General features: G+C 42.1%; 2 protein-coding genes and 1 long non-coding RNA gene across 4 annotated transcripts; 2 read left to right on the plus strand and 1 right to left on the minus strand.

Annotated features, from left to right (window-relative positions):
• Positions 1-8,993: 8,993 nt before the first annotated feature.
• On the plus strand, positions 8,994-29,118 carry LOC131187533 (uncharacterized protein K02A2.6-like; the record flags this gene model as incomplete). The annotated part of the gene is made up of 4 exons (XM_058161919.1): positions 8,994-10,253; positions 10,476-11,458; positions 14,960-15,101; positions 28,981-29,118. Coding segments are annotated over 4 exons (2,523 nt in total), but the record flags the coding sequence as incomplete, so codon positions are not given.
• Positions 29,119-31,067: 1,949 nt separating this feature from the next.
• Positions 31,068-67,187, minus strand: LOC131187436 (uncharacterized). Of its 2 annotated transcripts, none has more exons than XR_009152549.1 (3): positions 67,052-67,187; positions 64,800-64,909; positions 31,068-33,577 (listed from the first exon to the last, which is right to left on the minus strand). It is a non-coding gene; the product is annotated as an uncharacterized LOC131187436 (long non-coding RNA). The 2 variants fall into 2 exon arrangements; XR_009152550.1 differs by lacking the exon at positions 31,068-33,577 and adding an exon at positions 60,144-62,241.
• A 93-nt stretch (positions 67,188-67,280) lies between these two features.
• On the plus strand, positions 67,281-94,779 carry LOC131187434 (probable inactive 1-aminocyclopropane-1-carboxylate synthase-like protein 2). Its single transcript, XM_058161705.1, has 15 exons — positions 67,281-68,290; positions 71,889-72,502; positions 75,653-75,712; positions 76,500-76,570; positions 76,702-76,771; positions 80,183-80,249; positions 82,087-82,184; positions 86,055-86,132; positions 87,421-87,521; positions 88,551-88,640; positions 89,714-89,759; positions 89,891-90,032; positions 90,570-90,712; positions 91,480-91,633; positions 92,271-94,779. The coding sequence occupies exons 1-15, from the start codon at positions 67,633-67,635 to the stop codon at positions 92,567-92,569; spliced, it is 2,691 nt and encodes an 896-aa protein (XP_058017688.1). The 5' UTR covers positions 67,281-67,632; the 3' UTR covers positions 92,570-94,779.
• Positions 94,780-113,132: the final 18,353 nt, after the last annotated feature.

Genomic DNA, 113,132 nt, shown 5'->3' on the forward strand with positions numbered 1-113,132 from the left:
GCCAATAAAAATTCTATTCTATTCTATTCTATTCTATTTTACATTTCACCACTGCTCCAGCCCCCTAACCATCTTAACTGGTTTTCTTGGCGTTCTTTCTAGAATCTCAACATCTTTTTTATATCATGGTGACCAAAAGTGGATGCAGTATTCCAAGTGGGTGGTCTTACCAGGGCATTATAAAGTGGTACTAACACTTCATGTGATTTTGATTCTATCCTTCTGTTAATGCAGCCTAGAACGGCTTTGGCTTTTTTGGCAGCTGCAGTGCAATCAAGTATACCTAGAGGAACAGAAACAGGCTGGCATCTATTAGCCATTTCAGGCTGACATACTGAGTTTTCCCCTCTTTCTCTAGTTTTAGAGAATGGGAAACAAGGCCATTCTGCTTTCAACAGAGGAAGAGTTATTCCCCCCCCCCAAAAAAAAACTTGCTTCTCAAGCCTGAACCTCATCCCAAACTTCTATGAGAATAATGATTGGAGGAAGTTTTCCTGTCAGTTAGTGAAAAGGGAGGAAACAGAACCAGGGAAGTCCACCAACTTCCCTGGTTCTTCTTCTTAACACACAACCTTAGACTGTCTACTATAGGCCTCACCCCATTCCTAAGAGGTCTTTAAGGGGTGTGCATTAGTGCACCAGCGTGCTTACTGTCCTGTCCTAATGTTCCCTTTTATTTTATTCGTATCCATTTCATGTATTCATAATCATGTTTATACTTGTATCGGTTATCTAATACATACTTGACGAAATAAATAAAATAAATAAACCTCATCAGGTCCTTTACTCCTTCCTCTCTGCAAATTGGATCCACTCCAGCTCAGACTTTTGGAAAGGGAGAAGAACTGGAAAGGCTTTCCTCCAATATCTGTCTCAGTATTTGAGCTTTTCAAAGGACTGATAACTTAATCAGGCAAAATATAACCTCATGAACTGTTTTAATATATTGAGATGTTGCACATCCTGTCACATAGAGATGCTGATTCAAAAGGGTGGGGAGCTAAGAAATTGGCAGAGGTTATAACGAGGAAAAAATATCTCTGTGTTTGGCAGAAGGGCTTGAATGAATATTGTTTCCTCGATCCTGGGCCTTACGGCTTTAAAAGCCCTGATCTAGCATTATTATTGCCTGCTGACTATTTTTTTTTTTGCTGCTAAAGAAAGTCAATATTGTTTAATTTCAGTGAAACGTGACCAGACATTTCCCTAGGCAAAGATCAGAGTTTGGGGAACATAATAATATTTCCTGTTATTCCTCACACATTTTATTTCTCAGTCACGACTATAATAAAGATAGGTTTACTAATTCCAGGCCACACAGAAACCCAGGAATTGGAGGAGGGAGGGTGTCTCTCTCTCTCTCTCTGTGTATACGCGTGCAGTATTGATTTCAGTTTTTGTTGCATATTCCAAATGTTAAGATACAGAAGGGCCTGCGTGTAGCAGAACCTGTATGACACCAGTTGTTATTAAAGCTCCATGATAAAGGAGGACATGCAGCTGGTTTTCCCCAAATAAAACAAGATTGGTGAGAGGGGATTTATAGTAACAAGGGACTGAGGATAAGAAACAGACCTTGAAAGAAGGAAATTACGGGAAAGAAAAAATATATGATAAAAACCTCATTGGAGGGAAGACTAAACAATTTCTTTCCTTTTCAACAGACTTTCTTACTTACTTTTTTCCTTTGTGAAACTAACTTCGACCCAGTCATTTGTTGGTTGTCTTCCTTTAGCTGGAGGCCTCCACACTAAAGAGTTAGTAAAGTTAGTAAAGCACAGCTTACTATGGAATGATTCAATCATGTTATACAGCACAGACATTCTAATGTTGTTGTTGTTATTGTTGTTGTTAGTTGCGAAGTTGTGTCCGACCCATCACGACCCCATGGACAACGTTCCTCTAGGCCTTCCTATCTTCTACCATCCTCTGGAGTCCATTTAAGCTCATGCCTACTGTTTCAGTGACTCCAACCAGCCACCTCGTTCTCTGCTGTCTCGTTCTTCTTTTGCCCTCAATCTTTCCCAGCATTAGGCTCTTCTCCAGTGAGTCCTTCCTTCCTTCTCATTAGGTGGCCAAAGTTTCTAAGTTTCATCTTCAGGATCTGGCCTTCTAAAGAGCAGTCAGGGTTAATGTTAAGTTCGGGAAGTAACGAGGCTGGAGACCAGGGTAGTGACAACAGCTCTTTAATATATGGTGAACCCAGCAACCAGGCTGGGGAAAAACAACCCTTTATATACTGTTTAACCGGCGGCTTCAACCAATCAGCAACGTGCTTGTTTCCCGCCTAAATATTTAAAGATACATAACACTCCTCCCCTCCCAGAAAACACTTTACCACTATTTACATATTATTTACATGTTATTTTTCGACGTAGTCACGCAAATAACCTGGGCGTCTCCTAATTCTTTCGGACCTGCGCAGTTCAGTCCTGGGTGGTGTTTTGAGCTGGTCGGAGGGGCTTTTTTCTCCTCCTAGCTCTCTCTCTAGGCCATCGGGCCCTGGATTACTGGCAGTCTCTTTTTCTTGGCCCTCCGGCCTTGGATTACTTTTTGAGTTTTCCCTGCTGTTTCCATCGGGAACCTGATGGCGTCGCTGGACCTCCGGGACCTCAGCTAAGTCTTGCGCCTCCCCCGGGTTATGGTCAGCTGTGGATTCAAATAGGGAGTGGTCATTTTCTGTCTCAGCTAGCTCGGTTTGTTCAGCTATTCGTTTCCTGATCTGGTCTATGTGGCGCCTCCATACTCGGTTGTCTTGTAATTCGATTAAGTACGACTTTGGACCGGTTGCTTTTATGATTTGCCCTGCGAGCCAACTTGGGCCGTCCCCATAGTTGCGGGCCCACACTCGGTCGCCTATGCCCATTTCTCTCGTTTTTTCTATTTCCCCCTTGTAACCCTCTGGTGTGTAATGGGGATTCAAACGGTCAAGTGGGCACCGGAGTTTCCGTCCCATCAATAATTCGGCTGGGCTTCTGCCTGTAGCAGTGCTTGGGGTTCTGTGCTGAACGCCAGAAAGAAATCTATCTTTGTTTGCCAGTCCCTGGCTTGAGCCTGGACAATGCCTCCTTAGCGCCCGGACGGAACGCCTGCAAGGCCATTTGACGAGGGTGGAAAGGCGCAGAGAGGCATGTCGGATGCCCTCCTCTGCCAAGTATTCCTCAAACTGGGCTGCCGTGAATTGCGGGCCGTTGTCGGACACCAGAGTGTCCGGCAACCCGTGGGTTGCGAATAGGTGGCGCAGGGCTGCGATTACTGCCTCGGCCGTGGTGGACTTCATGAGTATGATCTCCAACCATTTAGAGAATGCATCGACAACCACGAGGAAGGTTTGGCCGTGGAAGGGGCCAGCAAAATCAATGTGGATTCTTGACCAGGGCCCTTGGGGTTTTTCCCATTCCCTGACTGGGGCCGTTGGGGGTAGAGGTCTGGACTCTTGGCAAGCCTGGCATTTTCCTACCCTCTCAGCAATCTCTGCGTCCATGAGAGGCCACCACACATAGCTTCTTGCTAACCCCTTCATCCTTACGATCCCTGGGTGACCCTCGTGGAGGAGGTCCAATACTTTTCCCCTTAATTTATCCGGGATTACCACATGATCACCCCATAACAGGCACCCCCCTTGAGCCGAGAGCTCATCACGTTTTTTAACAAATTCCTTAAACCGTTCGCCCGGCGCAGCGGGCCACCCTCTCTGTACCCAACCGAGTACAGTCCTTAACATAATGTCCCGGTATGATGCCCGAGCCACTTCCTTAGATGTGACTGGGCCAGAGTCCAAAGAGTCAATCAGCAGGATGGGCGTCCCCGGAGTGGGATCTTCAATCGCCCCTGGTAGTGGGCATCTGCTTAACGCGTCTGCATGCCCCACTTCTTTCCCTGGTCGATGCTGCAGCTTGTAAGAATAAGCGGCTAAGAAAATAGTCCATCGAGTCAATCGTGGCGAAAGTGCCACAGGCGTTGGGCGGTCGCCAGCCAGTATTCCTAACAGCGGTCTGTGGTCAGTCACAATTTCAAAGTCTCGCCCAAAAACATATTCATGAAATTTTTTCACCCCTGACACAATTGCTAGCGCTTCTTTATCTAACTGGCTATAGTTCCTCTCTGGGGAGGACATCGTTCTGGAGTAGAAGGCTATAGGGGCTTCTGTGCCGTTTGGAAGTCTGTGGCTGAGCACAGCCCCCACTCCGTAAGGGGAGGCATCGCAAACCAGCACTAAGGGTAATGAGCTATGATACTGGATGAGCAGGCTATCGCTCGAGAGCAGGTTTTTTACTGCTTCGAAAGCCCTACTTTCCGACTTTCCCCAAGACCAAACAGTATTTTTCCCTAGAAGCTTATGCAGCGGTTCAGCAACGGTCGCTTTGTTTTTTAAAAAGACCACGTAAAAATTCACTAGCCCCAGGAATGCCTGTAGCTCAGTTTTGTTTGTGGGCGCTGGAGCCTTTCTGATTGCTTTGACCTTGCTCTCAGTGGGGTGAATTCCCTTCTTGTCTATTCTGTAGCCCAAAAATTCGATGGATTCTACCCCTATCTGGCATTTGTTCACTTTAACCTTTAGTCCGGCTGACCGAAAAATGCCCAGAACCTTCCTCAGACGCTCCCCCAATTCCTCTACATTTTCTGCTGATATTAATACATCATCGAAGTAGGGAACTACCCCTGGGAGCCCTTGGAGGAGTCGTTCCATCAAGTTTTGGAACAGCCCCGGTGCCACACTCACCCCAAATTGTAATCGGGTGCACTTGAAGGCCCCCCTGTGAGTTACAATTGTTTGGGCTTCGGCTGTGTTTGCGTCTACGGGCAGTTGTTGGTAGGCTTGAGCCAAGTCTAACTTTGCAAAGACTTGCCCTTGCCCCAAAGAGTGCAGCAAGTGTTGCACCACGGGAACTGGGTAAGCGCTTTTCTGTAAGGCTTTGTTTAGCGTCGCCTTGTAGTCAGCGCAGATTCTAATTGACCCATCTGATTTTACTGGGGTGACGATTGGCGTCTCCCACTTTGCGTGATCGACTGGCACCAAAATCCCCTGATTTATAAGCTTATCTAGCTCCTTGTCAATTTTTGGCTTAAGGGCAAAAGGGACTCTCCTTGCCTTTAACCTAATGGGAGCTACCTGGGGGTCTAAGTTGAAGGAAATAGGGGTCCCCTTGTACTTGCCCAGGCAGTCCTTGAAGACATCCTCGAACTCGTTCATGAGCATGTCTTTCAGATTACAGTCACTTCTGTAGATGCCAGTCACTCCCATGCCCAGTGCACGAAACCAGTCTAGTCCCAACAAACTAGGCAGGGTTCCTTCGACGATTGTGATGGGCAGGGTCTTCTTGTGTGGTCCGTACTCGACTCGGACGGAGGTTGTCCCTCGAACAGGGATGCGATTCCCTTGGTAGTCGTGGACTCGTAGCCGTTGTGTTTGCAGGTGGCGCTTCGCGACGGACGGCAGTGACTTCGCCAAAGTGTCCCAGGACATGATGGTGATCGCTGACCCGGTGTCTACTTCGAGTCGGCACCGCATTCTTCTATTTTGGGTTTGGTGAAGATCTTCTTCTCCACCCGGGTTGAGGCACGCCTATGACCACCGCCGCTTGGTTTGAATCCGCGCCTTTTTGTTTGAGCCAATCGGGTCGCCTTGCCGATCCCGCGCTCTGATTGGCCGATTTGAATTTTCGTGGAAGGTTGGGGAGCTCGACAGACTTGAGCTAGGTGCCCTTCTTCTCGCACCGCCGACATGTTGCGCCCTTGAACTTGCAGCGCTGGCGCTGGTGTTGACCTCCGCAACTTCCGCATTCGTCCCGGTCCTCTTTGCCGCTTTCTCGGTTCGGCAGACCCTTCCTCATCCTCACCGCCGGATTCGGTCTGGATATCCTCTTGATGCACCGGGTTGACTTTGTGCCGCCTTTGGTGTGAGAGGCTTTGCAGTGTCTCCGCCGCTTGGGTGGACATTTCATGCGCCGGGCTTCGCCCAGGGCGTTTGCCAGCGCCAGATTGCTTTTCGATAGCAGTCGCCCGCAAACGCATGTCTCGGACCCCTGATGAGTTGCTCCAGCAGCACTGCCCAGGTCTCGGTACCCACAGTCTTTGGAGGCTTTCCGAGGGCGCCATGTAGTCGCCGATGGATTCGCCCTCTAGCTGCCGGCGCTCTCCAAATTCAAAACGCCGCACGTATTTGGACGGCGTTGGCGCGAAATGGTTTTTTAGCAGGGTTTGCAGAGTTTGCCACGACACCGATTGTAACGGCGTTGGCTCTGCCAGGGCTTCCGCGATGTCGATGACCTCGGGACCGCAGTGGCTCAAAAAGTATGCCCTTTTGCGGTTGTCTGGAACTCCTTGCAGTTCGTTGGCTTCTAGAAAGCTTTCGAAACGGGTCATATACGTTCCCCATTTCTCTTTAGCCGGGTCAAACGGTGCGGGCGGAGTGTAACTGGCCATCTCCGTTTTTCTGCCCTGTGTTTGCTGGGTTCGGTTCTAGTGCTCCTTAGCCTCGAAATCCCACCTTCGTCGCCAGTGTTAAGTTCGGGAAGTAACGAGGCTGGAGACCAGGGTAGTGACAACAGCTCTTTAATATATGGTGAACCCAGCAACCAGGCTGGGGAAAAACAACCCTTTATATACTGTTTAACCGGCGGCTTCAACCAATCAGCAACGTGCTTGTTTCCCGCCTAAATATTTAAAGATACATAACAGTTAATCTCCTCTACGACTGACTTGTTTGTTTGCCTTGCAGGCCAAGGGACTTGCAAGAGTCTTCTCCAGCACCAGAGTTCAAAGGCCTCAATTCTTTGGTGCTCAGCTTTTCTTATGATCCAACTTTTACAGCAATACATTACAACTGGGAAAACCATAGCCATGACTATATGCACTTTTGTTGGCAGGTGATGTCTCTGCTTTTTAGTATGCTGTCTAGATTTGCCATAGCTTTCCTCCCCAGGAGCAAGCGTCTTTTAATTTCTTAATTTTTTAATTTTAATTTCTAATAATATTAGTGTTTTTTATTCCTCTAAGCTTTCCATCACACAAAACCATTCCTGTTTTGAGACCACAGTCTTAACTACCTTCACTCAAGGATAAACTATGGTCACATCTGCATTTAATGAGCAACAAAGATGATTAGGGGACTGGAGGCTAAAACATATGAAGAACGGTTGCTGAAATAGGGTATGCCTAGTTTAATGAAAAGAAGGACATGTCCTAGAAGGACTGGGACATGATAGCACTGTTCCGATATATCAAGGATTGCCACAAAAAAATGGGAGTCAAGGTATTTTTTTTATTTATTTGTCAATCATATATAAGATAACAGATAAAAGTGTAAACATAATTTGGATACATGAAAAGAGTAAGTAAAAAAGGAATATTAGGATGGGGACTGTAATGTATCTTTAAAAGTTTTGGCGGGAAAATAGCACGTTGCTGATTGGTTGAAGCCTCCGGCTAAACTGTATATAAAGAGAGGTTTTTCCCAGCACTGGCTGCTGGGTTCACCATATAGTAAAGAGCTGTTGTCACTATCCTGGTCTCCTGCCTCGTTATTGCCCGGATCTAACACTGGTGACGAAGGTGGGATCTCGAGGCTAAGAGCGCCAGGAAAAGAGCTGAACTCACCAGGAAGACGCGAACCCAGCAAACAAGGGGCGGAAAGCAGCGATGTCCGGCTACACACCGCCAGCGCCATTCGACCCAGCCAAGGAAAAATGGGGGTCATACATGGCTCGTTTCGAGTGCTTCCTCGAGGCGAACGAACTTCAAGGAGTTTCAGACAACAGGAAACGAGCGTATTTCCTGAGCCACTGCGGTCCAAAAGTTTTCAACACCGCAGAATCCCTGGCGGAGCCAACGCCGGTACAGTCGGTACCGTGGCAAACTCTGCAGACTTTATTGAAAGCCCATTATGCACCAACGCCGTCCAAGTACGTGCAACGGTTCGAATTCGGGGAGCGCAGACAGCAAGAGGGCGAGTCCATCAGCGCATACATGGCCGCCCTGAGGAAAGCCTCAAAACATTGCGAGTACCGAGACTTGGATGAGGCATTGCTGGAGCAACTCATCCGCGGGGTCAGGGACATCCGTTTGCGGAGGCGGCTGCTGTCTAAAAGCAACCTAACGCTGGCAAATGCCTTGGACGAAGCTAGGGCTCACGAGATGTCTACCCAAGCGGCGGAAACCCTACAAAAACCGCTCACACCAACGGCTGGTGCGAAATCAACCCCGGTCCACAACGAGGAGATCCAGGCTGAGTCGGACGGTGAGGAAGAGGAAGGGGTCTTCCACACCGGGAGGCCGGAGAAAGAAGACCGGGGTGACTGCGCAAGTTGCGGAGGGCAACACCAACGACAACAATGCAAATTTAAGGATGCGGTGTGTCGGCGGTGCGAAAGGAAGGGGCACATAGCACAGGCCTGTCGAGCACCCCAACCTTCCCGCCAAAAATTCAAACCGCCAATCAGAGCGCTGGAACGCGGCGGCCCGTGAGTGGTCAGTTTAAAAAGGCGCGGTTGAATCAGACTGTCGTGAGAGTGGGTCACGCATCAACACGCCTAGAGAAAAAAATCTTTACAAAAGCAAAGATTGAGGGGGTGCCGTGCCGATTGGAGGTGGACACCGGCTCATCGATCACGATCATGTCCTGGGACAATCTCGTGAGAGCCTTACCCGCCATCGCAAAGCGCAAACTGCAACCACAGAAATTAAGGGTACAAGACTACCAAGGGAATCGCATCCCTGTTCGAGGGGTAACGTCCGTCCACGTCGAGTACGGAAAATACAAGAAAACTCTGCCCATAACCATCGTCGATGGGACCCTGCCAAGCTTATTGGGTCTGGACTGGTTCCGAGCTTTGGGCATGGGAGTGACGGGAATCTTCAGAAACGAAGTCGACCTCAAAGACGCACTCATGAAGGAGTTTGGGGACGTTTTCAAAGACTGCCTGGGCAAGTACACGGGGACCCCTATCTCTTTTAACTTAGACCCCCAAGTTGCCCCTATCCGTCTAAAGGCTAGGAGGGTCCCGTTCGCCGTAAAGCCCAGGATTGACCAGGAACTGGACAAACTAGTAAACCAGGGAATTCTAGTGCCAGTTGACCATGCTAAGTGGGAGACCCCTATAGTCACCCCAGTCAAACCGGACGGGTCGGTCCGGATTTGCGCTGACTATAAGGCAACGCTTAACAAAGCGCTGCAAAAGAGTGCTTACCCCGTCCTGGTGGTACAGCACTTACTGCACTCATTGGGGCAAGGGCAAGTTTTTGCCAAGCTAGACTTGGCCCAAGCCTATCAACAGCTACCCGTAGACAGCAGCACAGCCGAAGCGCAGACAATTGTGACTCACAGAGGGGCTTTTAAGTGCACCCGGTTACAGTTTGGGGTTAGTGTGGCTCCAGGGTTATTTCAGAACCTCATGGAGCGGCTATTGCAAGGACTACCAGGGGTGGTACCATACTTCGATGATGTATTGGTATCCGCTGAGAACCTAGAGGAATTAGGGGTAAGGCTGCGAAAAGTTTTGGGCATTTTCCGGTCTGCCGGTCTAAAAGTTAAACTGAGCAAATGCCATATCGGGGTTGAATCAGTGGAATTCCTGGGCTACCGAATAGACAGGGAAGGGATTCACCCCACTGAGAGCAAGGTACGGGCCATCAGGAAGGCCCCAGCCCCAAAGAACAAAACGGAGTTACAGGCATTCTTAGGTCTGGTCAACTTCTACGCGGTATTTTTGAAAAATAAGGCAACAATTGCCGAACCGCTGCACAAACTACTAGCAAAGACAGCTGTGTGGTCTTGGGGAAAGGCAGAAGCTAGGGCATTCGAAGGGGTAAAGAATCTCCTATCTAGCGATAGCCTCCTTATTCAATACAATGGCACGTTGCCATTAGTATTAAGCTGCGATGCATCTCCCTATGGGGTGGGGGCTGTGCTCAGCCACCGGTTGCCAAATGGCACAGAAGCCCCTATTGCATATTATTCCCGAACCATGTCAGCAGCTGAAAGGAATTATAGCCAGCTTGATAAGGAAGCCTTGGCTATAGTCTCCGGAGTAAAGAAATTCCATGAATATGTATTCGGTCGTGATTTCGAAATCATCACGGACCATAGACCTTTGCTAGGCCTGTTGGCAGGCGACCGCCCAACGCCCGTGGCACTTTCGCCAAGAATGACCAGATGGACTATCTTCCTAGCGGCATATTCCTACAAACTACTACACCGGCCGGGGAAGGAATTAGGGCATGCAGACGCCCTGAGCAGATGCCCGTTACCAGAGACTATCGAAGACCCCACTCCGGGGATACCAGTTCTGCTAATTGACTCTTTGGACTCTGGCCCAGTCACATCCAAAGAGGTGGCTCGGGCTTCGTACAAGGACATTACAATAAGGACTGTAATCGGTTGGGTACAAAGAGGTTGGCCCGCTGCGCCGGGCGAGCGTTTTAAAGAATTTGTGAAAAAACGAGGGGAACTCTCAGCTCAAGGGGGGTGTCTGGTATGGGGGGATCGAGTGGTGATCCCGGAGAAATTGAGGGAAAAGGTATTGGGGCTCCTTCACGAAGGTCACCCAGGGATCGTGAGAATGAAGGGTCTAGCGAGAAGCTATGTGTGGTGGCCCTTAATGGACTCGGAAATTGCTGAAAGGGTAGGGAAATGCCAGGCCTGCCAGGAGTCCAGACCGCTACCCCCAACGGCCCCGGTTCGGGAATGGGAAAGACCCCAGGGTCCTTGGTCTAGGATCCATATCGATTTTGCCGGCCCTTTCCACGGCCAAACTTTTCTGGTAGTAGTCGATGCCTACTCCAAATGGCTGGAAATCATTCTCATGAGATCCATGACAGCCGAGGCCGTGATTTCAGTCCTACAGCACCTATTCGTAACCCACGGGTTGCCAGACACGTTAGTCTCCGACAACGGGCCACAATTCACGGCAACCCAGTTTGAGGGGTACTTGGCAGAGGAGGGCATCCGGCATGTCCTCTCGGCGCCTTTCCACCCTGCGACGAATGGCCTTGCAGAACGTTCTGTTCGGAGCGGAAAAGAAGCATTGTCCAGAATCAGGCCAGGCGACTGGCAAACAAAAATCGATACCTTCCTGGCCGTCCAACACAGAACCCCCTGTGTCACAACTGGCAGAAGCCCGGCAGAGCTATTAATGTGTCGGAAGCTCAGGTGCCCACTAGACTGTTTAAACCCAAACTACACACCAGACGGTTACAAAGGGGTACAGGGTAAAACAAGAGGGATGGCAGTAGGCGACCTAGTGTGGGCACACAACTACAGCGAGGGTCCGACCTGGGTAACAGGAAAAATCCTAGAGATAACAGGACCAAAATCATATCTAGTAGAGATAGAGGATGGCCGGGTATGGAAGCGCCACATAGACCAGATAAGGAAACGCATAACCGGTAAATCAGAAACAGACGAAACAGGCCCTGACTACCCAACGAATGAATCCACAACTGACTCAAACCCGGGGCAAACGCGGGACTTATCTGAGTTCCAGGAGATCCAGCGACGCCAACCGGTTCCTTCCGAAAACAGCAGGCACGAGTCTGCAAATAATCCAGGGCCGGATGGCCTAGAGGAGGAGCTGAGAGGAACAAACAGTCCCTCCGGTCAGCTCGACTCACTCCCAGAGAATGAATTGCGCAGGTCCGAAAGAGTCAGGAGACGCCCAGTCTACTTGCGTGATTACGTTGAAAAATAAGATGTTAATTTTATGCAGATAATGGTAAAGTGTTTTCTGGGAGGGAAGGAGTGTAATGTATCTTTAAAAGTTTTGGCGGGAAAATAGCACGTTGCTGATTGGTTGAAGCCTCCGGCTAAACTGTATATAAAGAGAGGTTTTTCCCAGCACTGGCTGCTGGGTTCACCATATAGTAAAGAGCTGTTGTCACTATCCTGGTCTCCTGCCTCGTTATTGCCCGGATCTAACAGGGACGGTAGGCACCAGTGGTGGGTTTCAATTTTTTTTACTACTGGTTCTGTGGGTGTGGCTTGGTGGGTGTGGTATGGCTTGGTGGGCGTAGCTTGGGAAGGATACTGCAAAATCCCCATTTCCTTCCGATCAGCTGGGACTTGGGAGGCAGAGAATAGATGGGGGTAGGGAATTTTTACTACCAGTTCTCCGAACTACTCAAAATTTCTGCTACCGGTTCTCCAGAACTGGTCAGAACTTGCTGAAACCCACCTCTGGTAGGCACGCGGGTGCACTTATGCACGCCCCTTATAGACCTCTTAGGAATGGGGTGAGGTCAACAGTAGACAGTTTAAGCTTAAAGTTTTGGGGATTTGGGGAAGAAACTACAGAGTCAGGTAGTGCATTCCAGGCATTCACCACTCTGTTACTGAAGTCATATTTTCTGCAATCAAGTTTGGAGCGGTTTACTTTGAGTTTGTATCTATTATTTGCTCGTGTATTGTTGTGGTTGAAGCTGAAGTAGTCATTGACAGGTAAGACATTGTGGCAGATAATTTTATGTACTATGCTTAGGTCAGATTGAAGTCTGCATAGTTCTAAGTTGTCTAAGCCCAAAATAAGGTATTTTATTGCGAGCAGAGGAGTTGAGGACTCTTTTTGTGAAATATCTCTGGACTCTCTCGACTGTATTTATGTCCGATATATAGTGCGGGTTCCAAACAGATGAACTGTATTCAAAGTCTCCAAAGCACTTGAGGGCAAGACAAGAAGCAATGGATGGAAACTAATCAAGGAGAGAGAAGCAATCTAGAACTAAGAAGAAACTTCCTGACAGTTATAACAATTAATCAATGGAACAACTTGCCTCCAGAAGTTGTGAGTGCTCCAACACTGGAAGTTTTAAAGAAGAGATAGGACAACTATTTTTCTGAAATGGTATACAGTTTCCTGCCTAAGCAGGGGATTGGACATGAAAACCTCCAAGATCCCTTCCAACTCTGATATTCCAATGTTTAACCAATGCCACCTTGACTGTAAATTGCCTCAAGATGATCCTGCTAGACTAAGAAACTTTGGCAATAGCTTGCAAGGAATTCAATCCAAAATGCATACTACCACAGCAACCTATGTGTGCCTCTCTCCCTCTCTCTCATCTCTCTATCATATGTATATTCATGTACACATAAAATACAGATGTATGTGCACACAGCACACACAAACTTAAATTGAATGTATGCATAAAAAGTATCAGAGTACATGCGTACAAGCACAAGCAGATTTTTTTTAAAAAAAATATTTTCTTACTGCCTATTTTGTAAGTAAAAATATGATATTTGAAACCCACTAGCATTTTCCTTTAATATGTTCCATGATCTTCCTTTCCTCTGTAATAGGAGGATTTAAACTTCAGGTCCCAAATGGCTTATAGGTTATCTGAGTGATGATGAAGGAGAAAAGTGGGGCTCCCTAATTCTTGTTCAACACTTTAACGCTAGGTTGACTTTAGATTTCCCCCATCATTTCTTCCAAATAGTTAACTTATAAATTGGATTAGTGTTGCCTATGCCAAGTTGCTCCATGTTAGATGGGTTTCCTGAAGTTATTTTAATCGTGCTTAGTCTCAATGGGCTTGCTTTCTTATTTTTCTTTGTAATGACTGCCCAGAAAGGAGAAGACTTCTAGAAACAACCAGTCTTCATGGTGCTTTCAGTTTTCCCCAAGGAACTGGAAGGGAGGAACAGGAAGCAATAATCATAAGGGAGAAGATTCCAGGACCTGGTGTTTATTTGAATACATACTTTTGTCAAGAGCATTAGTTTCCAGGGTCTAAATTAGTTACTCTTGTCCACAGCCTTCTTCAGTAGCTACATACTACATATCAAAGTGGTATTGTGCTTTGCTATCAGGTTTCTTTGAATATGTAGGACTGCCACTATAGCTTACTTAGAAGCAATCTTTGGACAAAACTTTGACCTTTACAAAGAAATATTAATAATCTGATTGTTAAGGTGATGTGCTCAAAGTTGGAAGATTGCTGCTTGATAGAAGACCATCCTTTGATGTTCTGAACAGGGATAAATATGAATAAAAACATGGACAGGAGGAAAGATTTTATACCCAATTTTAGCTAATATCAGTGTTCTCTATGAAATGGAACAAACTTCAACTTAGGGAAACAGAGATCTGAATTGAGCAGAGAAAAAAGGTTTGCAAGGAAATATCATCCAGGTTTGGTGAGGTATGTCTCCTACAAATTTGATGTGAGAAAGTAGTCTTTCTTGTCTGTTGGAGAGTCAATCTGCTTATTCAAAAATAAATCTAGTACTACAAATTAAAACAAATCTTCAGTGGCCACCTCTCCTAAGAATTCCAGTAAGCAAATTCCAGTAAGCAAAAATTATGGTTTACAAATGTTCTGTCAGACGTATAGCTGAAAAATAAGCCAGGTTGGCATAAAATGATGGCTTGATATTGCATCTACAAAATATTTCCTTGGTCTTGCTTAAAATAGACTTGTCCAGGGGTCTCCAACCTTGGCAACTTTAAGACTTGTGGACTTCAACTCCCAGAGTCTCTCAGCTCAGCTTTGGCTGAGGGACTCTGGGAGTTGAAGTCCACAAATCTTAAAGTTGCCAAGGTTGGAGACCTCTGGACTTGGATACTGCTTATATGTGGCTTTATAAGTAAGGCCCACTGAATTCTGTGACACGTGTTCTTAAGTCAAAGGACTATAAGACCGCAAAATAGATCCCACCACACATTGTATTTGCTTCAGTCTAACATCTGCAGTGCACCATTGGGTTCAACAAAATCATCTCAAACAGCTAAGCTTTCAATCAGTATAGAGCTGGAAGGGACTTTCCAGGGCTCCTATTCCAACCCTTTGCTCAAGCAGGAGATCCTATATCCATTTCAGATAAGTGACTGTCCAGTCTCTTCTTAAAAACCTCCAGTGATGAAGCACCTACAACTTCTGATGGCAAACTATTCCATTGGTTAATTGTTCTCACTGTTAGGAAGTTTCTCCTGAATTCCAGGTTTCCTCTCTCCTTGATTAGTTTCCATCCATTGTTTCTTGTACTGCCCTCTGGTGCCGCTGGCCCGTGGAGAAGAACTTACAATGTTGATCCGACCCGCAAAGAAATTCAGTTTGACATCCCTGATCTAGCAGGAGGTTGTCTGTTTGAATGCTCGGAGAACGTTAGTTTCTTCATGTTCTATTACTTGGTCAATTTTGTGGTCCTACCAATTCTTGCTTGCAGGCAAATGATATTTCTTGAAAATTGGCCAATGAACCATTGTTGCAACTTTGTCATGCCATTGTTTGTAGTCAGTCTGTGCAATCTTCTTGCCTCAGCTAACTAGGTGGTTCACTGTTCCTTGGGCTTTTTTGCAGAGGTGGCATTTCTGTTCCTGTCTTCTCAATTATGGTTTTATATATTATTTCCTGTCCTTGAATATAAGCCAACCAGAGTTTTTTTGAGAGTTGGGCACTCCCCAATTATAATTAATTAATTAATTAATTAACTAGTTAATTAATTAACTAGTTAATTAATTACTTCTGCCCATCCTATCTGACAATATTAAAAAAACAGAGGAAACAGTTGGTATAGAAAAGCAACTCATCATCAGGAATTTGGGGAAATCTCTGTTATGTTTAAAGCTTTCAGGCTCTTTAAGTTAGAACCAAAACATGATGGCTAAGAGGGATGGGGAAAAGCAAAGTTTCAAAGCATGTTATAAAAGGAGGGTTTCACCTTCTTTAATATTTGAACTTCAGGCACTGCCAATTTTTCATTCAGTCCCCAAGGTTGTGCCTTTAATAGCAGCTTTGTTTGCTGACATTGGCAGATGGTTAGGCTTCTCCTCTTTCTGTAAAAAGTTAGTTGGACAGATTTTTTTTTTAAACCCTAATCAGTTAGGACCCCTAATGTCATTGCATTGGCATGCATATGAACAAATCTAATATTGCATCAGTTTTAGCTTGCTTATCAGAATTGCATAGTTTAACACTGCTTAATTCCTTTTATGGCATAAGGAAACGGGTCCTTTATTTAGCTTAATGTATGCTATGAAAGCTGAGTTGCAAAGATCCATATGGTTGATAGACAGCAGCAGTGAACACCAGAAAACTACCCATATCATGAGTTAATGTTAACATCAGTGGTTATCTCAGGTTTGGCACCCTGTACTTGATAGCTCTAATTGCCTTCCAAGAATGCTGGAATCACAGAAGCATAGAAAAGATAAAAATGACAAAACAATTAAAATACATGTACAGGAAGCCAAAAGTATGAATCTTATGTTTTATTTAAAATACCTGGGGGCAGAGGTGGGTTTCAGCAGGTTCTGACCAGTTCTAGAGAACCGGTAGCGGAAATTTTGAGTAGTTTGGAGAACCGGTAAATGCCACCTTTGACTGGCCCCATCCCCATCTACTCTCTGCCTCCCAAGTTCAAGCTGATTGGGAAGAAATGGGGATTTTGCAGTATCCTTCCCCTGGAGTGGGAAAAGAATGGAGATTTTACATTATCCTTCCCCTGCCACGCCCACCAAGCCACACCCATAGAACCGGTAGTAAAAAAATTTGAAACCCACCACTGCCTGGGGGCCACAGGTCTGCAGATTTATGGCTGCTAATGAAATTCTAGAATTTAAACTTAGAATATATGGCATGAATAGCTGATATAACTTAAAGGGAAATAAGAAAATGCAAAATCTAGTCAAGGGCCAGACCAAGGAAAAAGAGACTAAATCCATTCTCCCACAATGCATGCTCTGAATATATGGTCCAGCAGAGTTTTAAAAGTGGGGGAGGATTTATCACTTCCTTCCTTACCTACACACCCACTTAGGATTGTTGTGAAACATGCCTGAAGGATCAAAATCCACACAGTGGATGAAAGTTTAGGAGTGGGGTTTTGGTTTTTAAAAATGGTTTGCTCTTTGAAAGTGCCATAAATACATGAGTACACTCACATTATTTCAAAATGTTCTGTCCGTGAGTTCAGAAGAACCACTTTGGATGGCTTATTCATCCTAATGTTCAGAATGTCTGACCTATAAGTTCTAAAAAAATACATAAATGTTAACATCCATTTTCAGAATAAGTCGTGCTTCATACCAATAAATTAGGACACGACTGCTCCAAAGAGACAATTTTTAAAAAAATATTGTGCCCAATTAATGTTTTATCTACATGTATAATAATGGCCAATAATAAACATTAGCTAATGGAAGGCAGGAGATTAATAGTTACTAAGGATATGTGTTAATGTGGGCTACATTGTTGGATTTGTAGGTACATTTGGACAAAGCAGCCCAAATAGCTGCCCTCAATTACAAAATGACTATCTTTGGATTGTGGCCATTCACAAAATATGTATACATCCATCTTTAAATGCAATTAATTGTTGTTTTCCCAGCCAAGAACCACACCTCCTATCATGAAAAATACTTGTAAATTATCACTTTGCCAAAACCTGGTTTGGCACGACCTCCACCAAGTCAACATTATTTTAAAGAACTTTGATAATGAGATAGTTTTCAGTTTAAACTACAGTGGATTTCTAATAGCAGAGTATCCCCCAACCCTCTTCAATAAGGTCACTTAAGGCACTCGGATGCGGGAAGATTGACTGGTAAATGCCAGACAAATAAAAGCAGGTATCGGTAAATAGCAGTTTAGATACTATGGTGACCATTCATGCTATTGTTTTAGCCCCAGAGCTATTGGCTTATAGTTTTTAAGGCTTTTCATATTTGACTATTAAAAAAGGCTTTGAAAATGAAGGATTTTGAAGAGCATTTTTGAACTGCTTTCAGTTTTCTCCCAGCTGGTTATATTACAGTGGAAAAATCTAACCTTGCAAGTTCATTGCTTTTGCAGTATTATGGACACATGTGGGGAATTCCAATGCCTTTTTTCAGAATGTTGTGCTCTGGAGGGAAAGACTTCAGAATAGTAGCTGTCATAATTCCTGGATATTTTGTACATTAAACCATTGAGTAATGATCTGTCCATGACCACCGGGTTCTTTCTAGGCTCGAGAGAAGCTTAATGGATGCTGATGAAAATCCCAGGGGAAAAGAGAAGAAAAGTGAGGCACATACTATTACAGCATGTTCAGTTAAATTAAAGATGGTAATCTTTCTATTTTTCAAACTTGGGACTGATTTTTAACTCCAAACGTGTTGCAAGATGAAATCTGTTGTATGCAAATGATAGTATGTTTTGGATATTAGTAAGATTAATAACACAGATATAATTCAACAAAAGCAGCTATTAGAAAAATACTATTATTAATAATTAATAATTAATTTATTAATAAAACTGTCTATTATTGACCTCACCCCATTCCTAAGAGGTCTGTAAGGAGCGTGCATAAGAGCACAAGAGTGCCTACCGTTCCTGTCCTATTATTTCCTTTCTATATATTCAATTAATTTAGTTATTACATACTCATACTTATATATATACTTATATACTGTATAGTTATTTCATGCTTACACTCATATATACTGTGTGACGAAAGAAAGAAAGAAAGAAAGAAAGAAAGAAAGAAAGAAAGAAAGAAAGAAAGAAAGAAAACAATTCTCCAGTGATTGGTTACAGAGACAAACATTTCCCTTGCAGAACTGTCAATATCAGAAAGTCAAATTCTTCCGTTTTTATGATCTGTATGTGCAGTTCTATGGGGAAAAAAGGCATATTACTGTAAAACACCTATTAGGTCTAGAAAACAGACAAAAACTCCTGGTACTTTGGAACTTCTGAGGCCATCAATCTCTGATTGCATTCTGATTACATTCTGTGTCTTACCGACCATGTTTTTGTAATTGCCAGACTTGCTACTAGTTCTTTCTAAATCAGGGGTCTCCAACTTTGGTCCCTTTAAGACTTGTGGACTTCAACTCCCAGAGTTCCTCAGCCAGCTTTGCTGGCTGAGGGCCTCTGGGAGTTGAAGTCCACAAGTCTTAAAGGGACCAAGGTTGGAGACCCCTGATTTAGATTGTATCCCTTCCTGTCCCACCGTATGGTCAGAGCTGAAGATTCCTTTGCCAGCTCCTATCCATCACATAGGAAATGGGACACATTGTTTGACCTTCGAGCACCAACAGAGTTTGATTTAACCTGGACTTCCCACCTCTTTCCATTTCAGAGGGAATCATTCAGCTAATTGAGTTGTTTTGTAACTGCTTGACACCTGGAGAGCTTAGCTGACTCAGGAAAAGCACTTCTCCACTTCAGAGACCACGTCATCTGAAGCAGCGGACGTTTTCTAGTGTCAAGTTTGGAATTATTTGTTCTTAGAATTTCATTGACTTTCTATTAACACTTCCTGCTGTTAGTGTCACTTGTTAGTGCTCACCTGGTGGCCGATGCACCGTTAGGCTACACAGATGCCTGAAGAGTTAGACCTTATGGCAGGAGATTTTCTCATATTTTCAACTGGGAAGTTGCCACGTGATATTGGAACTCATTTATTTTACTTTCAAACAAGGTGTCATAGACGAAATGAAATTAAAAACTGCCCATGTCCTCAGATCTACAGTTAAATGGACAAAGTCAGGAAAGGAAGAGAAAAGGCAATAGGAGGAAAGGAAGAACTAATAAGTGAAAAGTATGTCTGGAAGAGAAACATCTGCTTACTAATATTGCTTAAAAGGTACTTAAGATGCATTTGTTTATGTTAATGTAATTATCCAATAGAGTGATCAGCTCCATCTCACCTTCTAGAATAGATATGTTTTGTTTCTGGTTTTAGTATTTGTTTATTCTCCCCAAAAGAGAGCTGCTTTTTTCTTCTTTCGCAATAATTGATAGTAATTGATAGCAACAGCACTTAGACTTATATACCTCTTCACAGTGCTTTATAGCCCTCTCTAAGCAGTTTACAGAATCAGCATATTGCCCCTAACATTCTGTGTCTCTTTTTACCAACCTCAGAAGAATGGAAAGCTGAGTCAAGCTAGAGCTGGTCAGGATTGAACTCCTGACTGTGAGCAGTTAGCCTGCAGTACTGCATTGTAACCACTGCGCCGCCACCAAATATTTTTTAATATTAATTAATGCATGAATGGGTAGAGATGTAAGAAGAAAAAGGTTGCCGTTAATGCTAAAGTAGCATCACATAACAGGATTCCCACTGACTTGCTTCAAGTGCCTGTTCTAATAACATGGCAAACAATTATTGGTAGGTAAGTGAGCAAATATTGCTCACAGTCACTTTGATGTCTTTCCTGAATTTTAGAAAAGGCATATCTTATTTTTTGGATTGGGACAATGTAGGATCATAGCAATCAGTCTTTGGATGGTTTAACTCAGTATTATAGGCCCTGGTTTTCTGTACTTTGATTTAAATTTGGAGTTTTCAAAAAGGAATCTTCTGATTACCAAAAATACTGTAGGATACCTAATATGCTAATACTGTTAGATTCAGAATTACGCAACTCTCTAAGGTTACATCTGCACTGCCAGGCTGCCCTGACCTGACTATGGTCAATCATCAGTTTCTGCAGGAAAGGAACTCAATTGTGTTATTTTCTACTCATCAAGCTCACTGTGATTATGACCTGAGTTGAATTGAAAATAGATATTTCCTCATTGTACAGGCTCAAATATTCTTGTTCATTTACTGGCTATGCTTTACTTTGTTCTAGGAAACCCCTGCGGTTCGGTTAACTAAATATTGTGCAGAGGACAGCATACCCTTTACCGGATTCAGTACACCAGTTTGAAACACAACATAACTTTTTTCTAATTACTGTTCTTCTTTCCACGGCTTTTTTAAAAAAAGTTTATCAATGCACAATTTCATAATTTTTTTGGTCATCTGAGGTAGAATTATAAAGGTAACCGCAATAGAAAAATAAGGTAGAGGTACATACATACATATTGTACACAGATACATACGTGCATAAACATATACATATGTATGAACACGCATGCACAAACAGATGCACACACATGTGCCCACACACACACAAAATCTCCAGAAAGAGATAAAGGAGTGTCATGAGCAACTGATTTCTTGAATGGAAAGTTTTGAGAGCTGTTTTTTTAGTGGTCAACCATAACAGCTTACATTCTAAACTGGATTCTTTGCCAAAAATTTCAGTCTGGACATAGTTTTCTTAAGCTCTTTTAGAATTAAGCCACCTTCAGCTCAAATCAGGAGCAGCTTAAGGAAACAATTTTCTAAAAATTTGGGCCAGTCATTTTCTCAAACCAACCTACTCTATAGGGATTTTATTGGGAAGATAAAAAGTGATCCCATAGAAGCTGCCTTGAGTTCTCAAGAGGAATGAAATGTAACAAGCAAATCAATATAACAATTACAGTAAATGTAGAAATGTAATATACCAGAATATACCTGTAGGGGGTTCATGACTAATCTGATATAATATTAACGTAGATATCATATACGTAGCTTATTGATAATATTAATTCCTTGTGGGAAAGCATTTTTGTTAAACTAAATTTAGATAATTGTGTCAGTATTTTGTAGTATTGTAAATAACATTTATTTCATAGATAAAAAATCAGAAAAGCAGCAGGCCTGCTTGAAAGCCTGTGCTGAACAATTGCCCCCCCCCCATCTGCACTATGCATAGGGCCTTGGAGATTCAAGATGTAGCAAGATGAAGTGCATTGCCACATTGACGGCATTATCTGCTGAACTATTTCTTTGGTAGATAAGCATGATTTTCAGGTGGGCCAGTACTAACCTTTCAAAGGTCTTCATAACTACAGATGTCAGAGCAACTAGTCTGTAGTCATTCAGTTCCTTGATGGAGGGTTTCTTGGGAACCGGGATGATAGTTGAGCATTTGAAGCAAAAAGGGACATAGCACAATTCTAGTGAATTATTGAAGATGAGGGTGAAGATGTGGGCCAATTGTTCAGCACAAACTTTCAAACAGGAAGGAGTTACTCCTTGTGCTTTTCTGATATTTTGACTGTGAAACAGACCTCACATGTCTTTTTCTAAGATTACTAGATGTGGGGCCCCAGAGATGGAGATAGGTATAGGACAGGGGTGTCAAACTCAATTTCATTGATGTCTGCATCAGGGCTGTGGTTGACCTCGGGGGCCTAGACGGGCATGGCTGACTGGGTGGGCGTGGCCACCTTGACCCCATTCCCCACGCTGCTGGCATGTTTCCTCTTCGCACTGGGTAGACCAGGCCAAAGCCATGCTAGCGCGATGTTTCCTCTTCACTTTGTGTAGACAGGGGCTGAAGCGAAGTGGGACGGCCTCTTACATTTTCCAGGGTGGTCTGGATGTGCCTCACGGGCCTTGTGTTTGACATCCCTGGTATAGGAGATTTGGCTACCACTGGTGTATCTGAGGAGGGGAAGGTAGCAGTAGATGACAGCAATCTCCTCTGAAGCCTAAATAAAATGAAATACCAAAATATCCTGATTCTTCCTCAGAACTAAACTATAGCTCTGCTCTGCTATTCTATTCTATGTAGGTTACAAAGACTTAATGGGGTCTATTGTGCAAAGAGCAAAACTGCAGCAAGGATGCCTGTTGTGTATTTGCCACCCTCTGAGTTAAAGACAACCTTTCTGTGGATGAAAACAGTGTCACTGAAAGGAATAAGGAAGAAAATGTCATTGCAAAGACATTTCAATTATTGAGACTTCAAGCAAATGTGTATAGACAGAGAGACAGAATGATAAATTTGATCTCCTGGAAGTGTAATATAATCCTTGAAGCATCACGCCACAGTTTTATTGGTATACAGATGACCAACAAAATGGGAAAGTACTTTGTACATTAAAAATATAATAAAACGACTGAATAATACAGGCTTGAGTCACATTCATGCAACATTAGAACTTCAGCACTTCTTTAGAACTTTCTGTCGTTTACAAATGATTAATAGGCAACACTGTTTATAAAGTCATGTTGCTCTCAGCCTTTTGTTTCTATTGTGGGTGCAGTTGTTTGAACTGTGTTGGCAGGGAAAAAAAATGGGTATATGGATCTCAGTACATTTTGTTCCTGCAGCAAGTTTGGTTTACTCTCCTCCGTGTGCTTTTAATTATCAGCTGGGTTTATAATAATTTTCCTTCTTCTGAAGCAGGAGTACTGGCTCTGAGAAAAAGATGGAGAATAGTATTGTGTGCTGCTCATGATATATGCAGAAAGGTACTTCAGGCTTTTATTGTGAATTTTATATTCCAAATTCCAGATGTGCATGGATTGCTATGAGGTAGGTCACAATGACCATTAGAATGCTTTTCAGCTCTATTATTCTTGACTCTAAGATATCTGGTAGTAATTTCTTTTAATTTTTATTGATTTATTTATATCCCACCCTTATTATTTTTTATAAACAATCAAGGCAGCAAACATATATAATAATCCTTCCTCCTCCTATTTTCACCACAACAACCACCTTGTGAATTGAGTTGGGCTGAGAGAGAGTCACCTAGCTGACTTTCATGGCTAAAGTGGGACTTGAGCTCAGAGAGTCCTGGTTTCTAAACCACTAGACTAAACTGGTTGTCCCACTGCATAAAAGCAATAATACTGACAAAAGTGATAAGCTGGAGATCAACTTCACTGGGAATTTTGGATAGACCAAAGAATAGTAAGAGATGGGCAAATATGACTCATTTCACCCACGTGCAAATATAAACGTGTGAGGAGACCTCTGCAAATTGTCATTTGGCTGTTGACACAGCCAATCTACATCTGAAATTTCTCTTACAAGCAAATAGAAATTAATTCAAAAGACATTTTGTCTCCTGTGCTTTATTTTGGCTACTAAAATCACTTCTGATCAAGCTCTTATTCTAAGGATGGCCTCCTGCTTTGGATGAAACTAAAAGAAAGGTGGACAACTATATTCGCATCCACCCTGCTATCTAACAGTTCAGCATGAATCTGAATAAGAACAAAGAGAAGAGTGTTAAGAATCCATATACAACTGAAATCACTAGCTTGCACTGTAACAGCTCAGCTCACAATAGGTGAATTTGTTTGTTTCAACAGTTGTTCCTCTTGCAGGAGGAAGCTGTGTAATTTGCAGGAGATTTTCTTCCGTGATTTTTGTAGAAAAGGATTGAATTGCCCTACTTCAACTGAGAAACACAATGAGTGAATATTCTGGATGTTCTTTTCTGGCCATCCTGACTATTCAGAACAATTCATCCCAACAGTGATTTCCATCTTGGCTGAGAAATGATTCAGCAATTCTCCCCATGACAAAAACAAAGAGGCTGGGAGAATACAAAAACTGAAGGTGGGAGTGAAAGCAGGAAAACAGCAACAGACACTGTGTTCTTTCACAATATGAGAAGAACACCGAATTATATGCAACCTGCATCTGAATCATTCCTTATGATAGCTATTAATAATCCAGGTTAGTCTTGAAACTCAAAAGACTAACATGTCTCTATGGGGGGAAAGGGAGCCACCTCCCTGAATGGAAAGGTACAGTTCAGACTAGCATACTCCTGTTCTTACTGTTGGCAAAGCTCAGGAGCCTTTGCAAAAGTGATTTTTAAAATCCAAATTGCAAGATCCTTGATAATGGAATGTTCTACCTAATGAGGATCCAGATGGAGCCATTTCTTTCAGAACCTGAGATCCTCATTATGTAGAACATTCCATTATCAAGGATCCAATCAGGATCAATCACCGGGACCAAAAATTTAGTCTTCTGAGCTTTCATACTCGTGCTGTAGCTCATCCTCAGTGCTTTGGGTTATTCTGTGTGGGGTATTTTTATGGTGCTTGTTGTGTGTGGCTTTTAAATGTCAATTGGGGTATTGACGGCTGGCTATTAAGTCATTGGCTCTGGTAGATTACATTAGAGAGAGAAAGGAAGAAACAAGTTTAAAGACCAACTACATGGCACACCCTGCCATACATCAAAAACATTTTGGAAGCAATAGAACGCACCAGCCAGAGACTACCATATCAGGGCAAATTAGGCATTGTAAAGATCATCTGGAGGTGGGAGATACTTCCAATGTAAATCCAATGTAATTTGAAATAATTCCAATGTAAATCCCCTGCATGTATTGCCCCTGTGACTATGTAGGACACACAGGGAGGAAGATAACCACCAGACTGCAAAAATACAAGCAAGCGGTCAGACAAGGAAACCCAAACTCATTGGTAGCCTCACATTGCAATAAACAAGGACATACATTCAATTTTGCAGCTATTAATATTGTTGGATGAGCAGGCACAAAAACAGCCAGGGAAGTGATTGAAGCCTGGGAAATGGGCCCCTTGTCAGTCAAAGGGATTGCTGATTTATCACTAGCTTACAGTATCAAGTACTTAAGAGGTGAAGCCTTGGCAGCATAAGGAAACAGCAGCCAATGACTTAATATCCAGCCATCAACACCTCATACAACATCTAAAAGCCACACACAATAGGCACCATATAAATACCACACACAGAATAGCCCAAAGCACACACTCTACTAGAGAGACCCAAAGGTGCTTTTTCAACTGGATTTTCTTTGAAGCCATTTCATTTCTCATCCAAGAAGCTTCTTCAGCTCTGAGTGCATAGCTAAATGTCTATGGAGTTTCTCAGTCATCCAGGTCACGGTTGTCCCAAAGGTGTTTTTTTGAGAGGCAACTGGACTTTCTAGTTTGTCTTTGAAGACGTTTCACTTCTCATCCAAGAAGCTTCTTCAGCTGATGTACATTTGATCTGAAGAACCTTCTTGGATGAGAAACAAAACATCTTCAAAGAAAAACCAAAAAGTCCAGTTGCCTCTTGAAAAAGCACCTTTGGGACAACCGTGACCTGGATGACTTGAGAATCTCCATAGACTACCATAGAGAGGTTCCCTGAGCATGATCTCCAGTACGAGTCTGAAAGCTCGGAAGACTAAACCTCTGGTTCTGGTGACTGATCCAGATTGGATCATGCAACATTATCCTGGGACATGTATATTCACCTTCATTCCATTGTCAACCCTGTTGTGCCAATGTAAGAAGCATACTCTGTGAAGGTCTTGGCAACAATGGGAAAAACCTGAATTTATTTCTCAATTCAGATGGCATTTTGGAGTTCAAATACTGGACAAAGATGGCATGGAATGTACTAATTGGGCATTTGTTGGTTTACAGAACAGTTTTGCAGCTCAGTGAGCCAATCATCTTGATTGAAGCACAGAATAGACACACACACACACACACACACACAGAGAGAGAGAGAGAGACAGCAACCACTGTCCCTGCCAAAAACCAAGGAATGTTGAGGAGGGTTTGGGAGGCAGAAAAACCTCTTCCAAAAGTTTGAAAAATGGAAGAATGGGATAGAATGAAGTGGCTAAAATGTTGAATCATCCATATATTGGTTGTCAAAGGATTGCCCTCTGTTTGAAGGGTTGCCTTGTGTGGGTCTGTTCTCTTTAAGAGAATCCTCATAGAGATGAGCAAGAAACTTGATATTGCCTCTCAGCACTTAATAGACCAACTAAGTAGACAGGTCAGCTGGCTTTTATTTTCTCCAGTACTATGAGCCATATTGTATTCCTAGTTCCCCCCCCCCCATATTCTGAATGTGTGTCAATACACAGCATGTATCTTAGTTGGTGGGATGAAAGCAGACTATAGTGATATTATCTAGTAAAAATCCAAGCTTGCAAAAAGTATCATAGCTTTGTAAGGTGCAAAACTAAGTTTTGATTGTCTGCCAAACTTACTGGTATTGCATTATTCTGAATGATTCTAACACAACATTATTTTCATAGTTTACATGTATGAATAGTTGAGAATAGGCAAAATAATACTGAAAAATTTCAGGTTCATTTGAGGGTTCAAGAATTAATAAGAGCGATGTCTGATCAGTTTGTTATGTATTGTATGTGTGTGTGTATGTGTACAGACCATTAGCCAAGGATATAAGGATGATGAAAGATTAGGGTTAGGGTTATGAATGTTATGAAAGATTATGAATGTTGGACAAACAGTTATTTTGTAATGTCAGGCATGGATTTTGGAGAAATCGACATGAAGGGAAAGGAGTGGGAAAATGAGAAAGCAAAATGCAGGAAAAGAATCAACAGAATGAGTACTATCTGAAAAAGTATATACATATATGTTAATACAGATTAACTTTCCAACAGAATGATTAGAAAGTGGAAGCAAAGAAAGATGGAGAAGCTATTTGGTTATATAGAAGTGAAGATTGGCTGTGTCAGGAGAAACATGAGTAAGTTAAATGTCATGGGAACAGCATATTTAAGAAGTGTTAAGATATAGAGGAGACTGGGTCAAGAATGAATGAACTGAGCAGAAGGGAAAAACCAAGAAAGTTGTGTTGGATAGAATTGATGAGATCTTTAAAAAAATGAAAAAGAAAAATGAGACATTTAAAAGCAAAAAGGCGTATTCATATAGTGGGATCAAAGATGGTTTGTAAGGATAAAAACATATGGAGAGACGTATTGCATGCTGTTGGTATAAAATAGGTTTTATAGTTCATTACTTTTGCTTGTTATGTCTTACTGTTTTTGTACTTTGCATGATAATGGTATGTGCCATTAAGTTGGTGTTGACTTTTAGTGACTGCATAGATAGATTCCACCACCACCCCAAGACGATCTATTCCCAATGTGGTCTTTCTTCTAACAGTGCTCCCATTACTTCTGTAATTGAATCCATCTGCCTTAATGTTAGCAGCCTTTTTTTCTTTTTCTTTCCACATTTCCCAGCATTATAGATTTCTCAGGAGAATTAAATCTTTACACAATGTATCTAAAATAAGATGATTTGAGCCTGGTGTTTTGCACCTTCAGTAAGAACTCTGAATTGATCAGTCCCATGATCGATTTATTTGCTTTCTTAGTATTTCTCAGGAGTTTTTTCCTAGCACCAATGTGCAGAAATATCAACACTTTTTCCACCCTATTGTTCAAATTCTATTGGAGTAAGGCAGCTAATACATTTAAATAAACGAACAAATAAGTAATAGTCCCATTTTAGGCATAAAAAGCTAAGTCAGAGTGGTCAGTCACTCTGTCCCAGCCCAGCCCACCAGGCTGTTGTTGTGAAGAAAATAAAAAGAGGAAGGATTTAGGAAGGAATATTAAGTATATTCACTGTCTGAATTACTTATGAAGTAATAAAAGCAGGATTAAAAGGTTTCAAATAAATAAAATTTTACATTCCATAGCTTATCATAGGAAACCATTGCTTCATGATTCCTGTAACTTCCAACATGATGGCAGGGATACAGATTTCCAGATGTTGTGTCTAGAGGAAATGCCTCTTGTGGAAAAAGAATCCTTCCTTCTCCCTCTCCTCCTCCTCCTCCTCCTCCATGTCAGATTATCCAGTAGGTTCTCAAACTTTATTCCTTTACACATGAGATTATTCAACATGTTGTGATGATGAATTCTCATTGCAAAGCCAGTCAATGTTCCATACTTAAGGTTTTTCCACAATTTCCCATTTTCAAATGCTACAAGTTTAGGTTATGTGAAATTAAGGGGGAGAAAATAGAACTATGAAATTAAATGTGCAAACAAGGACAAGCCACCATCTTTTTAATCAGGTTAGAGCAGGGGTGAAATCCAGCAGGTTCTGCAGAACTGATAGCAGGTTCTGGAGAACTGATAGCGGAAATTTTGAGCAGTTCAGAGAACTGGCAAATACCACCTCTGTCTGAACCCAGAGTGGGGTGAATGGAGACTTTGCAATATCCTTCCCTCAGGTATGGGGAGGGAATGGGGATTTTGCAGTATCCTTCCCCTGGAGTGGGGTGGGAATGGAGATTTTGCAGCATCCTTCCCCTGCCACGCCCACCAAACCACACCATGCCCACCAAGCCACACCCACAAAACCAGTAGTAAAAAAATTTGGATTTCACCACTGGGCTAGAGGGCAATGATTAATAAGAGAGCCTTCCCTGGTAGCCTGTTCAGGCTTCAGCCCATTAATGTATTTCTTAGTTTGGTCCAAACAGAATAAATGGTTCATCTGATTTATTTGATCCTCTTTCAGCTTTTCCTTCCTATTTCCTTTAAGCTTCTTGCTTTGTGTTGCTTTCATTAAACATAATCCGACATTTTATTATAATCATGCAGGGAAGCCAAGACTTGTTGACTGTGAGTGAAAACAATGGCTATGCTTACCTTCAGACATCTGTAAGCTGTCATGTAGAAGATGGAACAGAATTCTCCCATACCGAAGAACTAGGGGCTTTGGAGAGACATTGGATCTGAACATTCATTGGAGGAATATACCTTAAATTAAGTGGAATCTCCTATAAGTTTGAGCTGTTTGGGAGTGGAAGTTGGAACAGTGTGTTCTTGGAAATGAAGGGATCTCCACTGGAAGCATTTAATTAGAAGCCTACCTTCCCCAGACTGAAGGAAAAGCTTTCTAATTTATAGTAGCACAGCTAAAAGCAGAAACAACTTACCTGCCACAGCAGGATAACTTCTGGTACTAGATTGGTTATTGTGGAAAACAATGCTTCGTTTGTTAATTTCTTAGCCTTACTGCGTTAGCAATGCATTTTAGCACACCGTATGGAGGCAGGTCTTGGAAATGTTGAAAGCAGTTAATTAAAGTGTGTTCTTTCTTTATAATTTTAGTACTGCTACAGAGTGTACAGGTGATGTTTCCATAGCAATTCCTGCATCACGGATCCATTCCATTCAAGGGGACAGCTGCTTTCCTGTCTTGATGACCTGACCGGTACAAGCCTGCCTTTCTTTTCTTTTCTTCTTTTTCCCCCCCCAAGAGATTTGATTACGTTTTGCAGTCGACCTGAATCAAGTGGTGCTTAAAATATTGAATGTGAGGCAGTCAATAGGAAAAATAAATGGGGCAATAAACAATCATGAACTGCTTTGCGCAGTTGCACTGAAGCATCTGTAGAAAAGTGCGTTATAGCATTTAAAAGCTCAAGGATGTTTAGCTGGAAGTGAATAGGGAAGAAGGATGTTAATTCTGTTTGTGGCCACTATAATAGAGTATGAAGCTTTCCAGATGACCAGCTCATTTGTTATCTAAACCTTTATCGCGGAAGACCAAATGCTGTGCTTGTATATATTTTTATATTTCTATGGTGACATTCATAGTGTTTCATTTAACCACAGCCAGCATGGGGAATGTTGGGCTCCTCATAAGACAGATAAATCGGTCAGTGTTTCTTTTAACTATCTCCAAGGCTGCCCGTTGATTCTCAAAGTCTTCCTCTACGTCAACATATGAGTTACGAACTGACCAAAAGGTTCCCTCCACTAATCTAAACCAGTGGTAGTCAACTGGCTCCTACGCCCACTAGTGGGCATTTCAGTTTTCATGGTGGGCAGTAGGGGTTTTGTCCAAAACTGAAACCTTTTCCTTTTTTTTAAAATTAAATTGACTTTTTAAAAAAAAAAATTCATAGCATTATTTAAAAACATTTTCATTAGGTTTTTATAAAATTCCCCGTGACAATTTAAATTTCTGAAAATATACTATTTGTATCGCCCGCGCATAAGTTTAGTTCATGTTACGTAAGTGAACATGAATTAAATGCCGCTATAGTGTGACCGCAAACAAGAGCCTTGTCCCAGAATAGCTCGCGCATCTCCCCCCGCACCACCCAGCTGTAACAGACAAGCAGAGCTGGTAGCTGGTGCTCCCCCCACAAACCCAATCCACGATGCGCGAGAGGCATGTGCAGACGATGATACATGGTGCATTACTGTGGAACCGGTGGGCGGTTAGAAAATTTTACTACTAACAGAGATACAAAAGTGGGCGGTAGGTATAAAAAGGTTGACTACCCCTGATCTAAACCATGGTTAGCTAGTTAACATAAGCAATATGAGTAACTGTACTATGGTCAGGAAAGAAATAGTGAAGATTCACACAGAAACCTGGAGGGATTTGTAAGGAAAGATTAGCCTGGAAATAAAAAAATATCACCCATCCTGAAAGAAAAAAGGTGCTGTGCAATGTCTGGACATTGGAATTTCAATCATTGCAGAAATGGGGTGAGGTATTGATGAAAAACAGGCTTTCTGTGAATATTTAGAAAACAAACTTTGGCACCCCCATTCTCAAATTGGCAGTGATACTTTTCCCTTATACTTATAGAATAGAATAGAATAGAATAGAATAGAATTTTTTATTGGCCAAGTGTGATTGGACACACAAGGAATTTGTCTTGGTGCATATGCTCTCAGTGTACATAAAAGAAAAGATACGTTCATCAAGGTACAACATTTACAACACAAATGATGGTCAATATATCAATATAAATCATAAGGATTGCCAGCAACAAAGTTACAGTCATACAGTCGTAAGTGGAAAGAGATTGGTGATGGGAACGATGAGAAGATTAATAGTAGTGCAGATTTAGTAAATAGTTTGACAGTGTTGAGGGAATTGTTTAGCAGAGTGATGGCTTTCGGGAAAAAACTGTTCTTGTGTCTAGTTGTTCTGGTGTGCAGTGCTCTATAGTGTCGTTTTAGGGTAGGAGTTGAAATAGAATAGAATAGAATTTTATTGGCCAAGTGTGATTGGACACACAAGGAATTTGTCTTGGTGCATATGCTCTCAGTGTACATAAAAGAAAAGATACGTTCATCAAGGTACAACATAAAATAGTTTATGTCCTGGATGTGAGGGATCTGTAAATATTTTCACAGCCCTCTTTTTGACTCATGCGGTATACAGGTCCTCAATGGAAGGCAGATTGGTAGCAATTATTTTTCTGCAGTTCTAATTATCCTCTGAAGTCTGTGTCTGTCTTGTTGGGTTGCAGAACAGTTATAGAGGTGCAGATAACAGACTCAATAATTCCTCTGTAGAACTTAATCAGCAGCTCCTTGGGAAGTTTGAGCTTACTTAATAGCTAGGAGGTAATGGGAGCAAACATCGTGCAATGCTAGGAAAAATCATTTCCCAGGAAAACATGAGAATAAACCAGTTAAATTAGGATCAACATCTTGAAAACTTACAGAGAGCAACAGAGCCCTTGTCTCCTGTTGCTAGAGTATTCCAGTACAACTAGCATATAGAAGAGGGCTGCTCTCTGTATCTACAGGCAGTACTTATTAAAGGAAACACCCACGGATAGACCTATCCTCTTGGAATTTATCTTTTGAAGCTATATAAACTAGATGGAGAGTCAGTTTGGTGCATTATTAAGGCAGGGGATAGAAGCCAGGATTTCTTGCTTACGGGTGCAAAGTCAGATGGGTTACCTATAGTCTTTCTAATCCAGAGATTTAGCATGATGGGAGGACTAGAAGGCTCTCAAAGGTAGCCTTCTGACCTCTCAGATAGCAGAAAGCCATCCGATGGTTCCATTCGGCCAATTTTATTTGGTATTGTGTATCCGCATGCGTGTAGAAAATTAAGGGTAGAAATGGGAATGGAAAGTTGTCTGGATGCAAATTGCTTCCAATCCCACCCTTAACAATACTCTTCCCCCTTTCATCTGAAATGACAGACTTAAGGCTGATGAATAAATTTTTGGATGATTTTAAGAGCGGTGATGGGAGAGGTGAATTGTCTAGACCAGGGGTCTCCAACCTTGGCAACTTTAAGACTTGTGGACTTCAACTCCCAGAATTCCCCAGCCAGCTTTGCTGACTTTGAAGTCCACAAGTCTTAAAGTTGCCAAGGTTGGAGACCCCTGGTCTAGAAGTCTCCTATTGCTACATTCACCCATAAAATCTCTTCAAAATGTAAAGAAGAGTCAAAGTTGTTCAAGAAATTGGTAATTTGGGCTCGTGGAGTACTTTTCAAAAGTAAATATGGGAATGATGCCTAATCCAGCAGGTACATTCTCGTGTTTTTGCTTATATTGTTACCTATATTCAACCATTTTACTATCAGCTTTTGGTACCTTGATTCAAGATGTTGCACGATGGCAGCTCAAAAATTGCCATTTTCTGCTCTGATGAGTTTCATATATCCCTTTAGGGTTTACACTAAATAGGCTATAAATTAGGTAAAGAACAACTTCTGTGAGTAAAAATATTGATGCATTGATGTTATGTAATGAGGAAGATGATTTACCCAGCTGAGTCTAGTTTGTGGGAAATGGTTGTCAAGGTTTTCTAAATTACCAATTAACTTTTGTTATTCTTTACTAAACTGAACATCCAATTTTTACAGTTGTTGTAAAACCCCTATTGAAGCTGACAGGAAGAGTTGCAGCAATAGCAGCACAATGCTCAGAAAATCAGAGTGAGCTGGTGAGAAGATGGTAGGTAGTGAAGTGATAATGTAACTTGTTGCCTAATTTACACAAAATCCCTAAATGTAATATAGCAATGGCAATTACATAACACTTCACAGTGCTTTACAGCTCTCTCTAAGCGGTTTACAGAGTCGTTATATTGCTTCCAACAATCTGGGTCCTCATTTTACTAGCCTCAGAAGGATGGAAGGCTGACTCAAGCTTGAGCCCAAGCTTCTACTTCTCAATATGTCAAGGATCCCATGTATAGGCTGGGGTAAATTTTATCAGCAGGTGATAAATAGTAGTTTTCGGCTGCCTTAACTGACTGGGTAGATTGCAGAATAAAACAAATCGTCTGCTTAATTTGGTGTCCAATAATCTTCCTTAGAAAATCTCAGAACTCTGTGCTTCTTTTTGTATGCAGTCAACATGCTGGTGTTGTGCCTTCTTTGGAGGGAGTCTGATGATGGTTCCCATGACCTTATGCATAGCTGGAGAGAGAGAGGAAAAAACACGTTCCTGAAAAGTCAGCTAGAAAACAGCTTGGCCTTGTAGCAAGGATCTTTTCAGTAACTGTGTTGCAAGTCTTTGCATCAAGCAGCTGGATAGCCAAGCAGAAGCTTTCTCTACCAATCCCTGTGTTGAAAAGGTACATTGAGAAATCTGATGTGGGGTGATTTGTAAGAACTTCTGGCATCTCATACAAAGAGCAGAGGTGCTGTTTCTGCCCATTCCATCCTTCGCCTTTTCTGACAATGTTTATAGAATCTTTCCTCCAGTCAACATATAACTTCTTTTTTTAGTTTTCTCAATTCCCTTATTGCAAGGATACTTGGATTGAGGTGACTCTGTCTGATTTCCAGGGAAATTCCTTGTGATTGTTTTGTTTTTGGTATGCTGGAATTTTGCCTGCTCTTTTCAATACCTCTTGAAAACCCAGATAGAACGCCAAGGAAAAGGTATCCAGTTAACACATAGGATATAAGGCTAAAATAACAACAGGGAGTTGCAATATATGGTATGCCTGCTTCTGTACCTTGTCCTAACATGGGAGAAACTTATTGGTCTAATACAGTGATTCCCAAACTGTGAGCCGCGGCTCCCCAGGGAGCCGCGCTATCGTCATGGGGGCGCCGCGGAATATCTGCGCCCGCTGGGTCCGGCGCTGATGCGCCATTTCTGGGGCGTCTGGTGCGCATGCGCAGTTGCAGGTCGGATTTCCGGGGAGCCGCGGGCGCGTCTGGTGCGCATGCGCAGTTGCAGGTCGGATTTCCGGGGGAGCCGCGGGCGAAAAAGATTGGGAACCTCTGGTCTAATACATAAGATTTATAGGTAAAGATAAAGGTTCCCCTCGCTAGTCGTTCCCAACTCTAGGGGGTGATGCTCATCTCTGTTTCAAAGCCGAAGAGCCAGCACTGTCCGAAGATGTCTCTGTGGACATGTGGCTGGCGTGACTAAATGCCAAAAGTGCACGCAACATTGTTACCTTCCCACCAAAGGTGGTCCCTATTTTTCTACTTGCATTTTTTACGAGCTTTCGAACTGCTAGGTTAGCAGAAGCTGGGACTAGTAACAGGAGCTCACCCCGTTACACGGCAGCACTAGGGATTTGAACCGCCGAACTGCCGACCTTTCGATCGACAAGCTCAGCTGTCTTAGCCCCTGAGCACCATGTCCCTTATTTATAAGCGTCCCTTTATTCAGAGGATCTTTAGTGATTTCAATCAATTTATATGGCTGCCTATTTTGCAGCAGTGAATCTGGGTAGCTACGTTAAAACCTCAATAAAACAATCAAGAACAGTAGCAATATCAATAGCACTTAGACTTATATACCGCTTCATGGTGCTTTACAGCCCTCTCTAAATGGTTTACAAGGTCAGCATATTGCCCCCAACATTCTGGGTCCTCATTAAATATAAATGTAGTGGTAGCTGAGGACAGGAACAGTTACAGAAATAAACCAACCTCATCCATCTCATGGTGGGTTGTAATTCATAAAAACAAGGCAAAACAATACAACCAAGTGCACTCTCTATTGGAGAAAAATGAGGTGAGTCATTTTCTTTAGCTACCTTCTAACCAGGAGTGAAATGCTCCCGGTTCAGATCAGATTTCCCGATCCGGTAGCGATGGTGGTGGGTGGTTCGGAGAATTGGTAGCAAAAATCCCTGCCCCCCCCCCACCATGCCCAGCTGAGCTGCGCAATCAACAGTTGTTTTTTTTTTACTTTTAAAAGCATTTTTTCTTTGGCCGAAAAAATGCTTTTAAAAGTAAAAAAAAAGTCTCTGATGAATATGCGGCTCAGCTGGGATCATCAGAGACTTTTAAAAGCATTTTTTAAAAATGCTTTTAAAAGGCTCTGGCGATCCCAGCTGAGTTGCCTGATCATCAGAGGCTTATCTTTCTTTTAAAGGCCAAAAAAAAATGCTTTTAAAAGAACTAAAAAGCCTCTGACGATCTGGCAACTCAGCTGGGATCATCAGAGACTTTTAAAAGCATTTTTTCTATAACCTCTTTGACTGAAGAGGTTGTAGAAAAAATGCTTTTAAAAGAAAAAAAAAGAAAGTTGGACACCCCCACCCAGTCACATTACCCATCACCACCAAGCCACGCCCACAGAACCGGTAGTAACAAATTTTACATTTCATCACTGCTTCTAACCATGAGTTGTTTACCTTTAGCTCCCTTACAAAAGATATGCCAAATCTCAGACTATTAATACAATTTATTTCAGGCCATTCTTCTGGCTTCATAGTCTTAAATGAGCAACACTGCATCTTGAGTAACACTGTAAGTCAACTCTGTGCTCTTCCTGGCTTGTTCAACAAGATCTACTCTGATAGAAGAGCAGCTCTTCTCAATCTCAGGTGGGGATTTTCTGTCGTTTTGCTTCCATCATCAGAATCTTCCCTTGAGATGCCAGAGGAAAAGCATGACAAATCTTCCACCCGTGGTAGCTAAAATTTTATATAAACAAAGATCCCAAGCTGGGACAAGCATAGATGTGAGTCACATGACTTGGGATTCCTACCTTTTTTTTTTTTTTTTTGGACAAAATAAGTCTGCCAATTTTTTTTTAATGGACATACAGAAGGGTGCCTACTTTTTAAATGGATGGAATGCCACTGAGGCCACAATTATTTTAAAACAGAGGGATTAACAATTATAACCATTACCACTACCATTACCACCGTCAATAATGAAACAATCCCCCAACTGTTAATTAACAGTGCAATGGCAAACCTTACCCCTGTAATTTGATTTCTAAATATAAGGTTCTAGTCAATAATTTGTACAATCCATATTGTTATTGTGTGTCTAGAAAGAACAAGCTAATCTAAAATAAAATAAATTAGCTTTAAAAGTAATCACTTTATTAAGATAACCCCATTATCAGTAATTACATAAGGCTTAGGAAATGCTTGGTTGTTCCTACCTTACAGCTTTTTACTATTTTAAGTGAACTCCCTCTCCTTGAAGGCTAAATCCAGCCCACAACTTGGAATAATAATTGGGCATCAAAGAGATGTGGGCTTTTTTTAGAATTTCCTTTTTTCTTATTCCCTCTCACCCATATTTTTTTTGTTAGTTGGACTGATTAGCGTCCTCAAAGTCTGAACTAGAGAACATTCAATCATCCAAACAACACATGGACTGTTAGGTCTCTGCTTTGCCTGATACCTAAATTTATAGACTTGTGTCTCTGTTTCTTCCCTTCACCTTACTCAAAGATAATAAAAGATGGAACAGTTTCATCTCTGCATAAAGAAAATTCAGTCCTGAAGTTATAGTTCCTTTTTGTTGTATTTTGTTTTTGTTATCAAGCACCCAATTTCTGAGTTGGTATTCCTTAAGCAAACTGTTACCTCAGTTCAACTAAGCTGGCAAACCGCCCATCTGTAGACATCTGTGCTGTTCAGTAGATATTCTTATTGTGTTGGGGAGAGAAAATTATATATTTTTGCACTGCAATTACAACACTATTTTGCCAAATCGATAAAGCAGTGTATAGTCAGCTCTTCCTCGCTGCCTATATTCTTTTTTTTGTTGTTCTTTCCTTAGCTTATATCCCAAAAAAGAAGGATAAATAAATGACTGTTGCCTTATAAAGAATGACGCAGATCCATTTCCTGTTATAGCTTTTCTAGCCAAGTACAGTCAAACGTAGTCCTAACTTCAGATAGATATATTCTGTAATAACTGAAGCGAGTATAAGACAATTTTGCTTTTATTCCCAGTTGAGATACACCTACGGAAAGGGAAAGGTATCAAAAAGAAAGTATAATGATTGTAGAAAAGGTTTGCCATCAGGTAAGAGAATGACTGTAACAAATGTTTGTTCACCGATTCAAGACATTATTTGATTTACCAACTGGAAAGCTACTTAATGTTGATTTATTGCTGCAAAGATTGTAAAATAAATATTTATTGGCTCAGATAGAAGATATATCAGTCTTGCGTCTCTTCCCCCAACTTTTTCCATTAACTGCATCTGGGCTAAATCCTGCCTATGCTGATGGATTGTCATAATCTCCTTGCTATGATGCTAGTGAATTTAGAGGGTCATTTTTGCTATTCCCTTTCAGAATAAACATTATGTGAAGTGCAGAAAAGGAGTAATAAAAGTGAGTAGAAGTTACAAAATAAGAGACAAAAGGGAACTATAACAAAATCTAATTTACACTATCACTATTCACTAATGAAAATGCTCTCAAAAAGTATATTCTCGGTACCGTTTGATCCTTGAGAAGCTTCCTTGCTTCCATCATGTCTATCTACTCATTCATACTTTGCATTTTCTTTTTTAAACTCAATTCTCTTTTTTTTCAGACCCTCATCAATTCCATTTAACCATAACGTTCTGAGTCCCTTCCTTCATTCTTCATTCTTCCATCCTTCATTTGTTTTCTGATTCAGTCCTCATTCATTCTTTCTCTATGACAAAACCACCTCAGTATACTTTTTCTGTACTGGTCACTCACTTTTATATTCCAACCATGTTCACCATCCATTCCTTCTTGATCCTATTTCTTGTGGTTCTACTCCCCACATTTTTAAACTCACCTATTCCTGCTGCATTCAACTTCTTATGTTTTTCCCATTGTACCCAGTTTTCAACATAGTGGGCAGAATCATGATATTATACAGTCATGTTCAGTTTTTTTTCAACATATCACTTACTTTCCTTACAACACACTATTTTGCTAGCCTTTGCTACCAAAAATGTACAGAACTATGCATATCAGCAAGTATGCATAAAACATCTATGAATTTTCATGAAAGCTTTAAAGAAGACAGTGGAAACAAGGCATTACACTTGAATTTATAATTGGAAAAATGTGGAGTCAGGGGTGAGCTGACTGCATGGAAGTAAAATTAACCTCTGTATTCTTTACCCAAAATAAATATGCCCTTTAACCCTATCCTCCACCCACCCCCCACTTTCCATAAGTGAGGCATTAGGAAGACATGACTTCATTATGGCACATGTAGCAAGTCATGAGACACAGTTGTTAATACTGCAGTAGCTATTAGACACTGTCCCTTTTTGATTGCCTTCACATCTGGATATCAACAGGAATGAAAGAAGAGTCTTAAGACTGAGCAGCCATGGTTGTGTGCATAGTCCAACAAATACAGATGACCATTTGAAGCTAATTATAGCATTATCTTATGCATGTTTACTCAGAAACTAGTCATAGGGTCAGGGCTTTTATTCCTGTAAATCAACACAGGAGTTGCGCATCAGTGTTAGAACTGTGAAAAACAGGACAACTCTGAAGCTGTACTCATATGCTTATTGACAGAAGTAAAACCTGCTGAACTCCATAGGACTTAGTTTTGGGGTAAGTTAATGGTAGCATGACAAAAAAGAGAGCCTTATTTATCTTCCATGTGTTTCATTCTTAAATTTCCCATTGAAATACCTAAACGCCACCTTCGACACAACTGGAGCTTAACTCATAGAATCATCTGTTACAACGTCCTTCCTGTTGAAGACTACTTCAGCTTCAATCACAACAATACACGCACACACAATAGATTTAAGCTTAATGTGAACTGCTCCAATCTTGATTGCAGAAAATATGACTTCAGAAACAGAGTTGTTAATGCCTGGAATGCACTACCAGACTCTGTGGTCTCTTCCCAAAATCCCCAAAGCTTTAACCAAAAACTATCTACTATTGACCTCACCCCATTCCTAAGAGGTCTGTAAGGGGCGTGCATAAGAGCACCAACGTGCTACCATTCCTGTCCTAATGTTCCCTTTGATTGTATCCAATTTCATATAGTTATTTTATACTTATGATTATATATATGTTTATATATCGTATAGTTATTTCATGCTTATGCTTATATATAATGTTGTGACAAATAAAACAAACAAACAAACAAACAAACAATTATAGGGTTAAAATGAAGCAAAAGGACCTTTTCATGGATATGGAAATAGGACCACTTTAGCTTTGTTTGTGATGACAGTTTCCATCCTCAGATATTTATCACAACTGGCATCACAAGTCCTTCGACCTGCAGAATAGAATAGAATAGAATTTTGTATTGGCCAAGCGTGATTGGATACACAAGGAATTTGTCTTGGTGCACCCTCTCTCGGAGTACATAAAAGAAAAGATACATTCGTCAAGAATCATAATGATAGTCATAGGGTACAAATAAGCAATCAGGAAACAATATCAATATAAATCGTAAGGATACAAGCAACAAGGTTACAGTCATACAGTCATAAGTACACAGCATGCTCTAATATTTTTTTTTTAATTTGCATTTATATCCCGCCCTTCTCCGAAGACTCAGGGCGGCTTACACTATGTCAAGCAATAGTCTTCATCCATTTGTATATTATATACAAAGTCAACTTATTGCCCCCAACAATCTGGGTCCTCATTTTACCTACCTTATAAAGGATAGAAGGCTGAGTCAACCTTGGGCCTGGTGGGATTTGAACCTGCAGTAATTGCAAGCAGCTGCTGTTAATAACAGACTGCATTAGTCTGCTGAGCCACCAGAGGCCCTGTGCACTGTGCTCTTCTCATCTCGACAATGAATCATTCCAGGTACTCTTTTGGCTTTGTGGCCAATAGGCAAAACTCACATAGCCTCTTAATGCTAAAGGTTTAGCCCATGGAGTGTAAACTATGTAAGGTGGCTTTCTTTTTATAGAGCAGTAATAGCACTTAGACTCGTAAAGCACTCACAGTGCTTTACAGCCCTCTCTAAGCTGTTTTACAGAGTCAGCCTATTGCCCCCAACAATCTGGGTCCTCATTTTACCCACCTCAGAAGGATAGAAGGATGGAAGGCTAAGTCAACCTTGAGCCTGGTGAGACCCAAACTGCCAAACTGCTGGCAGCCCGTGATCAGCAGAAGTAGCCACCGTGGTTATAACAGAAACTTCCTGTCTTGTCTCTAGATACTATATGTTGATAGTTGGGCTCCCTTTAAACATAGCTGCGAAACCAGACTGAATTTTGATAGTGATCAAATAGTTTTGCAATCTGTAAAAATTTACCTCTAATTTGAACCCCACTCCAAATTGAAGAAAGTGAGTGATTTCCTTCCCCTCCTGCCAAATACCACCTTTTACAGTAGATGTACTCCTGATAGTTGGTGGTATTTGACAGTTGGGGAAGGAAATATAACAAGGGCACTACACCAATGCCACTATAAGTAAGGACACTAGCATTTGCCGGCATTGTACCTTGGAACAGAATAGGAAATTTATAGTAGAGGTAACAAATGTTATGGAGATACAGTTTTCTGTTGGTTCAAGGAGATCTACTCTGGAACCAGTGGAGATCTTGGGCTCCCTTTTAAAATACCTGTAGACACACAGCTAGAAATCATTTGGCTCTGATCTGATCAAATAATCTACTTGGTCCTTTTGTTGATCTTACATTATAAAGCAAATTGCCTGTGGGTTATATAATGCAATGGCGATTACGTTTACCACTCCAAGGATCTGTGGAGGCATGATAGACTGAGAAGAAATGCTTCTCATACAAATATTAGATTAGAAAACTTGCTTGCAACACATGTGCATCCTTTTATACCTATTTTTTTAAAGGGCAAGCTGATTAGAAATAAGATAAGCAGGATTAAAGATGAGAAAAATAGATAAGTTGAAACTGATGCACTGTACACTTCATCTCTGACTTTGCTCAGTTCTTTCAGTAGTAATAAAATAGAAGTTGATCTTGGATCTCCATTGCATCTTTCATGTCTTGGCAGCAGAGCAGACATGTATCCACTAATCTGTCTGATTGTTGTTTGCAAAGTAGAAATTATAAACGTAGAAAAGTGATTTTGCAAAGTGGAAAGAAAGAAGAGCCAATGGAATAATTCTATTGACGTCAATTCCCTTATACCTTGTTCAGAATTTCTTTTGCTTCCCGTTCTCTTTCTCGTTTACATGTCTTACATTTGGCTTCTGCTTTTATTACTGCAGCTGACCCCACATTTTTGGTAGTTTCTCCATTTCCATTATAGCTCAGTATTCATTCCTTCTGTCAACAATACCTTCACCAATTTGTTCTCCAGAGTCATATGCAAGCTGATGTTTTTTATTAGCACATAATCTCCAGAACACGTCCAGACGAATTTATTGCAATAATTTTGGCATTCCACAGAGATATAGAAGTCTGCTGCAATCTGATCTATGCTAGCATTTTCTTAGTGTGACTTTTGTCTGGCCCACCACTGTTGGAGCACGTTTTGAGAGCTTTGTTCATCTCTCATATTTTTTTCCATGCATCTTCAGACAAGAGCAGAAAAGAAACAGGGAGTCTCGAAACAGCATGTGATGCTGAGAACTTTTGATCTCTCTGTCTGAACTTCTGAAAAAGTGAACTCTCTCTTGTGCCCTTAGCATCAATTGGGATTTGCTTTGCTTAATGTTTTAAAATGTGTCTTTTAATTTCAAGAGAATGATTAAAAGCCAGCATGAAATGTACTACAGCACCTGCCTGCAACCTCATACTTATTTCCAAGAATGAGTCACAGGCAATCATAGAAAATAAAATTACTTGGTGCTCCCCTACCCAGAAGAAGATCAAACTTAACGGGGGTAGTAGGGTGCATTCTGGAGACATTGCCCTTTCTCATTTGCTTATCGCAAAGTGGTGTTTAGAAGCCGGTCTTGCTCCCAAAGTGCAAGAATTTCCATTTACTAGAATTGAGGAAACCATGCTGAGGAGTAGTTCAAAGTCGTTCCTGAAAGCATCATGACTAAGCAGATCATTTGATAGCAGGGGTGAAATCCAGCAGGTTCTGACAGGTTCTGGAGAACCGGTAGCGGAAATTTTGAGTAGTTTGGAGAACCGGTAGCGGAAATTTTGAGTAGTTCGGAAAACTGGCAAATACCACCTCTGGCTGGCCCCAGAGTGGGGTGGGAATCGAGATTTTGCAATATCCTTCCCCCAGGAGGGTGGGGAGGGAATGGGGATTTTGCAATATCCTTCCTTTAGAGTGGGTGGAAATGGAGATTTTGCAGTATCCTTCCCCTGACCCATCAAGCCACACCAACCAGCCAAGCCACAACCACAGAACCAGTATTAAAAAAAATTGAATTTCACCACTGCCTTATAGGCTTCTTTTGGGAGCTGTGTGAGGGAACACAGCTTTTTTGCAAAAACCTGTCACTATTCTGACATGTGAGACCAGACTGCTGGGATGATCAGTTGTTTCCGTATGTTGATCTGCTAAGATCTCCATTCTCCAGATATTCTTTGTCCCTTCAAGTTTGTGGTTCTTTATTAGAGAAAAGGTCTAGTTTGTGGTGGTATCACATCACTGAAAGGTCTCTGGGCACTTGTTTTAATGTCAGCATCAGGCTAAGATTTTTGGGTTTTTTACTCAAACATCCTAGTTTTAACCTTCCCTAATACTGGTAGTCCTCAATTTCCCAGTGTTAGGATGTTTAAGTCCTGAGTAAACTTACAGTTACAATTGAACTTAAAATTTCTGTTGCTAAGCAAGATAGTGAATTTTGCCCCATTTTATGATCTTTCTTGCCACAGTTGTTAACTTTGTAACATGGTTGTTAAGTGAATCTGGTTTCTCCATTGCCTTTGCTTGTCAGACGGTCACAAAAGATAATCACATGATCCCGAGACACTGTAACTGTCATAAATATGAACCAATTGCCAAGCATCCGAATTTTGATCAGGTGATCATGGGGATGCTGCAATAACAGTCATAAGAGTAAAAAACAGGCAGAAGTCATTTTTTTCAGTGCCATTTGTAACTTCGAATGGTCACTGAAGGAATGGTTATAAATTGAGGACTACCTGCAATTACACAATTTATTTCCTGAAATTTCATTACCTGAACTTTTTTTTAAAAAAATTGTTACCTGCTCTGCAAAAAATGCTATCAATCAATCAATCAATCAATCAATCAATCAATCAATCAACCAATTGTCTATAAATTAAAAGTAAGGTATTTCTGACTCATGTTATACATAGCCTTCTCTTAATATAAACATTTTTGCAATACATTTTCTCAAGTGCAGTATATTTTTTGTTTACTTTTCCTAGGGTATATATCTATTTTGAGTGCCTCTCAGAATTATCAACGTATCATTGCTAAATTCAAAAACATTTAAATGGGATTTCTGTTTAACAGCCAACTTCTAATAATCCCAAGACTATTTTTGAAGTGGGAAGGAATAGAAAGCAGCATGTTTGCATGCCAAGGGAAATTCTAATCAAAGCAAAGGAGATACACAACTGGACAAGAAAAATGGCTGAACCTGGGATCAACACTTTCCTAATTTACAGAGTTCAGATAAATTGCTGCTAGCTTTTGTTGCTATATAGGGACTCTTATCTTGCAGTTGGTACTATTTCCTGACATCAGTTGCTAGTTCCTTTTGAACCCATCTGCACAAAATACTTTTGCCAAATATATACGATGCGTGTCAAAAGGAGGCAGGGCTTTTGTTGCATGGGTGCACACAACATTTGGCTTCCCCACCACCACCATGGACATCCTTTCTTCCTACTCAAAAGAAAATTTCAGCTCTTGCATGCTAGACCTCTTTATGGTTTAGCAAAGAGCTTGAAAATGTTTTCTTTTAAAAAATGTTGAGAGGCCAAGTAGAATTCTTTTCCCAAAAAAGGTATTCTGTTTCTACCCAATAGTTCATATCCATCTTTCTGAAATGGTTGGTTTCACGATGAAGCTTGCAAAGTTCTTGCATCTGCATTTTTTTAAATTTCTCGTCCTCAGTTTTTGAGCTTAAAAAAGTTGGCCACATTACATGACAGCTGTGTCTCTCTTTTCCAATTTCCTAATATCTTATTTATATCTGTAAATATTTGATTTAGAACTAATATGCTAGGAAAAAAAATGCTGGGCTGAGCTCCAGGCAGCTTAATTTCCTTCTTTATCTCAAAACATTCCTCAGTCTGAAAGCAGAAACTCTGGCAGATGAATATTTAGGAAAAACAGTGGTATTGTGTTATTCACATATATAAGCACATACACTCCCACACACTAAAGTTGGATTAAACTGAGTTACCTATTACTTCACTTCAATGGTGCTAAGCCTCTGATGGCTATTGCTTGTGCATGCACTGGGCCAAATAATATTTTTGCAAGAATTTTAATTAGGGAATGTTCTCACTTAGGCCAATAGAGGAAAACCAGTAATATCAAAAACTAGTACCATAGCGTTTAACTTTGAAGGCTCAGAGATAGGTTGAGTCTGGAAGATAGATTTGGTTTTATTGTTCAGGCTACTTCTTAGAAGCTAAGATGCCAAATCAACATGACCACATATCATATCATATGCTTCAACCGTCCTTTTTAAGGAATAATTCCTATGATTGAATCTCTGTCCCTGGTAAAACAGTGTATTTGGGTGAGTTTGGGGGATTATTATTATTACTTTTTTTTTTTAAATGTTGCTAATTTGCAGAAAACCATGCAGTAGCTTTTTGTATGTCACATTCATTCTGTCTTCCTAAGGTTAGAATGGCATATTCTCACACTTTTATGATTTTCACTGCAAACCACGGTGCTAGGCAAGATTGAACCAGTTAGCTTTATAGAGAAAGGATCTGTATCTTTCAATTACTAATCCATCATCCTAACGCAGCCTTTTTAACTTAATAGGGATTCATATAGTGAGATATGCAAGGCAAACGGCTTGGTTGGGAAGGACTGCTCTTTCCATTGCACCATACTGTTGCTTGTATATGCATGCATACAGATCCAAACTGCAGCACATCTCTTCAGTTTTCAACAACTGCCCATCGTTATTTTCTATGGTTACGGTGCTTTCATACCTATGTGGTTAAAGGAGTTAAGATGACTGCAAACATTTTCTGGAAGTCACATAACTTTAAATATATTATATTTTGTCAGTAGGCTGGGGAGAAGAGGTGGTATCTGTTTCCCCTGACTGCAAATAAACCCCAATGATCTCGTTAAGCAAATATAATAAAGCTGTCATCCTCTGCTGCAAGAATATTTCGGGTGATTTTGTTATACTAGGCTAAACATAGCCAGATCCTTGAACTTTTCAACCCAGCTCATACAAGGCTCTGCATTGCTTTTTTCTGAATCCTTCAAGTTACCCATATCTTATCCAAACATAAGCCTCAACACAGAAGGGCAAAGGTTTCCCACAGAGGACTAAACAGCACCAATGCTCTTTCTTTGGGGAAGAGCTGCCCTCACATCTCTGGTGAGAGCTTCAAACTAGGTTTGGTTGTTTTGCAATGCCATTGCTGTACATTCTGGACATTAAGTTCATGTTGTAATCTGTTAGATGTTCTTGTCAGATAGATACTTGCCAGAGCTCTGCGAAAGCATGCAGGACAGTTCTCTGCTGCTCTCTTGTACTTACTGTAAATCTTGAGAAGATTCAGTGTCTTATTTGAGGATTTGTTGAGGAGTGTTGGAAAGCGGTTGTCTACAAAAATTCCTCACTACAACCAACAGTATCTCTGTAAACTAAACTTGCCCTTCACTTCTTTTAATTTAGTGATTCTAATCAGAAGAACCTAGATTAAAGCTTTTTGTTCCTTGATGGACGATTTTCCAAGAGTCACTAGCTTCATCATCACCTTCACCATCATCATAGAAGTAATCAATCTTGTGAGCCACATTACTATGCAGAAGTAGTAGTATTAATTTATATCAGAAGGGAGCCCCCTTTTTTTGCTGGTTACTTACTTTTTTATGGAATCAGAGGTCCAGTCACTTCAACTATCAATATCTCCATTGAATATTCCCATTTCTCCCATTTTTGCAATTTAGACTACATAAAGCGTATCATAAAGCCTATTTACAGTTTCATATACTTTCAACATCAGAATGGTAAAATAATAATAATAATAACAACAATGACAATAATAACAATAACAATGACAACAACAACAACAACAACAACAATAATAATAATGCGGTAACAGGAGATGCCAGAGTTGAAGAAAAAGAACTGGAAAAAATCATGAAATATTGCGACCTGGCCATCGAAATTACATGGCTATGGATGAAACATGTAACAGTGATATCCATTGTCATCGGGGCACTTGGTACCATATCCAAGAATTTTATAAAATACATCAACAAATTGCAGCTTCCTGCAATAACACCAGCAGAACTGCAAAAAAATGTGCTACTTGGAACATCATATATCTTAAGAAGGTACTTGGTTGATACCTAGGTGCTGGCAGCAACCCATATCGTGGTGAGCTTAAAACACACCTATTTATTCAAGCGGGACTGGCATAATAGTGTTGAATTTTAAATTTGGGGTTTATTAATATTTTAAAATTTTAAAATCTAAATTTTTAATTTATCAGCCTTAATAATTTGCTATGTTTTAAATGTTGTTTTAATTGTATATATTTTGTTTTATCGTTGGCTGTACACCGCCCTGAGTCCTTCGGGAGAAGGGCGGTATAAAAATTTAATAAATAAAAATAAATAAATATCAACCATCAGCACCAGTCAATGGTATTTGTGATGCATTTTTAAATGTTTAGTTGACTGAGTTTCATGTTTAATGAATAAAGTAAATAATAATAATAATGGACTGGATTGGACTAGCTTGGACTGGTCTCGGGACTTGGGCTGACCGCTAGCCACGTCTACCTGATTAAGATCTGTAGAACTGCTTCCCATAGGCATGCTATGGAGACTGTCGGCCTGTCTGTTCCTGTTCTGTTATCGCTATCCGGTTCCTGCTCCATCTGTCCTTTGACCAACTGGACTCCCGCTAGAAGACTCACCATTTCTATTACTTTGGGATTTTACCACCTTAGCATCCCTCGCCGATTCGCACTTTCCTATGCGCTACACTGCACGTGAACTCTTGCGCCTGCAGGTGCCCCGCCGCAGGAATGGCCCATATCGCTACCAAGGGCCGGCCTCAATGACGGGTCTTGGGACCCACAGAGGTGGCATGCGAGAAGAAAGAGCCTTTGGGGTTTTAGACAGGGCATTTTAAGGGGTGGGAGGGTAGGGCGGGTGATGGGGTAGCCCGTCGGGAGGAAACCAGTTCCAGCGCATGCTCGTGGCGATTATCAAATGGGTTCGGAGGTTATGGGGGGGGAGGGTGTTCCTTTGTGTGAGGGTGAGTCTATTGGCACGGTAAGTGGGAGGGGCAGATATGGCGGAAGGGGGGGATCGTATCGATATAGGGGGTCACGCGTTCGATGTATGCAGGCGATCGCGTGCCCCGATCCCCCTAACTTTACCCGTTCCCCGGATGGTCAGGACCCTCAGGGCCTGGGCCTTCGTCTGATGTTATGCAACGCACGGTCCGTGGCCAATAAGGCCCCCCTAATACATGATCTAATTCAGGGGGGTGCCGCGGATATTATAGGCGTTACGGAGACCTGGTTGGGCAATGAAGGGGTGTGCCCTGGTTGAGATGTCCCCACGGGGTTTCCGTGCATTCCATCAGCCGAGGGCCCAGGGTAGGGGTGGAGGGGTGGCGGTTGTGATTAAAGAGAGTTTAGAGCCGAGGGAGACCACTGTACCTCAGATATCCGGGTGTGAATCCCTCTTTGTGAGGTGGGGTCATAGATGTCAGATGGGCTTGCTGGTCGCGTACCTGGCTCCTTGCTGCGTGACAGCGGCCCTGCCCGAGCTCCTAGAGGTGCTTGCCGGGGTGGCGGTGGAGACCCCCAGACTTTTAGTTATGGGGGACTTTAACCTGCCATCTGGCGGCTCCGCATCCGCGGTAGCTCCGGAGTTCTTGGCCCATGACGGCCTTGGACCTGACTCAAGTAGTGGATGGCCCCACTCACATCGGGGGTGGCACACTGGACCTGATTTTTGTCTCTGGTCAGTGGTTGAGAGATCTGGACTTAAAGGAAATAGTCATTGAACCTTTGTCATGGTCAGATCACTCTCTTCTTCGCCTGGACTTTCTGACCGCTACCCAACACCGCAGGGAGACGGAACCATTACGTTGGTACCGTCCCAGGCGCCTGATGGACCCAGAGAGGTTCCGGACGGAGCTTGGGCCACTTCCTGAGGATCTGGCTCACGGCACGGCAGAGGAACTGGCTGCAGCCTGGGAACGGGCTGCGGCCGGGGCTTTAGACCGTGTCGTGCCTTTGCGGCCTCTGACCCGGCGTAGGTCCCAACCGCCCTTGGTTCTCCGAGGAGCTGAGGGGATGAAACGCCGGAGAAGACGCCTAGAGAGTTCCTGGAGGTCCAGCCGTTCAGAGGCTGATCGGACACTAGTTAGATCCTATACTAGGACCTACCTAGTGGCACTGAGGGATGCGAGGCGTTGCTACGCCTCCTCCCTCATTGCGTCGGCAGATAACCGCCCAGCTGCCCTGTTCCGAGTGACCCGCTCCCTCCTTCACCAGGGGGAGCGGGATGACCCGTTACAGGGACGTGCTGAGGAGTTTAACGGTTATCTATACGATAAAATCGTTCAGCTGAAGGACGGTCTGGACCAAGATTGCAGCGATTCGGACGAGACGTCTGAGGGCGGTCTTGGTGATGTTGTATGGGATGAGTTTGACCCTGTGACTCCCGAGGACATGGACAGGTTGCTGGGTAGATTGAATGCCACCACATGTTTACTGGACCCGTGCCCCTCCTGGCTGGTGCTGGCCACTCAGGAGGTGACACGAGGCTGGCTCCAGGGGATTACGAGTGCTTCCTTGTTGGAGGGAGTCTTCCGCCGCCTTGAAAGAGGCGGTGGTGAGGCCCTCCTCAAGAAGCCTTCCTGGACCCGGCTGTTTTAGGTAATTATCGTCCAGTCTCCAACCCGCTCGCGAAGGTTGTAGAGAGTATGGTGGCATATCAGTTCCCCTTCACCTGGAGGAAACTGTCTATCTGGACCTGCTCCAGTCCGGCTTCGGCCCGGTTACAGCACTGAGACGGCTTTGGTCGCGTTGGTGGATGATCTCTGGAGGGCCAGGATAGGGGTTATTCCTCTGCCCTGGTCCTATTAGACCTCTCAGCGGCTTTTGATACCATCGACCATGGTATCCTGCTGCGCCGGTTGGGGATTGGGAGTGGGAGGCACCGTTTATCGGTGGTTCTCCTCCTATCTCTCCGACCGGTCGCAGACGGTGTTGACGGGGGCAGAGGTCACCCCGCGGCGCCTCACTTGTGGGTGCCGCAGGGCCGATTCTCTCGCCTTCTGTTCAACATCTATATGAAGCCGCTGGGTGAGATCATCAGTGGCTTCAGTGTGAGGTACCAGCTGTACGCTGATGACACCCAGCTGTACTTTTCCACACCGGGCCACCCCAATGAAGCCGTTGAAGTGCTGTCCCGGTGTCTGGTGGCCCTACGGGTCTGGATGGGGAGGGACAGGCTCAAGCTCAATCCTCCAAGACGGAGTGGCTGTGGATGCCGGCATCCCGGTACAGCCAGCTGAGTCCGCGGCTGACTGTCGGAGCGAGTCATTGGCCCCGGATGGAGAGGGTGCGAAATTTGGGCGTCCTCCTGGATGAACGGCTGTCTTTTGAAGACCATTTGACGGCCGCCTCCAGAAGAGCTTTCCACCAGGTTCGCCTGGTGCGCCAATTGCGCCCCTTTCTAGACCGGGATGCCTTGTGCACAGTCACCACGCCCTTGTGACGCCTCGCCTGGACTACTGCAATGCTCTCACATGGGGCTCCCTTGAGGGGCATCCGGAGGCTACAGTTAGTCCAGAATGCAGCGGCGCGGGTGATTGAGGGAGCCCCTCGTGGCTCCCGAGTGACACCTATCCTGCGCCGGCTGCACTGGCTACCTGTGGCCTTCCGGGTGCGCTTCAAGGTGTTGGTGAATGTCTTTAAAGCGCTCCATGGCATAGGGCCGGGATACTTACGGGACCGCCTGCTGCTACCGAATACCTCTCACCGACCCGTGCGCTCTCACAGAGAGGGGCTCCTCAGGGTGCCATCGGCGCGACAGTGTCGTCTGGCGACACCCAGGGGAAGGGCCTTCTCTGTGGGGGCTCCCGCCCTCTGGAACGAACTCCCCCCAGGACTTCGTCAACTTCCGGACCTCCGAACCTTTCGCTGCGAGCTTAAAACCTATTTATTCATCTGCGCTGGACTGGGTTAGTGTTTTAATGGGTTTTAATGGGTTTTTAGTTCCAAATTTTAATTCTGGCCAATTTTAATAAGTTTTTTAATTGTATTTTTAATCTGTATTTATAGTATTGTATTTTTATTTGGCTGTGAACCGCCCTGAGTCCTTCGGGAGAAGGGCGGTATACAAATGTAAATAATAAATAATAAATAATAAATAATGGCAATTTTCAACAGTCATGCCGTCAGTGCTTAGAGTTTGGTTGAGTTTTGGTGCTTCAGCTGTCTATACAAGTTTTGTAATGACTTGTGAAGTGAATATTTTGTAATTTCTGGCAGGTAAGTAAGCCTTGAAAAAGAAACCATGCTTATTTCATTGTGATGCATTTTATTTATTTATTTATAATTTAATTTCTATTGTAGATGACATTGACCTGAATGGACCAATCAGAGTCCAACAGTTTCCTGTGTTGTAGTAATTAAGAAATATATTATGTTTCTTATTCTCCAAATCCAGACCTGGGCATTCTATGACCAGTGGATGACATCCATCCCTTCAGCTGTCCCTGTGTGGCCCACAATGGTGGTTGTGGCCGTGGCCATGGAGATAGTGGGGACTGCAGCAGTGGCAGCCCTACTGGTTTGGCCCTCCACAAGAGTCCCAGTTGTAATTGTGTCCCCTTGGCAAAATTAATTGCCCACCCGTCCCAGTCTGTAAAACTCCACATGGAAGTTGACTGTAAATAGTTTCATATGTCATCCAAATCACTGATGCATATTTTAAGAGGGTGCAGTAGGCAAGGGATGTCAGCAAAAATCCCCCCTCTTCTTTCTAAAACAGATGTCTCCTGTCTGCAGAAGAATACTGGGATACTACTCTTTGTGGACTAATTCTGTTCCTCCTAAGTCACTAAAATGGTTTGCATATTTTAAATGTGGATATCAGTTTTTTTGTGGTCATACCAAAATACTATTTCAGTAGCATTCATCTGACTCCACATTCCCACATAAGCCCCCCACTATCATGGCAAGCTACAATATCTGAGATGCTTATTGATCTCTTTCCCAGATGAGTGCCCACACAAGCAACATAGACAGTGTACTCCCAATTAGATTACATAAACAAGTAAAATATGAACCTTTCAGTAATGTTTTCAACAAAATGCTAAAGATTCTCTTGAATGAAGGTTGAGTCAAGGCTGATAATTTTATGGAAATGTCCATGTAGCTTTCTGGCAGAAATGAGCTACTGTCACCTTATTCTGGTATGTTTTTAGATTGTCCAGACTAGCCTTGAGTTTTTCTGATGGTCTCTTATCAAAGTAATATCCAGGTCTGATCTTGCTTAGTTTTTTGAAGAGCAGCCAAAGTCACCTAAGTGCATAGGTAATTTTCTCAGTTGATCTGCACCAATTAGTCAGTGAGGCTGTGTTGTGGCTTTGAAAACCAGATCCAAAGCAGTGCTACCATTTTCTGTACTTTTCTGCTTTCCTTTATAACAGGGGTAGTCAACCTTTTTATACCTACCGCTCACTTTTGTATCTCTGTTAGTAGTAAAATTTTCTAATCGCCCACCGGTTCCACAGTAATGCGCTGTGTATCGTCATCTACACATGCCTCTCGCGCATCGTGGATTGGGGGGGGCCGCCGGCTACCAGCTCTGTTACAGCTGTCTGTTACAGCTGGGTGGTGTGGGGGGAGATGCGCGAGCTATTCTGGAATGAGGCTCTTTTGTTTGCGGTCGCACTATAGCGCCATTTAGTTTCACTTATGTAACATGAACTAAACTTATGCGCAGGCAATACAAATAGTATATTTTCAGAAATTTAAATTGTCATGGGGAATTTTATGAAAACCTAATGAAAATGTTTTTAAATAATGCTATGATTTTTTTAAAAAAAGTCAATTAAATTAAAAAAAAGAAAAGTGCTTCAGTATCGGACAAAACCCCTACTGCCCACCATGAAAGCTGGAACGCCCACTAGTGGGCGGTAGGGACCAGGTTGACTACCACTGCTTTATAACAACAACAACAACAACAACAACAACAACAACAACAACAACAACAACAGAACAGTCATCTTCTGCTAGCTTGAAAAGGAGCAGAAATTTCTATTTTTTCAGAAACGCTAACCATAGGAAGTATGCTAGGAAAAAATCAGTTTCTCAGCAGGCCTATCCAGTACATTCTTTATAGTGTTTTAGAATGGCTTGAATAATTTTTTTAGCAAAAGTGTGGAATGTTCTTGCTATTTAGGTTTACAAATATGGGTATACATTGACCATTTTAAAATTAATCGTTTGTTGTAGTGGAAGAGATGAGGTGGGATGTAGGTGCTGTCAGGAAAAGCTTTTAACATGCTGTCATTCACAAAATCCAATGGGTGGTCCTGGCAACAGACTCCACTTCCCCTTTTTTTTCTGACTAGCTGTGCTAAAAAAAATCCATCTGGGATTCCAAACAATCTGTTGAAATCCATACTAAAAGACAGCAAGAGATGGTTTATTTTTTTCCTTGTAACACTGATTTCTTCTGCCTCTGTAAAAAAAAAATACTTTTTTCCCCTTCCTCCTTCTGATTGTCTCCTCTTTCCATAACCTTCCATAACCTTCTACTCATGTTATGAGAATCCTCCAAAAAAATAATGATCAAGATGCAGTTGAAATGTTTGCTGTCTGGGTTTAATGCTACTTCTGTCTGGGAAAATTTTTTAAGCCTGAAACTTGCAAAGGCTAAATATAAGTCTCCTTTCCTCCTGAAAAATCAACATAAAGTTAATGGTAACATTATAGCATGTATTTTCTGAGGTTTTCATGGGTGGTTTGTATGTAGGTCTTTGGTTATTCGGGTTTTCTCCCACCAAAAATTGGAAGTGTCTTGGCGACGTTTCGACGAAGTCTCATTCGTCATCTTCAGGCTGGTGTCTTCGGCTTCTGCTTCTCGAGCAAAGAGTGGTCGAAGCTACCGTCTCTCTATAAATACTGGTGGGGAGTGTTGCTGTGAGCGGGTTGGTTGGCTGTGTGGTTGCATCTTGATTGGTAGATGGAGTGGGTGTTTGCAGATTGGTCGGCTGTTTCGTAGCATCCTGTGTGTGGGTGTGGTCCTGGTGTTTTGTTCCTGAGCTTTGGTGTTGTGGCCTCTGAAGTTCTGTGATGTGATGTCTTGAGCAGATTATATATATATTATATATATATATAAATAAAATCAGTGGTGAAATCCTCCAAGGTCTGCTATTGCTACTGGTTTGCTGTGCATGCATATACACAGTGCACAGCCAAACACATGCTTTGCACGCATGCGCACCACAGGCGCTACTGCGCAGCACTGAAAAAGAATACTTAAGAAGCCTTTTCCAAGGTAAGTAGAACAGCAAGGGGGGGAACAGCTGTGCCGCGCAATTTAGATTCTCTAGAAAGCAGGATTTCCTGCTTTCTAGCGAAACTAAATCGTGCGGCACAGCTGATGTTGGAAATACCGGTTCATCCAAACTTGTAGCATTTCTTACTACTGGTTCACCCAAACCGGTCCGAACCGGTAGCATTTCACCTCTGATATATGTATACGTATATGTATACATATAAATGTATGTATGTATGTATGTATGTATTAGTCATGCAAAGAAAATCTTAAAGAGAAAGTTCTTTTATCCAAGGAAAAAGTAACTGTTCTAAGATTTGCTTAGCTAAAAAAAAAAGTGAAGATGGAATTAAATGCATACGATATTTCAACAAGGAACATGTAGTTAGTGCCATATCAGTATTTTCTGAAGCTGTATGTCTAACACTATTAATTTAGCTATTCTAAATGTTACCTAGTATTAACACCAGCCTTAATTAATAGTTTAACAAGAAAAAACTTCCTTCTACCAAATTCAGTATGGGAAAGGCAGAATTTTAACAGATTTTGTATGTAATGGATTTTAACAGATATTGTATGTAAGAAGAAAATGAATAGTATTCTCCAGTAAAACCCTTCTGACAGTGGTGGGTTTCAAATATTTTACTACCGGTTGTGTGGGTGTGGCTTGGTGGGCGTGGCAGGGGAAGGATACTGCAAAATCCCCATTTCCTCCCTATCAGCTGGGACTTGGGAGATGGGGGTGGGGCCAGTCAGAATTTTTACTGCCGGTTTTCCGAACTACTCAAAATTTCCGCTACCGGTTCTCCAGAATGGTCGGAACCTGCTGAAACCCACCTCTGCCTTCTGATTTGGCAAAGATGAGATATTTAAATGTGCTAGATACTTCTTAGTAGTGACTACAGCAGTGAGTAAATATATCACACATTCTCTATTAGAAACATATTTCATATTGGAAACACATTGTTTATTTCATACTTGAATAAAAGGAAGAAATTTAAAAAAACTGTTGACTTGATTTGATTTGATTTAGCTAGCCATCTGATGTTTTGAAATGTCTCTTAGTCCACTCATGGCCAAGAAATAAGATTATAAAAAGCCATACTCATCATTATCAAAATGACCTTTTGCTTCCATAGTTTAGCCCATTTCTTCTATTTAGCCAATATAAATTCAAATGCCCATTTTTCATCAACAAAAGCAAGGCTCATTTAAGAGCTTCCACTTTTAGCTGGTTAAATTGCCTCCAATTTACTGTAAGCTGATACTTATCTATACAGAAAAATGTATTTTGGACTCATTGTATTCAGCTTTAAGTCATCAAAGTTATACCGGGCCAAAATTTGGAAAGAAATTATGAGGAAATGATTCACTTTTGAAACATATGAAACAAGTTTTCTGAATTAAATTGATGGAAGCAACATTTGGAAAATCAAAATCAACACTTAATAATTCTTTTTTTCAGAATGCTGTGTTGGCCATTAGCACAAATGGCTGTCAGACTGATCATCCCAAATCAGGATCAATAGACTTATTTAAAGCTTATTCATTCTTACACCTGTGTGTGTCATCAAAAAGCTACCATATCTAAAGAGAAAGAAAGAGAGGGAGGAGGAGAGAGAGGGAGACATTTGACAAAATAGAAATTCTATTTTTTTAGTGAACATATTGGATATTTTGGGATCTTGAATGGCACTTACGAAAACATGGATGCAATGACTTTATTTATCGTTTATTTAATTTTGCTGAAATCCCAAGATTATCAGCTAAGTAAAGAAGTGAAACACTAATAAAGCGTTCCACAATGCAATTCATCTTAAAATGTCTAAATCTTCATGATAAAATCATAAGCAAATGAAGATGGCTTTCCTGGCACAGATGGTGCTGGTAGTGGAATCAATACGCAAGGGAATCCAAACATAAGTGAGTAGATGTGTATGGTACACCTGGTTCAGTCAAAACATTAGGTATCTCTATGGCTAAAGTGGAAGAAGGAGTTAAATCTAGAAAGGTATTTTTAAGGTTGACCTCACTACCAGCAGATTTATGCAGAGATGTCAAAGTGGCAAGAGATGTCGAAGTTGTAGTGTGGCAAACCTCTTAGATTTTCTTTTTACCATGAGGACATTGCGTTTTAGAAAATTGAACAAGCATCCTTGTTTCCCCCTCCCCCTTGTTTATTACTAGATATAGGCAAGTTTTCTTAGTTTCATTTTCAGAGAGGTAGAACAATTTATGAAGTGTTCTGCTAAGGCAGTTAAGAATAATGTCTTCTTTCCCATGCTCTCTTCTCTGTAGCTGTAAATACATAGGAATGTGGCAGTGATTTATAGCTACTCCTGCCAATTTATCTAAGTTGACTTGTTTCACTATGTGTACTGTAGTTAGCTTAAGCTTATGGCTATTTAGGGGTAGAGCTTCTCTTCAATTTAATTTCTCTACCATTTTCTCTCCTGGCTTATCAAAGAGCAAAGGTGTTAAATTACACTGGTAATTTCTGGTCTTCTCTCTTCAGCCTCCCTCAAGACATGTCCATTGCTGTCCATCCCTCTTTTACCATGGATTTCTCAACACACTATCCAAAATTATCCAAAATATTATCCAATTATTATCCAAAATATTGAAAAGCATTTCAAGGGCCTCTGGCTCTCCTAGAATCATCAGGCATTCAGCACTTTAAACAGGCTAAAATCCATTTTAGTTTGCCAGCCATCATTTTTTCCTCTCTTTCTTCAAATCTAGTCAGATCCCCATTTTTCTATGAGAAAGATTCTGCCTGTGAGGGAAAAAAAATATTTTCTCTTCTCCCAGACATCCTTTACAGAGAACAACAGGCCTGTCTGGGAGTTCACATCACAGGATGGCAGGTACTACTTAACTGCTTTATGCATTATCTTCTGTTTTACCTTTTTTTCTTTTGATTTCTTTGGCTCACTACTTGGAAGAGATATTCAAGTGTCGTGATGTGTCTATACTTACAAAGATCAGAATCGTGCAATTCGTGGTATTCACAGCAAGACTGTATGGAAACAAAAGTTTCCATAAGGGCCTCTGGTGGCTCAGCAGACTAAGTCTGTCTGTTATTAACACAGCTGCTTGCAATTACTGCAAGTTCAAGTCCCACCAGGCCCAAGGTTGACTCAGCCTTCCATCCTTTATAAGGTAGGTAAAATGAGGACCCAGATTGGGGGCAATAAAAAGTGGACTTTGTATATAATATATAAATGGATGAAGAATATTGCTTAACACAGTGTAAGCCGCCCTGAGTCTTCAGAGAAGGGCGGGATATAAATTCAAATAAAAAAAAGTTAAGACTTTGAAGAAGCAGATAAGAAGAACATTGATGCCTTTGAACTTTGGTGTTCAAGATGACTCTTGAGAAAATGGGCAGCCAAGGAAACAGAGTCTGATGGATCATCAAACAAATCAATCCAGAATTCTCAGGTGAGAAACAAATGCTGAAATTATTTATTTATTTATTTATTTATTAAATTTTTATAGCGCCCTTCTCCCAAAGGACTCAGGGCGGTGTACAGCCAAAAATAAAACACAGGATATATACAATTAAAACCAACATTTAAAACATAGCAAATTACAAAAAGGCTGATAATTAAAAATTTAAATTTTAAATTTTAAAATATTAATAAAACCCCAATTTAAAATCATAACTATTTATGCCAGTCCCGCTTGAATAAATAAGTGTGTTTTTAGCTCACGACGGAAGGTCCGAAGATCAGGCACTTGACGTAGGCCATGGGGAAGTTCATTCCAGAGCGTCGATGCTCCCACAGAGAAGGCCCTACTCCTGGGGGCTGCCAGCCGACACTGTTTGGCGGACGGCACCCTGAGGAGACCCTCTCTGTGAGAGCGTACGGGTCGTGGGAGGCAAAGGGTAACAGCAGGCGGTCTCGTAAGTACCTGGGTCCTAAGCCATGGAGCGCTTTAAAGGTGGTAACCAAAATCTTGAAGCGCACCCGAAAGACCACAGGAAGCCAGTGCAGACTACGGAGCAGTGATGTTACGTGGGAGCCACGAGCGGCTCCCGTTACTACTCGCGCAGCCGCATTCTGGACTAACTGCAGCCTCCGGGTGCACCTCAAGGGCAGCCCCATGTAGAGAGCATTGCAGTAATCCAACCGAGACGTAACCAGAGTGTGGGTGACTGTGCATAAGGCATCCCGGTCAAGGAAGGGACGCAACTGGCGGACCAAGCGAACTTGGTAAAAGGCCCTCCTGGAGACGGCCGCCAGATGTTCATCAAAGGACAGCCGTCCATCCAGTAGGACGCCCAAGTTGCAAACCACCTCCTTTGGGGCCACTAACTCACCCCCAACAGTCAGCTGCGGATGCAGCTGACTGTACCGGGGTGCCGGCATCCACAGCCACTCCGTCTTGGAGGGATTGAGCTTGAGTCTGTTTCTCCCCATCCAGACCCGTACAGCTTCCAGGCACCGGGACAGCACTTTGACCGCTTCGTTGGGGTGGTCCGGGGTGGAAAAGTACAGCTGAGTATCATCAGCGTACAGATGATAACTCACCCCGAAACCACTGATGACCTCGCCCAGCGGCTTCATATAGATGTTGAACAGGGTAGGCGAGAGGATCGACCCCTGAGGCACCCCACAAGTGACGCGCCTCGCGGACGACCTCTGCCCCCCTGTCAACACCGTCTGCGACCGGTCGGAGAGATAGGAGGAGAACCACCGATAAACGGTGCCTCCCACTCCCAATCCCTCCAGCCGGCGCAGCAGGATACCATGGTCGATGGTATCAAAAGCCGCTGAGAGATCTAATAGGTCCAAGGCAGAGGAGCAACCCCTGTCCCTGGCCCTCCAGAGGTCATCCACCAACGCGACCAAAGCCGTCTCCGTGCTGTAACCGGGTCAGAAGCCAGACTGGAACGGGTCTAGATAGACAGCTTCCTCCAGGTGCCGGGGGAGCTGCCATGCAACCACACTCTCTACAACCTTTGCCACAAAGTGAAGGTTGGAGACTGGACGGTAATTTCCCAAAATAGCTGGGTCCAGGGAAGGCTTCTTAAGGAGAGGTCTCACCACCGCCTCTTTCAAGGCGGCGGGGAAAACCCCTTCCACCAAAGAAGCGTTTATAATCCCCTGGAGCCAGCCTCGTGTCACTTCCTGAGCAGCCAGCACTAACCAGGAAGGACACGGGTCCAGTAAACATGTAGTTGCATGTAACCTCTCCAGCAAGGCCGGCAGTCCATCTTGAAGCGCACCCTAAAGACCACAGGAAGCCAGTGCAGACTACGGAGCAGTGATGTTACGTGGGAGCCACGAGCGGCTCCCGTTACTACTCGCACAGCCGCATTCTGGACTAACTGCAGCCTCCGGGTGCACCTCAAGGGCAGCCCCATGTAGAGAGCATTGCAGTAATCCAACCGAGACGTAACCAGAGCATGGGTGACTGTGCATAAGGCATCCCGGTCACGGAAGGGACGCAACTGATGGACCAAGCGAACTTGGTAAAAGGCCCTCCTGGAGACGGCCGCCAGATGTTCATCAAAAGACAGCCGTCCATCCAGGAGGACGCCCAAGTTGCGAACCACCTCCTTTGGGGCCACTAGCTCGCCCCCAACAGTCAGCTGCGGACGCAGCTGACTGTACCGGGGTGCCGGCATCCACAGCCACTCCGTCTTGGAGGGATTGAGCTTGAGTCTGTTTCTCCCCATTCAGACCCGTACAGCTTCCAGGCACCGGGACAGCACTTCGACCGCTTCATTGGGGTGGTCCGGGGTGGAAAAGTACAGCTGAGTATCATCAGCGTACAGATGATAACTCACCCCGAAACCACTGATGACCTCGCCCAGCAGCTTCATATAGATGTTGAACAGGGTAGGCGAGAGGATCGACCCCTGAGGCACCCCACAAGTGAGGCACCTCGCGGACGACCTCTGCCCCCCTGTCAACACCGTCTGCGACCGGTCGGAGAGATAGGAGGAGAACCACCGATTAACGGTGCCTCCCACTCCCAATCCCTCCAGCTGGCGCAGCAGGATACCATGGTCGATGGTATCAAACGCCGCTGAGAGATCTAATAGGACCAAGGCAGAGGAGCAACCCCTGTCCCTGGCCCTCCAGAGGTCATCCACCAACGTGACCAAAGCCGTCTCCGTGCTGTAACCGGGTCGGAAGCCGGACTGGAACGGGTCTAGATAGACAGCTTCCTCCAGGTGCCGGGGGAGCTGCCATGCAACCACACTCTCTACAACCTTTGCCACAAAGTGAAGGTTGGAGACTGGACGGTAATTTCCCAAAATAGCTGGGTCCAGGGAAGGCTTCTTAAGGAGAGGTCTCACCACCGCCTCTTTCAAGGCGGCGGGGAAAACCCCTTCCACCAAAGAAGCGTTTATAATCCCCTGGAGCCAGCCTCGTGTCACTTCCTGAGCAGCCAGCACTAACCAGGAAGGACACGGGTCCAGTAAACATGTAGTTGCATGTAACCTCTCCAGCAAGGCCGGCAGTCCATCTTCGGGGAGCGCCGAACCGCACCCCCCCCAAAATGGTCGCCACCGTCCGTTTCCTGCAAGCCGGCAAGGCCATAAGCCCGCAAGTCAGCAATCCGGCCAGCCAGCAATCCGGAAAGCCAGCTGGCCGACGAATCTTCAGGGAGCGCCGTTCTGCACCCCCCAAGATGGCCGCCGCCATCTGCTGCCCAGTCATAACTCCAGCCTCGTTCTCAGCGGCCGAGAAACCAATGAGGTCAAAAACCTCTCCATCGGCCGCCGGAAAGCTTAAATAAGAGGCGGAGGTCTTCGGCAGCTCGGTGGTCGGCTCCACGCGGTTTCCCGGCTCAGGAAACCCGACCTGCTGTCACCGAGGAGCTCAAGACGCCGCCATATCGGGCATGCGCAGAAGAAGAATCATAAAAATTATGATACTTCAGGCACATTATGCAGAAATCTAGCTCTCTGGATAAGGCCCTAATGCTGGGAAAGGTGGAAGGAAAGAGCAGACAATGACCAACAACACTGGATAAATTGGTTAAGTGGCAGCAAGAGCACCACTGAAAGATCTGAAGAATCAGGTTAGAGATAAAAGTACACTGAGAAAATCTATCTATAATCTTGTTAGAAGCTGAAAATGACTTGATGGCACACCATCAGTCAATTAAAAAATCATATATTCTGAGTTTTGCACAATGTTGCTTACTGTGAAAGAGAATTGTGTGATGGGTAGATATGGGTATAATGAGCTTGCCTTTAAGGTGGGAAAGCAGAATGAAGAGTTTTCCAGGGAAGAAATTGCAAACTGATGATGGTGCCACTATAAATGGAGAAGACCTGGAGAGTAGACCACCTCTTCCTAATTCCTCTCTGACAAGGAGAAAACTTGGGATCATCCACAAGTGCTCCAGACAGTTGCTCCTTGTGAGGAGACTGCAAGACAGCAGCCTCTGGAAGGTTTATAGCTCTGGGAGATGAGAGAATAGCTATCTTGCTCAAATCATGGTCAGCACTTTTAAAAGGACACAGGGTTCACATTTATTTTATTTATATTTCACATTTCTGAACCATCCATCTCCCTCAAAGAAGGACTCTGGGTTGTGTAGAATAAAGTATCAAAATGTAAAACAGCATACTATAAAATTAAAATGTTAAAATTAAAATTTTAGAATTAATTTAAAAAAATATTTAAAAAATTCAAGGAAGCAAGAATAATTACACCCTGTTAAAATGCGTCCTTTTTCTTATCACTTTCATTGTGATTGCTTGTTAATTATTGTTTTACATTTATTATGAACCTTTGGAACAATAAGTCTGAAAACTCCAGGTGATTTTCCTTCAAGTTTCCTTCAATCCTTAGTGAAAAGTTTTAAATGTAAGTATAATACACACACACACACACACACACACACACACACACACACACACACACAAACAAAGCAAAAGGATGATTAGAACTTTGATTTTGGAAAGTTATGAACAGGCTAAGTGTTAAAATGAAATATGATTCTGAATTCATTAAAATACAGAGGTACCTTGATATTCATCATGAATTGGTTCTGGAAGGCAGGATGAGTACAGAAAAAGATGAATATCAAAGAAGTTTTTCCCATAAGGAATAATGTAGTGAGTCACAAGGCAGTTGACCCTGACACGTTCTAACTTGTGTGTTGAGTACCAAACAAACAATGAGTACCAGGACAAAATTTTTGTGTCAAAATGCGTTTAGTACCAAATTGGATGAGTTTCCAAGCAGTGGAGTACCAAGGTAACACTGTATTATAGGATGGGACTTCGAAGGTTGGACACTAAAGGAAACAAGAAGGAACCAAAGATTATAATTAATCTTTTAGTTGATTCTGTAGCTCAGAATTGCTCTGAACTGCAAAATGAGCCGCAAATAAATTTGATAAATAAATAAATAGACAAATTAAAACAGAGTGGCAGAACCTGGTGGCAGTTAAAAGAGGGACAGCCTGAAATCCCTATGTAACCACAAGTGAACTAAGTCCAACCCTGCCTTGAATTTCATTGACCCTTATCTAACTCCAAGCAGGTGCTAATGTTAAGCTGAGAATATTCATATACATGAGTAGCAATAAATCAGTTTAATTGGATCTTCATGTATGGACCTGATCTTTCATACCTGATATTTTTCTATTTTCTTTTCTACATTTTCTATTTTTCCTTTTTTCCCCCTTTAGCTTGTATTAATTCTTTGCCATTGTAGTTATAATTTTTAATAACATTACTATTAAAAAAGAAAAGCCCAATGAAGGAGGAACAGCTTCTTTCTTTGTTATCTTGTGCTAATTCTCTGCTGGAAATTCCTATTTCAGATGCTTTTAGGTTTCATGGTAGTAAAGGAATAGGCCTCCTTGGAAAGACATTAGTGAAACAATCACCAGAATTATCATCAACACCAGGCATGATCACCCTAATCTCACTTGAAGTTGGCCATGGTGCAATTATTGACCATGCCTATCTTCCCCCACCAGATTAGTTGGTGGCTCAGTTGCACAGCCAGGGAAGGGTCTGCCTCCTCTCTTCCCTGGGAGTGTTAATTGGCCAGATGTCTTCCTTTACGCTTCTTTATTTCACTTTTTAAAAAACTTGGGAGTTCAGATAAGTGTGGGAGGAGCAACAGGGACTACCCCCGGCAGAGTCCTGAAGATGTCGTTTCCCCATTCCTGCTCTGATTGGTAGATATTTTCCTTACAGGCTGGTGAAAGGGATGGTCCAAAGCCCAAGGTGGAAAAACAACTGTGATGTGTGTAAAGGATGGTAAACTCACAAATCAGGACAATACTATCTGACAGTGAAGCAGAAGCAACAGAAGTAGGAAAGGGTTTGGCCACAGGGGCAAGCAAATATTATGCTAACTTTTCTTTGTACCAATTCTAGGTTGAGTGGACATCACTTCAAGTGAATTGTGGAAAAATGACGCAGTGAGAAATGGAAATGCTATCATTATGTTATGGTATTGTACACCATTGTATTGCTCTTGGCAATGCAAGTCAGTCTTGCTCCAAATAAATTGGACAATGTCTTCTAGATGATCTATAAGATCTAGGTAGAAAAACTCCAATTACTAAATAGCAGACCAATCTACTAAAGAGACAGGACAGTTTCTCTTTACTGGCATTTAGTGGTCATCTAGATTTTTGCTCCCCAGATCTTATACTCTTAAACATTTGTAGACTCTAATCATCAGGTTAGCCGCCCCCCCCCTCAAAAAATCCCCAGATAGATCTGTATCATGTTTGCATATGCCTCATCAAATCGTCTAGTTAATCTGCAAATCTTTATTGGTTTTCATCTTGTAAATTGAGTTGTCTTTACTGACATCACTTTTATGGGTGGGAAAAACCCTATTCACTTTGGAGAACCAAACAGTATCAACACAACAGCATCAACACAGCACTTGACCAAATCCTGGAACTCCAGAGACTGTATTTGTCATGCACAGTTTCCCAGCCTTATTATACCTCTAAATTTAGCTTGAGAAGACAGTGTGGTTGCCTTTTCCTGATTAGAAATTGAGGCTTTAGTTCCATCTGCAGGCAAGATTCTTTCACAACTGGTGCTGCTTTCTGACTGCCTATTTTCTTTCACTGAGGTTTGCAAACTTTCATGCAACATGAAATGTTTCATTGAAGCATAAGGGAAAGACAAATTAAATCTTCAGAATTCACCCCACACCCCCAGCAATCTCTTTACACACGCATGATTTTGATATTTCAGACTGATCCAGTAATCACACTGTTACAAAGCCCTCCAGAAAATGTCTGTCATTAATTTTTTCTCGAAGGCCAAAAATGGTTGTTTCCTGATTGCTTATTTGTACCCTATGACTATCATTAAGTGTTGTACCTTAGAATTCTTGATGAATGTATCTTTTCTTTTATGTACACTGAGAGCACATGCACCAAGACAAATTCCTTGTGTGTCCAATCACACTTGGACAATAAAATTCTATTCTATTCTATTCTATTCTATTCTATTCTATTCTATTCTATTCTATTCTATTCTATTCTATTCTATTCTATTCTATTCTATTAGGATGGCAATCTCAGACTGAGAGGGAAAGTGTTCCCCAACCTGAGGGCTACCACAGAGAAACATTACTTGAGAGGCAACCTTTCACTGCATGGGGGACGTAGAAAGTCCTCATTGGGCAAGTTGGGCAGGTCACCTTTATGCAGAGAAGGAGGTCCAATTAATATTCCAATACCAAGCCTAGAAACGTATTAATAATCAATATAGCAATAGCACTTAGACTTATATACTGTTTCATAGCCCTCTCTAAGTGGTTTACAGAGTCAGCATATTGCCCCCAACTATTGGGGATCCTCATTTTACCAACCTTGGAAGGCTGAGTCAGTCTTGAGCTAGTCAGGATTGAACTCCTGGAGTCAGCAGTGAGGTAGCCTGCAGTACTGCATTCTAACCACTGTGCCACCACGGCTGGACACTCTAATATAGGTTAAAGTTACATAGGTGTTACATGATTATTGCACCTTTGATTGACAAATATACAGGCTACCAACTACAGTTTGCACCAAATGCAATCTCCATATTTTGCACCAATTGCGATTTCCAGGTGCCCTTCACAGTCACCCCAATAAAGAGAATATCACAGCAAGCTAAAGGTCTGGTGAAAGGCCACCTATCCAGAGCCTCCACCTGCCTTTTAAGCAGCAGCCCTGAGGCTGGTCACCTCTTCCAGCTGCTCGATATTCCACAGAATTCAATGTTAAATGCAGCAGAGAGAATGCTAACTTTTCTCCCTCCATTCAGAATGGAGCTGCTGCAGCCTGTCCCTTTTAAGTAGTCCCCAGGAGGGAGGGGGGGAGCAGCTGGAATGGAGCAGTTTTTGTGAAAGGCAGGAAAATGGGGAAGGGGATTTTCCTGCCTGTCATCCATTCCTCAATCTCAGCACAAACTGAGAGAAGGATGGTAGGCAGGAACCCATTTTCCTGCCATTCGCGACAAGGAGTGGCTGGGAGGGGAGGGGCTGGTGAGGAGCACCTTGATGTGAGTGATGTCGAGTTGGCCATGCCCACCCAGTCACATGATCTCCCCCACAAGCCACGCCCACAGTAGGGGAATTTTTTAAATTTCACCCCTGGGTGGGAATGGAAATTTTGCAGTATCCTTTCCCTGCCACGCCCACTGAGCCATGCCCACCAAGCCACACCATGCCCACAGAACCGGTAGTAAAAAAATTTGGATTTCGCCACTGTCCCAACCCCTCAGGAAAGAACAAAAATCAATTAAATAATGTGACCCCACAGCCATAGGATGTTATAACTGAAGTTATCAAATGTTGCTGAGAAGTCTAAGAAGACAAGGAATTGTGTGCTTCCCTTATCCAGATCCAGATTTACCCTTTGTTTCCCTCCACCCCAAATCTACCTTCCATTGCTTCATCTCCTGGAAGACTTCTATAAATTAAGGAGCTCCCTGCGACCAGCGAAGAACAAGAGGCTGTTCAGGGGCAATCCCAAGTGTCCTTTGGAAGCACCCATTTCTATTAACTAGAATGCAACTGGGGTTTGTTGATAACATACTTGGCTGGGTTCACATAATACACTAAGCTAATTTCCTTTTTAAAAAAAACAGAGTTGGGAAAGGGCATTGTCTCCCATGTAAGTAGAAAAGTGTTTACAGAATAAGGACCAGAACTGCAGTTAAAGTACATATGTGACTATGTGTGGGATAGAGTAGCTGAAAAACAGCTGTATTCCCATAGAAAAAACTGCTTTCTTTGGATCTAGGCAAGGTCCTCTAGCTTCAGGAATACTTTAATTCTGTATTTGCCAAGCAAATTTAGCCAATTGTGGTTCATCCATAAACAAACCAGTTAGCATGATGCATGAATCAGCCTGAGCCATTTTTTAGAAAATTGATTCACACATAACTAAGCCACAAATTTTAAATTATGGTTTATTTAATAAGCCACCATTGGCTAATCTCTCTAGTGTTAAATGCCATGCTGCTTGATTTACAAACATATTTTCTGATTGACTGCAGACTGATTGACACATTACACTAATCCGAACCACATAATCCATAGTATGGTTAGTGTAACATGCACATCCCAAATTCACATAAAGCTTTAAGCACAACTTGGCTTACTTGTGTGTCTGTCTTAGCATGTTATATCAAACCAACCGCTGGGTTTGTAAATCTTGGTTTATGTTTTTCCAAGTTATTGTAAACTCAACCAGTTGTGGTTAATTCATTAAACGACGGATAACCAAATAATGCACTCAGTGTCTTTATAGTCTGCCTAACTTCTGCCTAAATCACTGCCAGGACAGGTACAAGTAAACACAACCTTAAATGGAGCTGGACACCCAGTGACTGCATCTATACAGTCTTGTTTTCGTTAAGAAGACTAGACGGGAGTTTTTCCAAAATAATAAAAAATATTATTTTTAAAATATTATAATATTAATATTTAATATTAATAAAATAAAAAGTCGCTCTAAGGGGGGGAAAAAAAGAACAATTTCACCTCTCTAGCAATTGTACTACACTTTCAGAGACTTAAACCACGCACTGCAGCTAGTTAACAACGGATGTTCAATTCGTCTCCCACGCTCTACTTACGCGGAAATCATTCTCTCGCTTCTGGCTCCAGCTATTCAAAAGGGGCGGTCTGCGGAGGCGTGGCTTCCGCAGGCCCCGCCCCAATGTATTATTGCGCTTCTGCCTCGTTTAGCCCAGCCCGGCCGAGTTGCGGATCGTGTGATTGACACGGACCAAAGTTATCCCGGAATAAAGAAAGCACGCATGTGCCATCACACCGGATGTGAACATGTGTACTTGCGCCCCTAGCTTGCTTTACCCGGGAACTCGCTTTGTTAAAAAAAAAAAAAAAAAGCCGATATCCGTGCCGAGCCGTGCCAACTTATCCGATCCGTTCTGCGGCTTCTAGAGCCGCAAAAAGGGTTCGGGGGGAAAAAAAGGCCATCTTTCTCACCCTTTCCCTTCCTAATAAACGGAAGCCTTAGGTTTCCCAGGACCAATAGACTGAACCGAGCCAAGCCCGTTCCAGTCCCGGGAAGGCTTCCTTGCGAGGCTCAAGCAATAGCCGCTTCATGGCTTTTCGCGTCTCCGCTTGTGCGCCTTTGCTTTTCGATCCTTAAGCGGGAGGTGGGCGCGGCGGGGAGATCGGGAGCCGGGAAAGCATGGATTTTCGAGGCAAGAAGTACGAGCGGGGCACTAACTGGTCGGATCCCGAGGTAGTGGAGCTTCTGCACCTGTGGGCGGACGAATCGGTGCAGACGGAGCTGGAGAGCTGCCTGCGGAACCAGCACGTCTTCAACCGGATCGCCGAAGTGCTGCGCGAGAAGGGCATCCACCGCACCGGCGATCAGTGCCGGGAGAAGATCAAGAAGATGAAGCTCGAGTACCGCCGCATCAAGGACAACAACAAGTCTCCGCGCGGGGGCAGGACGTGGAAGTTCTACGAGGTGATGGACCGCGTCCTGGCCAGCCGTCCTCCGCTCGTCTACAGCGCCACCGGCAACGGCAACGGCAGCTACGTGTTGACGCAGCAAGGGCTCCCGGGTGGGGTGGTGGAGAGCTACCATCCCCACTTGGGCTCTTCTTCGGCGCTGACCTTCCCACCCTCTCAGCCCCCCGAGCAGATGGAGATCAAATGCGAGGAGGTGGATTCAGAGGACCAGGGCTTGATGCCTGAGCCTCTGCCTTCTCTCTCTACTTACCAGCCTGGGGACTCTGCTGAGGAGCAGGAGATAGACAGGGCCTTCCTGGAGAGGTCCCAGCCTGACTCGCCCATCTCCAGGGTGGAGATCCCCATTGAGACCACTGTCTCCCTCTCAGGTAGGAATGCCACATCGATTCAGGCCATCCCGAAGAGCCTCTGTCCTGCTCCTGAGAAAAGGCTGAGCAAAGGCCACAATCTTTAGAAGCGTGCTGGGTGGCGGGAACCCTACAGCTCCTGGATAGGTTTCATTGCCCACAGAGATGCTTGTCATTAGGAAAGGTTTCTCCAGGTTTCCTATCTTCTTGCAACTTCAATTGCTTTTGCCCTGAGGAGAATAGCTGGATCTTTTTGCAGGACCTAACTGGACATCCTGTTAAATGGGCATCTGCCAAAAACAGTATGGGTGTTGGGAAGCAGTTAAACAGCACACAGTAAATTGTAATCCTCTTTTCCAGAAACCTGCAATAAAGACTAAAAAAAACCAAAGAACCCCAAAACCCAAGGGAGGAACACTACTGTCCCGGCCATTAATCTATCTTCCCTCCACAATACTTCCTCCTTAAAATTCTGCCATTTTTAGGGAACGTTTCTCACCTCCTTTCTCTCCTTCAAGTGAACACTGAGGAAAAGAGAAGTGGGATCACAGTAGAAGAAGTGAACTTGGTCTGCTAACTGAGCAGTGCCATGCAGCAGGGTGGATTTAATTTAAATCAAGTAGATTTAAATGACTAATAAAAAGGCTTGATTTAAATAAACTCAATTTAAATCATCATTTTTAAAGTGCAAATGTCATCTCTGTCCCACAGCGGCTCCTCCTTTGACTCACTGTTGACTCACCGACAGTCCCATTCACTTTAATGGGATGGCTGGTGATGCAGCAGTGACACAACAAGTTGAAGGACGTAACAGGCAGCAGGTGAGTGGATGCCCACTAACAGGCGCTGCTAGAATGGATCTGAAATGACAGGCGCTCTTTAATATTATATTTATACGCTGCTTAGAAGATTTCACTTTCATTTTTACTGCTTGCCATTCCTCCTCTTAAGAATACTTAAGACCCTGGTGGTACAGATGCATTTCTCTTCAAATAATCACAGTTTGTAATGTACATAGATTTTCAAAACAATGGGATAAAGGAATATTCCTGAAATTCATTATATTTTTATGTCTGTCCAAATATTTTAAATCAACATAACTGAAGCATGCTTGGAAACTGGTCTTTGTAGTGTTTGATGTGCAAACCGTAGCTTTAAACCATGATAGACAATATTTAAAACAGGTTTAAAAGAATTCAGGATAGACGTAAATGGCTTTGGATGTCATAAAGACCAATTAGTTCTGATTACAAGTCAAAAGTACCCTGGAGGTTTAAACTCCACCGAGAAAATAAATAGTACTTAGTTACTTAAACACCTTCAAGTCTTCATAAGCAGGCACAAAGTGAGTTTCGGCTATTGTTCTCTCCATTCATTTTTCCCAGGACCAGAAAAGCACCTGAATGGAGTAGGCTTTGTTAAAGCAGAAGAAACTTGTAGTAATACTGTTGACTATGGATTGGTGGAGTTCTGTTATTATTTTTAGGCCAAGAAGAAGCAGCATTCTTGGGAACTTTCTTTTAGCAATCTCAGCATATGATTGGTGATGGAATAATTTAGGAAATGAGCTATTTTTGGTCGGGAGGAAAACACTGGGATTCATAAAAGAAGATGATTACTTAGCAAATATTGTCTTTTTCATCAGTTTTGGTCTCTCAGAAGTCATTGGGTCTTAGAATCTTGTAGAGATGACATAGATATTTCAAATATCTACTGGGCCTCTGGTGGCTCAGACTGCTAAGACAGTCTGTTATTAACACAGCTGCTTGCAATTACTGCAGGTTCAAGTCCCACCAGGCCCAAGGTTGACTCAGCCTTCCATCCTTTATAAGGTAGGTAAAATGAGGACCCAGATTATTGGGGGGAATAAGTTGACTTTGTATATAATATACAAATGGATGAAGACTATTGCTTAACATAGTGTAAGCTGCCCTGAGTCTTCGGAGAAGGGCGGGATATAAAATGCAATATATATAATTATATATATATAATTGTCCGTTTGACAGTATCATAGGAAATCACCTTTATCTTTCTGAAGTCTCAAAATACTTTTATCCAGGGTTTAGTATAATCCGGGATTCTCTCTGGGTTTCTATAAAATAGCTTATGATACCAGAAATTTTAAGAGAGAAAACAAACAAATCTCAGTGCTTCTTTAAGGTTTTTTTTTGTTACTGGCACTTATATTCTGTAGAAATATATGTGGCAAAACAGATTCAGCTGATCATATTAGCATACTTGTTTAGCAGTAAAGAAACTTTTTAATTGATTAGGTTTATTAAAATATTTATAACCTGAACTATATCGATATAAATATATAGATATATAGGTAGATATATAGATGATATAGGGACGCGGTGGCTCAGGGGCTAGGATGTTGAGCTTGTCGATCGAAAGGTCGGCAGCTCAGCGGCTTGAATCCCTAGTGCTGCCGTGTAACGGGGTGAGCTCCCGTTACTTGTCCCAGCTTCTGCCAACCTAGCAGTTTCGAAAGCATGTAAAAATGCAAGTAGAAAAAATAGGGACCACCTTTGGTGGGAAGGTAACAGCGTTCCGTGCGCCTTTGGCGTTGAGTCATGCCGGCCACATGACCATGAAGAACGTCTTTGGACAGCGCTGGCTCTTCGGCCTTGAAACGGAGATGAGCACTGCCCCCTAGAGTTGGCAACGACTAGCACGTATGTGCGAGGGGAACCTTTACCTTTACCTATAGTTGATATAGACATATATAACATAACACATTAAAAACAAAATGTAGACTCAGTGCTGTCACTGAGACCTTACAAACTGGACTGTTATACAATAAAATGTTCACAGGAGCTAGAAACCCCCCCTTCCTCATACAATATGCTATTTTTTATATTCAGTCAGATGTATAGAGGAAATGATGGGTTGTGTGCTTCTGTGCAGTATATCCAGAGTAAGACATTCAGACATAACTATACATTGGGCTCTGCCCCCATTTCAGCAGAAAATGTAAATGAAGCTGGAAGAGAAACTTTCATGAAGTAATCTATAGGATGAACATGTGGTGATGGAAGTTATTTAGCTGAAGCAGATGAATTAATTTAGATTTATTTTTAATAAAGCCTTATGAATAAACTGTTATCAGACCCTAATCCTTTTCTTGGAACCACTTATAATTATGACTGGAGGTTTAGTAAGACTAGGATATCTCTCCACTTTTGCATGTAGCCATTTTGCTTATTGAATTAATGTGGAACTGTACAATAGCCTTGGTCTGAGGAGAAATGCTGGATGAGATGGTGGCTAGATTTGCATTATATCCTAAGCCAAAATGGGATTTTTTTCTCTCATTTATTATTTAGTATATTCAGCAAAGACAGCTACTGTAAAATATCATACCAGTATATTTTATAATATAGTACATTGGGGATTCAACTGCGTTCTTGTGTCTGTGTAACATATATTATCTATGATATAAAGAAAAATGTGCATTGCTTAATATTCTTTGATGTACGTAACTCATGTAACTCATATACTCAATTTGTCAGGAGTCAGATTAAAAGAGGATAGCCGATAATCATTCAAGCAGTTTTGACCTTTGCACAAAGAACAAATTGTTAGGGGTATTTATCCTTAATCTGTTTACTCTTAGGTTTCAGGGAACCTAATGCAGTTTCTTCATCCCGGATCCAAAGTCTAGGGGCATGGCCTGGTTTTTCTACTTTGCACCGCTTGAGGAAGAAAAGGAAAGGCCAGCGGTTAAAAGACCCTATGGATGCCCTGCTGTTGAAGACTTTATCTGCCCAGCGGGAAATGGAGGAGCGCTTTCTGCAGATGGAGGAACGCCGCCTCCAGCGAGATGTGGAAGTGGAGGAGCGCAGAATCCAAATGGAGCAGCGACGTTTTGAATTGGAACGGGACCATGACTTCCGTATGTTCAACGTCTTTGCCCAAATGCTGAACGTCTTAAAGACGGGCAGTCAGGGCTCTTGCGCAACTGGAGTAGCTCCGAATGTAGACCTTCATCAAACATTCTCCAATTCCACAGAAATAGGAGAACGTCTGTCGGAAGAAGCCAAGGCCCTCCAGTTAGGGCAAACCAGATCGGACAGTGCAACTAAGGGGTTGCATTCCTGCTACCATGCTGATTTTCAAAACAGCTCTTACCTCTCTGACCGAGGCAATATGGCTGTTGCTTCGATGTTCTCAGAGGAGGTGTACCAGCTTTACCATGCTGACAAGTATGATGAGGACAAAAACCCCAGTGTGAGTAAAAAGTCTTGTCGTTACTTGTCTCTCAATAAGCTCCATCACTGGAGGTTTTTAAGAAGAGATTGGACAACTGTTTATCTGGAATGGCATAGAGACTCCTGCTTGAACAGGGGGGCTGGACTGGAAGACTCTGTTCAAACTCTGTTATTCTTTATCCTGATTTTCGGTGGCTATTTATTATTTACCATCAAGAAAGAAAAGCTTTGACAAAGATGTTGCATCTTTGTTCCTCAGTGGGGAATTTAAATGACTGAATTAGGCGTATTTGAGATGTTGAGAGCATTTTATGGAATATATGTCCAATGCAGAAGGAAATAAAGAAGGAAGTTTGTTCATTCGTGAACTATTTTGGTATATTATATAGGACAGAAAGGAAGATAACTGCTATTCTCTAAACCTATCAAGACATTTATTTATTGAGTTAACAATCATCCTGGAATAAACATTTTTTTTTAAAAAGAAAAAGCTTAACAGAAAGCTGAACTCTCTTTAGGCAGTAGCCACACTAGGCGTGAAGTGATGTAATAATTTCCTCTATAGTTTCCATGTGATTTTCCTTGCCCCACAAGGCAGAAATGAATATTAGATGAAAAGATCTTGCATTATTTATTTTAAAATGGTTTGATTTTAGAGTTAGTTCGCCTAAATTTGGCATTTAAGAACATTCTAAACCATAAAGACTAATGTTATTTTTTAATGCAGAGAAAGAATGCCAACCACACCAAGTCATTGTAATATTTTTAAGAGATAGAATGACCCTGATACATACTTTACTTGACATGTGCTTCTAAATTTGTTGTGCAGATGATTTACATATATAGCTAAAAATTTTAAATCAACAATTATGTTCTATTTCACCTCCATCAATGGATTCAAGGTAGATTTTCAGGTAGTTTCCCATCCAGACCCAGGCTAAATTGTAACCTGTTGGCTTCAGTTATTTGAAAGTTGGGGCAGCAGAGATTTCACAATTGTAGCTCCCAGTATCTGTCAGTATGGCCATGCTTTTTCTGGGTTGTTGAGAATTTTAGTACGGTAGCATTTGAAGGACCATAACATTCCCTGTCTATAAAAAAATCAATTTGCCAGACATACCTGTTTTTGTGATGGTTAGAATTCTTTGTTCCATTTCACCCTTCATCGCTGGTATTGTGTTTTTAACACTGATTATAGTGAGTTTTATCCTGCTGCCAAATTTAAAAACTAGGGTCAGTGTAGATCCTATAGTGATTTTCAAAGTAGCTCTTAGCTTTTTCTCCAAAGCAACATTAGTAGAGTTTTCTGCAGATTAACTTTTACATGTTTAATACATGACTCTTCACAAACATACTTTGCTTCCATGATAAACATTAAAACATCAGGGCATCCAAATGGTAGCAGCATTAATACTACTATCCATCAATAAAACCAGCTATGCTAGCTCTAATCAGCATGATCTTTTTATATTATATAAAACTCAAATAGCTACTTTCATTTCAAACTTCATTCAAAATGTGAGGTGTTTTTTTAAAAAAAATCAACCTAATTACATTTTTCTTAGCTGAGAAGCCCATTACAAGAATGCTAAGCTTTTAGTTCATTCTCCCATAGCAATCAGAATAGACTGTAATATAGCTGAACTGTTGAACTGATTTGGTTTGGATTCAAACCCTCTCTTAGCCATTAATTTTAGTTTTTTTAAAAATACTGTTGCTCATTTAAGTTAGCTTACTGGACTTTTGTGCAAAAAAATTAGCATAAACCAATTTAGCTTTCCTTAGCAAATAGTAGCAATTAAATATATACAGTACATTTTATTCATCTAAAAGTTACCTGTAAAATAGGCACAGCTAAGCTTCCCCCCGCCCCCCATGAGTAATGAATGAAGGAATTGGTATGTATCTCTCTTGTGTGTTTGTGTAGAATGCTAAACTGCAGTTTCTTTGAGTCTTATATGAAAAATTAAGCTCCCAAACATAAACAATGGTATGGAATAAACAATGGACAATATAAATATAGGCAAATTTCAAACAGAAGAGAAGAGAAGAGAAGAGAAGAGAAGAGAAGAGAAGAGAAGAGAAGAGAAGAGAAGAGAAGAGAATAACAGAGTTGGAAGGGACCTTCTAGTCCAACCCTCTGCTTAGGCAAGAAACCCAACACCACTTCAGACAAAAGGTTATCCAATCTCTTCTTAAAAACTTCCAGCCTTGGAGCATTTACAACTTCTGGAGGCAAGTTGTTCCACTGATTAATTGTTCTGTCAGGAAATTTCTCCTTAGTTCTAAGTTGCTTCTCTCCTTGATTAGTTTCCACCCATTGCTTCTTGTCCTGCCCTCAGGTGTTTTGGAGAATAGCTTCACTCCCTCTTCTTTGTGGCAACCCCTGAGATATTGGAACACTGCTATCATGTTTCCTCTAGTCCTTCTTTTCATCAAACTAGACATACCCAGTTCCAGCAACCGTCCTTTATATGTTTTAGCCTCCAGTTCCCTAATCATCTTTGTTGCTCTTCTTTCACTCTTTCTAGAGTCTCAACATCTTTTTTACATCGTGGCGACCAAAACTGGATGCAGTATTGCAAAGTTTGTCTCCTAGTTGATGTCAGGGTAGTTAAAATCCCCTATTACTATTGAGATGTGTTTGCTACATACCTTAGTTAACTGACTAGCAAAAAGTTCATCTATTTCCTCTGTTTGGTTGGGTGGCCTATAGTATACATCTATGGCAATGTCATTCCTCCCCGCCACTTTAATATTGACCCAAATGCATTCAAGACAGTTTTTGTCATTGTTGTGCTCTATTTTTGTAGAGATGTAATTATTTCTTATATATATAGTGCAATTCCACCTCCTCTTTTATTTGGTCTATTTCTTTTAAATAATTTAAATCCCTCTAGCTGTATGTTCCATTTGTGGGTTTCATCCCACCAAGTTTCCATAATGACAACAATATCATATCTTTACAAGTCTTCCAAATGCACACAAAAAACCCACACAAAATGAAACATAAACCTCTTGACTCATATGTATCTTCTATCACAATCCTCTTTCCAGAATCTTTATTGGTTCTAGAAATGCTAAAGTTTTATAGAACATAATTTTTGAGGTAGCTAATAGGATAGCAACTAATTCTTGCTTTTAATGAAACATTTATCTGTATTCCCAGGGCATCATTAATTTGGCTAACAGTGAGAACAAACTCTGCTTTGATCTAATGTCCAAAAAGGTAAGAATATTGTAAATACCCATCATTCTTAAGTAATAGTAATCACCAGGTGATGTCATTTTATGATGATTTCACAAAGAAAATAATTTCCCAGATGAGTCACGTAAGGCTTATATTGTTTTTTCTATTATATTACCTGTTTTTATTACCGATTTTGTCCTCTTCTTGAATAATCATATGCTTCTTCCTTCGTCATGGACTGTGGGTCTTTGAGAAATCTGTTTAGGGAGTTTTGTTGGATCACTAATATATGAATTGCAATACCATTCTAGTTTTTATTCATAAACCACAGACAAATGGTTATGCTAAATGGATAAGTTCTTTTAGTCCCTTATTCACCATCCCAGGTCTTTTATGGGGTAAGAGGAGACCGGAGGAGTAGACAAAATCTGATACGTTGTGATAGGAAGCAAAGCCACTGCTTTCCTTTAAATTGGTGGCAATGCACTTTAAGCAGAGTATATGTATGCATTTTATACATATTTTGTGAAAATTACTAAATGATAGTGATCTAAATCACTCAATAAAAACCTAGGCCTATTTCATACTATTCAAAGTCATGGGTTGTACACTTGTAGTTTCTTAGACAAACAAAGCTTGATTGAGTTCATCCAATTAAACCAAAAAGAAAGGAATCACAATGTGCATACCCAACCTCAGTGTGTGTGGTTCATTTGCAAGATACCTTCCAAGTGAAGAAGTAAATTATCAACCTTCATAGCTTTTACTTGCCAATTTCCTGGCAATATGCATAATAATTTTGGCCTCTCCTTCTCATTGTTGATAGCTGACCCAAAGTGCCACGAACCTCACAGATCCTTCCCTGCTGCAGTACCCTGATTGGAAGGGCCATATGTTGTAAGTAGCCTTGGTCATAAATCTTCACCCTCTTTTCTCAGAAAGTCTGAATCTGTGTTTTCCATGATACAGCCTAGAGAGGAATGAAGATATCACTTGGAAAACTCTAATTGCTTTTGTATCTTCTTCAGTGTGCGAGAAGAAGTGGCTCGATTTTTGACCTATTACAGCAAAGCCCCTTCACCTCTCAAAGCAGAAAATGTAAGTCAACCTACATTTTGGTTTGTCTGATTTTTTTTTCTCCCTGCATTATGTGTCAGAAAGTCTTCAAGTACTCCTTGCTTAACAACCAGTGTGTCATGGTTCCGACTAATGAATAAATGAATGTCATTTAGCAACTGTTCAAAGTTTTGACGGACCCACCAAAAAGTATTTATAAACCAGGTTTGAATTCTGACATCCACCCCCATGGTGATGGGATTGCATTTTGGACTTTTGGCAGCTGGCCCGCATTTATGGCCATTTGCAGTGTCCTGTGGTCACATGGCCGCGATTTACAGTGTTCCAGTTTTCAGCAAAAGTGAACATTGTGAACATTGGGCTTGCTTAACGACCACAGTGTTTGCTTAATAACTGTGGGTTTACTTTACGATTGCTGCATTTGCATAACATTTGCTGCAAAAAGATATCGTAAAATTAGATTGGTGATATAGAATAGAATAGAATAGAATAGAATAGAATAGAATAGAATTTTTTTGGCCAAGTGTGATTGGACACACAAGGAATTTGTCTTGGTGCATATGCTCTCAGTGTACATAAAAGAAAAGATACGTTCATCAAGGTACAACATTTACAACACAAATGATGGTCAATATATCAATATAAATCATAAGGATTGCCAGCAACAAAGTTACAGTCATAAGTGGAAAGAGATTGGTGATGGGAACGATGAGAAGATTAATAGTAGTGCAGATTTAGTAAATAGTTTGACAGTGTTGAGGGAATTATTTGTTTAGCAGAGTGATGGCCTTCAGGAAAAAACTGTTTTTGTGTCTAGTTGTTCTGTTGTGCAGTGCTCTATAGCGTTGTTTTGAGGGTAGGAGTTGAAACAGTTTATGTCCTGGATGTGAGGGATCTGTAAATATTTTCATGGCCCTCTTCTTGATTCGTGCAGTATATATGATGACCATGTAACAACCAGCACAATTTCTAACCATAATTCTGGCCTCAACTACAGTTGTAAGTTGAGGACTATGTTAGGAGTGTGTAGAAAGCAAGTGGATGTTACTGGGAAAAGAAGTTGCAGAGTGATAAAGACAGCAGAAATTATACTTTTGTGTCACAGGTTTTCTAATTTCTCATTCCTGCCCTCCAATTTCTCAACATATTTATCTATTGTAGCAAAAAGAAAATAAATGTTTTTTTCCTTGGGGTGGACAAGCTTAATGTATTCTTGAGTTAGCTTCTGCCAACACAACATACGTGCACACTTTAAACCCAAGAATACATTAAGGCAGAAGCTCATCCACCCCAAGGATAAAATAGCTGGACACAAACTGAGCAATGTGGTATATGCAGTGCAATGCTGCAAGATATGTGCAGATCTATAATTGGGGAAACAAACATATGGCACAACAGAGGAAAACAAGCCCATCAGGACAGGATTCAGCAGTTCATCTGCATCTGAAAGACAAAGGTCACTTTTTTGAAGGAAAGCAAAGTTCAGATTCTGGACAGATAGGATCACTGGATTGAAAGAGGGGTCAAAGGAGCCATCTATGTTAAAAGTGAACTGCCCTGTTTCAACAGAGGGGGAAGAATACAACATCACCTATCTCCTGTTTACAATAGAGTTCTGTCAGCAGTCCCAAGAAGGTTCCACATTCATTTGTACTCTGATTCAGAGGTGACTCTGATACAGATAAACCCTCAAGTGACCTCAACAACTCTCAGAGAGCTAATGACCAACTCTCAGAATACTAACAACCAGATGACTGCTAAAATATAAATCTTTACATTCCCCACCTGTTGTGTCTGCGGGGCCCGAGCCGGGCTTCCTGGCAGAGAGTGATTCAGAAAGTGAGGGGGAAGAGCCGACAGGGCTTCCCTCTGCAGAATCTTCCTCTCTGGCTTCGCTCCAGATTCCAGAAGCAGGCCAGGTGGAGGAGGAGGAGCTGACACGGCCTCTTTCCCCCTACCCCTCCTCCTCCTCCCTGGCAGAGCTCCAAGAGCTAGCTGAGGAAAATCAATTGTGGTTAGATGCAAGGCAGCGACGCTGAGTGAAGCGTGTGCAGCAAAAGGAAAGGAGGGGCCGGCCCAGGGAGTGCTGAGTCACGGAGCCGCACCCCACTGGGTATAAAAGTGGGCGGAGCTGCCGTTAGGCTCTGTGACGGACAAACACTGACTTTTGGGAGCTTTGGCTGTGTTATTTTGTGATTCAGACTTTGACTTCTGAACTGCAAATTACGCTGGTCTGAGGTGAACTTGGCAGGCAGTCGCAGATTCGTTGCCAGGACTGTTATCTGTTGTTGGAGTAAATTGCTGGCAAGGAAAGTCAGCTCGCGTGTCTTTTTGGGTTGTGGTCGGGAGGGGACATAACACCACCATTCAGCTAGAACTGAAGAAGTTTTTGGATGAGAAGTGAACTGTTTTCAAGGGGGGAAAAAACCCCCAAGAAAATCCAGTTGCTTTTTGGAAAAGCATCTTTGAGACACAAACAGAAGGAATTGCAATAGCCTCAGAAGTCTGAGCCTCGGGAGGTGGCTTCCTTTCTTGAGACCACTGCTTCCCTACATGTGAGAGCTGGGGGGACACCAGTTCATTTGAAAACTTAGCTTAGAATGAGGGGAATATGTTCTCTGCAATGCAATCAATGCAAAGTGTCTTTCAGATTCAGATGGACTGCTGAATCCTGTCCTGATGGGTTTATTCTCCTGTGTTGTGCCACAGAGTGACCTTTGTCTATCCATGGATGTACTCTGAAGTGAATCACAAATTCGTAGTAGAAAACTTTACGGGAAAGAAGGACTATTCTTCAAGTTTATTTATTTGTTTATATAACATATTTATATTGTTCTCCAGCTACCAACGTGACATCAAGTAGGCACTGTGCAATTCTCAGCACCCAGTGGAATACCTGCTGCCCAGTGTTTAAGGGAACCCTAGGAGGGCTGGTTTCCTTATTTGCTGCTCCTCAACTAGTTCAAATACACCAGGATAAGAGGGTCTATGGAGATTTTCAGTCATCCAGATCAGGGGTCTCCAACCTTGGCAGCTTTAAGCCTGGAGGATTTCAACTCCCAGAATACCCCAGCCAGCTGGGAGTTGAAGTCCACCAGGCTTAAAGTTGCCAAGGTTAGGGACCCCTGATCCAGATCATGGTTGTCCCAAAGGTGCTTTTTTCAAAAAGCAACTGGACTTTGTTTTTCCTTGAAGATGTTTTGCTTCTCATCCAAGAAGCTTTTTCAATTCTGATGTCAAGAAGCTTCTTGGATGAGAATGAGACATCTTCGAGCAAAAACAAAATCCAGTTGCCTTTTGAAAAAGCAATTTTTGGGATAAAAGGGATTATGATAGAGAAAGAAGAGAACGGATAGCCCTTGGTGCTAGGCGTCTTATTGGAAAGAATAGTCTCTCCAGAAAATAATATCTGTCTGAATATCTTTTCTCCAGGTGATTCTGCAGAATGGCTGTGGATCTTTGTTTTCTACTTTGGCTATGGTTCTGTGTGATCCAGGAGGTAAGTGAGCTGGAGCAATTTAAAATACAAGTTTGTTAAATGGCACCAAAGCAGGATTTTTTGCAGAAGAGGAATGAAATTGCTTAGGTTTTTCTAGGTATTGTGTATAACATAGTACAGAATGCCTGTACTAAATAACTCACATTCATCGGGGTGGATCTGGAGAAGACTAATTAGTTGCCGTAGTTGGTACATTAAAAGGTTTTTTTAACCTGCTTGATTATGACAGTTTATTCCATAAACACTGTTACTGTATGTCAGGGGTGTCAAACTCAATTTCTTTGAGGGCCGTATCAGGGTTGTGTTTGAGCTCAGGGCGCCAGGGTGGGTGTGGCCAGCTCAACGTCACTCATGTCGGGCATGCCTGTGGTGGCTCGAGCACTCTGCCAGCGAAAATAGGCTCCCAAGCTCCATTTTCGGCTGCGATGGCCTCCTGCAACCTTCTGCCAGCAGAAACACTATGGGCCAGTCCTTTGCTGTTTCCAGGGCATCCCTGCGGACCAGATCTAAATACTCCACAGGCTGGATCTGGCCCCCGGGCCTTGAGTTTGGCATCCCTGCTGTATGTAATGACACCAAAACTACACAGATATTTATTTACCATATTTCTTTACTGCTAATGATTTATGAGCCAAAAGAAGATGAACTCTGTGGGAAAAGAATATCTGTGTAGGCATACCTATATATATTATGTAATGGAACTCATTTCTTTTTCTTAGTAATTTCTGCTTTACTTCATATGTACAACATTCATCCATCTGACCTAGTATGTGCATTCATCCAAGAATACAATGGAAAACAAAAACAACAACAAAACCCCCACAGAATTCCCATCTTTAAATAGATATATCTTTAAATAGATAACTCTGAGTATAGGGCTTCAGAAAATTTAACTCTTTTTGTCTTTATCAATTCAGTTTTTCTTTCTGTTTGAATTCTATTCTACTTAGAAGTGATGAGCTAGGAAATCATAAGAGAATTTTTTGTGGTGGGGCTAGGATTAAATTCAACAGGAGAAAAGTATATTTTCACGGAGAGCTCATTTCCTTCTCAGGAAGAGATTCCCGGGATAGACCTATTTTTCTCTCTGTTGAGATGAATGATATGTGTTACCTTTTTCATTGGAGTCAAAAAGTTTGAGGCTGTTCTGTTAGTCCTTCTTCTCATATGCTGCTGCTTGAATTGCCCTAACATAGCATAGCAAGTTAACATAGCATTCCTAACATAGCATTCCACAAGTTAATGCCCATGATGATTGGGCATCCCATGAGTGTGATGGGCATTACAGTTGACACAATTTTTCATCTCACAGGGGTGGGCAAACTAGGCAGCCACCATCTTCCCATCATCCCCAATGCTTTTCCAATAAAACCACCTAACTTGTACTTTTCCGGCTGAAAATAAAATTGCTTGCCCTGTCTTAGCTCTTTAAAAACTATTCTTAATTTGACTGAATTCTCGAGTAGTTTTTTAATTAAAAAAAATCCTTTTCCATTCCATTGAGGAATGTATATTCTGTCTTTGAGGTGTGGAAATGACATTAAAACCACCAGAACTGCAGATTACAAAAATCAAAATTAACACTGAAATTAACATATAGATCGAAGTCCCAAAGGTGCTTTTTCAAGAGGCAACTGGATTTTCTGGTTTTTCTTTGAAGATGTTTTGCTTCTCATCCAAGAGCTGAAGAAGCCAGCTATGACCTAGATGACCGAGAATCACCATAGACATACTATATATATATATATCAAATCTTATAGATAATAGAACTGATCCTCAGTAATATAAGGAATGCCAGTAGCAGCAGTAGGATATTGCTTTATTCTTTTTATTTCAGAAGCGTTCCTGATTGCTACTCCCTTCTATGGAGGAATCATCAAAAATGTGTACCTGTGTGGCAGGGTCAAGCTGGTTTATGCCTATTTAGATAGCCAGGTAAGGAAGCATGTGAATGACCACCATATTCTGGAATCTCTTGGCATTCCATTCAGCTTTCTGGCTATATCACTTGATCATAGGAACAATAAACTTGTTGTGACCAAGGCCCAAGTAGTGATTACTAAACACAATTCAGTCCTCAATAAACTTATTTTATTAAAACTTATTTATTTATTTATTTATTTAAAAGCGATCACGTGCTCCGGCCCCCCAGTCTTTCCCCGTTCCCCGGAGGGCCAGGATCCTCAGAGCCCAGGCCTCCGGCTGATGTTGTGTAATGCCCGGTCCGTGGTTAACAAGGCCCCCCTGATCTGTGATCTTATCCAGGGGGAGTCCACGGACTTTATGGGCATTACGGAGACCTGGTTGGGCGCAGAAAGGGGGGTGCCCCTAGTTGAACTGTGCCCTCCAGGTTTCCATGCATTCCATCAACCGAGGGCCCAGGGTAGGGGTGGAGGGGTGGCGGTTGTAATGAAAGAGGGTCTGGAGCCGAGAGAGACCACTGTTCCTCAGATAGCCGGCTGTGAATCCCTTCTTGTGAAGTGGGGCCATAAGAATCAGATGGGTCTGTTGATCGCGTACCTGGCTCCTTGCTACGTGACTACAGCCCTGCCTGAGCTGCTGGAGGTGCTTGCCGGGGTGGCTGTTGAGATCCCCAGACTTTTGGTCATGGGTGATTTCAGCTTACCATCGGCCGGCTTGTCATCAACAGTGGTTCAGGAGTTCCAGGCTTCCATGACGGCCTTGGACCTGATTCAAGTAATGGATGGCCCTACTCACTCGGGGGGATCCGCGCTGGACCTGATTTATATCTCTGGACAGTGGTTTAATGATCTGATAGTAAGAGATTTAGTGACGATACCGGTGTCATGGTCAGATCATTTTCTCCTCCGCCTAGACTTTCGAACCGCTACTCACCACCGCAGGGAGACAGAACCAATGCGTTGGTTCCGTCTCAGGCACCTGATGGACCCTGAGAGGTTCCAGACGGAGCTTGGGCCGTTTCCTGAGGATCTTGCCCATGGCACGACCGAAGAACTAGTGGCGGCCTGGGAACAGGCTGCGGCTGGGGCTTTGGACCGTGTTGTGCCTTTGCGGCCTCTGACCCGGCGCAGATCTCAATTAGCTCCTTGGTTCTCTGAGGAGCTGAGAGAGATGAAACGCCAGAGAAGACGCCTAGAGAGTGTCTGGAGGTCCAGCCGCTCCGAAGCTGATCGGACACTAGTTAGGTCTTTTTCAAAGACCTACCTAGTGGCACTGAGGGTGGCGAGGCGTTCTTACGCCTCCTCCCTCATTGCGTCGGCAGATAACCGCCGGGCCGCCCTGTTTCGGGTGACCCGTTCCCTCCTTCACCAGGGGGGACGGGATGACCCCTTACAGGGATGTGCCGAGGAGTTTAGCGGTTATCTATACGATAAAATTGCTCAGCTTCGGGATAGCTTGGACCAAGATTGCGATGATCCGGATGAGATGACTGAGGCTCGTCTTGTTGATGTTGTTTGGGATGAGTTTGATTCTGTGGCTCCCGAGGACGTGGACAGGTTGCTGGGGAGGCTGCATGCCACTACATGTTTACTGGACCCGTGCCCCTCCTGGCTGGTGCTGGCCACTCAGGATGTGACACGAGGCTGGCTCCGGGGTATTATAAATGTTTCTTTGATAGAGGGGATCTTTCCCGCCGCCTTGAAAGAGTCTATCGGTGGTTCTCCTCCTACCTCTCCGACCGGTCGCAGACGGTGTTGACGGGGGCAGAGATCGGCCGCGAGGCGCCTCACTTGTGGGGTGTCGCAGGGGTCGATTCTCTCACCTCTCCTGTTCAACATCTACATGAAGCCGTTGGGTGAGGTCATCAGTGGCTTTGGGGTGAGTTATCATCTGTACGCTGATGATACCCAGCTGTACTTCTCCACCCCAGGCCACCCCAGCGAAGCTGTCGAAGTGCTGTCCCGGTGTCTGGAAGCCGTACGGGTCTGGATGGGGAGAAACAGACTCAGACTCAATCCATCCAAGACGGAGTGGCTGTGGATGCCGGCATCCCGGTACAGTCAGCTGCAACCGCGGCTGACTGTTGGGGGCGAGTCACTGGCCGCAACGGAAAAGGTGCGCAACTTGGGCGTTCTCCTGGATGGACGGCTGTCGTTTGAAGACCACTTGACGGCCGTCTCCAGGAGAGCTTTTTACCAGGTTCGCCTGGTCCGCCAGTTGCGCCCCTTTCTTGACCGGGATGCCTTATGCACGGTCACTCATGCTCTCGTCACTTCTCGCCTGGATTATTGCAATGCTTTCTACATGGGGCTACCCCTGAAGTGCACTCGGAGACTTCAGTTAGTCCAGAATGCAGCTGCGCGGGTGATTGAGGGAGCACCACGTTGCTCCCGGGTAACACCACTCCTGCGCAGTCTGCACTGGCTACCTGTGGTCTTCCGGGTGCGCTTCAAGGTTTTGGTTACCACCTTCAAAGCGCTCCATGGCTTAGGGCCCGGGTACTTACGGGACCACCTGCTGTTTCCACATGCCTCCCACCGACCCGTACGCTCTCACAGAGAGGGTCTTCTCAGGGTGCCGTCCGCCAAGCAGTGTCGGCTGGCGGCCCCCAGGGGAAGGTCCTTCTCTGTGGGAGCACCTACCCTCTGGAACGAACTTCCTCCCGGTTTACGCCAATTGCCTGACCTTCGGACCTTTCGCCGATAACTGAAAACTTATTTATTTATCCAAGCGGGACTGGCCTGATTTTTAAATTCTAAATTTTTAATTTTTAATTTTTAATTGTAATTTTACTGGGTATTTTATATGGTCAATTGGACGGTTTTAATTTCGGCTTTTTATTGAATAAGCTTTTTAATTGTTATTTTAATATGTATATTAATTGTTTTAAATGAAGGCTGTACACCGCCCTGAGTCCTTCGGGAGAAGGGCGGTATAAAAGTTTAATTAAATAAATAAATAAATAAATAAATAAAATAAAACAGCTTAGAATTAATTCATTCTCAGCTTCCTCCAAAACAAAATTCTTAATAACCAGTCTGTTGGACTTATCACCAACCTTTGATGTCTTTGGCAACCTGCCAAAGGCTTTTCTTGGCAAAACCCCCACAAAGTTCAAGAGACGCTGACAAGAAGCACGGAAATCAATGTTGCTTTCCTACAAAGAACCCGATGGGTCGTTGATGCTCTTTTAAGCCTTATGGGAGTAGCCAATTATCTTCTGGCCTTACTCCCGAGTTGTCCTTTTTGCTTCAGCTGCTCTTGCCTTCTGGCAGCTCTTGGCATGCGTGCACTACAGACAGGTTCCTCTTGTTCCTCTGCCTCTCTGCTGTCTGCCTCTCGAGGCTCCGGAGTCTGTGCATCACTCCCAGTTGGCGCTGGCCCCATCTCTGCCTCCGATGCAGAGCCCTTGTCCCGGCCTTCTCCTGACTCCAGGACTGGTCCATTGTCCTCCCCAGCCTCCTCACTGTCCGACTCTGCTGCCAGGTCCACAGGCTGCTGGCGGACCACAACAAAACTTGTAGCCAGTTGTGTTAGCCCTCATGTCGACCAAATGTTCTCTGTTGGGGTGGATTAGCAGAATGTTAATGGTAATGTTGCATGATATAAAAGTAGATAGGAGAGTAACTTTGACATTTAAAATAGATCATAGGGACTTGGAGATACAAACATTTGGTGATCTGGAAAAAAAGAATGCTTGTGTTTAGATTAGCATTCCAAGATTCTTCATGATTTGCTAAAATATCTATCTTGAAATACAATGCAGATTCCAAGTTCTGTGAATGTGTGAATGATGCCACCTTGGTTAATAATATTCCTCATTAGTGTTGCATGCAATGGATCTGAAAGCCACTATTCAATCTCTTGTTTGGTATATTTCAGGTCACTGGCAGTTGCACTCGTCCATTCCAGCTTACAGTGGATAAGCTAAAGAAAGCCTTGCAGGATGCACAATCAGAGGTGAACTTTGCTGATTCAATTCTTGCTAGATTATTCCAGTGGCCAAGCTAGTCTGCCAGCCTTATCTATTTTTCTAAATGTTGGCTGTCGAGTGCAATATGAGCTCATCTGGCGCAACTTTCCTTGTTCTGTATTTAAACCCTTTAGAATGAATAAAACTTTTTAAAAAAATTATTACCTTCAACCAGTAATTTCCCCAACCCTGTTTGACTTTGAATGAAATGAAGACTAGAGTGCTACCTACAAGTGCCCTCTTACTTTTTTTTTTTGTTTACATTTATATCCCGCCCTTCTCCGAAGACTCAGGGCGGCTTACAGTGTATAAGGCAATAGTCTCATTCTATTTGTATATTTTTTACAAAGTCAACTTATTGCCCCCCCCCAACAATCTGGGTCCTCATTTTACCTACCTTATAAAGGATGGAAGGCTGAGTCAACCTTGGGCCGGGCTTGAACCTGCAGTAATTGCAGGCTACTGTGTTCTAATAACAGGCTTCTTAACAGCATGAGCTATCCCGGCCCCTAACTTCCATATATTCATTTGGAAGTTACTAACCTAACTTCCAAATGAATATATGACAAAGCAATTTGCTTTAGCAAAGCATTTGTGTTTCTAACATAATTGTTTTTCTGCTAGAAAATGAAAAAAATGTTGTTCACTGGAAAGACATTTTTTTCCTTCAGTATAGATCATTTACTTAGAGAATTTTAAATTACCTGTATTATTTTATTAACCTTTCTGAATTTTGTGTTTGGTGTGTTTATCAATTAAATGTATATTTAATTGTGTTTTAATAATTATTAAAAAAAATAGTGGGCTAGAATGAACTAGAAATAGTCTGCAGCTCTAAAATACTAGTGACAACTCGTCATACCCAGTCGATTTTATTAACTGGGATGGCACAAGAATCAGGAACATTGGAAGGATGTAGCTTCTAGAAGGGTAGGCTCTCTGACCTCATCTTATAGCAACTTTCTTGCACTATTTTCCAAAGCACTCCCAAGGAGGGGCGGAGCTATTTTTCTTTAAGATAGGAAGGAGGGGGGAGGATTTAAAACCATCAGGATCATGCTTAAAAAGAAAATTGCCACACTGTAGAATGTGCTGCTTTAAAGAATGAAATCAAGCTGCGTGTTTCAGCCACTTAATAATAAAAAAGGCAGTTTTTACAATCACCCTCCTGCAGAATAAGTAGGTTTCCTGACAGGCTGTATTTGATATATTGATGTGTTTAGTTTCCATATACACATATATCTGCACTTCTAAATGCTCTTGTTTCTTTTATAGGGCATCAAAGTAAGGGGTTTAATTCTCCTGAATCCACAAAATCCCCTGGGGGATATCTATTCTGTCTCAGAGTTACAGGACTACTTGGAATTTGCAAAGAGGTGTGACAATCTTACATGTTTTAGAGAATCTTTCAATATGATATGTGCCCAGTTAGCGTTGAACATTTCCTCATATTAGAAACATATTGTTGCATTATGGATTTTGAAAGTATTTAGAGATCTTTCTGTAACTTGCTGGCTAGAACCTGAATGGCCAGAACCAGGAATGCAAATACCATAAATCATAACTTTCAAGTGGAAGCAGTTTATGTGAGAGAAGGTGATACAAAAAAATAATAGTATCCTAAGCTCTCCATGAGTTTCTAGGTCCTGAGATTCACTGGCCTTTACTGTAGATTTTTTGATGCAAATTTAGACTATGATCAGCTTTCCTTGAATTTGATGAACAGGAGGAATAGAATTAATTATTGTAACATTGCATTCGCAGATAACCTCAAGGGTTTTATGTGGATTTTGAACAGCATGGAAAAGGAAACAGGCCTGTTTAATTATTATGGTGTGCCTGCCATGAAGTGAAAAATTTGGCACCATCTTGAAACACCTCAGTAGGACTAGAGCCATTGAAGAGCATTATCTCCAGTTTCCATGGGAGAGAAAGAGAGACTAAAAAATGAAGTAAAAAATGTGCTGGAAGAGGGCAACAAATATGAATTCAAGGAAGTAGAAGGTGCTCAGTTATCAGACAATGATAGGGCTGAAAAACTTATAGACACGGAGGCTGGGATTTCTAATTTCCTTCCATTTCATTAATTTCATTACATTACTTCTCTATAAGCTTTTAGTGGGAGAGTTAAGCCAGACTCTAATCAGCGGGCTGCTTTGTGTATCAAAGCATTTATGGGGAGATTGTAGTATCGGTTGAGGTTGTGTTTTAATTTCTAGCAGTGAGTGTCTTCTTGATTAGCTGATGCTTGAATTCCATTCTTATTCTCAAATATTCTTAGACTCATGGATGTTCTTTTCTAGTCAATCATTATAGTGCCTGTCCATGAAAGAATGCAAACTTCTTGCCTATTTCATGATAGCCAGACATTTTCCTTCCAAGTTTTCTCTTTTCCTCTGTTCTAGACATGAGCTGCACGTGATTGTTGATGAGATCTATATGCTGTCAGTTTTTGATGATTCTGCCACATTTCACAGTGTACTGGAAATGGATAGGTAAGGCCTGCTTTACAGCTTCACTTATCTAGTAGCAAAGGTCACCACCGCTAGCAAATCATTATAGAGTTAGAAGCCTTATGCATTTAGTAAAATAAATAAATAAATAATGCAATCTGTGAATGATAGGAGTACCCTTCCAGCTCAAGAAGTGGAAATTGTTTTTTGAGGTAAAATATTCTATATTCCCTAAATGAGAACAGTAGTTTTTTTTAATCTATCTAGTGGTTTCAGACGGTGTCTTTGTAATCTTTTTTTTCCCTCATTTTAGAAAGCACTACTGAGAGAATACTTCTTTCTCTTCCCACTTTATATTGTTCTCATATTTTTCTAGCAGCCACATTGGCTTATCTCAGAAGCTATAAGCATGGTCAACTCTGATTAATACTTTGATGAGGGATACCCAATTGTCCGGGAAAAAGGCAATGGCAGACAAATTCTGTAATGTGGTTAAGAAAATTGTATGGCGGCAAAGAAGTTGAGCTCCCCTTTACTTCCTGAAACACATTTAGGAAAACATAGCTTTCAGGAAGGAAGGAAGAAGATCTTGGGCCCTTTTTGGGGGAAGGGGGTTGGACTGCTAAGCTACAATAGATGTAATTTATGAAATTGCTATTGATGAATGGATCACGTAAGGGGAAAATTTAATCATTTATATCTTGACATAGTCCTGACAGAAACTTTCTCTTCAGAGCTTCTACTTTCACTTCCAGTAAAGGATGGTGTGGGGGATATTGTTTGTTGACATTTAAAAATTGTTTCTCCACTTTTTCCATATTTGCAAAGTTAACAGGTGATTCATTTGGCCCTATGGGACAAAGTTTCTATTAACAATATCAATAATTATTAATTATGTTCTTTGTTGTTTTGGCATTCTGGGTTGATGGTCAAGAACAACCTTTCCTAATTTAATGCCTTGAGGTGTGTTTTACTATAACTCCCATGACTCCAAATGAGGTGACTTTCTTTCTGGAAATTTTGGGAGTGGTAGTCAAATATATTTAGAAAGCACCAGAGTGGAAAAGGTTGATATTAATTGAAAATATTCATATAAGTATTCTTCTCACATACAGATTGCCTGATCCACAAAGGACCCATGTGTTGTGGGGAATTAGTAAAGTAAGTATTATTCTACTATTATTTAGGTGATAATCCCTTAAATTCCTGACTATGAATGTTGATTGAATCAAAATATTTATAGTACTTATATTATGGAAGCTGGATTGGTAGTTCTTCTACTTCATTTACAGGATTTTGCTATTTCTGGAATTCGGTTTGGTGCCTTGTACACACTAAACCAAGATGTTATCAAAGCTGTGACTTGTTTTAGTTACTTTCATGGTATCTGTGGGCCTATACAATACCAAATTGCCCAGCTACTCAGAGACAGAGGTGAGTAACCTGAGATCATCTATATTCATTGTTCCTCTTGAGGAGAGACTTTTTTCCTATTTTTTTATTTATTTATAAATATACTGTATATCTGTCATAGAATTTTGAGTTGTATCCTAGAATTTCAGGAAGTATATTGAAGGTGATTGCCAATTTGTAAAATTTGGGATTAAAAAAAAAAAGCGAAACAACCTCACATTGCATCAGTACCGTGTTCATATTGTCCCCCTTCACTTAAACCTATGTGTGTCCACACTTAAGCACATCAAATATATAGCCTTGGAAATTCTTGACTATTGTTTTTGCTACAGCCTAGTTTGCATATACAAATTCTTGTCCAGTGTCAGTGACAAATGATGTCTGGAAATGAATTATCACAGATCAAATGCATCTGGTGGAACATGAATATTGCTTTATATTACATAAAGGGCAGTATTCTTAATGGAGTCCATCCATCCATTGATCTAACAGGCTTTTAGAAATTAAGCAATAATACATATTTGTCTCTTTTCTAAGTGTCTTTCTACTCTTGGCTAGATTGGATCAACCAAGTATACTTACGCACCAACCATGAGAGACTGAAAGCTGCACATACTTTTGTGACAGATGAACTCAAGACCCTCGGCATTCCCTTCCTCAACCGCAATGCAGGTTTTTTTATATGGATGGACTTCCGAAAGGTCAGTGGTCTTTAGATGCCCTGTATCTATTGGCCAGTGGAAAAAGAGATAGTTCTTTTTATAAGTAGGGTATGAAGGCAACTGCTCTTCTCTATAGTTTGTATCTAGAATTTCAAATTCCACTTAGTTTATCTTGACAAACAAAAAATGTCTTTACAATCTAGTTTGATTGATCTTTGTGAGAAACAGAATGGATAGATTGGATAGACCAGAAATTCTCATCTTGGTCTCAGGAAAGGACTGACAGAAATCAAGTCAATATCTAACATTTTTTAAAAAAAATTGGAAAAAATAATGGTAGCTCAAATACACATATTTAAAAATGTGGGATTTAAGTATCTGACACATTTGGAGAGCCCAAGTTTGGGAGGGCTGAAATATACGCATCATTGTGAGTGTTTTATGTGTACATGCATTACATACATACAGGTATTTGCATCCTCACATATACACACATCATAAATGTCTCTTTTTTTGGTTGCTGTTTGGATAAGAGATTTTTTTTTTTTTTGCTTGGTTCTCGGTCTACCCTTAATATCTAGGGTAGAGATAGGGAATCTGTGGTCTACAAAGATTGCTGAACTACAGACCTCATCATGTCTCATCATTGGCTGGGGCTGCTAGGAGTTATAACTTTACCACATCTGATGACACAGATTGTCTGTGTGGGTTAAATTTTCTGCAGTTTGAGAGAGAATGATGCAATTACTTTTTATAGGACTATAAGACTGGCTATTTTATTTGTTTACTCTCTTAACTGATTCCAGTATTTAAGAAAAAGAACATTTGAAGAGGAGATGCTACTGTGGAAACGCTTCCTGGACAAAAAGCTCTTACTCTCTCCTGGCATCTCATTTGAGTGCAATGAGCCTGGCTGGTTCCGCATCATCTTTGCTGATAAGATAAATCGACTGAGGCTTGGTTAGTGCTGTCCTCATCTATATTGTATCCAAGTTTAACCCAATAGGTGATCCAACTTCTACCACATAAGATAGGATGTTGCAGTCCTGGGCAAATGGAATTAACAATCAAATGCTAGATAGAATTAGATGTGCATGCAACTGATGGACAATATTCAACATGGTTGGCCAAATGTTATGTATACCATTCTTTTCTTCTTAATTTTACCATCCTAGCTCTTCTTTGCATTCTGGTTTTATTGTCTTTATTTTTTAAACCAATTGAAGACGTAGACATTCTAGAACCAGAGAAGTAGGAATAAGTGACCTTCAAGTCATGGACACTTCTTTGGGAAGTAATAAGTCCTATTTTATTTAGCTGGTTTGAACACATTTTGAAACACTTAAGTGAACTGAAAAGTCCTAGAATGGTTCATTTGTACATTTATACTAGAAAAGAGATAGTTGGTAGCAGGTGTAGATTTTCAGGGAATCCAGTGTGAGTTCATTGTCTGGGTTATTGATTTAGCTCAAAGGAAAAATCTGATGGTGGCTATGTTTTTACTCTCATTAAGGTATTCTCAAATATCTGCATCCAACTTTTATTTCATCCTATCTACTTCCCTTACTTCCCTCCCACCCACCACCCATTTTTCCAGGGATGCAGAGAATCTGTGAAGTACTAGAAGAACGAGAACGTGAAAACCTGAATGACGACAAAGATCCGTTGTGTCTGTCTGAATCAGAAGGCACAGTAGACAGCACAGATGAAGTGATCTTTGTGTCTCACCACCAGGAACCAACTTCCTCCGGGAGTTCCACCCTTGGCGATCTAATTGGTCTCCTTCAGCAACAAATGCGCTCATCTGATTGGTTGCAAAAAAATACAGTGGAGCAGTTTGCACAAGAGAAACCAGAAGTCTATGATGTTTTCAGCAAGTTAGTGGGGAAGAAATAGCATTGGTGCATTCTTCCAGAGGCTATCAATCAATTTTGTCTTTTAAATTACTTATTGATATTTTTTTCTATCTACTAGAAAAAAAATATCAATCTACTATCTACTATCTTCTATCTATCTATCTATCTATCTATCTATCTATCTATCTATCTATCTATCTATCTATCTATCTTCTATCTATCTAGCCTTCTCATTATTATGATGGATAGGGCTCAACTAGCAAGGGATTGGCATTTCTACAGTTTCTAACCTCTATATTATCTTTTTTTTTAAATGAGTAGATTTGTCTCTTAAGCAGTTTCATATTTTTCTGAAGGTTTTTTTTCCCAACTGAACAGATTGTTTTCAAATCAGAGTCTTGGACTTCAAGAGAGCTAATTTCAATAAACTCAGAGCTTGATAAGGATTCCATGGATGAAAATTCTCAAGGGGGAAAAAACTCAAGAAGCTTGGGAAATTTTGAAAAGTGAGATTATAAAAGCCCAGTCTAGCACAATACCAATGAGGAAGAAAAATAATAGATCTCAAAAGAAACCAGCATGGATGCATAAAGAACTATCTGACAAATTGAAAGACAAAAAGGACAAGTATAAAAAGTGGAAAGAGGGGCTAATAACTAAGGCAGAATATCAGCAAATAGCCCGAGCCTATAAAGATGAAGTGAGGAAAGCTAAGGTTCACAATGAACAAAGGCTAGCGACAAAAGTAAAAAATAACAAAAAAACAATCCAATCTATCAAAAACAGCACCACAAAAAAACAGATTAGGAACATGTTAAAATAGGGGGGAAAATGGTAAGTGAACATCTGTCTACCCTAGATGAGTTCAAATCACCGGGACCGGATGGATTACACCCCAGGGTTCTGAAGGAACTGGCAGATGAAATCTCAGAACCACTGAACTATATCTTTCAAAGATCCTGGAGCACAGGGAAACTGCCAGAGGACTGGAAAAGAGCTGATGTAGTTCCCATCTTCAAAAAAGGAAAAAAAACAGATCCAGGAAACTACAGACCTATTAGCCTAACCTCAATACCAGGGAAGATTCTGGAAAAGATAATCAAGCAACAAATCACCGAACACCTAGAAGCAAACAAAGTAATAACCAAAAGCCAACATGGGTTTGTCAAAAACAGACCATGCCAGACTAATCTTATTGCATTCTTTGACAAAGTGACAAAATTAGTGGACCAGAGGAATGCTGTCGATATAATTTACTTGGACTTCAGTAAAGCATTTGATAAAGTAGACCATAACCTACTACTAGATTATTATTTTTATTTGAATTTATATCCCGCCCTTCTCCGAAGACTTAGGGCGGCTTACATTGTGTTAAGCAATAGTCTCATCCATTTGTATATTATGTACAAAGTCAACTTTTATTGCCTCCAACAATCTGGGTCCTCATTTTACCTACCTTATAAAGGATGGAAGGCTGAGTCAACCTTGGGCCTGGTGGGACTTGAACTTGCAGTAATTGCAAGCAGCTGTGTTAATAAGAGACTGCATTAGTCTGTTGAGCCACCAGAGGCCCATAGATAAAGTAGAAAAATGTGGGTTAGACAGCACCACCACCAGATGGATTTGTAACTGGCTGACCAACCACACTCAACGTGTAGTCCTCAATGGAACTACATCCACATGGAGGGAAGTATGCAGTGGAGTACCCCAAGGCTCTGTTTTAGGCCCAGTACTCTTCAACATCTTCATCAATGACTTGGATGAGGGGATAGATGGGGAACTCATCAAATTTGCACATGACACCAAGCTGGCAGGAATAGCCAACACTCCAGAAGATTGGCTCAAGATACAGAAAGATCTTGACAGACTAGAACATTGGGCGCTATCTAACAAAATGAAATTCAACAGTGAAAAAAGTAAGGTTCTACATTTAGGCCAAAAAAACAAAATGCACAGGTACTGTATATGTGGTACCTTGCTCAATAGTAGTAACTGTGAGAGAGATCTTGGAGTCCTAGTGGACAACCATTTAGATATGAACCAGCAGTGTGCAGTAGCTGCCAAAAAACCCAACACAGTTCTGGGCTGCATAAACAGAGGGATAGAATCAAGATCACATGAAGTGTTAATACCATTTTATAATGCCTTGGTAAGGAAATGGTGAGGAAGGCCATTTTCACCCTTTCCAAGCTCCTAGAAAGGCTCGGGAGCCTGGGGAGAGAGAAAAAGGTGCCATGGCGTGCCAGAAGCCGGGGGGGGGGGGAAACGGGAGAGCGCATGTGCGGGGGTGGGGTGCATAGAATTATGGGTGTGGACATGCATGTGCGCAACCCTCCCATCCGCCCCCCCCACCCGCTCCTGGCACGTGATGGCAAAAAGGTTAGCCATCACTGCCCTAGAGTTATCCCCTCTCTGTAGTTCTTCCTGTCAGGTATGGATTGTTATGTCTGACATTAATTAACTACAATGAATTGTATGAAATACTAACTTTTAACTAGGATTTAAAGTGTAGTTAAGCATGTTTTTCAGCTAGGTTGTATGCATTCTTTATCTTTGGGATCAAGAAGGCATGAAAGTGATATAGAAATATCACCAGAAGGTGCAGGGCAAAAAGCACTTTTTTAGTTAAAAATACATAATTGTAATGTATGTTTAACAAATCTATTTTATGGAGTCGGTTGGTTATACAAACAAAAAGAAAGCAAAAAAAGTATCACATCAGCAAAAATTAACTTTCTGCTGAACGGTGGCAAAGTATTGCTAGACTTCAGAAGTTGCAGAAATGGATCCTAGCACACACACACTTATGGGCTACAAGTCACCACATCTAATTTAAAGCAAGTATGCAGAAGCTGTGGCCTTCCAAGCTTGGGTGCCCCTTCCAAAGTTGTAAATATTAATGGTATATTAAAGCATTCACACGCACAAGGGAAATGGGACATGAGGTTCTGAATCCATTCAGGATTATTAGCAGGCTGACATTGTTACATCTACATTGAACTGGAAACCTTCAGAATCAACAAAGACCTTAAATTCTGTAATAGTTTAAAGCATTCCACTTTGAGATTACTATGTTCTAAGTCTGTTTCTTTTTATAGCTTGGATTCATAGCTGAAATAAAAAAATAATAATCAATTGGTCTCTCATCAGTCCTGAAACAAAACAACATCATTCAAACTTAGAAATGCTGTTCTTTAATAAATTTTGCTATAAGTTGATTGTTTAAAAGTTCTATAGTAGGATTGTCACATGAATAGACAAAATCCTAATTTAGATAGCTGCATTGTAGAAAAGTGAAAAATGTACCATCACATGAAAAGAAATGGACCTTAAATAAGGATTTGCAAATTAATAGTTATTGTAGAACACTGGTTGTTTCTTAAATTGTTTTTAGAATAAATTAAGATGATTTTTATCCAACAGGAGGAAGAGAAAGAGAAAATAATCTAAGATTCAATTGTTTGGCTTAGCACTTTGATAGTAAATGACAATGATGATGGGTCAGTGTGCCTTATCTGGATTGTTTCATAAATTTTTAAAATTTATTTCCTAAAAATAATAAAAAAGAAATTGCTATCTGTTTTTCAATGTGTAATTGAGTTCACATTCTGAAAGCTGAAGTTTTTGTAAACTGTAAGTTTGATATGAAGGTCATGTTCAGATGACTTTCTGAGAATCACTTATCTGGGAATCACGAATTTAGCTAGATCAGTCCAAATTGGATCAGGGCTGGTCTGTTTTCATTCTGTATATCCTGCTTCTGTGACAGCAGAACATCTAAGAACAGAATTCCACACTTTTCAGGGAGATGAATGAACCAGAAATTCCTTTTCCTTCTTCCAATACTGTTCCTCTACTCTCTACACTCAAGCTCTTTCCAGCCAGATAGAATCCTTTCTTTTCAGATGCACTCTTATTACCTCTTCTTACATAACACCCATCAATTCCAGCGATGATCTCCAAGCAATGATCTCTGCTCAATAATCATGTAATTCAGTCCCAAAGTTCTCCCCAACATGAGTACTCTTCATGTTTTTCTTTCACCACAATACAACTTCCAAGGAATTCACTTTTATTGCTGGGCACTCTGAATCCTCCAGAATGTTCTGACCATTATTAGCAGCCGATTTTTAAAATTCATCATTATTATAACCCAGTATTTTCTGCTTTCTGTTGACATCTCCAAAGTTCTCAATTCATACCCTTCCACTTCCCAAACTTTCGTCTAAATTTTCCTTGGGCTGTATCACTGCTCTTTCCCTATATCATTGCTCTGTTCACTGCTTCTTCATTCCTGACCTCTCTCCATTGTGTCACCTAGGACTCCTGACCTTCCAACTGTCCTCCCCAATGGCAGCCATGCACTATCAATGTTTCTAAAGTTAGGTCATGAGCAACTTGTGACTCAAGCACAGTCTATAGGTTAATTATCTTCTAGTTAGCAATCCCCTGAATTTTTCCATAATAGTAAAACATGTTTTGCAGGCAGACTGATTGGACTTTACCATGTTGGGTTGCACATTTGAACAGAGAGTTATTTATTATGGCCATAACCAAAAAAGTTCATTACGGATACAGGCTATTTTAGACAAAATAATAAAGATATAATATCTCCCTAGCTTATAAGGTCCAGATTTCTTTTTAGTAGGTTTTGTTTTTCAAAACTTTTTTGGTCCTAAGCTGCAGGGAACATTTATTCATAGTAAAGGACACGAGCAAAACAAAGCATAACAATCCCATGCTGTATAAACATAGGAGGCAAATGCTATTTTTAGCTGTTCTGTATATTCCCTGCTGTTCTTCATCAGATTCTGAATGTGCAGAAGGACATGCACGCGTGACAGCTTAGCTATTCTAGCCAAGTCCTCCTCATGACCTTTATTTTCCTCTTCTGAACAAGATGCAGAATATGCATGATGGGTTAAAGATAGATACTGTGATTAGCTGTGGTAACAAACATTTTTTCATTGTTTTGTACTTAGAATATGTAGCATCAAAGCAATGCCAAATCCACGGAAATATTCACAAGGTTTTCTAGAGAAGTGTTGGCAGACAACCAAGCCCCCCTATTTAAACTGTCATTTTAGAAAACAAAAACATTGGATATAGAACTGTGCTATCTGTGACTCGGTGGCCCTTCCAAGTAAAATACTTGCATACTATATAAAATTAGCATTTGGCTTCAGTCCAGGTATAATAGTGTTTATGTAATATGACTCAATTCTGTTACTTTAAGTGCACGTAGTGTCTGCAGCCAAATTTACAGTATGCTATTTCTGATATAGAAGTGATGCCTCTTGGAATGTGCCATTTCAGAATGTACATTAGGGAACTGTATTTATAAGCACACTACAATCAAAGTCACCCTTGTGATAAGTAATCTTTTTGAGCCTAATTTTGATTAGAATGTATACATACAGTTGTCTTCTGTGAGGGGATTACATCATATTAGAAATTGCACTTGCAGGTTGATTTCTCAATGAAGGTTCTTCTAATAATTTCCCTTATTATTTCTAATAATTAATAATTTCTGATAATCATTATTCTTTCTAATAATTTTCAAAGATGATAAATGTATGTTAGGGTTAGTGTCTTCTGGGACATACATCTAGAGCAGTGGTAGTCAACCTGGTCCCTACCGCCCACTAGTGTGCGTTCCAGCTTTCATGGTGGGCGGTAGGGGTTTTGTTCGATACTGAAGCAGTTTCCTTTTTTTTATTTAATTGACTTTTTAAAAAATTTTCATAGCATTATTTAAAAACATTTTCATTAGGTTTTCATAAAATTCGCCATGACAATTTAAATTTCTGAAAATATACTATTTGTATCGCCCACGTATAAGTTTAGTTAATGTTACGTAAGTGAAACTAAATGGCGCTATAGTGCGACTGCAAACAAAAGAGCCTCATCCCAGAATAGCTCACGCATCTCCCCCCACACCACCCAGCTGTAGCAGAGAAGCAGAACTGGTAGCCGGCCCCCGCCCTCCCAAACCCAATCCACAATGCACGAGAGGCATGCGCAGATGATGATACACAGCACATTACTGTGGAACCAATGGGCAGTTAGAAAATTTTACTATTAACAGAGATACAAAAGTGGGCGGTAGGTATAAAAAGGTTGACTACCCCTGGTCTAAAGAGACTAGTCTTAGGATTCTTCTTCCTGCTCCTAGAGATGACTTTCCACCCATTTTTGAGACTTGGGGTAACTATACTGCCCTTACATGGTTGCAGTTGCTACTATCGGGGGTTCTTTGCTGCCTGCTTCATTCCCCGCCAAGCAAAACCCCATATTGGTTTTCCACCAAGGAACACGATTGCTGGCTCCAATTAGCAGCAGCAAGTTGGACCCAACTCAAGTAGGTCTATCCAAGAATTGTTGTTGGGAGTAGTGGCCGTAATCACAGAGGATCAGGACAATGCAATAAAGGGGAAAGCAGCAAGGAGATGAAAAAAAATGGTCTGTGGGTAGAGGTAATACCAGCCTCATAGAGGGCATCCATAAATTGATATTCCCTGATCCCCACACTTCTCTCCCCCCAATAAATGACTGATGGGTAATCTATTTCTTCAGCCAAAGAAGAAATAGCCATGGAGGGGATGGAAGGGAGAGGGGATGATCTCAAAGCAAGCTTTAAACTTGATCTTGCTTCATCCTGCCTTTGTGCTAGGCTGGCATCAAAATTGAGACTATGTTGTGAAGACCTATCCTCAATAAACAATAAGCAGCTCATCTCAGACCCGAGGTGAAGATAGTGTGGGAATGACAATTTGTCAAGTCAATGGATACTATAAAGGGATGATTTGAAAATAGCTCTACGTTATCATTGTCAATCCATCTCCACTGATAACAAGCTAGGAGTTCCAGCTAAGCTCTGTTGTCATTTTGCTGTCCCCTCCGGTATCAGCTTTGTATAATAAATACTATAGAGCACCAGGAAGCAGGAATGTGTTGGCTGCAGGATATGAATGAACAGCAAGAGAGTAATTGGCTTCGAGCTGAAAATTCTTCACTTGTAATCTGAAATTAATTCCCATCTGCCTTATGCTGCACATGAAAGATCAAAATGTGGGGGAGGAAAGCCCTGCTCTGACGTATTTATGCAAATAGCCTGCCACCTGAAGCTGGTGAATAATTTTGCAGGATATAAATGGCAAGGCAGAATCTAAAAATAAACTGGTTTGCTGCAAACCTGCCTGCCTTGACTGTACTATGAGAATACAAACAAGGTCTCTTCTGCAAAGAGCCAAGAAAAGGTACATGCTCATATTTTTAAAATATGTCCTTGGAATTAACTGCCATGGAAAGCAGTATTTACTGAATTTATATTCTTTGCTGATTTTATCTGGTATAAAATTTCTATTTTATCTCATAAGAAAGCAATTGAATGAAAAATCTTTCAATTGTGCATGGTTCCTGCTGACTTCATGCAGACATTCATTTGTCATTGCTTCTCAGATTTTTTTTAAAAATCCCAGTCTAACCCACAGCTCTAAAATTTCTTGGTGATGTCTCATACCAGCACTAATCAGCACCTTACTTTAAGTTTTTTTTTCTACATCAGTTCAGGTAGTGTAAGTGCATTGATTTCTATCAATACCCAATTGTTACTTTTGGAATTAACCTGATGCAGTTGATAAATTTGGGAAAACAGGCACAGACACACACCCTGGATTGGATGTAGCTTATTACTTGGAGACCATGTGGAAGTAGGTTGAAGGCTGGCATGGAAAGTAAAGAAAGGAAAAAGAAAAATTCTCCAGATGCAAGGCAAATCACTTCTGTACTGTTGCAAAGAAAATGACATGTATGTATTTATGTAGTCACCAGAAATTAAGTTCAACACAAGAGAACACAACAGTGTTCCATGCACCCTGGTGTATAGTAATGCTGGCTACGTGACCACTGCAGCATGCTTAGACAATGCTGGTTTCCTTGGCTAGGAAACAGAGTTGGGGATTGCCCACTAGAATCAGACACAACTGGACAGGGCAAAACTTTACCTTTCATTTTACCAACAGCACTGTGTAAATTTCATAGCGATAAGCATGTTCAGCTGTCATGACCTATATGCTGTCATGACCTATATATCATAAACACTTAATTTAACTCTCTTAGCATCATTCCAGAAGTGATATGATATTGTACTAAATACAGAGATTGCTATGCAATAAGTAATATCATCTTCCATAGTGAGAGGACAGTCAGTGAGAACATGTTCCCTTAAATAACAGGATATAAGAATAAATTGAGCATTAGTAATACAGTAGGGCAGCATGAACACACACGTTCCCAGAGAAAAGCCCTTGTTTCCCTAACTGATTTGGGAAAGAGAACACATGGCTAGCTGAGCCAATCACTTGGTCCACCACAAGCTTCTTTGGAAATATTTATTCAACAGAATAAATCTAATCCAATTAAAAGTCACTACATTAACCCCATCAGTGCAGCAAGATCGCAGCAAATTTAATAAAAAGTAAATACTAAATATAAAATATTGGGTGAATGGGTATTCATGCAAAACTGAAAAAACAACAAGTTAAATGCGTACGACCATCTCATTGGGATAAGCAAATTTTCCATGGCCAAGAGCCATTACTATTATTTCGAGGGAGATATGGCTGTTTTGGGGGTTTCTTTCTTCAATTATTTAAGGCTTGCACTTAAGGTTTGTTTCTGTGTTTTTGAAATTCTTGTGTCAAAGGAATTTCAAGAGGAAAAGTACTTACATTTTGGTTTACAGCCTTCAGATAATTCAGTCATGCTAATTTGATCTGATGCATGCATATATGGCAGTATTTCCCAATTTAGGGTTATTTCAAGCAAAAAACAAGGAAGACTGTAATCTGATGTAAAGTTAGGTGTGCTTAACCCTCCCTAATCTGTGTATCCATAAAGAGAGTTGCCTTGCGATTATGTCTAAACTGTCCAGGTTAATCATAGAGCCTAAGCACTGTTCCACTGAGATAATGGTATATTGAAAATTTTAGGATTTCCCCAAATCTGCCGTTCTGCTACCTGGAATATTTGCAATTGAATGCCGTATCCCCCAAATCTTGTAAATATGTGTATATTTTAAATAGTTTTTTAGATTTCAGTGATGTACGATTTTACTTTTGGGGAAAAAAATACAATGTAAGCAAGGTTAATAATCGTATATTAGGGATATATTTATTTATTAAAGTATTTAAATGTCATATCATCCACAATCCTGAAGGATTTTTACTCATTAGTTTTCGGTTGATAAAACTGGGCATAATGATTTCCCTTACTAGCCAAAAACAATAAAGACACAGATACTGAAGTACAACCAAGAAAGCGGGATCAACATTAAACAATTCTTTATATTTTATATTCTTTATATTCTTTATATTTCTTCGGTTCTGCAACCCAACAAGAAAAACACAGACTTCAGAGGATAATTAGAACTGCAGAAAAAATAATTGCTACCAACCTGCCTTCCATTGAGGACCTGTATACTGCACGAATCAAGAAGAGGGCCGTGAAAATATTTACAGACCCCTCGCATCCTGGATATAAACTGTTTCAACTCCTACCTCAAAACGACGCTATAGAGCACTGCACAGAACAACTAGACACAAGAACAGTTTTTCCCCGAAGGCCATCTCTCTGCTAAACAAATAATTCCATCAACACTGTCAAACTATTTACTGAATCTGCACTACTATTAATCTTCTCATAGTTCCCATCACCAATCTCTTTCCACTTATGACTGTATGACTATAACTTGTTGCTGGCAATCCTTATGATTTATATTGATATACTGACCATCAATTGTGTTGTAAATGTTGTACCCTGATGAACGTATCTTTTCTTTTATGTACACTGAGAGCATATGCACCAAGACAAATTCCTTGTCTGTCCAATCATACTTGGCCAATAAAATTTTATTCTATTCTATTCTATTCTATTTTAAAGTGCTCTTCTGTATTCAAGATTGCTTCACCATGCAATTTTTCTCCTTTCCATCAACCCTCTCCAGTTGATTTGTCCATGAAGATTTTGAAGAAAAGTCCCTTAAAAAAACACCAAAACATGCTCCTTTCATTTATGCTGAGACACAAATCAAATGACAAGATATTGGAATTTGCCACATTCAGTGTGCTTAGCAAATTCTACTGGGCTTATTGATTGCTTGGAGTGCCTCTGTATAGATTAGGGTGATCATGTTTTCTTGGAAAAAAATAAATGAGCACATTTGAAAAAGGTTCATAAAGATAAAATAATGTTTATATGTTGCTTTATAAAAGAATATTCTAGAGCAAAACTAAGAAAAACTATACAAAATGGATAGTTTAATAAAGATCATATGGCTACTGTAAATAAACTTTCTTATTTTCTCCCATGCTTCTATTCACCTACCCTTTACCATACCAGAATATAAATCTTTTCTTTCCTATTTTTCATACTTGGAAATAATTAGGGGGAAAAATCAAACCAGACAGTTTTAATCACTAGTGAGATCCTGATAGTCAAGAGAAATTTATGTGGCGCCTTCTGTCACTATAGAAGGGCATCAGAGATGGGATTCAAATCCTGGTGCTACCAGTTCACTATTGGTAGCGCGTAGTGCATGCGCAGAACATTTTTGATGACGTCTGGACGGGTGGGTGGAGCTTTCTGCCACCGCTGCTACTGGTTCATCTGAACCAGGGTGAACCGGTAGAAACCCACCCCTGAAGAGCTTGTTAATTGATCTGCTTAGCTTGTATGGTCCACTTCAGTACCTGCAAAGCTTCACTGGCCAGGTTTCTCTTTCAACAAGCATGTAATGTACTGTGCATTTTTAAATTTCAGTGGAACAGCACTGCCCTCTGCTGTTGGAGATAAGCCTTCAAAAGCGATGTCTTTGAAATGTGGACAAAATGATAGCCTTGAACCCTTAATTTTACTTCAAGTACATTGGCTGAGTTTATTACTGTGATGGATAAGACCTAGACAATACAGCTGAAATGTGAGACACTGGAAATAGCAATAAATTCTGAAAATTGAAAGACAGAGACATTGTTTCTAAAAATACATGCAAAGTCTTAATGTTAGGGAAAAGGCCAAACAGAGAAGCAAATTGTAGACCAAACAGTCTGAATTGAAGTTGTGAATTATTAGAATGTGTTATGTCTCTGTTGCTTGTTAAACAAAAGATCACAGCAATCTGCCTGTACCCTTGCAACTCTTGGCTCTACAAATCCCACATTTGCTATTTTAACCCTTTAGGGAGTGTTTCAACTTGTCCTACTGTGAAAAATATGGTTAAAAAGTAATTTTTAAGAAAGTTCTCAAAGCCTGAATTATACTAAGGGGAAGACTTTTTTTCTTTAGCCAAGTGGCTAATTCTACAGTATATACATAATTCTATATATATTTACATCATGCCCACTTACTCAGTACTCCTGGGTAAGGGTGAGGGTTAATGCCTCTACGGCAGGGGTGAAATGCTCCCAGTTCAGACTGGATTGGGCGATCCGGTAGCAATGGTGGCAGGTGGTCTGGAGAACCGGTAGCAAAAACCCCTGCCCCACCGCCCATGGCCACCCAATGCCCGGTCGCCGACTTCCCCGCTTACTGCTTCTTTTAAAAAATGCTTTTAAAAGGTAAAAAAAGAGGTCTGACGATCTCAGCTGAGCCGTGCGATCGTCAGAGTCTCTTTTTTTTACTTTTAAAAGCATTTTTTTTACAACCTATTCGGCCAAATAGGTCGTAGAAAAATGCTTTTAAAAGTAAAAAAAAGATTGCGGGCCACAGCTGATCACCTCGTGTGCTGTTCTACTTACCCCATGCCTCCTTTTGGCATGCACTGCGTGTGTGTGCACCTTGCATTTGGTGCGTGGTGCACACTGCGCATGCGCGCACGCACAGCCAGCGAACCGGTAGTAAACTGGTTCAGATTTCACCACTGCTCTACGGTAACCTTTCTTTATAGAAATGTTACTCAATCTTAGTTCCTTTTCCTATAACTTACAATTCTTAAATATCTTTTTGAGGTCTGGGCAGGATTACAATACTAAAAGTGCTACATTATAGATTCGTTTAAAGCTATTATATTGGCATATATCATAAAGACTTGAAAATAGAACTATGCCAAAAAAAAGCAAAGATAATAGCAATAGTAATAGGTGCCTCGGAGCTAATCCCAAAACAACTGGAACATCACTTGAACACCATTTGTATTGACGAAATCAAATTGGTCAATTGCAAAAGGCAGCTTTACTTGGAACAGCTTATATTCTATGACAATAATGTTAACATCATTGAACATCTGCCTATCCCAGGTCCTTAGGAAGGATTCTATAGGTGGATAAAAATGTCAAATCCAGTCTAAACATCTGGCCGTGTGAGCAACTATAATAATAATAATTAGCCATATTTTTATCCCACCTTTTTAAAAATATTGATCAATTCAAGGCTGCAAACATATCCAATATTCCTGCTTCCTATTTTCCCTACAACAACCCTGGGAAGTGGTTTGTGCTGTGACAGGGTGATTGGCCCAAAGTCACCCACCTAGCTTTCATACCTAATATGGCTGTGCATGCTGCAAAAATCCCTTAAAGAGACTGTGACTGTTTTAAGAATCAAAATTACTCTAATTAATTATCTTCTTAAAACAGCTGAATTTTGTATAAGTTTTCTTCAAGTAGCTGCAGTGAATGCACCACAGAAATAAAGCATCAGATTGCACTGGATCGCACAGCAAGTATGAACATGATCCAAATATGGAAACATCATATGTTTATTATTCTTCTGTGCATGCACGTAATGGCGGTGGTGATTTGACTCTCGTGAAGACAGCGGCTGATGTTCCCAGCCTAGATGCCGTTTGGCCGCTTGCCGGGCTGCGCAGACTTCGGCCCCAGGTTGGTCATCATGCCAGCAGCCGAGAGCGAGGTCTTTGGACCTCGGTGGTCTCTTGGCTGCTGAGAGCGGGGCCGGAGTCCTGGGCGAGCAGCGGATGGCGGCGGCCATTTTGGGATTGGGGCTGCCGTCCCGGACTGGCTTTAGTGATCCTCGGCCATGAGCAAATGCTGGCGGCAGTGTGGTGGGCCGTTCGGGCCGGAGTTTCTGAGGGCTTGAAGATCGGCCGTTTCTCCCCCCCCCCCAGCTGACTTTTGGGCAGGTTTAGCCTCTGCCGCGACTTCCACCAGCAGCAGGATTTTGAACCGCATTTTTACCAACGGAGGAACAGGGATGGCGACGGCCATTTTGGGGTGGGGCAGCCATCCCGAATGGGCGTTGGTTCAATCCCCTGGCCGCGTGCAATGTTGGCGGCAGTGTGGTGGGCCGCTCGGGCCAAAGTTTCTGAGGGCCCGAAGATCGGCCGTTTCTCCCCCCCCAGCTGACTTTTGGGCAGGTTTAGCCTCTGCCGCGACTTCCACCAGCAGCAGGATTTTGAACCGCATTTTTACCAACGGAGGAACAGGGATGGCGACGGCCATTTTGGGGTGGGGCAGCCATCCCGAATGGGCGTTGGTTCAATCCCCTGGCCGCGTGCAATGTTGGCGGCAGTGTGGTGGGCCGCTCGGGCCAAAGTTTCTGAGGGCCCGAAGATCGGCCGTTTCTCCCCCCCCAGCTGACTTTTGGTCAGGCCTAGCCTTCGCCGAAATGTTCATCAGCGGCATGATTTTGTGCCGCGTTTTTCATCAGCGGCACATTGGCGGACCGTCCCTGATTTCCATCTGCGGCATGCTGGAGCATGAATTTAACATGGATCCAGTGCTATTAATGGCGACCATAGGAACGGCGGTGGCATTGACGGCATTAGCGGTACTGGTGGTACAGGAGCATGCGGTATTCCATCTGACCACTGAGCTGCATGAGCCCCTTTCCCAGGATGGAGTAAAGCCGGGTCTCCGAGGGCCACTATTCCATCTTAGTGGTCGGCAACCGAGGAGGATATTATTGTACCAACTTTTTGGGGGGAGGCCATTAGATCTGGCCGGACCCCTGGACCCCTTGGTTGTCTCCTGGATCATCTGGACTTGGGCGGTTTTGGGTTCATCTGGACTTGGGCGAAGCAGACAACTCGGTTGGTCTAGAAGCCGTTTAACATCTATGCCGGCTTGGGATGTACACTTTTGCTGTCGTAAACTGTTATTCTTTCATGAGATATTCGTCCACCGATCTATTACGACTGCGAGGTTCCCCCGCCTCGCAGGAATGGCCCTCTAGGTTATCGAGAGCCTACCTTAACGAAGGGTCTTGGGACCCAGAGAGGTGGCATGAGGCCAAGAAGAATTTTTGGGGGTTTTTAAATAGGTTTTTAAAGAGGGGTCTTTTAAGGGGGGCATGACGGGGATATGACGGGTGGGGGGAATAACTCATCGGGGAGGGATCTAGCCCCCATGCTTGTTCGCGGCACTACACCATCTGGTCCGGAGGCAGAGGGGGACGGGTTCATTCCAGGAGTAGAGAGTTGTTCGATCTGTACGGTAAGTGGGAGAGGCAGATATGGTGGAAGCTGGGGGCCATATCAAGTGTTGGGAGCACGTGCTCGCTGTCTCAAAGTGATCATGTGCTCCGGCCCCTCAGTCTTTACCCGTTCCCCGGGCGGTCATGGTCCTCAGAGCCTGGGTCTCCAGTTGATGTTATGTAAGGCCCCCCTGATCTGCGATCTTATTCAGGGGGAAGCCGCGGACCTTATGAGCATTATGGAGACCTGGTTGGGTCCGGAGGGGGGGTTTCCCCTTGTGGAGTTATGCCCGCCAGATTTCCGAGCATTTCATCAACCGAGAGCCCAAGGTAGGGGTGGGGGGTGGTAGCAGTTGTTATTAGGGAAAGTCTAGAGCCGAGGGAGGCCACTGTACCTCAGATTGCCGGTTGTGAATCCCTCTTTGTGAAGTGGGGCCATCGGAATCAGTTGGGCTTGTTGATCACGTACCTGGCTCCTTGCTGCGTGACTACAGCCCTACCTGAGTTGTTGGAGGTGCTCGCCGGGGTGGCGGTTGAGACCCCCAGACTTATAGTCATGGGGGACTTTAACCTGCCATCGACGGGCTTGTCATCGACAACGGCTCGGGAGTTCCAGGCTTCCATGACGGCCTTGGACCTGATTCAAGTAATTGATGGCCCTACGCACACAGGGGGTGGCACACTGGACTTAATTTATATCTCTGGTCAGTGGCTAAATGATCTGGAATTAGATAAGTTAGAAACAGAACCGGTGTCATGGTCAGATCATTTTCTCCTTCGCCTAGATTTTCGGACCGCTACCCACCACTGCAGGGAGACGGAACCAATGCGTTGGTTCCGTCCCAGGCACCTGATGGACCCGGAGAGGTTCCTGATGGAGCTTGGGCCGTTTCCTGAGGACCTGGCCCACGGCACGGCTGAAGAGCTAGTTGCGGCCTGGGAACGGGCCGCGGCTGGAGCTTTGGACCGTGTTGTGCCCTTGCGGCCTCTGACCCGGCGTAGATCTCGGCCGGCCCCTTGGTTCTCCGAGGGGCTGAGGGAGATGAAACGCTGGAGAAGATGCCTAGAGAGTGTTTGGAGGTCCAGTCGTTCCGAAGCTGACCGAACACTAGTTAGGTCTTATTCTAGGACCTACCTAGTGGCAATGAGGAAGGCGAAGCATTCCTACGCTTCCACCCTCATTGGATCGGCAGATAACCGCCCGGCCGCCCTGTTTCGGGTGACCCGCTCCCTCCTGCATCAGGAGGTGCGGGATGACCCGTTGCAGGGCCGTGCCGAGGAGTTTAGTGGTTATCTATACGACAAAATCGTTCAGCTCCGGGATGGCTTGGACCGAAATTGGGATGATCCAGGTGAGAGGGCGGAGTCGCGTCTTGTGGAGATTGTTTGGGATGAGTTTGATCCTGTGACTCTCGAGGACGTGGACAGGTTGCTGGGGAGGCTGCACACTACGACATGTTTACTGGACCCGTGCCCTTCCTGGTTGGTGCTGGCCTGCTGGGAAGTGACACAGGGCTGGTTCCAGGGGATTACCAACGCTTCTTTGTTGGAGGGAGTTTTCCCTGCCGCCTTGAAGGGGGCGGTGGTGAGACCCCTCCTCAAGAAGCCTTCCCTGGACCCAGCTATTCTAGGTAACTACCGTCCGGTCTCCAACCTTCGCTTTATTGCGAAGGTTGTAGAGAGTGCTGTGGCACGGCAGCTACCCCAGTACCTAGATGAAGCTGTCTATCTGGACCCATTCCAGTCCGGCTTCCGACCCGGATATAGCACGGAGACAGCTTTGGTCGCGTTGGTGGATGATCTCTGGAGGGCCAGAGACAGGGGTCATTCCTCTGCCCTGGTCCTATTAGATCTCTCAGCGGCTTTTGATACCATCGACCATGGTATCCTGCTGCGCCGGTTGGGGGGGTTGGGAGTGGGAGGCACCGTTTATCGGTGGTTCTCCTCCTATCTCTCCGACCGGTCGCAGACGGTGTTGACAGGGGGCAGAGGTCGACCGCGAGGCACCTTACCTGTGGGGTGCCACAGGGGTCGATCCTCTCGCCCCTCCTGTTCAACATCTATATGAAGCCGTTGGGCGATCAGTGGCTTCGGGGTGAGATATCAGCTGTATGCTGATGATACTCAGCTGTACTTTTCCACCCCGGGCCACCCCAACGAAGCTGTCGAAGTGCTGTCCCGGTGTTTGGAAGCCGTACGGGTCTGGATGGGGAGGGACAGGCTCAGGCTCAATCCCTCCAAGACGGAGTGGCTGTGGATGCCGGCACCCCGATACAGTCAGCTGCAGCCGCAGCTGACTGTTGGGGGCGAGTTATTGGCCCCAAAGGAGGGAGTGCGCAACTTGGGTGTTCTCCTGGATGCACGGCTGTCATTTGAAGACCATTTGGTGGCCGTCTCCAGGAGAGCCTTTCACCAGGTTCGCCTGGTTCGCCAGTTGCGCCCCTTCCTTGATCGGGATGCACAGTCACTCATGCTCTCTTTACCTCTCACCTGGATTATTGCAATGCTCTCTACATGGGGCTCCCCTTGAGATGCACCCGGAGGCTTCAGTTGGTCCAGAATGCAGCTGCGCAGGTGATAGAGGGAGTCTCACGTAGCTCCCATGTAACACCTCTCCTGCGCAGACTGCACTGGCTTCCTGTTGCCTTTCGGGTGCATTTCAAGGTTCTGGTTACCACCTTTAAAGCGCTCCATGGCTTGGGGCCTGGGTACTTACGGGACCGCCTGCTGTTACCTTATGCCTCCCACCAACCCGTACACTCACACAGAGAGGGACTTCTCAGGGTGCCGTCCGCCAGGCAGTGTCGGCTGGCGGCCCCCAGGGGAAGATCCTTCTCTGTGGGGGCTCCTACTCTTTGGAATGAACTTCCCCCTGGTTTACGCCAAATATCTGACCTTCGGACCTTTCGCCGCGAACTGAAAACATATTTGTTTGTTCGCGCGGGGCTTTCTTAAATTGTCTAGATTTCAAATTTTAAATTTTATTTAAGTTTTAAACTGGGGTTTTTAGATTTTTTAACCATTTTAATTTTCGGCCAAATTGTATAATAAGTTTTTTAATCTACTTTTAATTGTACATTGTTTCTTTTTTACCTTGGCTGTACACCGCCCTGAGTCCTTTGGGAGAAGGGCAGTCTATAATTCTAATAAAATAAATAAATAAATAAATAAATAAATAAATAAATAAATAAATAAATAAATAAATAATTAATAATAATAATATTTATCTATTACAAAAACTGAATTTGTTGCCTCTATAGATGCCAATTGTTTTAAGATACTGTGTGATTAAAAAGGGAAAGTCAAATTTTCTTCCATCCTGCAAGCTCTCCCTTACTGTTTAAATTGCATATTACAGAATATACTATTACTGCTCTTCTTTATGACGAGGCATAGAGCTGGTAAATGCCTTTTTTTGGTTCAGGCAATAAATAAAATAAAATAAAAACTTTATATACATACATATACATATATATATACACATATATATACATGTCGTGTCCCACTCCTCCGCTGACGGCCGGGTCAGGGAAATCCGAATCAGGCTTGCCTCTGCAGCTCTGCCCAAAGTCCTAGCAAAGTCCTCAGAGCAGACAGGAGACCAGAAAGTGACTTCAGCAAGATAAGTTCGACTTTGCCTGACTCAGAGACTGCCAGAAAGCAGATCCTTTATATAGGCCATGGGGTGTGGCTCCATGACTCAGCACTCATTAAGGCCTGCCCCTCCCTTCCTTCTGTTGCCTCCACCTATCCAGTCTTCTGATGCGAGGGTCACTCCAATCAGCAGCTGTTGGAAATAAACTTTCCTCAGGCTCACATGCTGTGGAGGAGGGGGAGGGGTCTAGCTGCTCCGTTTGCCTGGGCATGGAGCCAGGGCTGGGACGGGAGATGCCCCTCCTCTTCAGCTTGTCTGGGCATGGAGCCAGGACTGGGGCCGGGAGGCATACATTCCTCCGTGTTCGGGAGCAGATAAGAAGGCCCCGGCTGCTGTGAGAGCGGGCAAGACACAACAATACATATATATATACATACATACATATATGTAGGTCTTTGGTTATTCGGGTTTTCTCCCACGTAAAATTGGAAGTGTCTTGGCGACGTTTCAACGAAGTCTCATTCGTCATCTTCAGGCTTCAGCTTCGTGCTTCTGGGAGCAATTCTGGGAGCAATTCTGGGATTGCTCCCAGAAGCACGAAGCTGAAGCCTGAAGAGGACGAATGAGACTTCGTCGAAACGTCGCCAAGACACTTCCAATTTTATGCGGGAGAAAACCCGAATAACCAAAGACCTACATACAAACACCCGCGAAAACCTCAGAATATATATGTATGTATGTATGTATGTATGTATGTATGTATGTATGTATGTATAAAAAAAACGGACACAAGTGGATTGCCCTTCCCTACCACATATGATGTGATAACTGCTTGTGTGTACACAGTATAATTGTACTTTTGGCATCAAATGTTCCAACTACCGATGAAGATGTGATTTTGAGTTTTGTGTTCACCTAGAAGAGACAAAAATCTTACCTGACGGTTTCTAATCTAACCTGGGATTTGTGCCATGTCAGGCTCTACAGGTGAAAAATAGCAGTAAAAAGATTAGGACTTTGATCAGTAAATATTGGAACCTATATTAAAGTCACAGAAGAAGCAGAATTTTTATAGAAGGTCTTACAACTCTGGGATGTTTGGTTTCCTCCATGTGCCCCAGAATAATAAGATCTCCCCAAAAATAAGGCCAAGCACTTATTTCGGGGTTCAAAAAAAAATATAAGACAAGGTCTTATTTTCGGGGAAACACGGTATATATTTTATTTATTTATTTATTTATTTATTTATTTATTTCGTCACAACAATATATGTAGGTATCATACAAAAAGATTATATAGTATATAAACACATATTTGGGTAAATATTAGGAGTTATAAGCATATATATGTATATATATATATATATATATATATATATAGGAAGAAAAAAAGAAAAACAATATGACAGGAACGGTAGGCACGTTTGTGCGCTTATGCACGTCCCTTATGGTCCTCTTAGGAATGGGGTGAGGTCAATAGTAGAAAGTTTTTGGTTAAAGCTTTTAGGATTATGAGAAGAGACCACAGAGTCAGGTAAAGTATTCCAAGCACTGATGATTCTGTTACAGAAGTCATATTTTCTGCAATCTAGATTAAAGCGGTTGACATTAAGTTTAAATCTATTGGTTGCTCTAGTATTATTGCAATTAAAGCTGAAGTAGTCTTTAACAGGAAGGACATTACAATAGATGATTCTGTGAGTTAAACTTAGGTCTTGTCGAAGGCGACGGAGTTCCAAGTTTTCTAAGCCTAGGATTTCAAGTCTGGTGGGATAAGGTATTTTATTGTTTTCAGAGGAATGGAGAACTCTTCTTGTAAAATATTTCTGGACACGTTCAATTGTATTGATGTCAGAGATGTGGTGAGGGTTCCAAACAGGTGAGCTGTATTCTAGAATTGGTCTAGCAAATGTTTTATATGCTCTGGTTAGTAGTGTGGTGTTTTTGGAAAAGAAGCTACGCAAGATTAGGTTTACAACTCTTAGAGCTTTTTTTGCTATGTAGTTGCAGTGGGCTTTGGCACTTAGATCATTTGACATGAAAACTCCAAGGTCTTTAACGGGATGGGGGTCGTCAGTAAGGTAATGTCCATCTAGTATGTACTTAGTGTTTGGGTTCTTTTTTCCTATATGTAAAACTGAGCATTTTCTGGATGAAATTTGGAGCTGCCAATTTTTAGACCAAGCAGTTAGATGATCAAGGTCGTTTTGAATGGTAGAAGTATTGTCTGTGGTATTAAATGTGTATATAATTATAATATTGTGTGTATGAGTGTGTGTACACACACACAAATATATTTTAAAATGGACACAACTGGATTACCTTTCCCCACCACATATGGTCACATATGGATAACTGCTTGTGGGTACACAGTGTAATTGTACTTTTGGCGGCAAATGTTCCAAATACCGGGACTACTAAAGGCAACTGCTTGTATACACTACATACACACACATCTCTTAAATCCAGCGTTTGCCCTTTTTCGGTAGCGACCTCTGAGGGTTCGTGGCTGGGTCGCTGCAAGGGCGGGAAAAAAATCTCTGAGCAGGAGTTCCGATAACGTCCCTCTCCCCTTCGCG

The sequence above is a fragment of the Ahaetulla prasina genome, chromosome 1 (genome assembly GCF_028640845.1).
Source record: "Ahaetulla prasina isolate Xishuangbanna chromosome 1, ASM2864084v1, whole genome shotgun sequence".
Taxonomy (NCBI): domain Eukaryota; kingdom Metazoa; phylum Chordata; class Lepidosauria; order Squamata; family Colubridae; genus Ahaetulla; species Ahaetulla prasina.

Excerpts from the sequence above, each read along its gene's own strand:
- LOC131187434 (XM_058161705.1), top strand. The coding sequence starts at position 67,633 with ATGGATTTTCGAGGCAAGAAGTACGAGCGGGGCACTAACTGGTCGGAT. Across the intron at positions 76,571-76,701 it reads GATTGGAAGGGCCATATGTT|TGTGCGAGAAGAAGTGGCTC; the intron begins GTAAGTAGCCTT and ends TATCTTCTTCAG. Across the intron at positions 86,133-87,420 it reads TGCAGGATGCACAATCAGAG|GGCATCAAAGTAAGGGGTTT; the intron begins GTGAACTTTGCT and ends TTTCTTTTATAG.